The sequence below is a fragment of the Mobula birostris genome, chromosome 30 (assembly GCF_030028105.1).
Source record: "Mobula birostris isolate sMobBir1 chromosome 30, sMobBir1.hap1, whole genome shotgun sequence".
Lineage (NCBI taxonomy): Eukaryota > Metazoa > Chordata > Chondrichthyes > Myliobatiformes > Myliobatidae > Mobula > Mobula birostris.
In genome coordinates, this window is record NC_092399.1 from 12,714,172 (window position 1) to 12,841,607 (window position 127,436).

Here is a 127,436-nt window from a genome sequence, read left to right on the forward strand (position 1 = left end):
CGTCACCTAAAAGACTCGCAAATTTTACATAGATTACCGTTCTAACTGGCTGCATCATCGTCTGCTATGGGGGAAGCAAGCTGCAGAGAGTTGTAAACTTAGTCAACACTAGCCTCCGTAGTATCCAGGACATCTTCAAAAAGCATCGCCTCAAATAGGCAGTGTCCATCATTAAGAACCCCCATCACCCAGGACATGCCCTCTTCTCATTGTTGCCATCAGAAGGGAGGTACAGGAGTCTGAAGGCACACGCTCAATGATTCAGAAACAGCTTCTTCCCCTCTGCCATCAGATGTCTGAATAGACATTGAACCCATTAACACTAACTCACTACTTTTTAAATTTCTGTTTTTGCACTACTTATTTAACTAATATATTTACTGAAATTCATTTTTAAATTATGTATTACATTGTACTGCTGCCACAGAGTTAAAAAAATTTCACAACATATGCCAGCAACATTAAACCCGATTCTGATTCTGCCTAGCCTTTATTTCCCTGACTTTGCGGAAAAGGTCTCCTAAAGGAACCCTTGTTCCCTCTTCAGAAGGCCTCCTTTTGCTAATTTTGTACAGCCCAAGGAAAATCCTCCATAAGATTCATGAGCAATAATCTGGCTGAGGAACTCAGCAGGAGAAGTGGGCAGCTCTGATGCAAGATTTTGACCTGAATAGTTGGGAATTCCTTTCCCTCCACGAATGTGGCTCAACCCACCACTCTTCCTCCAGCAGATTGTTTCTTGCTCTGGATTCTAGTGTCAGCAGTTGCTTGTGTCTTCAAATATTTCATTGTCTGGTAGCAACAAGATTAACCAATATTTCAGAGCTTCATTCAAAGCACTCTCCAAGAGATTTCATTCAGCAATGCTGTCCAAATATAAATCTCCACAATCAGTCATCAACCTCCAAGTGGTGTCCTCTCTTTACATCAGGCAGTGTTTGTCCTATCAGCCAGTCTGCTCTGTAGATCAGTTAGTTGCATTGCCACGGTCTAATTTGGCAGCAATGGTAACAAATAATTGTTGTGCAGAATTGCCGTGACTTGTCACATCATTCTATGTCCGGTCCTGTGGGAGGAAACCAGAGCACCCAGAGGAAACCCACACAGTACATTGCTCCTGTGACTCATGACTCAGACTATTCCTTGTTCTGGCACAGGAAGGGTAGAGGAAAAGATTAAAGAATATTTTTTTAAAAATCGTCCCTTTAAAACTGTACCACCTCTCTGACTCCTGGGATTCCTGGCTGTGCAAAGAGGAGAAGCACATCCATGTATTAGAAGCAAAGTAAACAGGAAGGAGGACTGCCTCACAAAGAATCAGCCTCCTGCCCTGTATGTGACAGAGCTTATGGGCCTCATCAGTCATATCAAAACCCACAGAACTACAGAGTCATTCTCAATCTTGAGAAGCCACCTTAGAAGATATTAAAAACCTTCTGCAACCAAGTTTAATTTGATAAAATATTGTATCATTTTTAATTTTGTCATAGTAAGCAAAAAATCAAACCAAAATGTCAAATGCCATAGATTCACACCTTGAATGGACCAAAATTAAAACACTAAGTATTCAAAATTGTAACAGTGAGATAACTATACACTTGCTGCACATTATTAACTTAGATCACAAGTCTGAGAAGTGGTTATAGACAGTTGAGGATAAAACATTATTACATAAACATACTGAAAATTGAATGGCTCATTTATTGGCAAATAAGGTGTTTTTTTTAAAGTAATTCATACTAGATTTTATTCAGTTCACAATACACAGGCATAGTAAAAATAATTCAGTGGGAGGTATGAATTAATACATTTGAAACAAGTTTTACATTTCTAAGTTGCAAATTTGAGTGAGCCCAGTAGCCACAAGAAGATGCCAGACAGGCCACGTATAAAAATTCTGAGGCAGATTGGACATAGCTGTCCCTGTGGATGCAAAATTCATTTTACATGTTAAAGTCAAATTGTATACCAATTTCCAACACTTAAGTTTTGACCTGAAACGACATTCCGTTTACTTGCTTTTGCCCGTTTACATGAATTTTAATTTGTCACTGCCAATGTTTAACATATAAAAATAGCAGAAATGGTAATAAAGCTTAAAACATCTTGTATTAAGCAATTTTAAGTTTTCTTGTATGTAACAAGCTTGTTGTCCAGAAATACACTGGAGTAGAAATTTATTGGGTATCAAAAGAATGTTCCATTAGAAACAATTTACACAGTATGTCTTTCAATAAATTTCAAGAGCCCATGTAATATTTAGTTGTGGCTCTCTCTGTGAATGTATGCTGTTTCATTTAAATTTACTCTAGATATTCTAGACCAGGGGCTCCCAACCATTTAAAAAAAAACATGCCACAGAGCTTTACCATAACTGAGGGATTTGTGGATTCCAGGTTGGGAACCCTTATGATTCCTTCCAGATTAGTAGCATTTTAAAATTTATGGATCTATAACAATCGCAAGATTTCTAAAATTTTAACCAGATATCAATATGGGCCTTTCAATGAGTTTTAACAAACACTACACAAACATTACCATGTATGCTTTGTAAGTTTTTGGACAATGTATCAAAATTTAAGTGGAGTTCTGTTACCTAGATACAATACAGAATTAATACATGTTCATATTTAAGAAAAAACGTAAACACCATCAATAAAATTAAACTGGCAGAGATAAAATTCCGTGGAAAATATAACACAGCTATCTAGGATGGACTCAGCATCTCCATAAGAAACGTTGACAAAAATAAGTCATCAAAAAATACAAGGGGAAATCTATTGTTTCTTGTCATAATGAGTCGGGCCATATACACCTAAGGAAATAATCAGAATTAAGTGTTCTACATAAAATTACTCAGTCACAGTGCAATACATCTTGGAAATAGGCCCTTTGGTCAAGTTCATCCCTGTTGATCAGGTTTCCATCCTGAACTCCTCCCACTTCCCTCTGAATCTTTCCTATCTACATACCTGCCCAAATGTCTTTTAACAATTGTTATTGTACCTGCCTTTACCACTTCTGGCTGCTCATTCCATATGCCCACCACCCTCTGTGTGGAAAAATTTGCCCCTCAGGTGCCCTGAAATGATCCCAAATCAATTTGCCCCTTATATCCTGTGACTGCCAAATGGTAGATAAATGGGTTGAAGATAGTTCTTACTTTGTGGCCTGAATGAATGAAAGGCGTTGATAGAATGTCAAGCTGCAAAAGAATACAAACATCTGTTCCTTCCCTACCAATCCCACCTGGAGGAAAGCTGCAAGAACATGGTAACCTAGTAGAACATGGATAAAAGTAACTTTGAGCTCCCACATTAACCATAATCAACCGGCTAGTAAACCATATTTATATGGATCAAGTTTAGAAATTTCTCCCTCCTCCTGGTATCACATTCAAAATGGTATCACTGGATAGTTATTCCGCAAAGCTTGATTGAATGACAATCAACCCCTTTCTAAAACAGAAGCTTGGAAAAGTCAACTACTGGATAATTCAGGGTGGCAGGCTAGGTATTGCTTAGTACAACAACTCTACAGCGCCAGTGATTACCGATCGTGATTCAATTCCTGGTGCTGTTTGTAAGGTGGCTGTACGTTCTCTGTTTCCTTCAGGAGCTCCAGTTTCCTCCCACATTCCAAAGATGTACAGTTAGGATTAGAGAGTTGTAGGCATGCTATGTTGGTGCTGGAAGCGCAGTGACACTTGCAAGCTTCCCCCCAGCGTAATTCTTGCTGATTTGATGCAAATGACATACCTCACTGTATGGTTCGAAGTTTCAATGTAGATGCAACAAATAAAACAGACAAATAATCTTTTCTTTACCTGCTATCTTGAGGTGGATAAAATATCCATGGGTGTTATTAATAGCAGTGTTCTTGCAATGTATAAAAACCTCTCTTGGCTGACACACATTAATTTAAGAAAAAAATGGTCATGTATCTTGATGCTTATAGGAAGTTACCACGATAAATTGACTGTCACAACTCTCCACAATACAAACTACTGCACTTGAAAAGTTTTCAGTAAGTATCAATTCACATTTAAAATCCTTCTTGATAGGAGCTTCTGGGCCTTCTTCAATCTACACACTTGACATGTGATGTACAAAGGTCTTTGATTACTAAAATATTGAATTTCTCCCTTTCTATTGCTTTGAATATGCAATACCAGCTAGCGTTTTTGAACCATGTTGAAATGCGAGTTCTCTACTGCATTTTTTTGCCTCTACTTGACATTTGCATTTTCTTTTTGTTATTAGATACAAGGCATCATGACTAAACGTAAACTTGTCCCTAGTGCGCTCATTAAGGGCCAGGTGAATAATTTTCCTCTTTGCAACCCGAGAACAACTGAAGCAAACTATCGTGGTTTTTCCAGCACACACCACCAGAGTGTCTTTTTGGAAGCTCTGATTGCTCCAGGCTTAAGTGTGCGGGGGCTCCGCAACATTTACTCGGCTATGTGCTAAACTGAGGCTGAAGCCGAGGGCCTGCTCCGGGCTTTGTGTCTGAGGACTCACTTCCATTCTAAATGTTATTTGCTTACTTTTATTGTTTGCACAATTTGTTTTCTTTCCCCCCTCTCTGCGTATTGAGTGTTTGTCGATGTTCTTTTGGGTTTCTTATTTTGTGGCTGGCTCAAGGTTGTACAATGTATACATACTTTGATAATAAATGTACCTTGAACACAAAGTCACTTACCCATTAAATCAGTTGTGACCTATAACATGTTTTTAAAAATTATGAGGCTCAGGTTACAAGCACTAAAATAAAAATATCTGTAAATTTGCCAAATTTGGCTCAGTTTCATACACAGCAATTCATATTTGGTTTGGCTGACATTTTCCATAAAGCATGTTACTCGTATCACTATAAACAACCCAATTTACATCATTGGTATCATGTTTTTGGAACCCACATTTCACCTGACAGCAGAGCAGTGATGGTTTCAACAAGTTTCTGAGTTAAATTCAAACTAAATATGCTGGAAACTCTCAGTGGGTCAGGCAGCATCAATGGAGAGAAAGATAGTTAACGTTTTCATTCACTAAGTTCTCCTCAGCCCTCTAGGTCAGCAACCTGAAGCTTTAACTGATGCAGTCTGACCTGCTCAGCATTAAATTATCCAGCATATTTTATTTTTAAATCGTTGAAGTGTCAGCAGAGCAACATATCAATAACACAAGACTTAGTGAGACACAGTCACCATCTAACATAGTGGTCCTGTTCCAAGAGATTACATCAGCAAAACATTTTTTGACAAATTCGCATTGTACATTATATAGAAGACATTCAGATGTTATATTGACCACATTTTTGCCATTTTAATTTAAAGAACATAGTTTAAAACATGTACTTCATTATCGGCAGCACAGCAGTTTGCTGGTGTACAAAAGGTACATTTCAAAAAGAATTAAATGGGTTATCTCTGTTACTGATAGGCACTATATCTGGGGAGTTAACACTTTCTAATTACATTATTCATCTATATGATATCAAGTAATTACCAATTGGATTTTTCACCAGTGTCAAGATGTGCTCTGGTGCCAGTGTATTGAAAGGAAGACTTTGTTGTTAAAAGTAAAACAAGCCAGCAGCAAATATTGACTTACATTCAAATGAAGTAACATTACAAAGCATTTCCTTCCCATCAATGAATCAATTTTAAAAAATCACCCTGTTAATATTTCACACAAATAAGAGGTTTTGAAAACAACACATTCCCAATATTCACAAAAAAAAAGTTTAAGCAGTGACAATTATTTTTATAAAGTGAAGACGGCTAGGGATCATTACCAGTTGTGCAACTTTCTACAGAGGTGTTAACATAAACAGATGAAAATAACAAATTCCTCTTTGTGCTCGCCTATGGTAATTCTTCAACAGGAGACAGGTGAAAGTTCATTGTGAGTTATCCAGTACTGCAGGATAGGTTTACCATCACAGTATTTAGTTTTCCACAGATTTCAGTTATTTATAAAGTCGGCGACCTGAAGAAAAGGGTCATATGCATATCTCAGGTGATCATTGAAGTTCACAGGACATCCAGTGTGTTCTCCTCCACAGTTTTTGATTCTTTGTGATTTCCTTCATGCTTGCAATACAATTGGCTTCCAGTGGGCGTCTCACTGGAGGTACAAGACATCAAAACCACAGCAGTGCAGACAGTCTGCACCTATCGTTTCAGCTTCAGGAATGAATGAAATGTTTCAGGTGGAATTATACCAAAAGAAAACTTCTTTTTTTTTTTAAATGGCCAGTTTACACCCCACCTGTGTCTTTTCTTCTGGCCATCAAGCAAGAAACCAGCTCTGTTAAACTTCTGTAGACCAGTACAAGAAGTGGGCTACTGAACTCACTGATTTCACAGGGACTGTGCGCACACACTCACTCTCTCCATGCAGCAGTCACTATTGCTTCAGATCAATCTTCATTTTACTGAGCAGTAACAGTGAAATACTGGGAGAAAGGTTCTACCCTAGATCTATAGTTTGTACAAGTCTGGCAAGTAGATTCCAGTTATAGAGCTTCTTCTCTTTGTTTCTTACATTTCTGAACTATTTGGCCATTGTGGATTGATCCATTCTGGTTTTGAAGTAATTTCCCTTTCTCTCTGTCTGGCCAGGTGAAGAAAGCTTCATCACTGTCAAGTTCAGATTCCGAGATCATTAAGCTGGTGTTCTGTGCTGGAGCTTTCAGCCTGCCAACTACAATGAGACGTTTATCAGCAATGTTGTAACACAAGTGGGGCGGTGGGTACATTAGCCTGTCTTGGTTAGAATTTTCACTCCTGAAACTGCCAAGTTTGATAACACCACTTATTAGGTAACTGAGAATATAAATTTTATGAATTCAAGTAGCAGAGTTGAACTTAAGCTGCAACCAGCATATTCAAATCAATGCTACAAATTATTATCCAGCTGTAACTCCATTTTGAAGATAATGCACTTTGCTGATTTAACCAAATTAAGATAACTGCATTTTAGTATACCTAAAGATATCGAAATTTTATTACCCATCAAAAAGTAACAGAATAGGAGAATCTCAGCCAAGTTTTTGAACCTGGCCCAAAAAGCCATCAAAGATCATTAATAACAAATTACACTCATTTCAAAAATGATCATTAATTTTAAACCAGTTATATAAGAATTTACAAAGTCAATTGCAGTTTGGCCAACAGAAATAAATCCCTTTAAATCTTGTATAGTACTATGTCCATTGTTGCTCCTCTCCGCGCCTTGCGGCATATCAGTCGGCACCCTCGGCCTTTGCATAGTACGTGACTGGTTTTTTACGAGGCCGAATTGCTTGCTCGACGCTCAACCCAGCACAGATGGAAAGCATGCAAGGAGCCGACCAGATTCGAACCTGGGACCTCTCGCCTCGAAGTCCGGTACGGATGCCACTACACCACCAACCAGCTGAGATCTATGCCCATGCTTATACATATATGACATGACAATAATTTGTTATTATCCATAATAAATCACATTTATTGATATTCTGGCCACAGTACACAGGAGGTTCAATCCTATAGAATACTTAGATTGTTATGACATGGTGCTTGAAAACAAATCATAACAATCATAGGCAAGTGTGACATGATGCATTTTGGGAAGTTAAATCAGGGCAGGACTTGCAAAGGGATTGGCAGATCAGAGGAGTGTTGTTGGGGCACAAGTAGTTTCTTGGAAGTGGTAAAGCAGGTTGACAGGGAAGTGAAGGCGGCATATGACATGTTTCACAAGTACATTGCCTATATCGGGGACATGAGTTATTAGGGGTGATTTGGATGGGCTGGGTCTGTTTTCCCTGAAGTGAAGGAGGCAAGTGGTAGATCAATATAAATAGGGTAGATATCCATTTCCCTTGGTAGCAATTTCTAAGACCAGAGGGTATAAAGACCTCTATAAACCTACAGTTTATAGAAAATCTATAAACTTCAACTCATCCAAAATATAGCCATCAATGACCATCACCTCCCATATTTATTGACTTCCAATGGCTCCTTATTTGCTAAAGGTTCAAGTTTATATATTCACATATTAGTTTAGTACCTACTCAACCCTACAGCCCATTGATAATAACCTGGTATTCTTTCAGCTCTGGCCCACTTTGCACCCTTTCCTCCTTTCACTCCCAACATTACTGGCCACGGTGCCAACTGTCTCAGTCCCAAGTAGTAGAACTCCCTCAAGTTCCATCTACCTATCTCAAACACCTACCACTCTTAAAACAGCCTTGGTTCTTTGGTTCAATGTCAACTTTAGTTCTAGACTGTGAAGTGTTTTGGGATGCTTTTTTCCTGGAGTTTCTTGCTAGTATAATTTCTAATATTATGAGTATCTGGAGAGTAAGAAGATCATCTATTACAGTCTGATACAGATTTTGATAAGACAAGGGAAATGGTGATAAGTTAAGTCCTCACCTCAAATGAATGGGTTCACCAACAGCAGTTGATCAAGGGTGTAGTTATGAAAACTCACACGGACCAAAGCTGTGCCTTTCATTTTGTGGATGGATTATGTGCAAGAACTTTTAGTCTTATCTGGGCCTCTTCCCCAGCGCTTTTTCCAATACTCGACTACATTGATGCTGTTTCCTGGACTCGCAAAGGACCCAAATAGCTCATTACCTTTGCTGCAAATTCCCACATTAATATGGTCCATCTCCAACCCAACTCTTCCCACCACTAGCCTGCACCGCCATAGCTTTGTCTCCACCACTAGAAGTCAGCTAACAAAAAATGTCCATAAACACAGACTCCCACAGCAACCTCATCTACACTTTCTCCCACATTACAAGGACTCCAGTCCATTCTCCGAGTTCTTGATTCTGCTACATTCGATCCAGTGATAAGGCTTTCTGTACGGGCACCACTGAAATGCCTTCTTCCTTCCTGAACTGTGGCTTTCCTTTTGACTTACTGGTCAGAGACCTTGCCTACATCTCATATATTTCCCATGTTCTCATTCCCTCTTCTCCTGGAGGGAGCAAGGGTAGGGTCCCCTAGTCTTCACCTTCAACCCCAGCAACTTCTGTATTATTGGATCACCCTTCACAATCTTCACCAGCTTTCTCAAGATTCCATCTTACCAGACACATTTTCTCCCCATTTAAGCATATCAAAGGAACTATTCCCTTTATAACCCTCTGCTCGTTTTGTCCATCTACATAATCCTATTATTTACCATTTGTAACACAAGTTCTGTAGGTTGTACAAAAATGCTGGTACTGGTAGCCAGCTCAATAAGACAGCTGAGGGTGATAGATTATTCATAATGTCACATACAGTTAAACTGTAAAGCAGGGGCTCCCAAGCTGGAGGCCACAGACCCTTTGGGGGTCTATGGCATAAAAAAAGATTGGGAATCCCTGCTGCAAAGTGCTATTAAATTTTTATGTATAAAGTTTACAGCAATTTTAAAAGGTATCACTGACCAACAGTGGAGTGCCTCAAAAGAAAGTGTTACTGAAGTTGGAAGTTTTAATGATGTCAACTTGGAGGAACAATTGCACAATTGGTAAACTAAAAATGGTCCTAAGTTCAGATAAGCATCCCCACAGTGAATTTTCATTTCTTATTCTGTCTGAAAATAGCAACAGAGACTGAGAAGCTGTACTAATCATCAACACTTCAAATTCTATATCCTGATATAGCATTTTTAGAATGTGCCCATTAGGAACTTAACTGTCACTGTCTGAACTGTTACTGAAGTGAAGATATAATACAACTGATGCAAGGAAACTGAACAACTATGCCTCTCTTTCAAGGATGAGCCTTCCCAAATGACACCTCAAAATGGAAACTGGAAAAATGATAGGGTATATGTGGGATGAGGGAGGTATGGACGGTATAATGTTTGTACCAGATTTGCAGTGCACAGAACTTTCTTCCTGATTAGCATATGGAAAACTGGTAATTCCATAAATTAGACAGACTGATCTCTGTAAGGGATTCCCTGATTGAGATAGTACTGAGTTAAACTTTTCCCAGGAACAGAAGTTAACTGTGCAATGGAATCCAAGCTCCATTGAGATCTACCCCACATACATTGATCCCTGGGAGTTAGCTAGTATCTCACATCTTTGATAGTGTAGTACTAGTTAACTATAGGCCTATATCAAATCTTCCCTTCCTGGGCAAGATTCTTGAGAAAGTCATTTTCAACCAACTCAACAACTTTCTGAATGTGAATAATATTCTAGAAAAGTTTCTGTCAGGTTTTAGAGCAACCCACAGCATGGAGATGGCCTTTACCGAAATTGTCAGCGATTCTAACCTCAGCGCTGATGTCAGAGTCCTAGCTCCAATTCTTCTAGATCCAAGTGCTGCCTTCAACACAACTGGCCACAACATTCTCCTAAATTGCCTTGAGAACTGGGTTGGGCCTCTCTGGTAGTGCCCATAATTGGTTTCATTTACATAGCTAAGAATTTTTTTTTTTTTTTTGTCTATCTTGGAGATCAGTTTCCTAAGAGATACGATGTACCTTTTGGTGTTGCTCAGGGAAGCTGCCTTGTTCCCCTACTTTTCCCCTTATACATGCTCCCCTTAGGAGACATCATTAGAGAAAATAAACTCGATTTCCACAGTTAAGCTGGTGGCACAAATTGTCTATTTTGGTTGAGCCTGATGATGGTAACACCCCATCTTCTCAAACAAATGGAAGAGCAATAATTTCCTAAAACTAAATGAAGATAAAAGTGAAATACTTTTGGTTGGTCCCAAATCCAAAAGAGATAAACTTCCTGATAAACTTGGAAACTTGTCCCCCCCCACCCCCACCTTTGTAAAATCAGATGCCACAAGCCTGGGTGTTATCTTTGATTCAGATTTGAATTTTAAATCCCACATACAGAAAGTAACCAGAGCAGCACTTCTACCCTTAAGAAATATTGCAAAAGCACGCTTGTTCCAGTCACGTAATGATGCTGATAAACTAACTCATGCCTTTATACTGAATAGACTAGATTACTGCAATGCCTGTTTTACCTGCCTTCCAAAGCAATCTATTGGCAAACTTCAACACATTTCAGAACACTGCTGCTAGACTTTTACCTAAAAGTATGTATGTTACCTAAAAGGGTGTATGGGGTGTCAGGGAGGGTAGCAGCTCTGGTGGGGTAACATGTTGTGTCCTTTTCAAGGCGGTTAGTCCATCTTTGGTCCCCACCTGGCACTCAGCTCTCACCTGTGGCTCCCCGTAGCTGTTTGCATGCGACAGCGGCCACACCCCGGGCAACGGCTTCGACAAGCCGGCTAAACCAGGTGAGGGTAGCCGACGGGTCTCAAACCCTCGGTGAGATAGGGAGTTGTCTACCCCAGCATGTGAAGACAGACTCCGGCAGATTGAGCGGACGAGACCAGCGGAAGGTCCAACGGTCAAGAAGGCGGTCTCTGCAAGCGCCGTGGTACGTGTAGAGCAGGACAAGACACAGAAGACGTCCTGGTCATCCACTGCGCCTAGTCCCATCTCCAGCCGTCTAGACTCTGTCTTGCCACTGGATCCAGATGGGAATTGGGAAGAGGGAGTGAGGCTGATGCTGCGCAACTCTCCGTCACTTAAATCCAAATCACGCGCTAGTCTCGCGAGGTCCTCGTCGACGTACGATGGACGAACAACAACAACAACACCTAAAACCATGATGAGGGAATATCACTCCCATACTAGCTCTTTTAGAGTCAATTTAAAGTTCCCTTACTTGTTTTTAAAGCTCTTAACGGTCTGAGACAAGAGTACATCACAGAATTCTTTTTGTTTTATAATCCTGCTCGAGCTCTCAAGTCTTGTTCTACCAGCTTCTTAAATTTAAACAATCTCCCACAAAAGATAATTGGCAGGTCAGCTTTTTTGAACTACACTCCTAAACTATGGAATTCAATACCTAAAACTAGCTGACACTTTTAAACACCAAATGAAAACCTATTTATTGAACCTTGCTTTTAACTAATATATTTTTGTCTTTTATTTTCATGTTTATTTTATTTTCATATTAGTATTTTTATCCCATTGTAAAACACTTTGAACTACATTGTGTGTATGAAAAGTGCTCTAAATAAATTATTAAAATTATTATTGATTCTGAGATTGCATTGGCTAGTGGAAAGAGTAAGACGTATATTAACACATGATATGTCATTGTGTCAACAAGAGGTCCAGACATCAATAAATTTCCGTAGATTTTCCAAGAGCAAAACATTTCTATTACACCAAAAGGAGCAAACTTTTCCCTGAAATTGAATGGCTTTTTGGAAGACAGAACAAGACATTCCTTACACAGAGAATGAAAAGTGATAAAAGGGCATAAAGAGATGAGAGTGGCGGTAAACAAACTATACAGCAATCCCCAAAAGTCACAGCTTCAGCGCTTCTTTCTTATCCCAGTACCTGGCTTGGAAGTAATCTTAAATTCCATACTTTCATGGTCATCTGTTGCATCTAATATTTTATATCTGCTTTTTCTTCTAGGCTTTCCTTTTCGCCTGAAACAGGAATAATTTATAATTATAATTTATTTCAACCAAGGTTCATATCTTAATTATAAACAAAATAAGAAGATTGATAATATGTGTGTGATACTTGGCAGCAAACTTACTTCAGACTAATTTATAAAGTGGAACCACTGTTCCTTAAAAGTTAAAAGATGGAATCTACAACAGATTATCAAATGCAAATAAGAAAAGGAGGACACTAACAAAAGTAATGAAATAAAAGATCTGTTTGACATTCTCCTTGAATTCCAGGGACGAAGGGGCTAACCTATGAGGAGAGATTGAGTCGCCTGGGACTATACTCTCTGGAGTTCAGAATACTGAGAGGGGATCTTATAGAAACATACAAAATTTTGAAAGGGATAGATAAGATAGAAGTAGGAAATTTTTTTCTATTGGTAGGTGAGACTAGAACTAGGGGACATTGCCTCAAGATTCAGGGGAGAAGACTTAGGACGGAGATGAGGAGAAACTGTTTTTCCCAGAGAATCTGTGGAATTCTCTGCCCAGGGAAGCAGTTGAGGATTCCTCACTAAATATATTTAAGAAACAGTTAGATAGGTTTTTACATAGTAGGGGAATTAAGGGTTATGGGGAAAAGGCAGGTAGATGGAGCTGAGTTTATGGACAGATCAGCCATGATCTTATCGAACGGAGGGGCAGGCTCGATGGGCCGGATGGCCTACTCCTGCTCTTATTTCTTATGTTCTTATTAATTCCTTCATAGGACATGATTTACAGGCCAGTTTTGCTTTTATTGTCCATACTTCACTTTACAGCCTTTAAATCAAATAAACTTTCTAGGCCATGACGCAGGGGAGTCAGACTTAGTTAGAACAGAAAATCTTTTTTGCTCAAAAGATATGAGTGGACCAGGTAAGATTTTAATAACAGGCTGCTAACTCTTTGCACGATTACCATTAACTGTATTTTTTTTAAATTCCTGATTTATTTAATTACCCGAATTTAAATTCTCCAGGTCTCTTGGTCAGACTTGAACTTGCACTCCCAGATCACAAGTAAAGGTTTCTGCCGGTAATACCACAGCATCAGAACCAAAGCCGAGCACACTGATGCATGATGGTACACTGGCTAATGCTTATTCAGCTGTGTACACAAAGCCTTAAGCCATTGACTCGCCCTAGGGTCATATTCCGTTAAGTCACTTTGCACTGACCACTGATTACAACAACTCTTATGACATGGCAACAAGGGTACAGATGTCAAGAATAGCCTCTTCCTATATGGCATTCAATGAGCTATGCTAGGGTTCTGTTCCTGAGAACAGTCCATTTTCAGTAGCTACTCATAACGCAAAACTCTCTAGACACTTGCTATAATTCTTACATTTCATCAAATACTGACCCCAACACTAACTATAATACAAACACACACACACACACACACAAAATACGGGACAATAGACTATAGGTGCAGGAGTAGGCCATTCGGCCCCTCGAGCCAGCACCGCCATTCACTGTGATCATGGCTGATCATCCACAATCAGTACCCTGTTCCTGCCTTCTCCCCATATCCCTTAACTCCGCTATCTTTAAGAGCTCTATCTAACTCTTTCTTGAAAGAATCCAGAGAATTGGCCTCCACTGCCTTCTGAGGCAGAGCATTCCACAGATCCACAACCCTCTGTGCGAAAAAGTTTTTCCCTCAACTCCCTTCTAAATGGTCTACCCCTTATTCTTAAACTGTGGCCTCTGGTTCTGGACTCCCCCAAGATCGGGAACATGTTTCCTGCCTCTAGCGTGTCCAATCCCTTAATAATCTTATATGTTTCAATCAGATCCCCTCTCATCCTTCTAAATTCCAGTGTATACAAGCCCAATCACTCCAATCTTTCAACATATGACATTCCCACCATCCTTGGAATTAACCCAGTGAACCTATGCTACACTCCCTCCATTGCAAGAATGTCCTTCCTCAAATTTGGAGACCAAAACTGCACACAATACTCCAGATGGGGTCTCACCAGGGCCTTGTACAACTGCAGAAGGACTTCTTTGCTCCTCTTTGAGACGAACTCATGAGTCAGGTGGTATCTATGGAAATAAATAAATGGACGACATTTCTGTCCAAGACCCATTTCTTCAGGACTGAAAAGAAAGGTGGAAAGAAGCCAGAATAAAAAAGGTGAGGGAAGGAGGAGGAGGATAACTAGAAGGTGATGGGTGAAGCCAGGTGTGAGGGAAAGATAAAAGGCTGAAGAAGAAATCTGATAGGAGAGAACAGTGGATCACAGGAGAAAGGGAAGGAGGAAGGGACCCTTAAGCTTGTTAGTTTCCTCTTTTCTTGTTTAAGTTTAATAATCTATTAGATTCCATTTTATTTATGCCCCAGGGAGCCCTTGCAGTTTTGCTGTTCAGTGCAAGTTCTTTTTTGAAAATCACCAACATACTGTAGGTTTAATAGTGACAGGTTTTCTATTTTATTTGCCCACCCCCCATCTTCCACCTAATGAAGACACGGGCCTCTATAATAAGAGAAAGAGAAAGCCTGTATTTATATACCGGAGTACCTCTGATATAACCTCTACTGCCACACTGGAACTTGTAGTCAATTCGTGTACAGCATGCAAAAATTATTGGATAATTTCTTTTAATGGCAAGTTGATTGAGGGATAAGTTATGGCCAATACAGGAGCTACAGTAACTACTCTGATCAAACCAAATAACAGAATATAAAAGGATTGGACTGAACACAGTATGATTACTGCACATTTATAATAGACAAGGGGAAAATGTATACTGTTTACTTCAGAACAATAAGTCTCAGATTTCTTGATTTAGAAGATAGATAATATGGATTTAAAAAGTGCAATAATACAATCAAGCTACAGGTGAGTAGACTTGTCATTTATCACCCTCAATGTTATTCTGGGCCTTGTGCTTCAAGCATGGATCACTTCACTTTCTGAAAAGTTTTATACACTTAAATCATAGTGGACATTCCCAATTTGACCTTCTCATAGAATTAGTCAACAATGAGTCAATTTCCAGTAGTATTAAGGATTTAGCAACAGTACCATTAGAAAAAAAAAGCCTGTCATACCTCTACTGAATGCAAAACTGTGGAATAGTTGTATTTTAAACCTCCTATGCAACTTTGCCATCCAGTCCACCAACCTCCCCGCCATTTTACTAGTCAACAAATCAAACTAAACCAGACTAAAAAAAATGTAGCATCTAACTAAATGGAGGCTCTTTTGTTGCTGAGCACCATGTCATAAAAATACATCAACACACATTCAGTTAGCCAGGCAAAACCTTTAAATACATCATCAGTGATTCATCTTTCTATTCAGCAATAATTTAACTTTGTAGATGAGATTGGAAGGTAATATATGTAAATACTTCAAAGGAGGTTTTTAAACAATACAAGTGGCTTAAGGAGCACTCAAAGAAGTAAGAAGCCATTGCAGACTGCAGAGATATTCTCACCTTTTACAGAAGCAGTGTACCATCCAAAGTAAAATGCCAATGGAGACCAGTATGACAAATGCAGCTATGACAACGTAGAGCACACTCCATTCTACAGGCAGAGAAAGATTAAAGGAAGTAAATATTTTGAAATTTTACCAAAATACGCAAATGTGAAAATGATTTACTATGATGCACGTATTTATGTTCCACAAGCATGTTGACTTCGGGTGCAAAAATTACTTATGCTCCAAACAGCTTGCATCTATTCAGAAGCTGCTGGAAATGTGAAATAAAATTACTGAAATACTTAGGTGCCCCAGAAGGAGAGAAAAAGAGAAACATGAAAAAAGAAGTAGGTGGTTTATTCTTTTAGTTAACACCTTCAAAATGTTCCAACACATTTCTTCAACATTGTAAATCCATGTTGCCTCTTTCCAAGTGTATTACTTTCCAGATGCCATTTTGCCATTTTCTAGATAACAGATTTAAGCATATGCCCCTCACAACGACTCAGATTAACTCATCCACGATTGCTTGTTTTCTTTCAACTTCAAATTTGTGAAATAATCTATTGGGAAGTGACGGAGTGTCTTGCATCTGCATAGCCACTTCCACTGAAACCCAAGAGTACAGTTCAAGACCTGAGAACATATTTCCTTTCTGTCCCATTAATTTTCCCCGAACTACTTATTTACAAATGCCAATTTATTTAAGGGAAGTGGGGAAGAGAAAGGTACGAGAAGAGAGATTAATAAATAAAAGTTAACCTAGAGCACTGTATTGTTTACTACAATGAAGCAAATCAGCCCCAAATACATTATGCAGTGAAAAATAATGTGCATCAATTTGTTTGCATAAGAGCATCAGATTCAACGTTGGCCTCACACCACTTTCCCATTCCCCATAGTTATAACATCTATCAATGGCCACTTGAATAATCTCCACAGCTCACTGTGATTTACAATTAAAGATCTCAAAAGTTACAATAACCAGAGAGGAAATTAAGAACACATCACAAGAGATTCTGCAGATGCTGGAAATCCAGGGTAACACACACAAAATGCTGGAGGAACTCAGTAGGTTAACGGGAGTAAACCATCTGGTTCTCTGAGCTGCTCCACCATTCATCAAGATTACAGCTGATGCTCAATGTCAGTATGTTTCAACATCAGCATTACATTGCTCTATTTCCTCCACATTCAGAACTCTCACAATCTGTTTCAAATTAACATAGTGACTACGTGTCTGCAGTTTTCCAAGCTGAAAAGTTCCAAAGGCTCATTATCAAAGTGAAGAAACTTTTCCACATCACAGTCCTAAAACAACCTATTATTCTCAAGCAACACACATCAAATCAGTCCTGACAAAGGGTCTCGGCCTGAAACATCGACTGTACCTCTTCCTAGAGCTGCTGCCTGGCCTGCTGCGTTCACCAGCAAATTTGATGTGTGTTGCTTGAATTTCCAGCATCTGCAGAATTCCTCGTGTTTACTATTATTCTCAAACTGTGCCTCTTAGATCTAGGCTCGTCAGACGGGGGAGACATCCTTTCTGCAATCTAGCCCATCAAGGAGAATAACAAATGGGAAAAAAGTAAATTCTGACTAGCCATTTAAATACTTTAAGTATACAGTACTGTACAAAAGTCTTAGGCACATATATATAGCTAGGGTGCTCTAGACCTTTGCACAGTACTGTAGATAAAGACTGATAATACTTCAATCATTCTATAACTTACCACAGTTGCTTTCTCCATCTCCGAGATGAGCTCGAATGAAGTTCTCCATCCAGAATGGGTCACAGATGCAGCGCTTATTGAAAGAATCACACCGACCATGGTCTGAGCAATTCAACTGACAAACTTTAATCAGGAGACAGCAAATAGAAGTGAAGGAGGGGAACAGAGCAGGTTAGTAACGGCTAGCTGTAAAAACATGCTTTTAGACTTTAAAGGAGTTATTTTGGCTTCAGTTGCAAATAAATAGAGAACCCATGGAGTATTCTTCTCTAAACATGTGAATTTGTATACATTTCCTGTTGGCTCTTTATTCCAAAGTAAATCTATCTATACTCCTATTTCTAAGTTAGTTTTTTTATGTTAAGATTTTTTTCCAATAAAAATATAAGTTAGTTGAGGTAAACCAATTCAATACTTGTGTGAGAATTATGCGCACAAGATCTTGCAAGCACACTAAGCTGCATTTCTTAATGGCAAGCAGAAATGTGGCTGAACAGGTAATCTAATCATGCATGCAAATAGCATTCTGAGAAGCAGTCAAACTTGATGGGCTGCATGGTGAGTCAATGCATGGCAACCAAGAGTTTAGTATGGGGAAAAATAGAGGGGAGAATAAAATCTTTGTGCCATAAGAAAACATTCCTTGATGAAATACTGTAAAGAGTTGTAGAAATCTCTCGCAAGGCTAAGCAAAGCAATATGGGCATCAATGAAAGCAACTTCACAGCTTAAAAAAGTACTTAAGATGTTTTCAATTTCCCTACAAGATATTGCCCTGAGAACTAAACATCCCTGAAAATTCTGTAATCTGAAAGTTATCTTTACAGCAGCTATGTTGCACATTGTATCATGTAATTCATAACCAAATGTAAACAACAAGGTTTATATCATGTAATTTACGAACTACAACATAAACTAGTTCTTTAGTTATTGGTAGATGTAGACATCTAGAATAAATATGCAAATTATAGTGTTACGATGGGGCAGGATACAATATTACATTTGAAACCTATTTACAAACGTTAACAAAGCTCAACAAAATGATTTTAATTTTGTAAGTCAATTAAGTCATACAATTCTTTTAAGTAAATGATTTTGTTTGGCTTTGAAAACAAATAGACTTCGTGCCAGCGTTGTTTATCAGTTCAGCAGTCCAAATAGATTAACTTCATTCTATTCATTTGCAACACAAGGACCATACTTATATAAACATGCTAAAGCCATAGCATTAAGCACTTGCCAAGTTACGAACTAGAACTACCATATAACAATCACAGATAATGAACATGCAGGCTTGTGAAATGCAGAGCAGGTTAGCAAAATGTACCCATTTGGTTTTATTTTCTTTTTGAAAGAAAGAACCTGGTGCAAGTAATCTTGATAACAAGGACAAATCCAGAAATGGTGCAATTCTAGAACTGACACTAATGCATCAATATTAATAACATTTAGAAATCAACTAACCCTCATTTTAAATAACCATATTACACTTTCCTGTATATTTATGGACTATTAAGTGGCTATTAGGTGGCGGTTTGAGTTAAGATGGGTACAAGCCATCTTTGGGTAATTACCATTTCGCTCTTACAACTGTCCTTGAGTTGGAAAATACACAAAACGAACTCCATATGCTAACCATACTTCACAATATTATAATAAACAGCATCAAAAGCACACAAGAATGATAATAACAATTACTAAAAGTAGAGTAAGAGATTAAACCAGTTTCTGCTGTTCATGGGAACACACATATGAACATAAACTTGACTTTTGATTGTCATAACATTATGAAAGCTTATGGAAAGTGTCCATCAATCTGGTGTTTGTAACCCATGAACAGAATGTAGTAGCTAGATAGGAATCATTGGATATGCAATGTTATCAGTTATGTTAATGTCTTCAAATTGAACAAGACAGATTACTTTCCAGTCTGTAATTTCAAAAAGGATTCTACGAGACTTTAGCAAGCAGGGAGTTTTAATTTTTCTTAACATATACAACAGGGTTTGACTCAAAGGTCAAAGATTTTTTTTAGGTTAAAAAAAAGGATAAAGTTCACATTATTTAAAAGGATAAATGAAAGTAATCTCTTTGCACACATCTTCATTAAGGCAAAACTGCATTGGAATGGACAAATGTGAAAAAAACATATATACATGTTTTTGTTGAACTATTTACCCCTGCAGATTCTTCTAACATGGGATAGTGAGATGAACTCTGGGCAGAAAACAGGACTCTAACCTTTAACCTCCTCAATAAAGATTTGGAGTTATTGTATAACAAGCCCTCAAAAACTCAAGAGTTCAAAAAGAAAAATGTGAGCTTGATTAACTTGTTTGAAGTTATTCCAGGTACCAACAGAATCAATGCTATTTATTCATAAAATTGTTTTTAAGGTTCTGTGATCAGAATTGATCTCCGATCAAAAGTAACTTGAAACTTTTCGTGGTAATAAGATCATCATATTAATAAGACCAGTTACTCATTACAATAATGCCTCCCTTTTTAAAAGGGAGTCCAAAACTAAGTAACTTCACGTGCATATACCTATAATCAAAAATATCTAATAATATCACTCACTGACTGTAGATACTTGGAGAGCACGAAAAATTAGAAAGTCTGATTTTTGTTTCCGAAACTTATTCTTCAGTATGCGAGCAACATCCTTTCCCTTCAATACCTGATGTGCCTGTGTATTTCTTACACAGAAAATAATCTGCGTGCTGTGAAAATAATTGAAAAGAATCACAAAACATTGTGTGACTGAAGTGACAATTCTACACTGTCCATGTTTTACATAAATCCTTCTTTATCACCATTTTTTGTAAAAAAAAAAAAATGAGACAGTCTTTAGACAAGAAACGACTGTGAAGGGTCATATGGACCGCTATATTTGGTCATCAAGTAAAAGAAACTAAGGAACAATAGATAATTTATTATGCAAAGTCAAATATTTAACTACACAGTGCCAATAACTGGCATCAATTACTACAGAGAAATTACTAACTTTGTTCATTATTTTTAAACTGAAAAAAATGAATTAGACCATAAGATATAGGAGAAGTGGGCCATTCAGCCCATCAAGTCTGCTCCGCCATTCAATCATGGGCTGATCCAATTCTTCCAGTCATCTCCACTCCCCTGCCTTCTCCCCATACCCTTTGATGCCCTGGCTTATCAAGAAGCTATCTATCTCTGCCTTAAATACACCCAATGACTCTGCCTCCACAGTTGCTCGTGGCAACAAATTCCACAGAATTACCACCCTCTCACTAAAGTAATTTTTCTGCATCTCAGTTCTAAAAGGACGTCCTTCAATCCTGAAGTCGTGCCCTCTTGTCCTAGAATCCCCTATCATTGGAAATAACTTTGACATATCTAATCTGTTCAGGCCTTTTAACATTCGGAATGTTTCTATGAGATCTCCCCTCATTCTACTGAACTCCAGGGAATACAACCCAAGAGTTGCCGGATGTTCCTCATACGGTAACCCTTTCATTCCTGGAATCATTCTTGCGAATCTTCTCTGAACTCTCTCCAATGTCAGTATATTCTTTCTAAAATAAGGAGCCCAAAACTGCACACAATACTCGTGTGATCTCACGAGTGCCTTATAGAGCCTCAACATCACATCCCTGCTCTTATATTCTATATTTCTAGAAATTAATGCCAACATTGCATTCGCCTTCTTCACAACCAACTCGTCCTGGAGGTTAACCTTTAGGGTATCTTGCACAAGGACTCCCAAGTCCCTTTGCATCTCTGCATTTTGAATTCTCTCCCCATCTAAATAATAGTCTGCCCATTTATTTCTTCCCCCAAAGTGCGTGACCATACACTTTCCAACATTGTATTTCATTTGCCACTTCTTTGCCCATTCCCCTAAACTATCCAAGTCTCTCTGCAGGCGCTCTGTTTCCTCAACACTACCCGCTCCTCCACCTATCTTTGCATCATTGGCAAACTTAGCCACAAATTCATTCATAACATAGTCCAAATTACGTACAACTAGAACTGAGATATAGGGTTAGCAACAAAATGGGGGAGCTTACATTTAATTAAGAGATCACCTAAGAATGCTTTTTAATGTAAGGTTATATGAGATAAGAATATCCCATTCATAAAGAAAAGATCATTATTCATGGTACCTTTCATGGCCCTTCAAAGGATGCATGAAAACTCTTACTTTGTAAGTAGAATCATTGTTGGGATGTAAACACAAAACTCCTTACCTCTGTTCAGTGTAGGGCTGAATTTTTTGTACAGTAATATCCGAATCAAGGACACCCAGTAGGACAGCTATTTGTCGGATTAGCATGCCCTTTTGCCTCTCAGTTAACTGGCTGACACTGATGTCCAAGATTATTTCTACAAGGTCATTCTTTCTGGGATCTAAAACGAAAAAGTAAAATTTTATTTTTACTATTTGAAAGAGCACATTTTAAAGTCCAAGATTTGTATTTGGACTCATCGTGCTTTACCCAAATTCAGCAAGCAATTTTCCATGTAGCACAACAGTAGAGTTAATGAGCACAGCTGCAGAAATTAAGAGCAAAATACAGTTGCAAGAAGTAGTTTGTGAACCCGTTGCAGTTAGTTGCTTTTCTGCATTAATTACTCATGAAATGAGGTGCCTAGGGCTGGGTGGACTGGTTTTCCTCAGAGGCATTATGGACTCAACACACTAAATGGCTTTCTTCAATGTTGCAACCACGAACAAGATTGCAGGATTGAACTCAGAACTCAGCTGTCTTGATGAAGGGTCTCAGTCTGAAACTTTGACTCTACTCTTTTCCATAGATGCTACCTGGCCCTACTGAGTTCCCCCAGCATTTTGTGTATGTTGCTATCATTTGACGATTCTGATTTCCTAGACTTTACCAATGCCCCAGATTTTGCTGTTAGGCATCAGCTTTATAGGACAAACATCTATCTAGCCTAATGACACCAACTCCCAGCTCGAGGCTACAGCCCTCTAAGTTAAATAATACTTGAAGAGATCTTTAGCTCTACAAGTGCAACCCTCCAAGTACTTCCTAAGATTAAGGGGGTTCAAGCTCTTCCAACGTTTCAGACAGTAAATTCCAGACTTAAACCATCCTTCAGGGAAGAAAACTTTGTCATTTCACTCCAATCTCCCAAACAACTGCATTAAATCTCTGTTCTTCTGATCTCTGAAATCTGCAGATTTCCTCATGTTTCCATTAAATCTCTGCTCCTCTGCTAACACTGGACAGCAAAGATTTTGCTTCCTAAATACTTCTGGGTGTCCCTTATGGATTTTGGGCTGCTGGTCATGAAAATTGCCATGGAATTTCCTTATCATGCACCAAATTAAAAAAAACACCTAATTTGTTATTTCTATTAACAATTCAAGTCTATTAAAATGTTGCCCACAATATAAGCTGAAATCATGAAGTGCAACTTGTCACAAAAGATTCATTATCTGCATTCCCATTTTGATTTCTTCCCTGCAAATCTTGGAGCTGTCAGTGACGAGCATGGTGAAAAGTTTCAGCAGGTCATTGTGACCATGTAGAAACAGTATCAGGGCAACTGGAATCCACCAGTGCTGGCTGATTATTGTTGGACACTGAATACAAAAAACAAAATCATCAAAACATTTTTAGCTTAGTTGAACTATTGCAAAGCATCAGCTCCCTTATGCAATTAAACACATCAAAGTCAATAAAAGTTCATTTGTTGTTTCCCAAATTCCTAAGTCTGAAATTCTATTTGTGTTCAGCTTCCAGCGGTCTATCATAAACAAATGAAATTTCTGAGGAAGCAACACTTACAAAATGAAATGTGTTGCCCAGTGTAATCATTATAAAGAATTCTCAAGGAACAAAAGAGGGAAAAAAAAGTTCATTTTGTATGTTGAGATAGTGCCAGTGGTGGACAAGAGGTCCAAAAATGCCACTTGAAAAGCAACAAGGAATGTTTCTGGTACACATGCCAATATTCCTCCCTCAACTAAACACAGCAAACAAAAGATGAACTGGTTATTTTCTCACAATTTGCTGATGTATAATGCTTGTTGCACTCATTACATAACAGCTATTGCATTCCTCAAATAATTGCGATATATTGAATGATGTTCCATAAGTATTATCAGTAATTGATCCAAAACTTGCTGGTCACCCATGTAAAGTACCAGCAAGTGTGAAACCTGAGTGCTTTAAATAATGAACTTTCGAAATCTGAGACTGCTGGCAAATAGTCAGTGAACTCTTGTTGCCATATAGAAGCTGGAGAACCTGCCTGTGGATTCTCTGCCAGATCTAAACTGGTGCAGGATCTCAAGAGTAACAAAGATTTTACGTCTACGAGAAAGGAAGTTATGATAAAGTAGTGCTTGTACTCATGGTTTTTAATTATTCTTAAATTCCCCAGTAAATTTGTTAAGAAAGAATATGAGGAAAAAATACTAATAGCATTTGAATATTTCTGATAATTGAAATATTCTAATGATTTGGAAAAGAACAAAAGCTTTTGACAAAATGCAAAGCTGGATGTGTAGTTTTTTTGCCTGTTAAAGGTATCTTCAAGTTTTGGCAAATGGCATGTTTTTGTTCACCCACATGACTACATTATATTGCACATCATACTGGGGCAACAGAAGTCCATGCCAATCTGATGCATTAGGCTTTCATCAAATTCTTCTGCAAGGTTACGTATAGGACAATTGCATAACCCAACTCTGAGCTGTACTAAATAAAATAAAATCTGAACCAACAGCAAAAACAATTGATAATTATATTAAGCACTTTTCCAGTTAGAGTTAACCTATTCTATTGAGAAGTTCAATAATATAACTTAGCAACTATTTTTTTATGATGAAATCTAATTATGAAGAAAGACCAATCTTTTTGAAATGAAAAGGTTTAATTTAACGTCCCAAACAGATCTCCCCCTGAGATCACTACTATTACAGAAGGCAGTTTTCAGCCAATTCAATTCACTCCAAGAAAGTGCTGAGAACACATTATACAGCGAAAGGCAAGGGACTGACTTTATGCCAAAGAGCTGACTACAGAACTTATCGTACTCCTAGACCAGCACTTTTAGAACACAGCCATCCAACCAATGGTGACAAATGCCCAACTATGTCCTGCATAAGGAACCAAACACAATCCTGCTAATAACCAGTCACCCAATTGTCACCAAGTGATGGAAGGGAAAGATTCTGCAATAATATGCACATTGATGTCCAATTTGGGTTTCAGAAAGAGGATTTCCTCGCAGCCCAACACCATTGCTGCAAGACAGTATACTACTAGTGACTACAATAATAAAGACTAGGCATCCTGTAGAGAGCAATTTGTGACCTAACATGCCAACATCAATCAACTTTCTACAAGACGCAACAATCAAATGTGTGATAAGACATTTCACTGGTCTGAACGAATGCTAATCCAACAACTTAGAGCAGATGATCCAGGAGAAAGCAGCCCACTTCAGTGGCTCACCATCTATCACTTTAAACATTTCTTTCCTCCACCCGCTGCAGTAAATGCCATCTGCAGTGCTTATTTATTTGTTGAGGTGCAGCGCGGAATTCGAGCCAGTCGAGCCACTCTGCCCAACGTCACCTCCTAAAACAGAAACCTTATTCTCTCCATGCTTTGCAGTGCACTGGGCAGCAACTTCTTTCCCATTTTGTCTTCTTTTATATACAGGGATGGAAAGCATGCAAGGAGCTGGCCGGATTTGAACCTGGGACCATTCCGCCTCGAAGTCCAGGTGCTGATGCCACTACACCACTGGCCAGCTACACTGGAGACATGGATGTGACATTGGAGACATGGATGTGGGGGTAGAAGGGTGGGTTGGCAAGTTTGCAGACGACACAAAGGTTGGTGGTGTTGTGGATAGTGTAGAGGATTGTCAAAGATTGCAGAGAGACAGTGATAGGATGCAGAAGTGGGCTGAGAAGTGGCAGATGGAGTTCAACCCGGAGAAGGAGAAGTGTAAGGTGGTACACTTTGGAAGGACAAACTCCATGGCAGAGTACAAAGTAAATGGCAGGATACTTGGTAGTGTGGAGGAGCAGAGGGATCTGGAGGTACATGTCCACAGATCCCTGAAAGTTGCCTCACCGGTGGATAGGGTAGTTAAGAAAGCTTATGGGGTGTTAGCTTTCATAAGTCGAGGGATAGAGTTTAAGAGTCATGATGTAATGATGCAGCTCTGTAAAACTCTGGTTAGGCCCCACTTGGAGTACTGTGTCCAGTTCTGGTCGTCTCACTATAGGAAGGATGTGAAAACATTGGAAAGAGTACAGAGGAGATTTACCAGGATGCTGCCTGGTTTAGAGTGTATGCATTATGATCAGAGATTAAGGGAGCTAGGCTTTACTCTTTGGAGAGAAAGAGGATGAGAGGAGACATGATAGAGGTGTACAAGATAATAAGAGGAATGGATAGAGTGGATAGCCAGCGCCTCTTCCCCAGGGCATCACTGCTCAATACAAGAGGACATGGCTTTAAGGTAAGGGGTGGGAAGTTCAAGGGGGATATTAGAGGAAGGTGTTTTACTCAGAGAGTGGTTGGTGCATGGAATGCACTGCCTGAGTCAGTGGTGGAGGCAGATATACTAGTGAAGTTTAAGAGACTACTAGACAGGTATATGGAGGAATTAAGGTGGGGGGTTATATGGGAGGCAGGATTTGAGGGTCAGCACAACATTGTGGGCCGAAGGGCCTGTACTGTGCTGTATTATTCTATTCTATGCATTGGAGTACTTGAAGATTGCCCATTCCATTACTACTTGAAAAAAATAATCACCACTTTTTCTATTATCAATGTATTTAAATCCTGGAATTCTTTACCAAACTGCATTGTGAGGTGATCTGTATCAGTAGAATGGCACACCACCCCATTTGCATGGACAATTAGGGAGATGTGGTTAACACTGGTCTTGCAACAGTGCCACATCCCAAAAGGTTAATCCAAAATATGGTTAATAATTTATTTGGCCTGTTATCACATATTTAAGTGAATAAAACCAATTTTCATATGAGTCAAACTTGGAGTATTGAAGACTAGCTTTTACTTGCCTGGTCTAACTTCCAATGTTGCTCTGTCCATGTGACTTTCTCCTTTTGCATCAGTTACTTTTAAACGGAATGTATAAAGTCCTTCAACCAAATTGGAAAGGAAAAGCACAGCCTGGTGGTCAGAGTTGTTTAGAACGTCCTGTTGAAGAGTAGTGGATAGTAAATAAGAAAATCTGCGTGGGAAAATGTAATTTAAATGCAACTTCTAGACTAGTAGTGATGTGAAACATATCAGTGATCAAACAAAGTTTTTATTCATCCATGAAGATACAGGAAACATTTTGCAGAATACGATACAGAAAGCTTGTCAGGCTACTCATCTGCTCAAATACTTGCTTTCATCTCATCATTGGTTCTTAGAACAATACTCAGAATTATAAATTTTCAGACAAACCTTATTCAATTTGATTATAATAAATGTAACATATTGCATTAAATAATGACTAGAGCAAAAGATGCTGCAAAACTTTCTCAGCGAACTTTGCCAGGAAACTTACTCCAGCTGCAGGACTGCTCTCATCCCGCATCCACAGGTAGCTGACAATCCCCTTGTCATCTGATGATTTTGACCCATCAAGCATTGCTGTGTTATTAGGAAGGGTAATCACAACATTCTTTGCTATCTTAGCAACTGGAGCCTTATTGATTTCTGTAAAAAAAAAATAATTATCCCCATTTTAGAAAATACTATAATATAAAAATCTATGAGGTCGAATATAAAACCACAATCAAGGCTACACTCAGAAAAAGTACTTCATAATAAATGATATGATGGTGTTAGATTAGGTTGTAGAATTGTTTAATTTTTTTGTTTTTTTTATATATAGTTCAATTACCCTATGCTTGCATGTATTTTTTATATAATCAGCTAATGATAATATAGTATTCTCCTGCGCCTCATTGGCACATCGGGCGGCAACCCTGCCATTTCTTAAGCGTCTATCTGTTTAACAAGGTCAAGTTGCTAACTAGACGCTCAACCCAGCACGGACGAAAAGCATGCAAGGAGACATATGGATTTGAAACCCGGACTGCTCACCTCGAAGTCCACTATGGTGGCCACTGCACCACCAGCCGGCTGACATACTCAGCTATATATGTGTAATTGTTCCGTGAACTTTCCTGTAATTGTAGTATAGCTGCTTCTGTATTTTTCTAAAGCTTCCTGGCTTTCCGGCGGCAGCTGTCACTCCATGTTAATCTGGCTACTTTATGGGTTAATTGTTATCGCTAGCATGTTGTTATCTTTTAGTTCAGGGGTTCCCAACTTGGGGTCCACGGACCCACCAGTTAATGGTAGGGGGGGTTCATGACATATTAAAAAAAGTTGGGAAACTTTGATTTAGTTGGAGCTAGTTTTTTTGTGTGTGAGATTACCACAACTTTGTTCTCTACTCTTCCTTCTGTTTATTCCTTGTTCTTGTAATAATAAAATAATAACAATAAAACTTAATAAAATAGCTGTAAACAACAAACTCTATAGCTCATTCCCAACTTCCAAATCTCTGGATCACGAAAACACCAGGATCCAAAAATGATTTAATTATACATTCCAAAGGGCCAATTATTAATGCAAGCTATCTGTAAATAATTCCACCTTTCTAGGGTTATGTAAAGCTTCGAGTGATCAAAATGTAACAAAGAGGGCTGGCCTTTTTGATCACATATTACATCTTATAAGAACCAGTAAAGCTCTTTAGCCATATTTTAAATTCACCTGGAATTAACATCCAGTCATGTGAATTAAAACAGAAGTACTAATTATTTAGCAATTCAACCAGTATCTATGTAGAGCAGGGGGGACTTAACCTGGGGTCCTCAAGGGTCTGTGGATAGATTCCAGGGGATCTATAAACTTGGATGGGAAAAAAATTTACATCTTTATTTTCACTAACTTCTAAATGAAGTTTAGCATTTCCTTCAATTATGAATGAGGCAACAAACCACAGTAGTATTAGCAGTACCTGTAACTTTGTCACCAATAGAAATCACAGATATTTTCATATTACACGACAGTTGTTACAAATATCTCAAAATATCAATTACGGTACTTGACTATATTTACTGTGTTAATAAGCCCAAATATTACTTCATCACAATTTTATTTTTTTATTATTTTAATAACTGTAATTCAATATAATTAGTTTCTTCTGTCATCCTATGAATTTTATTTTATAAATTTAAATAAATTATTCTGAGAAGGGGTCCATGGCATTAAAAAGGTTAAGAATCACTGATGTAGAGAGAAGTTTTATTTCAAATCATTATTTCAATTAATGTGAATTAACTGCATTCCTGTAGTTATGGCTTTTCAGTTTGCTTGATCATAAGATTTTACCTTGCTTATATGTTTTTGGCTTTCTTGTTGGTGTTAATGAGATTAAGTAGATATTTGAATTGGCTATTGTTAAAAGGTTATCTGAATACCGGCCCGGACAGCCTGAAAAGACAGAGTGTCAGTCAGGATGAAAACAGATTTCGCTCGTTCTCTGTGATGGTCATCTCCATGGCGTTGAGGCTATGAAGACTGCCCCGGCTGCTGTGCTCTGTGCCCACTAATATGATGAACTGATAAGCCAGGCTTTGGGCCTATTCTGGGTTGCTCCGGGGTTCAGATCGGAGAGCTCAAAGATGGCTCAGGATGCTGTCACTTGCTTCAATTGTTTGCACAATCTTTAAACTTCTTTTCCTTTTCTTGCTCATCGAGTGATTCTTTTTTACCCCCCTCTATTTGGATTCTTTCAGGTTTCTTGATTTGTGGCTACTTGTGAGCAAATCTCAAGGTTGTATAATTCACACATTCTTTAATAATAAATGTATTTGAATTCAACCTAATAGACTTGATTTTAATGGCCTGATTAACTTTTCTCATACCTCTTCAGATGCATGTATGGAATTTTAAGAAAAAAAACCTGTCAGTACTACAAATTTTTGCTGGCACTTAATTATTCTTGTTGGTACTGAATTTAAATTTACAATTTGAAATTGAAAACATCATGCAAGACCAGAAAAAAATCATGCACACTGACAATGAGAAGTTTTCTGGAAGACTTGCACTGAGCATTAATTGAGCAAGTCTATTCCTGGCTGTAAAATTCGATGATGGATTCAGTGTTTGCATCGAACCTGACAAAATATTGGGATTTGTACAATGGATCAAAAAGACTGTTGTTTTAAAATGCCAGAACAGTGTGAGAATATTTTACACTTCAATTTCTAATTCCCTTATTTTTCTTAATCACAGTGCTAACATTTTGCTTGCAATATTTTACCAATTAGTAGGTTAGAGATCCTATAAAGTAATCTATCTATACCAGAATAATTCACAATGAATTCAAAATCTCCATCGCAGGAATAATATGCATGGAAAAGTGAAAATCTGATCTTCAAATATGCCTTCCTACAACATGTTGACATCTTCACAAGTTCTGCAGAAATTAGAATCATTATAAATTGAAGTGTCAAATTCTTCACTTTCTACAATTTCCTCATGAGTAAAATTCAAGAACAGGGTAGCCGTTAATGAGGGACCCATGGAGAAAACCAACAACATGATAGCTTGCAACCATCATTATTACTGAATTGTTACTTTCCTTGACATTTGAATGCAAACTATTGCTGTCATCTTCAGATCAGAAGACATACATACCTTCCCTCACAATAATGCGAACAGAATCACGACTCTCCAGGTTTTTTTCATCTTTCACTGTCAGTGTAATCTCGTATGTTCCAACCTGGAGACCTGTTACTGTAGCAACAGCACTGTCTGCATTCTCGATTTTCACACCATCTGGGCCACTGAAATATCAAACCATCAAACCTTACTTTAGGTTTGGGTTACCAGGCGAGCACAAATTATTTGTTGGGTCAGAGGTATGCTGGCTGAAAGCACAGCTCCCTAAACATTTACCTCAATCCTAGATTTGAAGGCCTGCATCCCAAAACAAAAATAGGCCTTTCAATAAAGCTTGTCCATCCTCGATGGGGATACAACATAAATAGTGTTTCAATTCAAACAAGTATACCTTCTCATTGCAGAGGAAGTTTTGCAGTCAGAATTTTGTCCAACATTATTAGACGCTAAAAAGACCACTTTACCTACTTTTCCCCCCAAGAGTCAGCTAAAAAGAATCCTCTGAAAGCAACTTAATCAGAAAGCTTTAAAATACTAAATTTCCCACACAAATTCCATTCACCTTGCTGCCCCCTTCCCAATTTATAAATAACTCACCATCATCATCATCACGTGTCGTGTTGTATGACTTGGGCGATCCTGGTCTACATGACATGATTACTCTTGGCAAAATTTTCTAAAGAAATGGTTTGCCATCGCCTTCTTCTGGACAGTGCCTCTACAAGACGGGTGACCCCAGCCATTATCAATTCAGAGATGGTCTGCCTGGCGTCAGAGTTCACATAACCAGGACTTGTGATAGGCACCAGCACCTCCAGTGACTTCACGTGATCCTGATTTTTTTTTATTGGGGGGGTGTGGGGAGGTTGCTAAGCAGGTGCTGCAACTTGCCCATGGGTGACCTGCAGGCTAGTGGAGGGAAGGAGCACCTTACACCTCCTTTGGTAGAGACTCATCTCCACCTCACCACCCAAACAACTATTCAATCTCCATACACCTTCCAGCACCATAATCCATGGCCTTGCGGGTTCTTTAAGGCAACACCCTAGAACTGTTCAAAAGTAATGATGCTTTTGCTTCTCATAGCCTTCTATCAGCCAGCTCCTGCCTCTTACTACTCCTTTGGTGAAAATCTTTTCCCTCATTTCCCTTCTAATCCTTCAACCAATTACTTAAAATTTAATTAAACCATCAAGGACTGCAGCACAATTACATACCAAATTCTTAACTGGACAATAAAGATAAACAACCTTTAGCAATGCAGCTTACCTACAAAGAAGCTGTTAAGAACCCGATCATAATTTTTAATATTACAGGCAACTTAATATTTTGTTTGACTGTAGTTATTTTTATTGGACTAGTCTCTGACAAAAACCGGTTTACATGGGTGTTTTTACCTTGTTTTTTCCCAAAGATAGGATATAATTTTCTGGTCATCCGTGCTTTTGCTGCCATCTAAAGTCGTGCTGTCCACGGGGAGTGTCAACTCTTTATCAGGTCCCGAGTCTGCTACTGGGGCTTTATTATTTTCTGCAAATATTGTCAACATGTGAAAATTAAGTTTTAGGGGCAGTTTCAGAAGCCTGTATGTTAAAAATCCCGTGCTTTAGGTGAATATTAAACCAAGGTGAAGGACATAAACAACCAAAGTTTCACTGGTCATTTGACTCTCATGTTTCGAGAATCTTGCAGATCACAAGCAGACTGTGCCCTTTAGCCTGAAAATAATATTTCAGAAACTCTGGTGAAGTTCTATAGGAGAATCCCCTGTACAATGGATGCAATGGATTGCAGAAGCTTTGATGAACTCCAACCACACCATTGACTTCAGAGGACGATGGAAACAGGGTCATCGATGGCTTATGCTTCACTGGGATCTAAGGGCCCAAGTAAGTATAACAGAGTAAAAATGTCACCTAGCTAGTTTCAAACATACAACACATTACCCATGAGTAGTAGCACTGATTACGTTCCTCAGGCATGATGAACAAAATGAGGGCACAGAGCAAAAATACTTAACACTTGTACTTGCCTCCAGGCCTCTCAAAACACATACCTGGTTGTACTATAACCATCACCTCAGCAGTAGCCTGGTGACCTACTGAATCTGTGACCGTTAGTTGAAAGATATAGTCTCCTTCCTGCATCGCTGATAGTTGGAGCAAAGGCGTTCGTACACCCTGAGCAAGAGGAACATACAAGTATTTATTTTCTTAAATAATTAGTCAGTGTGTATAAAACAGTCATAGCACATCAACAAGATCAACGTTTTCTGTAACCAGTGAACAAGCCAATGCTCTTGGAAGTTACCCAACATCATTCAGTTAGAAAAATAAATCATTAAATTAGCTGAATTTAAGTTATGATAAAAATAATTTTCTGTCACTTATAGTAATTTGTTAATGTACTGCAGAAGAAGGGTCTCATCTGAAAACGTCAACCTTTACTCTTTTCCAGAGATGCTGCCTGACCTGCTGAGTTCCTCCAGCGTTTTGTGTGTGTGGCTTTGGATTTCCAGCATCTACAGAATTTCTTGTGTATGAAATTTCATAACTTGCGTTAGTGATTCTGAACATATTGCTAAAAAGCAATATCAAATTGTATGGGTCCAATCACAAACGGGGGGTGGGGGGGGGGAGAGAGAAAAAAATCTGTAAATGCTGGAGATCCAAGCAACACACACAACATGCTGGAGGAACTCAGCAGGCCAGGCAGCATCCATGGGAAAAAAGAGTACAGTCGATGTTTCGGGCTGAGACCCTTCGGCAGGACTGGAGGAAAATAGACGAGGAGTCAGAGTTAGAAGGTGGGGGGAGGGGAGGTATGGGATTTATTTTACCTTTTTAAATCAACCAGAATCATGTAGGTGTGTTTGCTTTATGTTTTACTTTGTCCTTCATGCATGGAATCACTATTATTTGTTGCATAACCAGCATTCTCCCTCAAAGAATAATATTCTTGAAATTTTCCTACCTGCATTTCAACCACTTTGCCCTTGCTTTTTGGACTTAGGGACCACTCATAGCTGACAATTCCATGGTCATCTGTACTTTGATTGCCATAAAGCATGATGGAATTCCTGGGCAGTGTAAGGACCTGGTTTGCACCAGCGTTAGCTACAGGTGGATAATCTACTGCTTTATGCACCATTACATATGCCGTGGTAGAGTTGCTGGCACCATCAGAATCCACAACTGTTAAGCTGAAAAATAACAACAAAAGAAAATAAACTGTGCCAGTCCTCCAAGCATACTTGCTGAATAACATTACAAATGCACAATCCAACAAAACACTGCAAAATGCTATAATTATTTATCTTAAAAGGCATAAAGATCCAGATAAAAGGCTTACTAATATTGAATTTAAATTATTTACAGGGTGCAAAAGTGGTGAGGGGTTTCAGCAAGATGTTGCCTGGGATGCAGTTCTCAGAGACTGCATTGGCTAGACTTGTTTTCCCTGGTGCATTGAAGGCCAAGGGAGGACCTTACTGAGCAATATAAAATAATGTTAGACATAAATTGGGTAGAAAGAGAGAAACTGTGCAATTTGGTAGGGACACTTACAACCAGCGTGCATGTTTAATGCAAGTATTTTGAGATTTAGGATGAGATTTAGGAAAGCTATTTTTTTCCCCAGCAGAAGATGGTTGATATGTAGTCAACTTTTTCCACCCGGGGGTGGTCCATGTACGGAGTGAACTGTCAGAGGAAGAGGCACTTGAAAAGGAACACTTTAGAACAGTGTTTGCCGACCTTTGTTATACCATGGACCAATGCGATTAAGCTAGGGGTCCATGGACTCCTGGTTGGGAACCCCTGCTTTAGAGAGACATGGACCAAATATGGACAAATGGAACCAGCTTGGATGTGAATCTTGGTTGGCATTGATTGGTTAGGTTGAACACTACTGAGTGACACTGAGTTACTGCCTGAGAGGGTAGTGGAGGCAGCTACATTCACAACACTGTAGTATTTAGATGTGCATTTGAAACACTGTGGCGGAGAAGGCTGTGGGATGAGCACTGAAAACTGGGATTAACATCGATGGGAATTATTAGTTGGTTTGGACATGATTGACTGAGGGTTCCATTTCTTTACTGTACGAATAGCTGAAACTATACCGCTGAAGTACTACAATGTTAATAGACCATTAAGCTCTTAATAGTCTGGGACCGGAGTACATCACAGAATCATTCTCTTGAGCTCTCAGGTCCTCTTCCGCTAGTCTCTTAAGTTTAAACAATCTCCCCCAAAAGATAATTGGCAGGTCAACTTTTTTGAACTACGCTCCTAAACTATTCAATTCAATTACCTAAAACTACAAGAGATGCAGACCCAGCTGATACCTTTAAACGCCAACTCAAAACTTATTTAACCTTGTTTTTAACCAACATCCTTTTGTCTTTTATTTTCATTTTTTTTAAATCACTAATCTTTTATTGCAACACCAACAGATTAAATTCAATACAACCAGTTTATTTTCATTTAATTATTTTATTTTCATGTTTGTACTTTTATTCCCATTGTAAATCACTTTGAATTATATCTATATGAAGTTATTATATTATGTTATCCTTCAGAAAACAGAACTAAACAAAATGTCAAGAACGATTTATGCAACAAGCATTTTATAAAAAAGCAAGAATCATTCACCTGAAACATCAGCTCTTTTTGCCTCTTCACAAATGCTGTCTGACCTTTTATTAGTGCATTTAAATTTATAGGTATATGATTCATTCAAGTCCACAGTAATTTAACATAGGTGCCATTTTAAGCTATATAAAGACGTCCAAACAGGCCTTATGATACCACCATGCCCTGTTAACATGGCTCATGGAATTCAATCCTAATCTAGTCCATCCTCAGGGACCCCACCCCAACACCCAGGCCATGCTCTCTTCTCACTGCTGCCATCAGGAAGAAGGTACAGGAGACTCCGGACTCACACCACCAGATTCAGGAACAGTTACAAACCCTCAACTCTTGAACCAAAGGGGATAACTTCACTCATCCATCAAGTACATTGGACGATTTTGATTGTGGGAACAAAAATGATCCCACAATCAATTAACTCACTTTTAAGGACTGTTCTTTTCATGTTCTCAATATTTATTGCTTATGTTTTTATTATTATTTGTTTTTGTATTTGCAATTTGTCTTTTGCACTCTCATTGAACATGCAAATTGGGAGGTCTTTCATTGATTCAGTTATGGTTATTATCCTATAGATTTATTGTGTATGGCCACAAGAAAATGAACCTCAGGGTTGTATATGGTGACATATATATACTTCAATAATAAATTTACTTTGACCCTTGTGCAAGTAAATCAGTAGGCCACGTGTGGCAGACAGATGAAGTCCAAATGCTAGAAACTTTGTAGGTTTATAGACCTATGGGCTAGAGGAAAGTCTAAGAGGTAAAAAAAAATTCACTGTTGCTGGAGTATAGAAAAAATCATCAAAAAGGCCAAAAGAAAATGAGCCACCTCAGCAGAGGTGGAACAGGTCACGAGGGAATAATCCATCAGTTATATAGATCCTGGATCTGATCACATTTGTGTCTAGTGGAAAGAATCCTAGGCAGGAAATATTGGATTGGAGGAAGGATTGGGTAGATCAAACATGTTTTTATGCCATCATGCATTATTCATAACTGGCTTGCATGTATAAGACCAATTTAACTAGCCTGCGGTACTTCAGACTCCATTGTTAAAGCTCTGTGGGGTAGGGCCTTCAGCACTGTAGAGGTGGGATCTACTGTTAAAATATTGATGAACATGTTGATAGCCAGCAAAGACTCAGTCCCAACTGTGCCAGCTGTGCAAACTGTATTAGCTTCCATTTTGCCTCCAAAATGTAAAATCTTACAATTACCAAAGAAATTAATGAAATGGATCCTCATATGGTGCAAGATTGAAGAGGTGATTTCCTAATCAGGTGCCAGCCTCTCACAGCATGATTAGGTCCTGACAATAGAAGAGAAAACTGGTCATTTGCACCTTGGATTCATCTGCAAGTCTGGCATTTATGTCTGAGCACCAGCGGGTTAGTTCATCACCACTGGCATCAGCCAGTGAGACCCAGTTCCTGGAAGTCCAATTAGCTGAACTGGAAAACATGTGCTGTGTGCAACACGTGCAAATCAGCAGAGGGCAGTCTCGAGCTTCTAGTTATGATTATTTTCAGTAATAGGCAGGAATGAATCAAATGGCCTCAATTTGTGCTACGTTTACAGTAATCATTACAATCTACAGCATCCCTCCCTCAACAATCGCCATCTACCTAGTTTCTGTTAACAAAATTCATGTCTTGGCCCAATAATGAACATAATTTGCCTCAAATGTTTGTGGGAATAATCATTCAATTGCCATCTCTCCCAACGATTGGAATGATACCCAATGGATAGTCAGTCTTGGAACATCTATACCAAGAATGAACCCTCTATTTGCATCTCATATTACTCAATAGTGACAAGACTAACAAACGTGTAGGATTTTAGATAATTCAGTACGAGTGAAAGGCATATATTGATGACAAAACATGCAACCTAATTATATTTTCTTGAACAATTATTATAGCTTACTAAACTGCAGCTTTGCATTTTCAATCTCCATCTGGTGAGTTGGCATACTTATGCCATCCGATAGCTATCAAGTAAAAGTGGAAAATGAATTGAAGTACAAACTATTCCCACGTGTGATTTTTAAACTATATCCAAGAGCTAAGTGAAAGAGAGCACCATGCCAGCTTCTGCTCCAAAAAAAAAGAGCAGAATGGATAGAATTGCAGTTTTATTCTCTTTCTGGAATGCGTTTAAAAGGGAAAGAATATAGAAGATATGCCTCGGGAATATACATAGCAATTCACAATGCACCATGCAGTTTCAAATTGCATTGAAGCACTCAAATGTTCAGTAACAGAACAGTACCTCCTGCCAACACACGCAAAATGCTGGAGGAACTCAGCTGGTTAGGCAGCATCTACGGAAAAGAGTAAACAGTCGACGTTTCGGGCCGAGACCTTTCATCGGGACTGCTCTGCTGAAGGGCCTCAGCCTAAAAGGTCGACTGTTTACTCTTTTCCATAGACGCTGCCTGGCCTGTTGAGTTCCTCCGGCATTTTGTGTACGCATGCTGCTTGGATTTCCAGCACCTGCAGATGTTCTCTTGTTTGCGATTGGAGTGCCTCCTGCTAAACTGGATACATCTAGGATGTGCTTCCTGGGATGGTGTTACAACCCAGTGCGCTAGAAATGAAGTAAACTATTTCCTCCCCACCCCACAAAGACGTATACTTAAACTTTTGTACTTGGATAAGTACCTGAAAGTGTAATTTCCTGGAACCAAGTTAGTCAGCTTTAGTATGGGAGTACTTTCTGACACCTTCTCCTCTCGCAATGGACCCTTAAGTTCCTCCCATTGGTAGCTTATGATCTTATCATCATCTGTGCTTTCTGTAAACAGAAAAAGATATGCATTTCTAATTCAGTTGACAAGCGTCTTCGTCCATTCTAATTGATTATTATTAAGCTAATGGTTGCAAAATAGGAATCCAGAAAAGTGAATTATGATCTGGACTACAGGCATTTTAATATTTGCTCTGGTTCTTGTAAAGTAAACATTTGCATACATCAGAATTGTAGTTAAAGCTGATGATAATTGCAAATGATTCATGTTTGAGTTGGACAGAGTCAGAGTTATACAGTACTGAAACAGGCTCTTCAGGCCTATCTACACAAATAACAATTGTGTCCATTAGGCTTGTATCCCTCTACTACTTTCCTGTCCATCTATTGGTCAAAATACCTTTTAAACATTCTAATTGTTTCTACTGGCATCACCTTCCCTAGTTGATGTATCAATATATCCACCATCTGACATGTCAAAAACTTGCCTGGGTACACAGGTTGATAGGGCAGTTAAGGCAGCTTATGGAATGCTTGCTTTTATTAGTTGAGGATTTGAGTTCAGAGGTTATGCTGCAACTTTATAAAACTCTGGTTAGGCCACATCTGGAGTATTGCGTACAGTTCTGGTCACGCCACTACAGGAAGGATGTTGAGGCTTTGGAGAGGGTGAAGAAGATGTTTACCAGTATGTTGCCTGGTTTAGAGGGCATGTGTTATCATGAGAGGCTGGACAAACTTGGGATTTTTTTTTCTGTGGAGCGTCGGAGGCCGAGGGGAGGTTCACAAGATTATGAGGGGCTCAGATAGAGTGGACAGAGAGTATCTGTTTCCCAGGGTTGGAATGTCTAATACCAGAGGGCATGTACTGAAGGTGAGAGGGGTTAGGTTCAAAGAGGATGTGAGGGACAAGTTTTTTTTTACTCAAAGTGGTGGATACCTGGAAAGCGCTACTTGGTATGGCGGCAGAAGCAAATACATTAGAGGTTTTTAAGAGGTTTGGATAGGCACATGGATGTAAGGAAGATGGAGGGATACAGACATTGTGTAAGTAGGAGGGATTAGTCTTTGGGTGTCCTTGATTAGTTGGTTTGGCATAACATTGTGGGCCAAATGGCCTGTTCCTGTGCTGCACCCTTCTATGTTCTCCCAGATCTCCCTATGACCTCTAGTTTCAGACTACTACCCTGCGAATAAGACGCTCATTATCTCCAGCCTCTATAGTCACCCCTCAGCCTTCTACAGATCAGTGAGAACAATCCAAGCTTATCCAATCACTCGTTACCAATCCCACCTATTTTAGACAAGATCCAAGTGAATTTCTTCTGCACTCTTTTTTAATGCTACCATGTCCTTCAGAGTCGTTAGACCACACTTGGAGTACTGTGTCCAGTTCTAATCACCAAACAACAATATGGTGTTGCAACTCATAATCTATGTCTCAACCCATGCTAAATGCTTCTATGCAAATTAATTCTTGCACAACATAGAGATGAGTGAAAATGTCACCTGGCTATTTTCCAAGTACAAAACACATTACCTATGGGTAGCAACACCAATTACATTCCTCAAGCACAATGAACAAAATTAGACTATAGAACAAAATGGTGCCATGGTAGTGTAGCAGTTACGTGGGGCTATTACAGTCCGGGGCGTTCTGGGGTTTGGAGTTCAATTCTGGGGCCATTCTGTAAGGAGTCGCTGTATGTCCTCCCCATGGAATGCACGGGTTTTCTCCGGATGCTCCTGTTTCCTCCCACAGTCCAAAGGCTTACCGGGCAAGTTAATTGGTCATATAAATTGCCCCACAATTAGGTTAAGGTTAATCAGATTCGTTGGGGGTTGTTGGCTCGAAGGGCTGGAAGGGTCTACTCTGTGCTGTATCACTAAATTAAAAACATTCAACAATTGTATGTGTATCCAGGCTTCTTTCAAAATACATTCCTGGCTGTACCTTAACTGGTACTGACACCATTTTCAGGAACTACGAACTCGAATGCCAAGATCTCTCTGTATATCAACACAACCAAGGCCTCTGCTATTTACTATATCTACCCTGAAAGCACTTGACAACCCAAAAAGCATTATTTTACACTTGTCTGGATTAAATGCCGTCTGCCAATATTCCACTCAGTTGGCCCTGCAGTTTATAAATCATACATGGCCTTTTTTTGTACTTCTGTTATTAGGCAAACAGCAAGATTCTAATGAGGAAATAATACAAAAACATACTTGTATGAAGGAGAAACAGCACTCTAACTAGAGACCAATAGCAGATTCGTGTCGCAAAGAATTTGTAAACTTACGGCTCCCATCAATGAAAGTCGATGTTGTTGGCAATGAGATCTCTTGCATCTTTGGAGAGACAATAGCCACTGGCGACTGATTTACACGAGGTGCTGTAAAATAGATCATTCGTAATTAAATTAAAGCAACACTAAAAGGAACAAAGTTGGTAAAAATAAACTTCAACCAAAAAAGTAGGTTACAGAAGAAAAAAGTGCCATTGTTGCATTGCATTAAGTGTCAAGGTCAGATTTGCCAACAATGACATGTAATTTGCCCTTTGAACCCGCAGGTTTAGCCTGGTGCAGGAACAACAACATCGAGACAAGTCTGAGGGAAAAGATAGTTAAAAGGGAAATCAAAATACATTTGATTAGTTACCAGTACAATGTTTTGACTTTTAATTTTTCTTTTAAATAATTCATAACTTTTAGTTAAGTACTTTAATTTTAGGTCTTCTGAATGCCAAAATATTCACTGGTACCATTCAAAGATTGTGGGCCAGAACTTGCCACCAGCACTAAGCTACTTATTCTCACCAAAAAAAAGCATTCGCTTGCACTGCGTAGGGACCCACCCAACCATGAAACACTGCTGAATGTCATTTAGGATTGGGATGACAAGGCTTTGTGCAGCTGCTGAGAGTTGTGAAATAAAGCTGTCACTCATACGCACCAGAACAAAGACTTAACAGGAAGCGCCTATGGAAAAATGAAAAGCCAAGAGAGCCATGTCACCAGAATATTTTAGGCAGTCAGAATTGTCAAGGGTTTGGAATATTTCTTAACGCCACTGACATTCAAGCTTCCAAAGTGAACTAAATACAAATTAAAAAATAATTTAGAAGTGTAATAAAATGGAAATTAAATAGAACAATAAAGCAAGCAATACAAAAATTATAAATTCTATTACACTGACCTTTTCTCTTACAGCTAGCAAGTAAGTGGCTTTACCATTTCTATACCAAATTTAATCTGTTCAAAAACTGGTTAAACAGGACAATGATTAAGACAACACACACAAAATGCTGGAGGAACTCAGCAGGCCAGATAGCATCCATGGAAAAAAGTACAGTTGATGTTTCGGGCCAAAACCCTTCGGCAGGACTTACAATACCAGCTTGTACCCAGGAATTGGACTCTAGCATCAGACAATAACTGGGAATTTTACAGCTGAGCTCTGCAGGTTGAGGGTTTCCATACAGGGAACGTTTGCAAGCCCCAAACATATTTACGCTTCTTTGCTAGAATTTCTGCATGAGCTGTGACCTGTCATATTGTTTCAAGTTATGAAATTTGATATCTGTTTATGATGGAGACCGTCTCTTAAGCTTGTTACATTGTGACTAGTTTCTTGTCAATGGAAGCAATATATTGTAAGGCAGACTTAATTATAAAACGCAAGCAACAGGAATTTTGCAGATGCTGGAAATTCAAGCAACACACATCAAAGTTGCTGGTGAACGCAGCAGGCCAGACAGCATCTGTAGGAAGAGGTGCAGTCGACGTTTCAGGCCGAGACCCTTCATCAGGACTAACTGAAGGAAGAATGAGTAAGGGATTTGAAAGTTGGAGGGGGAGGGGGAGATCCAAAATGATAGGAGAAGACAGGAGGGGGAGGGATGGAGCCAAGAGCTGGACAGGTGATTGGCAAAAGGGATACAAGAGGATCATGGGACAGGAGGTTCGGGAAGAAAGACGGGGGGGGGGGAACCCAGAGGATGGGCAAGGGGTATATTCAGAGGGACAGAGGGAGAAAAAGGGGAGTGAGAGAAAGAATGTGTGCATAAAAATAAGTAACAGATGGGGTACGAGGGGGAGGTGGGGCCTAGCGGAAGATAGAGAAGTCGATGTTCAGGCCATCAGGTTGGAGGCTACCCAGACGGAATATAAGGTGTTGTTCCTCCAACCTGAGTGTGGCTTCATCTTTACAGTAGAGGAGGCCGTGGATAGACATGTCAGAATGGGAATGGGATGTGGAATTAAAATGTGTGGTCACTGGGAGATCCTGCTTTCTCTGGCGGACAGAGCGTAGATGTTCAGCAAAGCGGTCTCCCAGTCTGCGTCGGGTCTCGCCAATATATAAAAGGCCACATCGGGAGCACCGGACGCAGTATATCACCCCAGTCGACTCACAGGTGAAGTGTTGCCTCACCTGGAAGGACTGTTTGGGGCCCTGAATGGTGGTAAGGGAGGAAGTGTAAGGGCATGTGTAGCACTTGTTCCGCTTACACGGATAAGTGCCAGGAGGGAGATCAGTGGGGAGGAATGGGGGGGACGAATGGACAAGGGAGTTGTGTAGGGAGCGATCCCTGCGGAATGCAGGGGGCGGGGGGAGGGAAAGATGTGCTTAGTGGTGGGATCCCGTTGGAGGTGGCGGAAGTTACGTTGAATAATATGTTGGACCCGGAGGCTGGTGGTGTGGTAGGTGAGGACCAGGGGAACCCTATTCCTAGTGGGGTGGCGGGAGGATGGAGTGAGAGCAGATGTACGTGAAATGGGGGAGATGCGTTTAAGAGCAGAGTTGATAGTGGAGGAAGGGAAGCCCCTTTCTTTAAAAAATGAAGACATCTCCCTCGTCCCAGAATGAAAAGCCTCATCCTGAGAGCAGATGCGGCGGAGACGGAGAAATTGCGAGAAGGGGATGGCGTTTTTGCAAGAGACAGGGTGAGAAGAGGAATAGTCCAGATAGCTGTGAGAGTCAGTAGGCTTATAGTAGACATCAGTGGATAAGCTGTCTCCAGAGACAGAGACAGAAAGATCTAGAAAGGGGAGGGAAGTGTCGGAAATGGACCAGGTAAACTTGAGGGCAGGGTGAAAGTTGGAGGCAAAGTTAATAAAGTCAACGAGTTCTGCATGCGTGCAGGAAGCAGCGCCAATGCAGTCGTCGATGTAGCGAAGGAAAAGTGGGGGACAGATACCAGAATAGGCACGGAACATAGATTGTTCCACAAACCCAACAAAAAGGCAGGCATAGCTAGGACCTATGCCTGCCTTTTTGTTGGGTTTGTGGAACAATCTATGTTCCGTGCCTATTCTGGTATCTGTCCCCCACTTTTCCTTCGCTACATCGACGACTGCATTGGCGCTGCTTCCTGCACGCATGCAGAACTCGTTGACTTTATTAACTTTGCCTCCAACTTTCACCCTGCCCTCAAGTTTACCTGGTCCATTTCCGACACTTCCCTCCCCTTTCTAGATCTTTCTGTCTATGTCTCTGGAGACAGCTTATCCACTGATGTCTACTATAAGCCTACTGACTCTCACAGCTATCTGGACTATTCCTCTTCTCACCCTGTCTCTTGCAAAAACGCCATCCCCTTCTCGCAATTCCTCCGTCTCCGCCGCATCTGCTCTCAGGATGAGGCTTTTCATTCTAGGACGAGGGAGATGTCTTCATTTTTTAAAGAAAGGGGCTTCCCTTCCTCCACTATCAACTCTGCTCTTAAATGCATCTCCCCCATTTCACGTACATCTGCTCTCACTCCATCCTCCCGCCACCCCACTAGGAATAGGGTTCCCCTGGTCCTCACCTACCACACCACCAGCCTCCGGGTCCAACATATTATTCTCCGTAACTTCCGCCACCTCCAACGGGATCCCACCACTAAGCACATCTTTCCCTCCCCCCCCCCCCTCTGCATTCCGCAGGGATCGCTCCCTACACAACTCCCTTGTCCATTCGTCCCCCCCATCCCTCCCCACTGATCTCCCTCCTGGCACTTATCCGTGTAAGCGGAACAAGTGCTACACATGCCCTTACACTTTCTCCCTTACCACCATTCAGGGCCCCAAACAGTCCTACCAGGTGAGGCAACACTTCACCTGTGAGTCGACTGGGGTGATATACTGCGTCCGGTGCTCCCGATGTGGCCTTTTATATATTGGCGAGACCCGACGCAGACTGGGAGACCGCTTTGCTGAACATTTACGCTCTGTCCGCCAGAGAAAGCAGGATCTCCCAGTGACCACACATTTTAGTTCCACATCTCATTCCCATTCTGACATGTCTATCCAGGCCTCCTCTACTGTAAAGATGAAGCCACACTCAGGTTGGAGGAACAACACCTTATATTCCGTCTGGGTAGCCTCCAACCTGATGGCATGAACATCGACTTCTCTAACTTCCGCTAGGCCCCACCTCCCCCTCGTACCCCATCTGTTACTTATTTTTATGCACACATTCTTTCTCTCACTCTCCTTTTTCTCCCTCTGTCCCTCTGAATATACCTCTTGCCCATCCTCTGGGTCCCCCCCCACCCCCGTCTTTCTTCCCAGACCTCCTGTCCCATGATCCTCTCATATCCCCTTTTGCCTATCACCTGTCCAGCTCTTGGCTCCATCCCTCCCCCTCCTGTCTTCTCCTATCATTTTGGATCTCCCCCTCCCCCTCCAACTTTCAAATCCCTTACTCACTCTTCCTTCAGTTAGTCCTGACGAAGGGTCTCGGCCTGAAACGTCGACTGCACCTCTTCCTACAGATGCTGCCTGGCCTGCTGCGTTCACCAGCAACTTTGATGTGTTGCTTAATTATAAAGCACTAGGTTTGCATACATGGTTTCCATCATAAATATGATCATTGGAATTTAAAATGGAATGGAAAAATTGACATTTATGTTGGTAGAAGGGTTTTAATATAATATTGACATTACTTACAGTACAAAATGAATACAACAGGGATTGGCCCTGGTTTAATTATTCTCTTTGCTTTCTTCAAAAGAATTTCACATATAAACAAGTGTAAAATGATGAATTTCCTCTATAAAACCTGACTAATGGCAAACTATTGCTCAACATCTACAGTAGTACACTCAATAGCCACTTTATTAGGTACAACTGCTTGTTAATTTAAACAGCTAATTAGCCAATCGTGTGGCAGCAACTGAATGCATAAAAGTATGCAGGCATGGTCAAGAGGTTCAGTTGTTGTTCAGACCAAACATCAGAATAGGGAAGAAGTATGATCTAAGCAGTTTTGACTGTGGAATGGCTGTTGGTACCAGACAGGCTGGTTTGAGTATCTCAGAAACTGCTGATCTCCTGGGATTTTCACAAACAACTGTCTCTAGTTTACAGAGAGTGATGTGAAAAAAATTTTTTAAAGCATACACCGAGCAGTTCTGTGGGCGAAAATGTCACATTAATGAGAGAGGTCAGAGGAGAATGGTCAGACTGGGTCAAGCTGACAGGAAAGTGACAGTAGCTCAAATAGCCACACATTACAGTGGTGGGCAGAAGAGGATCTCTGAATGCACATCACGTCGAACTTTGAAGTGGATGGACTACAGTAGCAGAAGATCATGCACATACACTCAACGGCCACATGATTAAATAAGGGAGGTACCGAATAAAGTGAGTGTTTATGCTGATCTCCAGAATTACTGCATGTATTGAAATTGCTACTCTGTGGTAATTTAAGTCCCATCAGTTAATCTGCACAGTAGATAAATATTTTGTATATAATAAATAATTTAATGCTTTAAACAGGAACAGATCAATTTACATCTGTCGTTACACAAGACCATTTACAGCCCATCTTGTAATCAATGCTAAAAGTGTGTATAAGCAGTAAATACATCCTGGAAAATATTCAAGATTTTAGTAGTATTATGCACAAGCGATTAATACTAAGCTCCAAAAGAGGACCATAACCATATTGTAGGGTTTGGAAGCTTGCATGCCTCAATGACCCGGAGAGCTATGTTGACTGGAGTGAGGGTCTTGTGCTTTAGCTCCTGATAGGGTCACCCAGGCCAAACAGGTTAAAAGGTAGTGTCCAGACTGAGTGGTCCACAGGTCCTCCAGGTTTGGAGGTTCAGCAGAGGGGTAACAACCCTGGTTAGTCAAAAAAAAAAACTTGTTACAGAAATAGTAATGAAAAATCCTTCTGCACCTATGTGTGACAGTTATGGACAGACAAGAGAGTATGGCAAACATGAGGAAATCTGCAGGTGCTGGAATTTCAAGCGACACACATCAAAGTTCCTGGTGAACGCAGCAGGCCAGGCAGCATCTCTAGGAAGAGGTACAGTCGACGTTTCGGGCCAAGACCCTTCGTCAGGACTAACTGAAAGAAGAGAGTACGGCTGTCATTGCTGCTCTAAACACCAGCAGCGTAATGGGCAGCAAGTATTAATATCAAATTTACTAATTTAAAATACGAGCACCTATTTCCACCCAAAGCATTAACTCTTTGTCTTTTCACAGATGCTGAGTATTGGAGTGTTTCTGTTTTTAGTTTGCATTGCTAGCATTTGCTTTTGCTTTTGAATTCGTCACCTCTGGTTAAGTAATTTCGGGTTATTTTCACTTTGCTTCCCTTTTCATCACTTGGCTTCCAGACTCATGCACAGACCTTTAAAGTATTTGAAACCCCATTCCGAAAACTCATGACCACAGAGCCATTTAATATGTTGCTTCATTCACAATTCGATGATTTATCATTCATAGCCATTCTGCCATGCTAAATATGGGATTCAATCTAACTATCAGGAATACAAACCTGGCTTAACAGTCACATTCACTGACCCTTCTCCATATGCATTGTCTCCTTGCACAATCAGCTTGAACATGTAGAAACCAACTGAAAGCTGAAAAATCAAAGATCCAAACATTACACACACGTCAAAATTGATTAGTGGCAATCATACAAACTTCCCTTGATTCCATAAGAAACTGACATAATGCAACATTATTATTCAAGAAAGGAGAATGTCAGCAGAATTGGGAAACTAGTTAGCGTGATATCACGTCAAAAAATGTTGAAATTCACTAAGAAATTATAGCAGAGCACTAAGAAAATTAGTGTGACTGGCAGCTTAAGAAAACTGTGTTTGACAAGAATGATATGTTTTTTAATAAAAATTTTAACAATTAAAATTCAAAGTCAAATTATTATCTGAGTACATACATGTCACCACATACAACTCTTGAGATTCATTTTCCTAAGGGCATATTCAGCAAATCAATAGAATAGCAACTATAAATATGATTAAAAGAAAGAAAGCAGATAGAAGACAACAAACTATGCAAATATAAGTAAATAGCAATAAATAATGAGAGCATGAAATGACAAGATAAAGAATCCTTAAAGTGCATCATTGCTTGTGGGAAGACCAGAAATAGAATGAGTGTAGTTATATCCTCTTTCTGTTCAAGAGCCTGATGGTTGAGGGATACACTGTTGTTGAACCTGGTGGTGCGAGTCCTGAGGCACCTGTGCCTTCCATAGGATGGCAGCAGCGAGAAAAGAGCATGGCCTGGGTGGTGAGGATCTTTGATGATGGACTGGTTAAAGGAGAATGAAGGGATATTGTGTATAAAGATACTCACAGCAAGATGTTGCAAGAAAATTCACAGGGTTGAGGATAGCATTAGTATGGATAGAGGACTACTTAAGTAATAGAAAGTAAAGAACAGGAGTCATTTGGTCAGTCTTAAGTTGGCAGAATGTCAAAGGTGAACTGCTGTAAAGTGCTTCCCCCTCAGCCCGTTTGAATGGTATCAGTTCAAAATGCCATCAGGTTATTCCCCTCCATAGAAGCTGCCTGAATTGCTGACTTCCTCCAGTATTTTGTGGGTGTTACTCTGCAGAATCCCCTGTGTTCATACTTCCCGCTCAGCCGCCTACAATCTACATTAGTGGCCCAGATTAAAAGGTGGTGTCACAAATCCAAGTTTGAGTGGGGAAGAGATCTTACAGGATGATGTGAAGAATCTGTAAAGTGATCTTACAGGTCAAAAAAATGGGCAAGAAATGGCATATGCAGAATAGTACTGGAAAACAGACGCCGAGGATAAATTGTCTGCATAACAATTAGCCAGAATGGATTTATCCTCCTTTTGTGAATACTCCATACCTAATTAACTTTTCAAATTGTCAGAGGTGCTACTATACTCTCATAGCAAGCTTACTTCCAGAGTGTGAATCTTCAGTACAACAGCTGGCATTTTTTTCTGGTCCTATGTCTTTGCCACATTCAGTGCTTTCAGCTGCTTCTGAATGTCAGACAAAGTGAATCAGATTGGCTGAAGACTGGCTTCTGTGAGGCTAAGGTCTCAGGAGAAAGAATTATCCACTTAGCACTTGTATTTGGACATAGTTGCAAATGCGTCATGTGTCGCTGATACTTGCCTGCTGGCAGGGCCCAACATAGATGTGTGTATTTTAAAGGCTGCTCTCTTCTATTAGCTGTCTAAAACTATGAAAAGACCTTGACATTTCCTTATCATAAGGACACTCACTTCTGGTTAACATTCATGGAGTCCTGAATTACAGTTTTCCCTAGTTCAGAATCAGGTTTAATATCACTGGTATATGTCGTAAAATTTGTTAACTTTGCGGCAGCAGTACAATGCAATACATGATAAATAAATAGAGAAAAATGAATTACAGTAAGTATATAGGTATATTAAATAGTTAAATTAATATAAGCAATGCAAAAAAAAAGTTTAAAAAAAGTAGTGACGTAGCGTTCGTGGTTTCGATGTCCATTCAGAAATCTGATGGCAGAGAAGAAGCTGTTCTTGAATCATTCAGGCTTCTGTACCTCTTTGCTGATGGTAACAATGAGAAGAGGGCATGTCCTGGGTGGTGGGAGGCGTAGATGATGGAAGCTGCTTTTCTGAGGCACTGCTCCTTGAAGATGTCTTGGACATTATGGAATCTACCACCCATGATGGGGCTCACTAATTTTACAACTCTGCAGCTTGCTACAGTCCTGTGCAGTAGTGCCCCCCCTCCCAATACCAGACGGTGATACAGCCAGTCAGAATGTTGTCCATGGTATATCTGTAGAGAGTATGAGTGTTCAAGGTGACAAACCAAATCTCCTCAGACTGCTGATGAAATATGGCTGCTGTCTTGCCTCCTTTATAGCTGCATCAATATGTTGGGACCAGGTTAGATCCTCAGGAACTTGAAAAGGCTCATTCTCTCTACTGCTGATCCCTCGACGACGACTGGTTTGTGTTCCCCTGTGTTACCCTTTCCGAAGTTCACAATCATCTCTTGGGTCTTACTGACATTTAATGCAAGGTTGTTATTGTGACACCACTCAATTAGTCAGTATATCTCACTCCCGTATACCCTTGTGCCACCATCTGAGATTCTGCCAACAGCAACTGTAGCATCAGCAAATTTATAGATGGCATTTGAGCTATGCCTAGCCACAGCTAAATTTCATGTAACCTGGTGCTGCTCTTAGCAGGTTCTTCCAGATATTTACAAGAAAAATTAAAATGAATATTTTCTTTTTAAACAGCATGTTGTGGTGCAGAGGGAAGTGGAACAGCTAGTACTTGGAAAGTATAAAATTAATGGGCACCAGGCTTAACATTTCTTACAAGATTGCAGAGTAACAGATTAGAAAGTTCTGCAACTGTGCAGTGCTTTGGTTAAACTACATCAGAACCCGTATTGTGTAGCTTTAGTCTCCATGTAAAGCGAGGACATATCTGCCTTACAGATCTCACTTCACAACTTTTATTGATCGATTCCAACATTGTCCTGTTGGGAGACATTGGGTTTAAAAAAACACCTTCAGACCTTTAAAAGTTCCTTAAATAATACATTAAAATATACAATTCTGAGAGGAATTGAATTATTTGATGGAGAGCAGTTGGTCCCTTTGGCTGGAGAGTTCAGACCTAAGGGATACACATTCATGCCATGGGATCAGCCACTTGGAGCAAAATGAAAGCAATTTGTTCAGTCAGAAGGTTGCCATCTTTTTAGAATTCTATGTACAGGATTGCTGTGGATGTTCAGTTGTCAAGTGTAGTTAAGGTTGAAGTTGATACCCTTTCTTCACCCCCCCCAACATCAAAGGATAATGGGGAATTAGGCAGGTGAGTGCATTTACATCAACACCCTTGATGTTACTGAGTGCTGGCACAAACCCATACATCATTCTAATTCTGAAGAGAAATCTTTTATGTAAAGCTACAAAGTATGCTTTAGAATGTATGTGCACTCTATAATATATACAGTGTAAGGGGTTTCTTTTTTTTTATGTTACTGCGTAGTCTAATTAAAATGGCTTCTTTGTTATGTTATAATTGAAAGGGCTTCTTTGTTATGTTAATTGCCGAGAAAGTCCTCCCACTAGCAGTTTGTTTGGATCACGTTACTGATAAGAAGATGTTACGAACCAATTGGGATAGTTGTTATGCTTTTGGTGTGTCTGTAAGATATTGTATGCGCGGGGTTTTGGGGCAGAAGGCGGGAGAGAGAGAGAGACAGAGGATGGACCAGGTGCTGTGAGTCCGCTAACGGGGTCGGACCCCGAGCGGGGCGTTCGGCGAGGAGAGGAGCGGAGACGGACTCGTGTGGAGCGTCTGGTCGACCACCATTGTTGGTCCCAGGCGGGCGATCCAGGCGGTCCGAGGGGTTGCAGGGTGATGGGTCCTGAGCTCCAACTGTTTGTGCACGAAGAGATTGAACTTTGATAAGTGTGGCACCTTTTATATTCCTTTTATATTTTATTCTCTATTTAGTTCCAGTAATATCTATAAACTGTAAATCATTTAATCGTATCTGGTGTATTGTCTGTTATCTGGGCGGGGTGGGGTACATCACACAACATCCACAGAAACTGATTACCCGGTTTGGCGGGGCCGAGGGCTGTTTCCCTAGACGACAGCGAGCCAAACAACCCGGAGGCTGGCCAGGGGGGCTACAACAGTATAAAGCATACTTGTCTAAAAGCATCAAAATTTATCCTGTAACTATACCCTCCTTCTTTCACCTAACTTGTATAAGCCTTGAAGATTGCACATTTAACTACAATAACAACCAGACAGCAGCACTAATCATTAGGTTCCTACACTGATTAATGCTAAAATACTTTAATAGCGCAGGCCTTCTTCCAGGAGAGACTATGCTATCTACTTTGAGACAGATAAGCAAGCAGTTAATATTAAGAAAATACCAGTCAGTTTTTTTTTTAATTAATTCAAATACAGTTTACAGACTCAGTAAGGAAAAGCAAAAACTAATGACAGAAAATACTGGAATGTGGAAGGAATGTAGAAAAATATTTAAAACAAACATGCCTACAACGCAAGACAAAAACAAAAATAAACAAAAAGTGGTAATGGATCTGAGAGGTCACAAGTTGTTCCAACTAAATCAAGAACATAGCACTGATAGTCTATAATCTTTTGCCAAGTCAGTCCTTATTCTCATTATGTTTCTGATCATGCCATTTACTTCCACTTCAGGGACAAAATTAGCAAAGAAGTGTACGCTCATGGTACTGGCCAATTTACAAATTCACTGACCTAACCCACATCCTGGTCATTTCCTGGTTAACTGGCAAAAATCTTGTGCAACTCATTATAATGTAACACTTCAGCAAAGCCATGGTTTCACAGGAATAATAAGTACTAAAGCACAGTGGAAGAGTTACTGGATAATCTATCAGCAGAGTATTAAATAAAACTTAAATCATAGAAATAGTCCCAATAAAACTAAATGTAAAAAAAATCTAGATTGTGTTAAAGACTGACGATATTCACCTATATTCTGCCCTGATACATGACACAAGACTCACCAAGATGCTGACTCTTAACTGACCGCATAATTCAGAAGCCATTAAGAATTCTAAGCGCATTTGTCTGAATTCTGCCACAGGCCAATTCTTGGTCTGTTGATTTGTACTATCATCACAAATGGCCCAAGCAGGAGCTTAAAAATATACTCATATTCAGATTTTTGTAGAAAGGATTTGAAGTTAAAACTGATTTTTTTCCAATTTGAGTACCACACAGTAATACAAGAGCACGAGTCCTTTTTAATAACTAGTCAAAATGAATAATGGGGCTTCATTTAAGAACTGACATCAAATAGAAAGCTGACATAATATACTTATCCTCAGCATCATTCCACCTTCATTCACTTCATATTATATGCTCAAGATGACTATTTATAGCTGGAACAATATATTTTAAAAAATCTACTTCACAATTTCAGTCACATGATTATCTTGGACATTAATTATTTTCATATACTTACTTTGGAAAGTTTAAGTGTCTTTAGATGTTGACCTTCCATTTCTCCCACGTAGTCACGTGGGTGTGTAATCAGTTGCCAATCATATTTATAGCTTGTTCCTTGAATGAAAATGAGAAACTAGATTAGATTGCATTTTAAAAATCAGGTCCTGCTGTGACAATATCTTTACGTTAGATCAATACACACTTGAATACCTTAAAGGATATTTTGCAAGTCTTCACACTCAAGATGTGATTAAAAGATTCAAGGTAATATTGTAGAGTTTTCATGAAGGAGCATCTTTGCAGATAAACTGATATTTAAAAAATTCCACATTGCATTATCAATACTTTAACCTAGCTAGTCCACACTAAAGGAGATTCATAAGAGAAAATGTGTACGGTACATAACATCTAACAGTTGGTCAGCGATTTCGTTTTAACTTTTTTCTATTTCATCCAACGTCCTGAAGAAATCAAGACGCTACATTTCTTACAAGTTACAATGTGAAACCTGAATGATCATTAGGTATCAATCTCTCTAGTATAACTTGCATGTTATATTGATTTCCATTGTATTAGCTAAACAGTATTTAGCCAATGAAACATTTGTCATTCATTTTTAAAATATATTTTGAACAATTTACAACAACCAAAATCAACTGGTCTTTAAAGTGCTTTCCAAACAAATAATTCAAAGTCAATCCCAGAAGCAGTGTAGTGCATAAATCAGTTTAGGTTTATAAATCATGTCAGACGGTTGCAGTGAATGACCGAACATGATTTTCAATTTTGTTCATAGACAGCATTGCTCTCACTGTCAGTGTGAGCTTTTCAAAACAGGATTGATGAAGTAGCTGCTGAGAAGTGCTCTTCTTCTCCCTTTGTGGAGAGTCCAGAAAGACTCCAGAAGGAAGCTGTACAGCCCCAAGATAAAGGGTTAACCATTTTACCTAAGATAAGAATTGCACTGAAATGTGAAAATGTTCGGCATTCTCTATCCTAGAGAATGTTTATCCATTGAACATGTCCAAGGCTGAGATTTGAAAATGAATGCGGCCTGAAGGTGAACTTAGAATGCAGAATTAGCCATGGTTTATTTGAATGGCAAAACAGACTCTTACAGCAATACAAGTATAACCAGCATTTATTTTTTTGATCTGATAAGTACAGCAGATTACTAGCCATCCAGCGTCTTTCCATGAACCAAACCATGTACATTCTGAAATATCTGAGACGATCTGAGCTCCTTCTAATGAAAAGTCGACTGAAGAAACGGATGCAAGCAGCAGCTGTAACCCCAGAGTTGAAACTGTCAGAACTTCAGAAGTTATTACCATGAATCATTTGGGTGGCATAGTGGCGTAATGGTTAGCACAATGCTCTACACTACCAGCCAGGGTGCTTCTCCCACTGTTGCCTGTATGGAGTTTGTATGTTTTCCCCGTGACTGCATGTGTTTCCTCCAGGTGCTCCGGTTTCCTCCCACAGCCCAAAGACGTACTGGTCTGTAGGTTAATTTCTCATTGTAAATTGTCCCGTGATTAGGCTAGGCTTAAATGGATTGTTGGGCAGCACGGCTCAGAAGGACCTATTCTGCACTGTATCTCAATAAATAAAATAGATTTGATGACATAGTAGTGCAGCAGACCCGCGTTTCCAGCTTCCTGCACTTGATCCTGACAGGTGCGTGCGGAGTTTGCACGTTCTTCTGGTGACTGTGTGGTTTTTCTCGGGTGCTCAGGTCTCATGCTGATTATTAGGTAGATTGGTTAATACCAGTTAGTTCTGATGCAGGTGGGTGGTAGGAGAATCGGGATGGAGATTAGCTTGTGAAAGAGGACGGGTTGCAGAGAAGTAAAGTGCAGAAATAGGACTGATGGGGTTGCTCTGAGAACCAGCTTAGAACTAATGTGCCAAATGGCCACCTTCAATGCCACTGGAGGACAAGTAAAAATAGGAAGGGAAGATCACTTTATATTTAATATTGTATTAATATGGTTGCCCACCAGAGTTTCCTGTCCATGATGGTCCTGAGCAATTTGATTAACATTATCCAATTATCAAAATTGGATTAGCTTAACACTACAAAATATAACACAGTGGGAGAGTAGAAATTACCCTCTTCAGAATTCATTTTATTTTAAGTGAAATCTGGTGCAGAAGCAACCAAGGAATTTACAAATAGCTTTAAGAAATGCAATTGAATACTAAACTTAAATAACTAAAAGATAAATGGAATTTTGCAAGAGTCTTCATTCCACACAAATTAAAGCAATTAAGGTTTGTAACATTAGCTAAATAATATTGAAGTGCAGCTGGCCCTTTCCATTATGTTATATAATTACCTTTTACAGTAAATACTATTAACTGCTTACTCAACTCGCTTTGTAGACATGATTTAATTAACTAATTAAGGTCAGAAAGATTTACTGTAATTACTCCATTAGGTCAGTTAACTAACCAGACACTTACTGATACATTAATTAACATCAAGTAGATTATATTTACAACATAGAAATCCACCACAGCCAAAAGTTCTATTCCCATTCTCCATTTTACTAACAGTTTAATACATATACAAGATAATAGCACTTCTAATGTATTTAATACTCTAAAAGGTTACATACAAGTTTAGAGAATAGCAAATATAATACATTGCATACTGTACAACTAAAAATGTAATATTTAAAATATGCACACCACTGGGCTTGTACTTGTCAAGCTACAGTATATACTAAACTGCAGGATAGTTATTGTTACAAATAAGATCTTCAAAGCAGATCAAAACAGTGGGCAATATACTTGTATCAGACTTTCTGGGGAAAGGGAAAAGGTGAGTGGGAATTCCATACATAATGGAAACCATGCAGATTTTGGCAACTGTTTTCATAAACATGGACACATAGCAATCTAAAATACCTCCCAGGTGTTTATGCAAAATGAGTTACTGAGAAGACAGCAAGAATTTCTGCTCTGGTTATCGGTTTTTGCCAGGGACAATTTCTATAACTTTAGGAGGTGGCTCCCAACTAACCTATGCATATTTTGAATAACATTTGAATACATGTTTTAATAATGTCACAAAAGGTTTTCTTTTCCAAATGCATTTTCCCTTTACTGATGATTTATAGTCAAGTGATAAATCAGTGTGGTATTAATAATGGATGCAATAAAGATAGTTTATTTTTCCAAAATACTCCAAATTCAATTAATTACCAACTTTCTGGAGTATCAAAGGGTGAGTGTTGACTTGATGAAAGTATATAGAATTGTGATAAGGTTCCAACCTCCCCCCCCCCCGCCCCCACCGCCAGAGTGGAAATGTCAAATACTAAAGGGCACAAGTTTAAGGTGAGACGGGAAAGATGATGTGGAGGAACTCAGCAGGCCAGGCAGCATCTACGAAAAAGAGTAAACTGTTGACCTTTTGGGCCAAGACCCTTCATCAGGACTGGAAAGAAAGGTGAGGTCACTGTAAGAAGGTGGGGGGAGGGAACGAAGAAGTGCAAGGTGGTAGGTGAAACCAGGAGAGGGAGAGAGGATGAAGTAAAGAGCTGGGAAGTTGATTAAGTGAAGGAGATAGGGGGTGGAGGAGAAGGGAAATCTGATATGAGAGGCTAGAAGAATATGACCATGGAAGAAAGAAAAGGGGGAGGAGCACCAGAGGGAGGTGACGGGCAGGTAAGGAGATAAGGTGAGAGTGAAACAGGAATGGGGAATGGTGAAGGGAATTACACAAAGCACAGCCTCTTTTCCCTTCGTACAGACAATCTACTACAGCAATGGACAGTCAACGTTCCAGGCTGTCCAGATGAAAGGACTCGACTGTCCATTTCCCTGATCCAGAGTTCTAGCAGCATCTTGTGCGCAGTTGCACAAATGGATGATCTGAATTTTGACAAACAGCCAAAGTGACTTGCAAAGTTGATTCACTCTCTCAAGGAAAAACAGAAATCCACTTGCTTACCTTCAGGAGAAATCGGTAACACAAAGGCATTCAGATCAACTTTATTTGTTGGCAGAGTTATCTCCACGCTGTTCCCAGCAGAAACAATCAGTTCCTTCACCACTAAGACACAGAGAATGTTTTAATACAAACACAATTGTTTTAATTCTCTCCATACCAAGAATGAATCTATAAGCCTCTATAACATTTTTTCCTTTGTTTGACCTACCATCACTTCTCTATGCTGTTGAAATTCCCTTTGCTTTCGGCTTTACTTGCTAGGCTGGTTCTGTCAATGACTATACTGTGATAGATCAAGATGAATTTTTTTTATATAAAGGTCAAAATTTATGTCCAATTAAATCCAAAATGACATTAAAGGTTATGAGGGGCACAGACAGAGTGGCCAGAGAGTATCTGTTTCCTAGGACTGAAATGTCTATTACCAGAGGGCCTGCATTCAAGGTGAGAGGGGTTAGGTTCAAAGGGGATGTGAGGGGCAAGTTTTTTTACTCAGAGAGCAGTGCTTGCCTGGTACGGTGGTAGAGGCAACTACATTAGAGGTTTTTAAAGAGACATTTGGATAGGCACATGGATGTAAGGAAGATAGAGGGGTATGGACAGGGTGTAGGTAGGAAGGGTGAATGTTTGGGTGTTTTTGATTTGCTTTTTAGCTGGTTTGACTCAACATTGTAGGCTGAATGGCTTGGTCCCGTGCTGTACTGTTCTTTGTTCTGAAATGCATTTAGTTCAACGTTTGTAGAAATTTCCATTTTCTCACCCCCACAACTCTTGCCTATGGCTCAATTGACAATAGTCTCATTCAAGTTAGAAGACTGAGAGGCCAGACGCCCAAGCTGGTGAACATCACCTGCATGCTAAGGGTGTGCAATACTGTCACATGTCCTTGCTACGCATGGAACATAAACTGAGTTTCCATCTGTTTTCTCAGGTGAATGAGAAAGAAACCATGGTATTATTATGACCATAGGAGATGCTACTCTCTAGGTTACCCAGTAAGGCTAATATTTCTCTCTCTCAACCATCCTGAAAAGACAGATTACTGGGTCTCCTTCACTTACTGTGTACAAATTGGCTATGACACTTCCCATATTAGTGACGACATTTCAAAACACATTTTAATGTACTCTACAACATCCTGAGACGGAGTGAAAGCCTTTTTGCTTTTAAAACAATCACATTCATAGAAAAATTAATAGTTTTGACCAGCAAGTCTGAACATTTGCAGAGTATTAATTTAAATCTTCCATGAAAAGCGTTTCTGAAGTTACAGTGCAAGTATCAATCACCAGCAAGAAAATGAAGAGGTGAGCAAAGAAACAAATCGTACAATAAATGCACAAAGTTAACATACTTAACTCACCTGTGGGGGCACTTGTCAATCTGGATGCAGGAGCTACAGCAGTGGTGTTCAGAGGTGCATATGTTATAGTGACTACTGCGAACGTCCCATTTATACTGTCATTTGCTGGATTAAATTGCATCCATTTCGGATTGGATGCTGGAGTAGTCAATTTGGAATCAGGAGGAGCAACCAAAGAGGCAGCATTTGAACTTGAGGTCCCTTCAGCAACCTGAATAAAGCGGTAAGGAAACAAGAAGTTTAAATAGAATCAAAATTATTGGTGATGCAGGGCAAGATTTAAAAAGAGATTGGGTGCCTTAGGGACTTCTCAGCAGGTTGCAATCATACGATCTATGAAACACTTGGCAGTAGCTAACAAAAAGAAGCAAATTGCAAGTGGATCAGCCATTGTGTGAGTGGACAGTGTTAGAGTGGTCAGGCTTTGGCTCAACAGGCTTGGGCAAGAACAGCTGGAAGCTCTAAGCAAGCTTCTAGAAAGTTTTTTTTCCCCCTTTTCATCCATAGATAGTACACTGAGAATGGGTCCGGAGTTGATCCTGTGTGAGATGCGGGAACTTTGGGAAACCTCTAGTTTCCCTGATATCTACGTCTACACAAAGTTCTCTGAGCTGCAGCTCCTTAGAGACCATGTTGTGGAAATGCAGCTGCAGCTGGATGATCTTTGGCTCGTATAGGAAAATGAGGTTATAGATAGGAGCTACAGGGAGGAAGCCACCCCTAAGTTGCAGGAGGCAGGTACTTAGGTGCCTGTCAGGAGGGGGAAAAGGGAATGGGCAGCCAGTGCAGAATATCCCTGTGGCTGTTCCCCTCAATAATAAGTATACTGCTTTGAACATTGTTGGGGTGACGACCTACTGGGGGGAGCTGCAGTGACCCGATTTCTGGCACTGAGTCTGTCTCCGAGGCTCAGAAAGGAATGGGAGACAAGAGGAGTCCATAATTAGAGCAGATGATACCAAATTCTGTGAATGTGAACGAGACTACCAGGATGGCATGTTACCACCCAGTTGCCAGGGTCAGGGATGTCCCAGATTGGGTCCAAAGGGGAGCCAGAAGTTGTGGTACATATTGGTACCAAAGACAGAGCTGGGAAAAGGGAAGAGGTTCTGAAGGGAGAATGCAGGGAGTTAGTAAGAAAGCTGAAAAGAGGTAGTAATCTCTGGATTGCTGCTTGTGCTATGCACCAGTGAGGGTAAGAATAGGCAGATGAATGTGTGGCAGGGTTTCAGATTTATGGATCATTGGGATCTCTTCTGGGGAAGGTGTGACCCACACAAAAGTACAGGTTACACCGGAATCAGAAGGGAAACAATATCCTTGTGGGCAGGTTTGTTAGGGCTGTTTGAGAGGGTTGGGGGTAAGGGAACTAGAGTGATAGGGTTGAGGGTGGGACTGTAGATGCAGTGTGTAGTGAGACTGCGAGGAAGAACAGGCAGATGATAGAGCAATGTTGCAGTCAGTGGGATGAGTTAAAGTGTAGTAGGGCCAACATCGAAAAAAGGGTGATGAATACAGGACTGGAGATGTAATATTCAAACTCATGCAGTGTACGGAATAAGGTAGATGATCTTGTAGCACACATAAGAGATTGGCAGGTCAGATGGGCATCACTGAAACACGGCTGAAAGATCATAGTTGGGAACGTAACATCCAAGGATACACATCGTATTGAAAGGCTAGGTAGGTAGACACAGGGAATGGAGTAAAAATTAAATCAAATCCTGAGAAAGAGGTGACATAGGATCAGAAGATATAGAATCTTTATGAGTAGAGGTAAGAAACTGCAAGGGTAAAAAGATCCTGATGGGAGTTATATATAGGCCTCTAGGATATGGGCTACAAATCACGAAGGGAGATAGAAAGGGCATGTAAAAGGGCAATGGTGTGATAGTCATGGGGGATTTCAATATGCAGGTAGATTGGGAAAGTGAGGTTGGGTGCTGGACCCCAAGAGAGGGAATTTATAGAATGCCTGCGAGATGGCTTCTTAGAGCAGCTTGTGGTTGAGCCCACGTGGGGAACAGCATTTCTGGATCGGGTGCTACGTAATGACCCATATTCGATCATAGAGCTTAAGGAAAAGGAACCCTGAGCAGGCAGTGGTCATATGATAGAATTCACCCTGCAGTTTGAGATGGAGAAGCTAAAATCAGATGTATCAGCACTACAATGGAGCAAAGGGAATTTCAGGGACATGGGACAGCAGCTGGCCAAAGTTGAATGGAAGGGCAGAACAGCAGTGGCTGGAGTTTCCAGGCGCAATTCGGAAAGTGCAGGATAGATACATCCCAAAGATGAATAAGCATTCTAAAGGGAAAATGAGACAACTGTGGCCGACAAAGCAAGTCAAAGATAGCATGAAAGCAAAAAGAAAGCATATAAATTAGCAAAAATCAGTGGGAATATAGAGGATTGGAAAGCTTTTAAGAACCAACAGAGTCAACTAAAAAGCCATAAAGAGAGAAAAGATGAATATGAAGGTAAGCTAGCCAATAACATAAAGGAGGATACAAAAAGCATTTTTTCCCAGACATGTAAGAGTACAAGAGATAAGAGTGGATATCAGATCACTGGAAAATAATACTGGAGAGGTAGCCATGGGGGGCAGAGAATTGGTAAACAAACTTAATAAGCACTTTGTGTCAGTGTTCACCGTGGAACGCTAGCAGAATGTCAGTCATGCAGGACTGTCTGGGGGCAGAAGTGAGTGTCATTGCTATTACTAAAGAGAAGGTGCTTGGGGGGGCTGAAAAGTCTGAAGGTAGATAAATCACCTGGACCAGATCCCAGGGTTCTTTAAAAGGTAGCTGAAGAGATTGTAGGGGCATTAGTAATGATCTTTCTAGAATCACTAGATTCTGGAATGTTTCCAGAGGACTGAAAAATTGCAAATGTTACTCCACACTTCAAGGGCCTTTCTTGCCTAACAAATCTGCTGGAATTCTTTGAGAAACTAACTGACGGGATAGACAAAGGAGAGTCAATAGATATTGCTTATTTGGATTTTCAGAAGGTCTTTTGACAAGGCGACACACGAGGCTGCTTAACAGATTTAGAACCCATGGTATTACAGGAAAGCTATGAGCATGGATAGAAGATTGGCTGACTGGCAGAAGGCAAAGAGTGGGAATAAAGGGGGTCTTTTCCGGTTGGCTGCCATGACTAGTGGTATTCCATAATGGTCATTGCTGGGACCATTTCTTTTCAAGTTACACGTTAATAAATTTGGATGAAGGAATTGAGGGCTTTGTACCCATGTTTGTGAATGGTATGAAGATAGGTGGAATGGTAGGTAGTATTGAGGAAGTAGGGAGCCTGCAAAAGGACTTAGGTTGTGAGAATGGGCAAAGAAGTGCAACACTCAAAGTAGCAGATGTAATATAGTGTTGGAAAGTGCGTGGTCATGTACTTTGGTGGAAGGAATAAAGTCATGGGCTAGTATCTAAATGGGGAGAAAATTCAAAAATCAGAGGTGCAAAGGGAGGCCTTGTGCAGAATTCTCTAAAGGTTAACTTGCAGGCAGAGTTGGTAGCAGGGAATGCAAATGCAATGTTAGCATTCAGTTTTGAGAGGTTTAGAATACAAGAGCAAGGATGTAATGTGAGGCTTTATAAGGTGTTGGTCAGACCTCACTTGGAGGGTTGTGAACAGCTTTGGGCCATTTTTTCTTTCACCAAGAAGAAATCTGCTGGCAATGGAGAGGGCCCAGAAGAGGTTTATGAGAATAATTTCAGGAATTAAAGGGTTGACACGTGAACAGCGTCTGAGAGCTCCGGGCTTGTACTCACTGGAGTTTACAAGAATGAGAGGGGATCTCACTGAAACCGATCGAATATAGAGTGGATGTGGAGAGCATGTCTCCTGTAATGGGGGACTCTGGTACCAGAAGGCACTATCTCAGAATAGAGAGACATCCGTTTAGAACACAGAGAAGGAGGAATCTCTTCAGCCAGATGGTGGTGAATCAGTGGAATTCATTGCCACAGACAGGAGTGCAGGCCAAGTTATTGGGTGTATTTAAGGCGGAGGTTGATAGTTTCTTGATTAATCAGAGTGTCAAAGGTTACGAGGAGAAAGCAGGAGAATGGGATTGAGAGGGACAATAAATCAGCCATGATGGATTGGCAGAACAGACTCAATGGGTCAAATGGCCCAATTCTGCTCCTATGCCTTATGGTCAAAACTAATCCTTAAAGCTCTAATTAAAAAAAAGAAATATGACTAACCAAATTTAGAACAGCAGCTTTTAAACTATTAGTACAGGAATTTTATTCCACATTATTGGAGTTGAAAGATGCAAAATACTGAAATGTAATTCTCATATAATATTCTGATGGAGCAATCATCACACCAGAGAGCAATGGCATTTTTAAATGTTCAGACTCTTAACAGCTGACGTTGTAGTGGACAGTTCCATGGCTCCTACAGCTTTCATTTTTATAGCACTCTTAATACGCAGAACAAGGAATTACACAAAACAGACGGAAGTTCAGAGAAATAGTGAATTCCAACATATAACATATGTAAAGCCTTATAAAAGCATAATGGCACTCTTTCTAAAACAGTGGCCCATTCTTGAAGACCTGCACAACACAACATCCAAGGCAACAAACCCCAGCTACAAAGGTGTATGAAGCACCTTTGATCGTCAATTCCAATTGTCAGAGCCTGGGAACAAAACAAACTATCGCAATGTATCATGCAACTGGATCAGACAAGGTTAAGCACAGGAGATCATTTGGCTCAGGAGGAGGTCAATTTTCACCCACCCTCTCTACTGCCCCTCACTCCACTGGTGTTTAGGGCAGCAATGAAGGTCCTCCATCTCTGGTCGTGTTCAGGGCTTCCTTCATCATTTTTCACTACTGTCAGTCATGCAAGATCTAGATGGAGACTCAGAGATACCATTGCACTCAGATGTAGAAGGATTCATTCCTTAACAGTTCTGTTTTCCCATTTAGGGTTGTTAGCCCCAAGCTGAACCCCTGAACCTGGAGAACTGGTGAACCACTCTTAGTCTGGCCTCTACCCTTTGATCTGTTTGGCATGGGTGAACCTACCAAGAGCCAAATCATAAAAGCCCTGACTCCAGCCAACATAGCTCCCCAGTTTTTGAGGCATGCAAGCCTCCAAACCGTATGACAAGGTTGCGGTCCTCATGTAGTGTGCAAGGCACAACTAAATGCTATACAACAGATGAAGCCCAAGTAATGTTTTATATTGATCTGCAAGCTCTTATTTTCTATCGCTCCAACTGTTGCAAAACAAATTTCAAAAGCTGTCTAAGAACACACAATTTATGATACAATAGCCTTAAAATACAGTCATAAAATCTTGAATATAGAACACGCATAAATACATAAAAAGCCTATAAAACATGAATGAGACTTTACCAGTAGGGAACAAGACTCTGTAGAGGAGCCTGCACAAAATGGACCAATGAATCAGAATCAGCTTTATTATAACTGACCTATACATGTGAAGTTTGTTGTATTGTAGCAGCAAGAATAAAACCTCGTCGCTTTACATCCCCCCCAAAAAAAACAGCATTGATGGAGGTGACTGAAATACTTCCAAATTCCAAGCCTTGTGTGTTCAGCTACATTAGCCAAACAGAGCAATGGAACAAAATCAACACCTTTATAATCTCTCTGATTCTTGCAAAAACAACCTCACAGACAAAAGCAGAAATTTAAAACTCAAGAGTTTCTGGATGCTGGAAATTCAGAGCAACACACATACACACACACAAAATGCTGGAGAACTCAGTAGGTCAGATAGCAGCTATGGAGAGGAATAAACAGTCGACATTTTGGGCAGCGACCCTTCATCTGGACTGGAAAGGAAGGGGGAAAAGATGCCAGAATAAGATGGGGGGGGGGGGAGGGAAGGTGTACAAGCTTGTTGGTGATAGGTGAAACCAGGTGGGGGGGGGATGGAAAGATGGGATGGTTGGGCAAGGAGGTAATGAAGTGAGGAAGTGGCAGGTGCAAAAATTTAACACATGCACTAACAACTAGCTAAGTCCTTTCATTGAAAATTATCCCATTACTTCAAAGGAGTGTAAATGCGGTAACATCCTGTATATTCCAGAACCCATGAAAGACAAAAACTTGAACAATTTGTTCAAAGTGTACTTTGCTGAGCGCCAACTGCAATGATCAAATGCAGTCTTATTGAACGAACACTCCTTAGTCCTCATTGCTAACTATCTGCAACCACTGTTCTGTAGTCCAAATGCCGCTTTGGCTCAAATCAGACTTGGAGTTAGACGATAAAATTCTGAACATCCTTTTCCCAGTATTAGTCATGGATCCATTGAAAAAACAATAGATTACAAGTAATCCTTAAATCTAATCAATTAATCAGACCAACGCATATTTAAAGGCTTATCATTCATATTACTGCATTGAAACAAAGTACGTTTAATTGACCGCATGACTTAGGAGTCATATCAGGAATATGCTTAATATTGGTAGTGGGCCAAAATTGTAACACCTTACTCTATCTGATATCATTATAGAAATTGGTAGACAATCAAACTTCAAATTATTATTTTTTTAATCATTCCATATACAATCTCAAACATTTTCCGAGAAAGTACACCCGGATGCTAATTTACTTATAAAATTCAATTACAAAATTAATTAGTTGAGCTGGAACTTGTTGGCATCTTTAGCACCCACAATAGGTGCCAAAGGTCAGCCTATTCAACTTGCTGCTACGAAGTGCCCAGGACTCTAGGCGTGTTGCCAAGCAGTGACGCACAGAGACCCAATGTGAAATTTCGGCAAATGCTCTGAAGGTCAGTGAAACTAGGTCTCCAGCTTTGTCAGCTGTTAAAGCTGCAAGGATTTTTAAATAATCATTTTTGTTTCTCATTAATAGAGTAGGATAATTGGGGCAAATTTAAATAATTAAAAACAAAATCATTAAAAAATAATTATATTCATTAAATTAATTTAAACAAGAACTTAATTTTCCTTATCAGTCCCCCTATAATCCAACATTTTTTTTGCCTGGTTCCACAGTGAATGTCATTTGCTTTAACTACACTCATTCACTCCAAATCAAAGGTATAGCTATGGGAATCTGTATGGATTGATGTCTCTGTACTGAACTTTATTTCTTTCGGTACAACTCAGATCCCTTGTTCTGATACATCAAAGGGATTTCCTTCGCTAATATTGAACTCAAAAGTTAAATTACCTTGGCTGATTGTTTTCACTCCACTTTCCAGTTCCAAATTTTACTCTCTTCCTTAATTTCATCTCCATTTTACAGGACTGCTTTGTGAACAATATCAAGAACAAACCACAGGCTTCCCCAACCACTTTGGCCGTACATTCCAACCCCAGCCACCACACTGATCCTTGTATTGCTTCCATTTCCGTCTCATTTATTTCATTTAGTCTTTTCCACTGATACTTGTCCCACATTTTCCTTCATCCTCAACTTCCACTCCATAAAAATTCAATTCTATTCAGGAATAATCCAGTCTGTTCTCTGTTCGTCCATCACTGTCTGGTTTGGATCAGCTACCAAACAAGACAAGAATAGACTCCAAAGAACCGTCAGGGCTGCAGATAGGATTATTGGTGTGAAGCTGCCCTCGATCCAGGACCTATATGCATCTAGAGTCAGGAAGCAAGCAAGCAGCATCATTGTTGACCCATCACACCCTGGACATCACCTGTTCCAATTCCTTCCTTCTGGTAGGTGCTTTAGATCACAGAATGCCAGGACAAATAGGTACAAGGACAGTTTCTTTCCGTATGCCATCAGTCTTATGAACACTTGAATTTTAGTCTATTAAAAAAACAAGTCCATCTGTACATACACAGGTATACCTCATTGTATATAGTTCACGATTATTTGCACTATTGTTTGTTTTTTTTTGATTCTGTACAGCGAGAGCTCAGGGAAACCGGCATCAAATTCCCTGTATGTGTCCACGTACTTGGCGATAATAAAGGATTCTGAAAAGCTGACATGGGCACACCGGTCTTAGCTCTGATGCATGTGTTTTCAACTCTTCTCCTCTTACTCAAAACAAGAACAGCATTCTTAACCTGACTGTTATTTTTTCACTCCAAGTTAGTGTTTTTTTCCAAAACTTATGGAGAGTTCAGTTTGACAACTTATCAGCAAAAAAAATTATGAAAATGCTCTAATCCAGTAAGGCCCAAACATAATTTAAAAGACCAAGGTGGGTTTATAAAATAGAAAATTACAGGGGACAATAAAGACAATGAGTATAAAGTTATTTATGCTCAAAATCTGAAATCAAAATCAAAAGTGTTCAGAAGACAGACAGCAACTACTGAGGGAAAGATTTAAGCTTTCATCCTAAATCAGATCATTGACCTGAAAAATGAATTTTATTTCTTTCTTCACAGATGTAGCTTAATTTTGTGACATTTTCCAAATATAGTTTCTTTTGAAAAGAAAGCATGAAAATGTATGAGCCACAGTTAAAAACCTATTAAATGAGGTACCAGGCTAGAAACACTTTATGAAGTGTATGGTCACCAAATGCAATTTACTCACTGTTGAACTATTCCTGGTGCATTTTACATTAAGCAACAAATACAAAAATGACAAAAATACCATTTAAATTAGTTTGTCAAAAAACATAGCATATAAGTTTAAAGATTAAAAATACTGCAGTATAATTAAGATACATTTTCAACTCGTCAGTTTAGAAAAACACTGTATTCTAATTGAATTGAACATCCAATAGATTCCCCCTCTATTGAGTGATTAGCAAATTGTTTAACTGATGCAAATTACCTGTTTCATTATTCAAGTCACTTTTGTGGTTAACCAAGTGAAAAGTCAACATCTCACCAAATTTTATATAGATACCAATTAGTATTTTCACATACAAGCAAAAAGTTTGATTCAAGATATACACTCATTTACCACTTTATTGGATACACCTGTATATCTGCTCATTAATGAAAATATCTAATCAGTCAATCATGTGGCAGCAACTCAATGCAAAAAAAGCATGCAGACATGGTCAAGAGGTTCAGTTGTTGTTCAGACTAAACATCAGAATAGGGAAGAAAGGTGATCTAAGTGACTTTGACCATGGAATGATTATTGTTGCCAGATGAGGTGGTTTGGGTAAACTGCTGATCCCCTGGGATTTTCACACACAGCCTCTAGAGTTTACAGAGAACAGTATGAGAAACAAGACATCCAGTGAGCAGCAGTTCTGTGGGCGAAAACACCTTATTAATGGCAGAGGGCATAAGAATGGCCAGACTGGTTCAAGTTGACAGGAAGGCAACAGTAGCTCAAATAACGATGTTTTACAACAGTGGTGTGCAGAAGAACACACTAAACGCACAACACATCGAATCTTGAAGTGCATGGAGTTCAGCAGCAAAAGACTACAAACATAGAAATACACTCAGTGGCCATTTTATTAGGTACTTCCAATAGCTAATTAAGAGGCATCCGAATGTACTTCAGTTTAGATCAATATGTGGAGATCCTTTGCTTCAAGTACCACACCCTACATTAAATATTCAAGTGAATATTGAGTTTTGCTGTTCCCATTTTCAGAAAGCATTCATCTTGCTTTGAGGCCATTTGATGACTCAATTGCATTACAGTCCTGTAGCTAGTTGACAGATATTTCTTATCCTGTCTTGTACAGTGTTCCTCTCCATCCCTGTGCATCTCACTTGGTGCTTCAATAATGAGCCATCATTTCAAACAAACTGAGATCACATTGCAAGGAGATCTTCATCTGTTAGAGAGATGGGCCGATGAATGGCAAATTTATTTCAGCTCAGGCAAGTGCAAGGTGATGCGTTATAGACAGACAAACTAGGGTAGGACTCGTATAGTGAACGGATGCTAACAAATGTTGTGGAACAGAGTGACCTGGGAGTACAAGTGGGGGGTTCACTGAAAGCAGGTGTACAAGTAAACAGAAGTGAAGGCATTTTTAGCACGCAGGCCTTTGACGGTCAGGGCACTGAGTTTAGAAATAGGGATGTTATATTTCAGTTATGCAAGTCGTTGGTGAGGCTGCACTTGGGAATATTGTGGAGAGTTTTTCACACTGTTATAGAAAAGACATTGTCAGATTGGAGAGGGTATAACGAAAGCTGCCTGGACTAAAGGGCCCAAGGTACAGGGCCAGGTTGGCCACGTTGGAACTTTACTGAAGTGCAAGGGAATGAGAGGTGACCTTTCAGAAGCTCATAAGATCATGAGGGGTATGGATAAGGTGGACGGTCCCCTTCCCCCTAAAGTTGGACAGTTCAAAACTAGAGAGTACAGGTACAAGAGGGAAGAGAAAAAGAGACCTGAGGGGTAACTTCTTTAAACAGAGTATAATGAGTACCTGAGATGAGCTGCCCGAAGTGGTCAAAGTGGGTCTGATTTAAGAAGCATTTGGATAGGTCTACAGAGGGGAAAAATTTGGAGGATGGGAGACTTTTGGCAACTTGGACGAGTAGGGAAGATGCCATGATTGGCATGGACCAGTTGGACCAAAGGTGCGACTTCCATGCTCTAATATTCTATGACTCTAATCATCGAATTGGTAATGATTTTTTTTTTGCTAAAGAAAACTCTTAATTAAAAAGGTTAAAGGTTAACATGCTGAGCAGTATAACATTCAATTATTGTTCTAATCTCAGAAGGAAATCTTTCCTCTAGAGCAAGGGTTCCCAATTTTTTTTTTATGCCATGGACCAATACCATTCAGGGGTCCACTGATCCCAGGTTGGGAACCCCTGCTCTAAAGTTTAGACTAGCTACCACTGCAATGCTGCAAGATGCAGCACTGAGCGTCATAGGAAATCATTCCTGCCTGTGGCCATCAAACTTTACAACTCCTCCCTTGGAGGGTCAGACATCCTGAGCCAACAGGCTGGTCCTGGACTTATTTCATAATTTACTGGCATAATTTACATATTACTATTAACTATTTATGGTTCTATTACTATCTATTATTTATGGAGCAACTGTAACGAAAACCAATTTCCCCCGGGATTAATGAAGTATGACTATGACTAAGTGAACAATATTTACGAAATGACTTATGTACAATGATAATCCACTGTGATGAATCACCCAACCCAGCCCTTACCCCAAGTGAAGACTTAAAAGCTGTGCTAGTATATTCATTAATGGTCGTCACCTTTTAATTCAACTCAAAATGACAAATATAATCACACAGCAAGCTCTTGGGCATTTTTTTTTAAATTTAGCAAGCAAGTCCAGATGACAGGTTTCGCTAAAAGTTTGAAGATTTACCTCAGACTGCTTCGTTATTAAGTTCCGCTGTAAGATGGCAGCAGTTTGTTCAGTACCTTGGTCATTCACAGTGCTATTATTTTCCTTGAGACTTTTCTTATGAGATGGTGTATCTTCTTCTGCATTTTGTTGTGATTTTAAGTTGCTAGTGCTTTGTTGTTTTACATTTTCGGATGGACTTAATTTCTTGTCATCACCAATAGGCAGTGGTGTTTGTGTCTGTTTTGAAACAGAATCTTCAATTTGTTGAATCTTCACAGGACTGTCAGAGCGTGTGAGTAGCTCACGTCTTGTCCTGGTAAATATGTTCCTTCTCTTTGCTACCAAATAATGTCCAGATAATTGTCCTGTAATTGCTGTTCTGTTAATTCTGGTTAAATTAGGAGTTCTAGCCTGGGCTAGAAGGTTCTCTTTTATTATTCTGTGCATGGAACTCTGAGAATCCCCACAAGGCGGAAGTTTAGAAATAAATAATAGGATAGAGTTAGAACTGCCTGTTTGGTTAAGCAAGCAGCTTCCTTGTAGTCTGCAGTCCAAAAGGTAACACTTTCCTTCCAGTAGCCATGCCACATTACAATGGCATCTCCGACAGCAGGCATCTCTGCAAGACTGAATAGTACTGGCTTCGGCCACAAACTGACTTCCCCGTCTGTTTTGCACAAGCATCCCTGTTTGATTTGCCGCTGTCCAACAGTTCACTGTGCTTGCACCTACGTTGGAGAACACAAGCAGAAAAGTGTTAATTGCGAGAGGCGAAAGATTCCTTTAAGCTTTGTCTGCCATGTCAGCTTCCCCCTCCCTCACTTTTAAATCAAAGCAAGGCTTATCCAGAGACCCCAAGTACTCATTCTGAAACACACAAAGGTCCAACATAACTGGCCGCCAAATTCAGCCCAGCAGTTCAGCGAATTTACTACAAGCTGACAGAAGAGCAAGGGAACTCCATATTTACTGCTGGTGTTCACTGAATTATAGAATCATTATGAGAAGGACCGTTTTGACTGTTGATTCGTGCCAGCTAATAGTAGAGCAATCCCACTGGAGTTATTGCTCTGCTCTAACCTCAGTCTTTTATTTCCCTTCAAGCAGTTGAAACTTTGGATTGATTCCTGTTCCACCACCCCTACAGGCTGTGAATTCTAGATAACCATTCTCTGTAAATAAAAATTTCTTCTATCCTCTTTATATCATTTACTCAAAGTCGCAAATTGGTTTCTTCCCCCAGCTCCAACATTTCTGGAATCAGCTATTAATGGGAACAGGTGAAATAGGGAAATGGTACCTGAATCAGTAATGATTACGTATACATCTGTTTTTCCCTCAAGCTGGATCACCTGCTTTCTCCAGTTTAACTGTATAGTTGCTTAGGTAAATGTTTCTTCTACCTTTCCAATAACTTCAACAAGTGAGGTGACCAAAAATAGCTCAACCCACACTGTATGTTATAATATTGTGTGTGTATACATATTGTTGTAAGAAAAAAAATTGTGAACCCTTTTGCAATTAGCTGGTTTTCTGCATTGATTACTTGTAAAAATGTGGTCTGATCTTCATTAGATGTCACAATAATAGACAAACACAATCTGCCTAAACTATTACCAAGCAAACAATTGTACTACTTCTTGTCAATACTGAGTACACCATTTAAACAATCACAGTCTGGGTTCAAAAAGTACGTAAACCTCTGGGGTAATAATGCCTTCTACAAAAGCCATTTGGAGTCAGGTGTTCTAATCAGCGAGGTGAGATGGGAGGGTTATAGAAGTGCCCTGCCCTATAAAAAAAAGACACACAAAGTCAGGTTACAGAGATAGACTACTCTTCTCAAGAAAGATCTGTTTATATGCACCATGCCTCCATCAAAACAACTTTCAGAGGATCAAGAAAAGTATGACAGTATATATATATATATATATATATACATACACACACACACAGAGTCCTGTGCAGAAGTCCTAATATATATTTTATATATATATAAAAAATATAAAAATATGTTAGGACTTCTGCACAGGACTGTGTGTGTGTGTGTATATATATATATATATATATATATATATATATATATATATATATATATATATATATATATATATATAGACTTTTGCACAGTACTATCTTTGTCAACGTGGAGCAAAGGGCGAGTTTGTCGATCTGGCGGGAGCAAAGGATGTTAGGAATGGTGAGGGGAGAGCACCACAGGAGTGGTGTGGGACAGGTGGCAGAGGAGGAGTGCCAGGGCTGGGAGGGGTGGCATGGTTGCAGACACACCCAGCCCTGAGACACTGGGGAAGGTAATTTGATTCCAAACAAAGAGTTTATTGATATTTGTAGAATCTCTCTAGTGCTTCCTGCTCCCTTCCCCTTTTCCCAACATTGATTTAGATAGTTAGCTTGGAGTATTAAACGTTTTACATCTACATGAAAGGAATAAAGCCATTCAGTAGGACCTATCTACTATTGTTACCATGGAGACTCAGGAGTTGGCAGAAAAGATGGATCTAAAATCAATTTAAGAATGAATAAATTTTAAGTCATCACCAAGGTCATTTCAAGTTCTGTGCCCTCTAGTTCTACTGTTCTGGGCAAGGCAAAATAACAATTACATCACCTCTCCTCTGTCAATTTCCCAATCAGAAGAAGCTCGGTTTAAACAATGGCTGCTCACATTCCAATCCTGCCGTTTCCTCAATCACACTGGTTGCTCTCTTTGGAATCATTTCCGTGGCAGCAATATCCTTTTTGAATTATGACGATTAGAACTACAGTATATGAAATATTCAATTTGTGGCTGCGCTAATCATTTGTGAAGTGGCAGGATAACCTCAGTATTTGAATTTGACACATCCTTCACAAATGTTTCACTAGATTTTTTTCCTCTACCATTTAGGACTTGCAACGCATCAATCAGGACTATGATTTAATCCTCCATTTACCTTGCACATCCTGTACATTTCAGGCCCATTTGGCATTTTCTCCTTCAATGAAGTATCTCTACATTGCATTTCATCTGTCACTTAACTGACTGATTCCAAATAAATGCTTGTGAGGTTTATCTTGCTCAACAATGGAATTAAGCTATTCACTTAATTTGCATCTGCAAGCTTAATCATTGTACTTGCAGTTTTTCCAAGATGCTATATTAAACAAGACAGATCCCAAAACAGACCACAGTAATAACATTCCCCCAGGTCCATTTTGAACCCCGTATCATAAACTTCAGAATGTACACTACTGTGCAAAAGTCTTAGGCAGATAAATATTGCTAGGGCACTTTTGCTATCACTTTTGCACAGGACTGTTGTACTCCAGCATTTTGCATGTGGTGCTGCAGACCAAATCACTTACACGTCCAACAACAAATTCCTAAAACACGCACACTAACACGGAGAGAGGACCAGGTGGACAAAGGGAAAGATTCAAAAACTGTTCCAATAGCCCCCTTGAAAATATTCCTGCTGTACAAAAGAATCATTGGGCCATAATCACTCCAAGTCAGGAAAACATAGGTCAAGAAACTCACATTGCCATGGAGCGTAATGTAAAACCTAAATAAACAGTGAAAGAAACACCTTACATTCATCTGAGAAGTCTCCAACGGATGGCATGAATAGTGATTTCTCCTCCCAGTAAAAAAAAACCCTCCTCCTCCCCTCTTCTTCTACTCCCCACTCTGGCCTCTTACTTCTTCTCACCTACCCATCATCTCCCCCTGGGACCCTCCTCTTTCCATTTCTCCCATGGTCCACTCTCCTCTCCCAACAGATTCCAGCCTTTTATCTTACCCACCTACCTGACTCCAACTATCACCTTCCAGCTAATCTCAATCCCCTTCCCCTACCTTTGTATTCTGGTGCCTTCCCCCTTCCTTTCCAGTCCTGAAGAAGGGTTTCAGTCTGAAACACTGACTGTTTATTCATGTTGCCTGACTTGCTCAGTTCCTCCAGCATTTCAGGTGCATTGCTTTGGATTTCCAGCATCTGCAGACCTTCTTGCACTTACTATTTCTTCATATGCTATCTTACCACCCATCTGCCTAGCAGCTACTCCCCGAACCACGAAAGAATGTGCACTGGTTTCATTCTAAAAAAAAAAAAAGGTGAAAGCAACTCATACTTGCTGCTGAGACTGCCCTGAAAGCAGTACCATTCTTGTTTCCAGGTGAGCTCAAGGCATTAACACCAGCTACAATGTAGGAGACGCAGGTGTGCTTTAACTGGCACGGTCAATCACAGTAACAGTGACCCAATAGCTAGTGCTGCTAAATTAAACAATTCTTCCTCTGTACTTCCTCTGTTCTATGGGACTTATTAGGGAGAGTCAACATGGCTTTGTGCGTGGTAGGTCACGTTTGACAAATCTATTGGAGTTTTTGGAGGAGGTTACCAGGAAAATGGATGAAGGGAAGGCAGTGGATATTGTCTACATGGACTTCAGTAAGGCCTTTGACAAGGTCCCGCATGGGAGGTTAGTTAGGAAAATTCAGTCGCTAGGTATACATGGAGAGGTGGTAAATTGGATTAGACATTGGCTCAATGGAAGAAGCCAAAGAGTGGTAGTAGAGAATTGCTTCTCCGAGTGGAGGCCTGTGACTAGTGATGTGCCACAGGGATCAGTGGTGGGTCCATTGTTATTTGTCATTTATATCAATGATCTGGATGATAATGTGGTAAATTGGATCAGCAAATTTGCTGATGATACAAAGATTGGAGGTGTAATAGACAGTGAGGAAGGTTTTCAGAGCCTGCAGAGGGATTTGGACCAGCTGGAAAAATGGGCTGAAAAATGGCAGATGGAGTTTAATACAGATAAGTGTGAGGTATTGCACATTGGAAGGACAAACCAAGGTAGAATATACAGGGTTAATGGTAAGGCACTGTGGAGTGCAGTAGAACAGAGGGATCTGGGAATACAGATACAAAATTCCCTAAAAGTGGTGTCACAGGTAGATAGGGTTGTAAAGAGAGCTTTTGGTACATTGGCCTTTATTAATCAAAGTATTAATCAAAGCTGGAATGTTATGATAAGGTTGTATAAGGCATTGGTGAGGCCAAATCTGGAGTATTGTGTTCAGTTTTGGTCACTAAATTACAGGAAGGATATAAATAAGGTTGAAAGAGTGCAGAGATGTACAAGGATGTTGCCAGGACTTGAGAAACTCAGTTACAGAGAAAGGTTGAATAGGTTAGGACTTTATTCCCTGGAGCGTAGAAGAATGAGGGGAGATTTGATAGAGGTATATAAAATTATGATGGGTATAGATAGAGTGAATGCAAGCAGGCTTTTTCCACTGAGACAAGGGGAGAAAAAAACCAGAGGACATGGGTTAAGGGTGAGGGGGGAAAAGTTTAAAGGGAACATTAGGGGGGGCTTCTTCACACAGAGAGTGGTGGGAGTATGGAATGAGCTGCCAGATGAGGTGGTAAATGCGGGTTCTTTTTTAACATTTAAGAATAACTTGGACAGATACATGGATGAGAGGTGTATGGAGGGATATGGTCCGTGTGCAGGTCAGTGGGACTAGGCAGAAAATGGATCGGCACAGCGAAGAAGGGCCAAAAGACCTATTTCTGTGCTGTAGTTTCTATGGTTTACTTTCCAGAGGACCCTTTTCAACTTGCTCTTGGCAGAGAAAACATCCAATGGAGAGCAAGAAATGGCATTATCTGTTACTCCTTCATAGAAAAGCAGAACTATTTCAAATTTCTCAGCTTTTATCCAAAAGGTTATTGACGAACTAGTCAAAATCACCTAAAATTGATTATTCTTTCAAAACTTAAGACCCTAATATTCAAACTATGATGGTGAAAAAGATGAAAAAAACCTGAGAAACCTTAAAAGGTAATTAAATGAGTTTGTCTTTTATATCTTCAAGATCATCTGTCTCAAATATCCAGTGTAATTTAACTTCATTTGTCTGAGAAAAGGCTCTTGTTTATTCACAGAACAACCAGTTTTCCTTAACCTCTATTCCCAGAAGTCAGACTTATTTAAAGAGTCAAATGATAAACTGAATTTTGTCTTCACTGAGATCCACTTTTCCTGTGACTTTAAGTACTGGGTGGTGCGTTTGTTCATAAAGGTCAAGGACACACTAGTTGCTTAGCTGCAGGAACACGCCAGCCTACTGTTACTGATATTTATCTATCGCATCTGGTTGCTCAGTTTAGCATGGGAGTTTTCCAAGCCCCATGCATTTTTTTTCTTTTAAAAAGACTGCATTTTCTACTCCTGCAAGTGAAAGCAGCAGGCAGATTAGGAAGCATAGGGATTTCAACAACTGCAGGCTTCTCTAAAATACAGACACACAGTACAGTGACTGCAAATATAAATACACTAAACATAGAAGTAAATTATACAGATGCTAGAAACTTGAAAATAAAATCTCAATCAGATAATGAAAGTCTAATTTTAAACTTACTTTACTTAGAGTATGTTTACATTTTCTATTCCTCCCTACACCAATATCCAAACTTCATCACCCAAAAGTGTTTCTCTTTTTACTTATCTAGTTCATTATACAGTCATTTGGACTTGTAATATTATTGATCACCTCAGCCGTACAAGTATTGTATATCATTTCACTACTTGCTATCCTTCACCTCGCAGTGAAAAGGTTTTCAAGCCGTGGAACCATTGGTCCAGACGAGGCAGGAACACCAATAACGAGGGGTCACAGTTTGAGGATAAAGGGGAAACCTTTTTAGGACTGAGATTAGGAAAAACTTCTTCACACAGAGAGTGGTGAATCTGTGGAATTCTCTGCCACAGGAAACAGTTGAGGCCAGTTCATTGGCTATATTTAAGAGGGAGTTAGATATGGCCCTTGTGGCTAAAGGGATCAGGGGGAAGGCAGGTACAGGGTTCTGAGTTGGATGATCAGCCATGATCATACTGAATGGCAGTGCAGGCTCGAAGGCCCGAATGGCCTACTCCTGCACCTATTTTCTATGTTTCTATAATTGGTCAATGAGTTACAAACTAGTGCAACCCTGTAATTGGCTCTCACTTGTAGTTTCCACAATTAACCAATCCATTCCTTACAAGGGAGTATCCTGCAGATCCATACCTCTTGATCACTTACCAACCTTCCTAAAAAAAAAATCTTTCTTCCAGAACTTTTGACCTCACAACACACACCTAGGAGCACCCTCATACCGAGATGCACCCACATCCCTGCTGAGTGACTTTATTTTAAGACATGGTCCACAGACTGCTGGAGAGACATGGGTTCCCATACTTAGTGGAGCTTTGAAGGAGGCGGCAATCTCATTGATACTCAAGGAGAATGACAGGGCAGATCCTGTTTCTCTTAACAGGAAAATGTCAAAAAGCCTCAGGCATACTCAGAAGCCAAAGAGGCCAGCTCATCATTGCCATGATTTTAAAAAATTCCTTTTACTTCGAGTTTTGTCTCTAACCATGCAGTACTTTTCCACTTAATTCAAGAACATCTTCTTGTGTAATTGTAATACATTACTGATTTGCATTATTTTAATGGCCAATGAGCATCTGCCCAGTTATATATGTTCAGCATATCTTACCTCTCAGTGCACAGTTCAGCTCAGTAAATATCCTCTGGGTGTTGGGCAACCTGAATAAACTACAGTGCTTGACGGCTTTGGTGGGAAATTATCATAGTCTGCAATTGTTCTGTGACACTTAACACTTAAACAGCCATATATATTGATAGCAAAATACCAGGAAACCATATAACAATTACAGCACGGAAACAGGCCATCTCGGCCCTTCTAGTCCATGCCGAACTTTTACTCTCACCTAGTCCCACTGACCTGCACTCAGCCCATAACCCTCCATTCCTTTCCTGTCCATATAGCTGTTCAATTTAACTTTCAACGACAACATCAAACCTGCCTCAACCACTTCTGCTGGAAGCTCGTTCCACACAGCTACCACTCTCTGAGTAAAGAAGTTCCCCCTCATGTTACCCCTAAACTTTTGCCCTTTAAATCTCAACTCATGTCCTCTTCTTTGAATCTCCCTCATTCCCAATGGAAAAAGCCTATCCACGTCAACTCTCTCTATCGTTATATTGATTAGGGAAACTTTGTTGAACACCTTTGACACGTTGCAAATGTGTCTCCACTCTTGAAAACACCTTCTAACACAATGCCATATTATGTTTCTTGCCACTTCTGATAGCTCCCTACAAATTTGCTCTGCTAAAGCACACAAAACATAGGCCATTCAGCCCATCGAGTCTGCTCCGCCATTCCATCATGGCTGATCCCAGATTCCACTCAACCCCATACACCTGCCATCTCACCATACTCTTGTGGGAGGGTCTATAATAGAACCCCATTACCTATCATCCATTTCTCAGTCCTCAGTTCCACCAATACATCCTCAGTGCAAGTGACGAGTAATACCATCCCTCCCTCTCAATCACATTCAAAGCCACAGAATCCCGGAACATTGAGTTTCACATTCTGCTTCTCCTGCAACCCACTCTCACCAATGGCTACATAGGAACATAGAAAACCTACAGCACAATACAGGCCATTCGGCCCACAAAGCTGTGCCAAACATGTCCTCACCTTAGCACTACCTAGGCTTACCCATAGCCCTCTATTTTTCTAAGCTCCATGTACCTATCCAGGAGTCTCTTAAAAGACCCTATCATTTCGGCCTCCACCACCCCATTCCACGCACTCACCACTCTCTGCGTAAAAAAACTTACCTCTGTATCTACTTCCAAGCACCTTAAAACTGTACCCTCTTGTGCTAGCCATTTCAGCCCTGGGGAAAAAGCTTCTTACTAACCACACGATCAATGCCTCTCATCATCTTGTATACCTCTATCAGGTCCGTTGGTTCAAGGAGAAAAGGCCGAGTTCACTCAACCTATTCTCATAAGGCACGCTCCCCAATCTCAGCACCATCCTTGTAAATTTCCTCTGCATCCCCTCTATGGTTTCAATTGCGAAGGATTGCTACTGTACGAATTAAAACGATGGCATGTTTCAGCTCAGATAAAGTTCTATCAACAAACAAATAAATCCTTACAAATATCCTTTCTGAGAAAAAAGAAAGAGAGAGTAAAGGATTAAAAACATAAAAATAAAGATTAAATTAACTTAACTTTAAACAAGGCAATATTTAAGAAAAATATTAAAACCAGACTGATGAGGACTAGCCAACACAGCCTGAAATAAAAGATGTCTTGCTATTTCTTTGTTATTTCCCAAATGGATATTTCACTGATTTACCATCAATAAAGTTTGTGGAACTAAAGAGAAGCTGAAACATTCTAGCAATTTAAGTGGAAAAGATCACACTATATTTGAGAATGTTTTAAACTTAATAGATGCTGTGTGGATGCAGCTGCCATTTACAAAACAGTGCTTTTTGATCCTTAATGAAACATGTCCAAATTCACATTCATTTAGCTATATTAAAAATACATAAAAGCCAAATTTGAAACAATGAGTGCTATTATAAGATTTATGCCGAAAATTTAACCAAGAGTAATCTTGTGGACTATGTACTGAAACAAGCTGGTATCTGACAGCTGGTATTCAGCAGATAATATTGTACACGTCAAGAATGATTAGCAAACTGAGCATGCATGATTCACTCATTTAGATATTATTGACATTATAAAAGAATAAAACTCGTGTTTTCGTACTCATTAAAATTCATAGTAACAACTGACGATTACAATGCTCTAGTGCGAGTGGGAGAATGTGCACTGGAACATAGACAAAAGCTTGGGCATTGTTTGGTTTGGTGTTAGGAATGTGCTCAAGGCAAATAATCTACAAGTAACCATTATGTGGACTTCACTGAATTCAGCTGGCATCTTGTCTTTTGCAGTCACATAGCTGCTAACTCTTCCCAAGAAAGACTGCCATTGCCTTCATGCAAGTTAATCAGCAGGCTACCAACATAAAAACCTTGCCTATTGACTATTTAGTAGTCTTTCTGACAAGCTCATATTATAGATTGTTGTTCCTTTCCGCACCTTGTGGCATATCAGGCAGCAATCCTGCCGTTTCTTTAGCATCTTTTTTTTTTAACGAGGCCGAGGTGCTAGCTCGACACTCAATCCGGATGGAATGTGTGCAGGGAGACGGCCAGATTCCAACCCAGGGCCACATGTCTCGAAGTCCAATGCGGATGCCACTACACCACCGGCTGGCTAATGTTATAAAAGACTTTCTTTTTAAAAAAAAGCTGCTTCCAAATACCCAAGTGCTTCCGAAAGTTTAACATTTTTCATTTTTAATTTAAATCTTAAAACTATTCTTAAAAGTTAATCACAAACATTATTAATTACAATTAAAAGCCATAAACCACTTATTTAATGAAGACTTTCAAAAGCCAAGTGTCTAGATACAAAATGTATTTGGCTTCTTTGTTCAGCATATTATGACCCGTCCCTAAACTCACTGGTGAGTACCACACCCAACTTTCATTATGTTCCTTGCTTCTGCATTGCACTAAATGATGGCTATTGTCTGCAATGCTCACTTCTTGCTGCTAGTAGAATTTCCATGCCAACTTACATACACCATCTAGTCCATCCTTTTATTTAATGAGTGTTGCATAAAAAATGAAAACTAAGTTTTACAATGCACGTTGATCAAAAGTGCATCATTATTTATTGGCTATTTGCATAAAGCACAACCCTAACACTAATTTTTCAGCATTCTTCAAATGTTTAAAATTATAAACTTAAACGTTCAGTTATTAAAATTGAGAAAGTGACTTTGTATTTTGAGTGGTGACATATTTACATACAATTACAGATTGGTGAATCAAGATCAAATTCTAGAGCAATAATTATACACATACACGATTTTCCACTGAGTGACACTTTTTTGTGCTAAGTGGGTGAATATGCTTAATATACAGCTATGTAGTTAAAGGCAATTAATAATGAGTATTAAACATAGCCAATGAGACCCATATTCCAGGACAAGATTAAAAATATGACGCATTCATAATAAATCCAACCCTTGAACATAATTAAACAATTAAAAGTCCAAACTGCACATATGGTTGACTTAAATGTCATTTCTACCCCAAATGTATTTTGCTATTACTAGTAGAGTAAAACTGATTAACATGCCAGCCTTTGTACATTGATAGTGCCAGATTAGCCCATTTTCAGGACAATTCAATGTTATTCTGGGGTGGCACGGTAGCGTTGAAGTTAGTTCAATGCTTTACAGTACAGGCGACCTTGGTTCAATTCCCGCTACTGCCTGTAAGGAGTTTGTACATTCTTTGTGACCACGGGATTTCCTCCCACAGTCCAAAGACGTACCGGTTGGTAGGTTAATAAGTCATTGTAAATTGTCCTCTGATTGGGCAAGGAGTAAATTGGGGGATTGCTTGGGCGGCATAGCTCTAAGAGTTGATTCGTTGTTGTATCTCAATCAATAAATAAATAGATACTCAAACACACTTTAATTTCATCTATTTCTTTTATAAAGAGAACATGCTGCAAGTAGCCAGATACATTTTCCATGAACCCAGTCATGATAGTCATAGTCATACTTTATTGATCCCGGGGGAAATTGGTTTTCATTACAGTTGCACCATAAATAATAAATAGTCATAGAACCATAAATAGTTAAACAGTAATATGTAAGTTATGCCAGTAAATTATGAATTAAGTCCAGGACCAGCCTATCGGCACAGGGTGTCTGACCCTCCAAGGAAGGAGTTGTAAAGTTTGATGGTCACAGGCAGGAATGACTTCCTATGACGCTCTGTGCTGCACCTTGGAGGAATGAGTCTCTGGCTGAATGTACTCCTGTGCCCACCCAGTACATTATGTAGTGGATGGGAGACATTGACCAAGATGGCATGCAACTTAGACAGCATCCTCTTTTCAGACACCACCGTGAGAGAGTCCAGTTCCATCCCCACAACATCACTGGCCTTATGAATAAGTTTGTTGATTCTGTTGGTGTCTGCCACTCTCAGCCTGCTGCCCCAGCACACAACAGCAAACATGATAGCATTGGCCACCACAGACTCGTAGAACATCCTCAGCATCGTCCGGCAGATGTTCAAGGACCTCAGTCTCTTCAGGAAGTAGAGACGGCTCTGACCCTTCTTGTAGACAGCCTCAGTGTTCTTTGACCAGTCCAGTTTATTGTCAATTCGTATCCCCAGGTATTTGTAATCCTCCACCATGTCCACACTGACCTCCTGGATGGAAACAGGGGTCACCGGTACCCTTGCTCTCCTCAGGTCTACCACCAGCTCCTTAGTCTTTTTCACATTAAGCTGCAGATAATTCTGCTCACACCATGTGACAAAGTTTCCTACAGTAGCCCTGTACTCAACCTCATCTCCCTTGCTGATGCATCCAACTATGGCAGAGTCATCCGAAAACTTCTGAAGATGACAAGACTCTGTGCAGTAGTTGAAGTCCGAGGTGTAAATGGTGAAGAGAAAGGGAGACAAGACAGTCCCCTGTGGAGCCCCAGTGCTGCTGATCACTCTGTCGGACACACAGTGTTGCAAGCACACGTACTGTGGTCTGCCAGTCAGGTAATCAAGAACACATGACACCAGGGGAGCATCCACCCTCATCGCTGTCAGCTTCTCCCCCAGCAGAGCAGGGCGGATGGTGTTGAACGCACTGGAGAAGTCAAAAAATATGACCCTCACAGTGCTCGCTGGCTTGTCCAGGTGGGCGTAGACACGGCTCAGCAGGTAGACGATGGCATCCTCAACTCCTAGTCGGGGCTGGTAGGCGAACTGGAGGGGATCTAAGTGTGGCCTGACCACAGGCCGGAGCAGCTCCAGAACAAGTCTCTCCAGGGTCTTCATGATGTGGGAGGTCAATGCCACCGGTCTGTAGTCATTGAGGCCGCTGGGGCGCGGTGTCTTCGGCACAGGGACGAGGCAGGACGTTTTCCACAGTACAGGAACCCTCCGGAGCCTCAGGCGAAGTAATCCACATAGCTGAGGGGCACAGGCTTTGAGTTGAATACATGGCGAAGTAATCCACATAGCTAAGGGGCACAGGCTTTGAGCACCCTGGTACTGACACCATCTGGTCCTGCAGCCTTGCTTGAGTTGAATACATGGCGAAGTAATCCACATAGCTGAGGGGCACAGGCTTTGAGCACCCTGGTACTGACACCATCTGGTCCTGCAGCCTTGCTTGGGTTGAGACGTTTCAGCTGTCTTCTTACCTGTTCAGCCGTGAAGCCCACCGTGGTGGTTTTGTGTGGGGGAGGGGTATAGTCATGAGAGCAGGGTGGGGGACTGTGAGGAGGGGTAGGAGGGGAGAGTGGAACATGTGTTGATTGGGGGCCAACACAGATGGCTCATGTGGAGGATGGGCAGGGGTCACAATGTCAAATCTTTTTAAGAACCGGTTAAGTTCGTTGGCTGTGTCCACACTGCCCTCAGCTCCTCTGTTGCTAGTTTGCCGGAACCCAGTGATGGTCCTCATCCCCCTCCAGACCTCTCCCATGTTGTTCTGCTGGAGTTTCCACTCAAGCTTCTTCCTGTACCTGTCTTTAGCCTCCCTGATCCTGGCTTTCAGGTCCCTCTGAATTGCCCTCAGCTCCTCCCTGTTTCCATCTCTAAACGCCCTCTTTTTAGCATTGAAAGGAATAGGAAACATGCAAGCACTCTGGATTCCTGCTCCGGACACAAACCTACTCACTGCCCTGACGCCCAGCTCTCCGCACCCCAATCCCAGCAGCACACCCAGGGCAGACTGGCCTCAGCAGCACTCGGGGGCCTTGGTTCTGGTCACAGAGCCAACTTGGACTCGGGACTCCTGGCTCTCATTCTGGTCTAATGAGCGAGTCAGGATTTCTGAATAAACAGATGCAGATTGTCAGGGTTTTAAGACTGAATTATGCATTCAGGAACGACGTTAAATACTATTGTGACGTGCCTATGGTGGTGCACTCCCTTTAAATATCCTCATAACAGTTAAGATTTAGATGTGGTGCAGGAAAAGTCAGCAATTTTCACTTCCCTGGGAGAGGAAAAAGATGATGAATGGCTCAGGCCTTTAGACCAGGATTCATTTCAGGTTCAATCATGCAGTTAACTAGTGTTGCAAAAGCAGCTCCAAAATATAGACGAAAGTAGCAAATGAAAAACTGAAACGGTACATAAAACAACACTTTCATTCAGTGAATATGGGGAAAAGTAGGACTATGCATATTTGTTCTGGAAAAAAAATCAGTATCAACATCTCCTTAAAACAGGAGTTCCCAACCTGGTATCCACAGACTCCTCAGTTAATGGCAAGGCTCCATGGCATAAAAAATGTTGGGAACCACTGCCCTAAAATGTCAATACCCATTCTTTCATCCAACTTTCAACAGATGGCATCTGAAAATATGTACACAAGATACAAGGTGCTATCCAGAGAACCCATTACAGGCTGATACACTGTTGAAATATGAGGAAGTGGTGTTCGTCAAATACGAGGGGTGATTGATAAGTTCGTGGCCTAAGGTAGACGGAATCAATTTTAGAAAATCTAGCATATTTATTTTTCCTACATTTACACACTTAGTCCAGCGGTCGTGGAGCATACGAATCCCTTCTTTGTAGAAGTCGGCGTCTTGGACCTCCAGAAGTGGTCCACAGCAGGGGTGATCGATAAGTTCATGGCCTAAAGTAGAAGGAGATGAGGACAATCTTCAAACTTTCTGCATTTTCACTCAAGTCGTTGAACTGCACATGCATGTAACGAGAACCGTATAACTCATCTCCTTCTACCTTGGACCACGTACTTATCAAACACCCCTGCTGTGGACCACTTCTACAAAGAAGGGATCTGTATGCTTCTCGACCGCTGGACTAAGTGTGTACATGTAGGAGGGGACAATGTTGAAAAATAAATGTGCGAGGTTTTCTAAAATTGACTCCTTCTACTTTAGGCCATGAACTTATCAATCATCCCTCGTAAATCAATTAGTTCATTTACTTTGAACTGGATTAAGTCTTTCAGCGTAAAGCTGCTTGCAATAACGTGAAATGTCTATGATCAGATCAGATGGTGTGACTTACTTGTAAATGAACTCAATGTGGTCAGATAGAAGAAGATATACAGCAGGTCCTTCAGCTTTGAAATACATGTCCGCCTAAAGAACATCCAAGCTATTACAGAAGACATCGCAGAGAAAGGAAAATCTTCTAGGCTCCTGTTCATGGCCACCATATCACTGAAGACAACGATTACCTGCACAGAGCACAAATCACATTATTAGTGCTGTCAAACAACTGGTATCAAAGCTGAAAATTCATGTTCAATCAACTGTCCCTGAAATTGACCTTTACCACAGTTGTTGCTCCTTTCCGCACCTTGTGGCGCATCCAGCGGCAACCGCGCAATTTCTTTTAGTATTTGTGCCTGTTTTTTTTTATAAAAAGAACGAGGCCGAGTCGCCAGCTCGATGCTCAACCCAGCACAGATGGAAAGCGCGCAAGAAGCTGGCCAGATGTGAACCCGGGACCACTTGCCTCAAAGTCCAGTGCAGATATCATACAACATCGGCAGGCATCTTTACCACAGAAAGCTAAATATATTCACAGTCAATTAAAGGAAATATTTCAATTAGACTAATATTTCTATTAGCCATTTTAAATGGTAACCATATATAAAATTAAAGGTTTTGCTGTGGCAATTGAAAGCACTACAATATTATTACAGAAGGGAACAAAAAGTTTTCTTATCAGTAGTAAGAATGCTGAGATTGTATTTGAAGTAACGTTATGTTGACTATGACATTAGTAACAAACCAAAGAATGCATTACCCTGGATTCAATGCACAAATGAGGGAACAATGGGATATTCCACAGTGGATTACACTGGACAAAAATTTTTTTCGATAGTGTTGCTCCAGAGAATTTTTTTTTTTTTTTTGTTTATGATAGACTGCTTGAAGTTGAACACAAATATAAATTCAGACTACTCGTATCTCGAAGGAATTTGGAGAACCAAGAAATTAATTTTTATTGAATATAATGTGTTTAATTGCATAATGGTGCTAACACTTTGCAATAGTTCAACTAAGCTAAAAATATTTTGTTGACTATTTTCATTTGTGCTCAGTGCCTGAGGCTTCTCGCTTAAGTGCCAACAATAATCAGTCAGCATTGATGGATTCCAGTTGCCCTAATACCGTTTCTCCATGATCGCAATGTCCTGGTGAAATCTTTCACCTTTCTCGTCACCAACAGCACCAAGATTTGCAGGGAAGAAATCTAAATGGGAATGCAGAAAATGAATCTTCAGTGACATGTTGCACCTCATGGTTCTGTATGCTTGAACCATGTTGTCAACCAGCAGCATGTAGTTTGGTGCTCTGCAGTTGCCAAGAAAGAACGCAACAACATCCTTAAATACCTTCCATGCGATTTTCTCCAGTCCCACTAGAAGTTCTTCAAATTGCCTGTTATTGATAACCTATTTGATTTGTGAACCAACAAAAATGCCTTCCTTCATCTTGGCATCAGTTATTCTGGGAAATGTCTGGCTCAAATATCAAAAGCTTTCACAGAAATTGATAGCCTTTCTAAAGACTCTCCTGCCATGCAGCATCCGCCCTACCTAAGTATGCCCAGGTAAGCCTGGACAAGATAGAAAACTTCTCTGCATACATTGTGAGCAACATTTTAATTGACTTGAATTATGAATTGAAATCACAATTATAGGTGATTTCAAAAAATTGGTGCATGATAGGGAAATTTTATTGTGATTTTCATGATCAACAGCCCAAAAATCCATAAGGTACACTCAAGAGTATTCAGGAAGCAAAATCCCTGCTATCTAGTGTTATAAACGAGTATTCACATGAGTATGTTAGCCTTATTCCCCTCCTTTTTATATTACTAATAAGTCCTTAATGTTAGCTAACAATGCAAACCACTGAAAAGTGAAAAGATGTCAAACTGCAACCCAATTATGGAGAGTAGAAAAATATTTGAAGTTATTAAAGAGGATTTCTCACCAATTAAACTGCCCATAATGTTCCATGACATGTCTGAAAAATATAAAGCGAACTGATTTCTGAAGCCTCAAACACTCTCTTATCCATAGAAGCGTGGTGAGTTTATGCAGCTCTGTCAAAATAACTATTCATCAAACAAAGGAGGTTAAAATCATCTGATCTGATCATTTATGTCAGTGCTATTTGTGGAGCTTGCTGCATTTGTTTGAGCTGCCATGCTCCCTACATTAGTAATATGACCAGCATTGTCAAGTGTATATTCATTTTTGTTGTAAGCTTTTACAACATAGAAGGCTGCAATTCAACCTATCCTGGTCTATGTTGGCTCTCTGAGCATTCCATCAATCCAATTCCTCCATCCAGTTTGAGCATCATTCGCCAACAGGTATTTCTCACAAACAAAAACACTTACTAAAACAGTTTTTAAAATATATTTCAGATGGATTGGGTTGTAAAGAAAGTTTTTGGCACTTTTAGCTTCATAAGTCAAAGTATTGAGTACAGGAGATGGGATGTTATGTTGAAGTTGTATAAGATGATGGTGAGGTCAAACTTGTGTATTGTGTGCAGTTTTGGTCATCTACCTGCAATAAAGACGTTAACAATATCAAGAGAGTACAGAGAAAATTTACAAGGATGTTGCCAGCTCTGCAGGACCTGAGTTATAAGGGATGATTGAACAGGTTAGGACTTTATTCCTTGGAGCGTAGATGATTGAGAGGAGATTTGGTGGAGGTATACAAAATTATGAGGGGTATAGATAAGACAAGCCGACTTTTTTCCACTGAGATTGGGTGGGACTACAACTAGTAATTATGGGTTAAGGGTGAAAGGAGAAAAGTTTAAGGGAAATACGAGGGGAAACTTCTTCACTTCGAGGGTCGTGAGAATGTGGAACGAGCTGCTAGCACATGTGCTGCATGCGAGCTCTATTTCAACACTCAAGACAAGTTTGGATAGGTACTCGGATGTTTGGAGTAGGAAGGGCTTGGTCCTGCTGCATGTCAATGGGAGTTGGCAGTTTAAATGGTTAGGACTAGACGGGTCAAAGAGCCTGTTTTTGTGCTGTACCTTTCTATGACTCTATAACTCTAAAACAAACCGCCCTATATAGTGCAAAAAATAAGTTGTAGAGAACATGGCAATAACACTGGACTACTCAGTCACAAACATGGAAAGTGTGCCAATTCCAAAGATATTTTTAAAATCTTCCAAAGTTGGGAACTGCAGGTTTTCACAATCAGTCTAATTTCCAAGAGAAAAAAAAGCCTTTAAGATTTTTTTTTTAAATGCCTTCAAGGCTGTTTTATACATTGATAATCCTCTTGTTGTCTGCCTTTTAGTTAACTTAATCCTCCACCACATTTGGAGAGTCACAGCAACAAAGCTTCCATTTATCAAATATCTTATATTCATAACCTGCTTTACAGCAGAACTGCAAAAAAATATAAACTTTATATAAATATACCAGAGTACATGGCAGCGCAGCTATTAAAAATGGATCAATTAAAATTTTAAATGTGAGGTCAGAAATTGGGGAAGAAAATACAGAGACAAGCAGAATGGCCAAAACATGGTAGAATTTGAAAACAATGATATTTTTGTTATCATACAGCACTAAACATAACTCCAAAGTTATGCTCATTTTCTTAGTTGTTATCAAAATCCACAGGTATTGAGAAATAAAAGAGAAATAAAAATACTAGACTAACACAACATCTGTGACTTGGCACACTACATAATCAAAATTCTGCACATGGATATAACTCTTGCAAATATTCCAACAGAATTGGAAATTAAGTTGACAGAATGATTTGAAAATATTAGAAATTTACTGAGAAATAAAAATGGCAAATGAGCAGATATATTTCAGTATTACAGTGAAAGGTTAGCTTCTCCACACATAAAATATCAGCTGTCACATGTAGAGAAGTGGAAGGAGCCAGGATACCAATCAACAATGAAAAGCCACAGAGTGAAAACCTCTGTTAGTTAAAGGACAAGTGATACCTTTATACTTTTGGTTACCAATTCAAGCTCTGTTTATTAACGTAATCTAATTCTAACCGTCCTTTGTTCTAGAGATGTAGCACAAGCTAATATTACTTGGAAAAGAATGTGCAAGTGAAATTCATACACTGAATTTATTAAATATTGTTTCTGGTTAATGCCATGTTGCCAGCAGCTAGGATTATGAAGGACAGCAATGCATGACTGGTTCTGTCAACTGAATTACATGATTTGAATTGAAGTTTTACACTGCTTTATTCTACTTCACAAGGCATATATTCACCATTGTTTAAATATCAGAGTACCTGCTCACAGGATTCAATTATTATCATTTTAAATTTATTGACAATCAATTAACCATTCATAATAAATTGCATTAGATGTTATTTTTAGCAACTTGCTATGAAAAAGATATACTGCAAAGGTTACTATGCACATTTTGAATCATTTTGTAAAATAAATTCTTTGATATCATAGTTTTCTTTAGAGAATGTACTTTTAGCTTTGGGAATCTGACTCACAAGGTTCAGTTTGACGTCATCTGAACCTCGTAACTACATTCACTCCTAACAATTCTAAACAAACCATTAATGTTCCTACAACGAGGTGCAATTAGTAAATTACAACATGTAATTTTGGTTGAAAAACTAGCAGCTCATCCCAAAGAAAAATAATGGAGGATGAGACAACCATGGCTAACAAGGGAGGTCAAAGACAAAAGAAAAGCAAAGAGAAAGTATAGCAAAAATTAGCAGGAAGCTAGAGGATTGGGAAGCCTTTGAAGCTCAACAGAAAGCAACAAAAAAGCATTAAGGAGAGAAAGGGTGAAATGTGAAGGCAAGGTAGCCAATAATATAAAATGAGGATATGAAAAGTTTTTCAGACACATCAAAAGTAAAAGAGACAACAGTACCACTAGATAAGTGGTAAAGGAGAGTAGAGAAACAGGGGAACATAAAAATGGCAGACAAACTGTATTCTGTCTATCTTCACTTAGAAGACACCAGCAGCTATTCAAGTGATTGGGGGGGGGGGTGCATTTGAGTGTAGATGCTATTACTATGGAGGAAGTACTTGGGAAGCTGAAAGGTCTGAAGGTGTTTCAGTCACCTGGACCAGATGAACTATAACATAAGGTTCTGAAAGTGGTAGCTAAAGAGAAAATGGAGGCATTGGTAGTGATCTTTCAAGAATCACTAGATTCTGTAATGCTTCCAGAGGACTGGAAAATTGCAAATGTGACTCCACTCTTTAAGAAGGGCGGGAGGCAAAAGATAAAAAATTATACTGTAGACTAGCTAGCCTGACTTCACTGGGTGGGTATATGTTGGAGTTCATTATTATGGATGAGGTTTCGGGATACTTGGAGGCACATGACAAAGGAGGCCAAAGTCAGGATGGTTTCTTTCAGGGGAAATCTTGCCTGCCAAATATGGTGGAATTCTTTGAGGAAATAACAGACCGAATAGACAAAGGGGAGTCTGTGGATGTTGCTTACATGAATTTTCAGAAGGCCTGTGACAAGGTGCCACAATTGCGGCTGCTTAACAAGATAAGAGCCCAAGGTATTACAGGAAAGATACTAGCATGGATAGAAGATTGCTGACTGGCAAGAGGTAAAGAGTGGAAATAAAGGGGGCCTTTTCTGGTTGGCTGCTGGTGACTCAAGGTGCTCCTCAAGGGTCTGTGTTGGGTCTGCTACATGTCATATGTTAATGATCTGGATATTGGAATTGGTGGCTTTGTGACCAAGTTTGCAGATGATAGGTGTAGGAACTGGTAGTATTGAAATAGCAGGGAGTCTGCAGAAGGACTTGGACAGATTAGGATAGGGAAGTGTCTGGTAGAAGGAGTAAAGGCACAGACCATCTTCTAAACAGGAAGTGAATTCAGAAATCAGAGGCGCAAAGGACTTAGGAGTCCTCGTGCAGGTTTCCCTAATGGTCAACTTACAGGATGAGTCAACAATAAGGAAAACACAATGCACATTAACGTCTATTTCCAGAGGGTTAGAACAAAGGAAAAACAAGGCTATGTAAGGCATTGGTCAGACTACATTTTGAGTATTATAAGCAGTTCTGGACCCCATATCTAAGAATGGGGTGCTGGTATTGGACAGAGTCCGGAGTTGGTTTACAAAAATGGTCCCAGGAATGATTGGGGAGCATTTGCCTGTTCTGGACTTGGACTCTCTGGAGTTTAGAAGAATGGGGGGGGGGGGGGGGGGGGAGGGGTAGAATCTCACTGAAATGGAGCATATATGGAAAGTCCGAAATAGAGTGGATATGGAGAAGATATTTCAATAGTGAGAAGAGTCTAGGACCAGAGGGCACTGTCTCACAGAATAGAAAACACAGATAAGGGGCAATTCCTTTAGCCAGAGGGTAGCGAATCTGTGGAATTTATTGCCACAGATGGCTGCAGAGGCCGTCATAGTGTTTATTTAAAGCAGAAGTTGATAAGTTCGTGATTAGTAAAGGCGTCAAAGCTACAGGGAGAAGGCAGGAAAATAGGATTTAGAGGAAAAATAAAATAGTCATTATTGAATGGTGGAGAAGACTTGATGGGCTGAATGGCCCAAGTCTCCTATGTCTTACGGTGAATTAACGATTTAACTGAGGATGATAAAAAAATTCTCAGTGTGGAGCAGGGCAAACTTGAAAGAATATTCTGAATAAGAATTTAACCAGTCCATCCTTTCAATATTCTATAAAATATTCCATCTCCTAACTTTGCACCAGAAATTGCCAGTAAAAAGTTTCATCGTCTTCTATATCATTCCCCATGTCATCCTAATTCTATTTATAACTGTCATCAGTAGATTTGCCTTCTATCTTCCCCAAATACAAAGGAAACAAAGCCATGCACATTCCATAAGCTTCAATAACAAAATGTCATGATAAAAAAAATCACACCAGCAAACTCCACATGAAAATTTGCAGCACTACATAGTAATGCTGCTTCTAGATACCATAATCTTCAAATTAAAAGTCATCCTTGGACTGTCCCTACTGAAATTCATACCAAAAATGTTCTTAAAGTTCTACGCCAATTCCTCACTAACTTGCTACATACAAGAACTGTGGAGAAAATGTTTCCTGTTGCAAGTGGATATGGGGAGGGGGTTACTGGTTAAAAAGCAAAAGATTATCCATTTAAGACAGATGGAAATAAAATATTTTAACTTGGAGGAAATTCTTGGAGCAGCTTTCCCTTACACAGTATTGGAAGCAAACTTTTTTGAGGCACAGTTGTTACTAAGGCAAACATTTTGAGATGGGAATATGTTTAAAAAAAAACAGGATCTTATTCAATAGCAGAACAGGCTTGAGGGGCCAAGTGTGAGGCCTGATGCAAATTCACTTGTTCTTGCAACTATACTGAGTTAAGATTTCAACCATACTTGGACAGAAGGGAATTGAAATGACCAGAAAATAAAAATTCTTACTCCAGAAAATCAACATTAAACTCTTGTAAGGGCTTCTCTGCAATGTTAACTGCTAAGGCTAATGTAATGGATTCTCTGTAATGTTAACTGATGAGGTAATGGTTTCTCTGTAGCAGCAATGTTTGGGTTATAACTAGAGATAATGGGTGACTATCCAATGGGGGAAATATTATTCTCTCGTGTGTCTGAAAGCTGTGGTTTCACGGACTTTTGCCAGAAGGCATGAGGGGAATGAAGAGAAGAGACGCAATTTGAGCAAGTCGATGGGCCGCCTGACCAGGTGGACTCCGGGCGGGAGTCTGGGGGTTGGCGGCGCACGGAGGAGATCGAATAGAAGATCGTGCTGAGTGAGCTCCAATGACTTGTGCACAGACTGCCTAATAAGATAATGGGTGCCTTTTCCTTTTATATTTTGTTTCTCTACTAACCACATAGTCCAAGTAAGAGTTATAAATCTTAATCATTTAACCACATATTGTGTACTGTTTGTTATTTCTGGGTACTGTTTTAGCTCAGGGGACACATCGCTCAGCGTCCACCCAAACGAGATTTATTAAGTTTGGTCGGGCAAGGGGGTTACCAACCCCTAGATTAAGCCACTAGGCAAGCGAGTGTTACACTCTTAAATGTTATACATTGTTTTATGTTAATAAATGTACATTGCTTTTTCACCTTTCCTATCATGACAGATATATAGCAGTGCTGTGCCCAAGATCAACAATATAACAGAAAAAAAGGCTCATTTCTAACTTGTCTTAAATGGATGCCTGAAAATTTTGATTAAGTGTTCTACTTTTCTCTACAAATGACCAGAGATCAAAGCAGCAGCAGTGACTGATGAGTACAGTCATCAATTCTGCTTAAAATATACTAAAATACTGATAATAAAATATCCACATTTAATATCAATTTAATTTTAATAAATTATTATTTAATATATTAAATTGATATTAATTTAATATCAATACTAAAGTTACTGGTAAAGCTTGTCTATGCCACATTTTGATTTACACACTTTTTGTTTAAATAGGACAAAATGAAAATACCCTGGATCTTGTGCTTATAGAAAACTTTAAGTTGCAGCACGTTTTAAATAGATTAATTTTCAGAAAATTATCTTACCACCAATAAAACTCTGTGCAAAAGTCTGAGGTATATGGTATTAGATAGAGTGCGCACTTGGGTGCCTAAGACTTTTGCACAGTACTGTATTTGTTAACATGGAGTGGAGAGCAAGTATGCAAATCTGGCAGAAGCAAAGGGTGTTGGGAATGGCAAGGGTGGAGCACCACAGGAGGGGTGTGGGGCAGGTGGCGGAGAAGGATAGCAGGGGCGGACGGCGTGGTTGCAGGCACACCCAGCCCCGAGACACCAGGCAACCTCATCTGATTCCAAACAATTGCTTTATTGATCATTACAGAATGTCTCTCTGAGCTTCCGATTTCCTCCACTCTCTCTTCCTATTTTCCCAACCATGATTACTCTCTCCCTGCTCCCTACCCACTCTCAGTCCATAAAGGAGACTCTTAATCAGAATCAGGTTTATCATCACTCACACATGTATGAAATTTGTTCTTTTTGTGGCAGAACAGTGTAATACACAAAATTACTACTGTACTGTGCAGAAGTCTTAGGCACCCTGGCTATATATGTCAAAGACTTTTCCACAGTACTGTAGTTCTTCCAATACAACCATGTCTTGCAGAGTGCTCCATCTTACAATCTAAAAACAACTGTTAGTTACTCCAAAAGGTTAGAGGTCTGGTTATTTGATACGGATTCACTGATGAAATGTAAGAGTGCATTGTGCATATATGAAACAGTCCCTTTAAATATTCCACCCATCAATTTAAAATTCATTACATTTCAGTTAAAGCAAATAATGTAAGTAACTTTCAAAAGCAATGTTATACATAAAGATTAGTTTTCTTTAATAATATTTAATTTTAATTTTCCACAATAAATACAGAGCAACTAAGCATTAAGTGACCTCACTTCAAATGTTGAGACTGAGATTGCAAATTTCATTTCAATATATATATAAAAAATCAGTGATAAAAAAAAACTAATTGTTGGAAATCCTCAGATAAGAAAGCATCAGTGAAGAGGGAAAAATAAAACATGTCAGGGTAACCTTTCATCAAAACTGGCTAGTTCTAACGTGTTGACTGGAAAGGCCAAAAAACACTGCATTTAAGAACTTCAATTACATTCTCTGAGCAGTAATATACCAAGTTGGAAGAAAAGAAACTAATCCTCAAGCTTCCATTTGGCTTTGCTGCAGCAATAGGAGGCCAAGTGTATTGATCAAAATAGAAATGGAGTGAAGGATTAAAGCAACTAGAAGCTCAATATTAGCCATGCTCACTTTGACCTCTGCTTTTGGTTTGCCAGATTATTAAACCCCCAAACGGACCACAGCCTTGTCATATAGTTTACTGGTTTGCGTGCCGCAATGACTTGGAAAGCTATCTTCATTACTGCCCTACACACCAAAGTAACGGGCACCAAGTACATTATTAAAGCAACACCTAATGCAAAAGGGATCACCAAATTTCCAGTGTAATGCACACATCATGAATGCAGTATGCAAAATATAAGCAGTATCTAATTAGTACAATATTTGAATCTACTGATGGTGGGAAGTAAGGAGATATAAAGGACAGTGGTTGCATCTCCTCCAGTTGCACAAAGGGGTGCAATGCAAAGGGAACAGCATATTACTGAGGCAGAAGAGTTACCCAGACTGCCAACACCTCCAGCATTTTGCATTTCAAATTTCCAGTCATTCATTCATCATGTGCCCTGTCATATGACATAGATGATCGTGGTCTTGACCATGATTGCTCTGGGCAAGTAGTTTGCGAATGCCTTCTTCTGGGCAGTATCTTTACAAGACAGGTGACCCCAGCCGTTACCAATGGTCCCTCAGAGATCGTCTACCTAGCGTCAGGACTCGTGATATGCGCCAGCTGCGCCTACCGCCATCCACCACCTGCTCCCATGGCTTCACTAAACCCGATTTTGGGGGTGGGAGAGGGGGCACGCTAAGCAGGTCCCAAGGGTGACCTGCGGGCTAGTGGAAGGAAGGAGCGCCTTACATCTCCTTTGGAAGAGACTTATCTCCACCCTGTCACCCGTTACCCAAACATTCCAGTATCTCTCCCTACACGTCACCAAGATAGATTTCTACAATTAGCGAATCCGAATCATAATTTTCAATCAGGACCGACACAATTTGTGCCACCTTGATCACTATTACAGTGATTACGTTTCTTCTCTATACCTCTTCCACTTTGTAACTCTGACGTAAAATCGTTGACCAGAAATCTTAACTCAGCTTTTCTCTTCACACAAGTCGCCAAGTATGGTCCATGTTTCTTTCAGATTTCTAGAATCTGCAGCATTTTGATTTTCGACTTGGGAACATTATTACCTCAGCCAATACTTGTTCCTCGTGTTGACTGAAAGCTGCAGCGTCGAAAATCTGTTACTTGTGTGCCCATGCACCAAGAACTGCCTGCTGAGCTCGGAAGGCAACGGTCGAAAGGATAAAGGGGAGGGGAGGGGTCAGTGCTCGGGTTAACATTAATTCCTCAACCAAAGCGATCGTCAAGTGTGCTAATTATTCCTGCCTTCTCCTGCATGAGCGTTTGTAACTCGTAGTCTGTAAAGCACTTGGGAGAACGAGAACACGAAAGGTACAAAAACTTGGGATTCTATACCACGGCAAATATTCAGATACTCACCCCAGTAGCTTCGTATCTCGTAGAATTAAATCCAGATTATTGAACTGACGCATTGATTTAATCAGATCTCAAAACTAAATGCATTACAACAACACTTTGCAGATAAACGAGCGGATGTGCGCGCCTGTCGGTCTAACACGCCACCATTCGGCCCGGGCTACCTCACAACTCCGGTTACCGATACCATATGGGCTGCCTCGGGATTCGGACTGCAGGGACTGGTAAACTCGCCAATATGAATTGTCACTCAGCAACCGCTGCAGAACTCTGCATTAAAGATGCATCTGGCTAAAGCGTTAAAAATGTAGTCCCGTCCGCATCACCGGCACCGGCACCGGCATCCGGCCTCTGCAAACCCCGATCAAATTTAGACTCCCCTGAAATCTGCTCGCCTGTCAAACCCGCATCAAGACTCCTCCTCGTTTCGCTGCCGGCAGATGCGCTGGGCCTGAACCCGGATCTCCGGTCTCTCATTTCCCCATTCTCTCCATCGCATTATGTCCATCAATTGTGAGAAACTGGTTCCCCGTCTCAAATTTCCTAGGTGCCTTATTCCTGCCGTCACGTCCCCTTACTCTCCCACCCGCTTACACAGTTTTGAGAACTAAAGGGAAGCTTACCTTTCAGCACCTTCTTTTCTTGGTCTATTTCTCCCTCGCTTTCCCTCTACCCTATTTCCCCTTCGTCTTCTTTCCTGTCCCTTTGTGCCTTCCCCACTTAACTGAGTTGGTTTCACTGTCAATGGAACTGCTTGTCCCAACGGTGTGCGCACGTCAGTACCTATCGCTCCCTCCGTGCCCGTGTGTATTTGCCTGACTTTCTCCCCCCCGCTGTGTGCGCGTCTCTCTCTAATCACAGGAGATCATCCACTGGAGCTTCGCAAAACACTCCAGTGCGTCACTTCCGCGACTGACATCCGCTTCTGAAATACATCAGCTGTTCAATAAATCAACAAAGTCTCCATCTCTGCCTTCAGTACTGCCTGGTCTCCTTCCTAGGGTGGGGGGATCGAGAACCCACGGCAGAGGTTTTAAGGCGAGATTTGACAAGAACCCAAGGGGCAACTTTTTCATCCAGCGTGGTCAACAGCTTTCAAAGCAAGTGGTCGAGGCAGGCACATTAACAACATCGAAAAGGTACTTGGAGAGCTGCATGGATTTGAAATATCTGCAGGAATATGCGCCAAACATGGTCAAATTCATTGAATATTGACCTAACTTAGATGGGAATATTGGCCGGACTGGATCAGCCGGGCAGAAGGGCCACGTCTCCAGGCTACATGACTGTTTAAAACCAATTCCGCCCTCCAACCCGCTATCCAGCCCTTTTAACACCAGGCCAGGAGGGTTTAAACTGCTATTGGGACGAAATGCGAGAAAGAAACACGGTAACGAGGCACGGATAGAATTAAGCAACACACATCAAAGTTGCTGGTGAACGCAGCAGGCCAGGCAGCATCTCTAGGAAGAGGTAGAGTCGACGTTTCGGGCAGAGACCCTTCGTCAGGAATTAAGTCCCTCAGAGACGGGAACTTTATTCCCCGCGAGCAAATGATGCATCAGGTTCAGAACAAGCTCTCTAAATGGATCAAGTAATAAAAACCATTGCTGCAGCGGGAGGTCTTTGGGGGGGGGGGTTTAGACCGCAAGTCACCTGCAACGTTGCTGCCAGCTTGCAGTTTCACCGTCGGTGAAGGGACGAGGGAGGAAGCTCGCGGCTCCTGGCGGCACCTCCGTCTCCAACGTGACTCGGTCTCGGAACATGGCTGGGTCTGTAGGAACCAGGCCCCAAAACTCGCCGGTCACCACCAGCACTTACAGACGGTTGCCTGGGGGAAAAGATCCTGCTCCTACTCTTGACCGGACCCTCCGGGCTTGAGTGCCATTGATTGGTTAACGTCGCCGGGGTGAAAGTTCACCATTGCCTGGCTGGCCATGCCGACAGCTGCCTGAGAGATTGATCCCATTGGTCAAGAGGACAACAATTCGGAGCGCCCGATTGGTTTACGTTATTCAGGGCGAGAGGTCATCAGTGGCCCGGATATTGTGGAGGAGCGAGGTGCGTTGTGTGTTTTGTCTTTTTTTAATCATCAATATCGTGTCTGAGAAGTCAGTTGATCACAAATATGATACAGAGTGCTCTTACTATTCATTTCACTAATTTGTTTGGTGCTTGAGTGTGATTATGTGACGGCAGTGAGGGAGTGCGGTTGTTGGAAAACCTGCTGAAGTGATGTTATACTCAACTGCAGTCTAAATGAAGGGATTCCACCCGAAACGTCCTCTGTTCGTTTTCCTCCAGAGATGCTGCCTGTCTCGTTGAGTTCCACGATGCTGAAGATTCACTGCTTGTATTTGAAAAGTTCTTGATAATTATGGAGACAAGGAACTGCGGGTGCTGGAATCTGGGGCAACGCGCAAGATGCTGGAGGAATTCATCGGGTCAGGCGGTATCAGTGGAGGGAAATGGACCGTATATGTTTTGGGTCGAGACTTTTTATCTAAACAGGTCAATGCCAATATGAAGGGTCTTGACCCGAAACGTTGGCTGTTTTGTTTCTCTCCATAGATGCTGCCTAGCGTATTGAGTTCCTCCGACATTTTGTGTGCGTTATGTTAAAGGATAAATCATCCTTGCATAGTTTTCTTTCATTGAACACTGTCATATATTAAGCTACACTAGAATGCAGATAATATATATAATTTTAAACCTTTTTTTTTTACTTATATCTACAAAAATGTGAAGTGTTCTAATATATTTATCCATGGCATTGTACATCTTACAAATTGGTAAATCAAAAAGAATATTTGAGCAATATAAGAACTGAGCAATAGTCATCAGTGGTAGAAGCAGACTTAAGGTATGAGATGTTTAGGAAGCTCAGTATTTAGAAAATCTGTACTTTTCCATGGTTCCAGCATATGATTAATCTATTTTGAATATACTTCCTAAAAGAATGACATTTGGTAAAAATGTGTCATCCCTTGTGTTTGAAAATTTGAAAAAAACTGCAGGTGCTGACAATCCAAAGCAAAGACAGAAAATGCTGGAAATACTGTGGGAAGAGAAACGGTTACTATTTCAGGCCAGATTGAAAGGGAAACAAGAAGCTTGTTAAGCTGCTGGAAGGAGTGAAACTGGGATGATTACAGGATAAACCATAAACACATTATCTGGTCAATGAGTGAATGGGAGTAACTAAAGAATAAGGACATGAACAAATAAATCTGAGGGTTGAAAATACAGAGCAGGAGGGCATACCCAGTAAATCAGGCTGGGCACGTCCTCCACTCTCATAGAGAGAGAGAGAGAGAGAAAGGATAACAAAACATACTGAGCTAATATCAGAGATGGACGATTGATGCAGTCCAAGAGATCAAGTTACCTGCAGTTGTAGAATTCAGTTTTTAGTCCAGGAGGCTGTAGTATGTCCTGATGGAAGATGTGGTCGTGTTTATCATCTTCATGTTTTGTGTTGTATGACAGGGGTCCCCAACCTTTTTTGCACTGCGGACTGGTTTAATATTGACAATATTCTTGCGGACCGGCCGACCCGGCGGTGGGGGGCGGGGTGCGGTGGTCGGGTTGCCAACGGGCAAGAGTAGCAGTCAGGTACGTTGTGTTTACTCCGAGAAAGACTACAATGACCATGAAGCCTTGCGCGGGCACCAGTGCGCATGTGTGTACGTGCCAGTTTTTTTTCCCAGCAAATCGTTTTCGCGGATTCTGTTCGGGGGGGGGGGGGGTGTTAATCACGACCAGAATATAGGTGATAAGTGGCTAATACACTCAATTTCGTTTCTAAAAGGGTTTATCTAATGAATTTAATATTAAACACACAGCGCATATTTTCCTCGCATGAATATAGTGATGTCAATTATCAGGGGAGGACAGGGGAGCTTGAAGTAAGTGTTGAACGAACTTCCAGTAGAAGTGGCAGAAGCAGGTTCGGTATTATCATTTAAAGAAAAATTGGATAGCTATATGGACAGGAAAGGAATGGAGGGTTATGGGCTGAGTGCAGGTCGGTGGGACTAGGTGAGAGTAGCGTTCGGCACGGACTAGAAGGGCAGAGATGGCCTGTTTCCATATTGTAATTGTTATATGGTTATATAAGTAAGTCAATAACATCATAACATTTTAAGTAACGTTTGGATATTAAACACACAGCGCATATTTTCCCCGTGTGAACATATAAAATCATTGCAATGCACCAATATCGCTGAATCAGTGGGAGCCCTGGGCTTGTTTCCCTGCAACAACACAGTGATGGGAGACAGCGATACTCGAAGGAGGTTCCTTATGTCCATTCTATTCCGCAATTTAGTTTTTGTTGCATTCATTGCAGAAAACTCCGTTTCGCAGAAAAGTGTTGGAAATGGAAGCAACGTTTTCAGTGCTCTTGTGGCTATCTCAGGATATTTAGCCTTGACTTTGGTCTGGAATGCGGGCAGAGATGTTATGTCAAACGTACTTTTCAGCCCGCCGCCATTTGCAAGCTCGAGGAGTTGATCTCCTTCCCGCGCTGACATGGATGACGCGCGGGTAATGACCTCGCATGCGTAATGGCTCAACAGTGGGAGTGACAGGGAATGAGGAAAGGTGCAACTGACTCCTATCGCCAAATCATATCATTTCCTCGCGGCCCGGTAGCACATGCTTTGTGGCCCAGTGGTTGGGGACCGCTGTCGTATGACATAGATGATCATGACCTCATGACTATGATTGTTCCTAACAAAAGTGTTTCCCAATGTGACATTACAAAAAGGTCATAGTACGTTGGGGAATTAATGTAGCAGGCAGCGGGAAGCTCAGGGCAACCCACCTGGTTTTCACCTGTCCATGGTCTTTGGGATTCTGTAGTTCTACACAATATTTGTCATTTTTTTGGAGTGACTTTTCTTGGTATTTGCTTTCTTTTTATATTGCTATTCAGATCACTTAAAATGACTTCAACTTCAGAGAAAACACCTGAAACTGAAAAGGAGGCGAATAATAAGATACTGGAACGATGTCTTAAAGTTCTACATGATGCAAAAAATGATAGTGAACAGTTCGCAGCACTTTTACTGGTAAGAGTGTTTTAGTTCACTAGTTTTAATTTGGCTGTTTTGATATTCTGATATAACAAATTCCAAAGTTAGACAATAAGTTTCCACCTGAGATTCACAGTGTATACAATGCGTTTATGTTTAAAGTTATCAAACATGTTGCATTGGTTTATGTGGATCATCATCCTATTAAGTAAGTAGCTTTTTAGTATCAGTCATGTAACATAGTGGATGGCAGGGTGGAGATACATCTCTGAAAGGAGGTATAGGGCGCTCCTTCCCTTTTCTAGCCTGCGGGTCGTCATGCTTTGCCCCAAGATCAGGGTCACTCAAGCCAAGGGACCAGTTGGTTGAGGGCTGTATGAGCACCTGGTGCACATCACAAGTCCTGGTTACACCAGGCAGTCTCTGTAGAGAATTGATAATGGCTGGGGTTTTCCATCTTATAAAGAAGCTGACCAGAAGAAGGCAATGCCAAGGACAATTATGGTCATGGGACCATGATTGCTTATGTCACACAACACAGCACATAATGACAATGATGATGATATAATGTGGAAACTGGCCCTTTGACCCAATTTGTCCATTCTGACTGTATTGCCTAGTGAGTTTGTCCCATCTGCCAATGTATGGCCCATAGTCCTCAACTCCTCTCCTATCCATGTACTTATTTAGAAGCCTTTCAAATGTTGCTAATGTGCCCGGCAAAGATCCCATCACAACCCTTGTGCCTCACCTCTAGACTCAGGCTTCCAGTCCAAGAAGCCACCATCAATCATCACTGTCTTCTTCCTACCAATGAACCAATTGTGAATCCAATCTACTATCTCTCCCAGATTCTATACTATCTTAACCATCCAGACTAGCCTGCCATAAGGGATCTTGGTAATGGCTTTGTTAAAGTCCACATAGACAACATCCACTTTCCTCCTTGAAGATCTCCAAGACATTTGTCAGACATGACTTCCCACACACAAAGCCATGCTGACTGTCCCGAATCAGATCTCTGGCAGTAATTTACCTATCACTGTTGTTGGACTGATAAGCTTGTAGTTTCCTAGTTTTTGCTACATTGCTTAAACAGTGGCACCACATTAGCCATTCTCCAGTCTGACAGAACCTTACTTTTGGCCGGAGATATAAAAATTTCTGCAAGGGCCATCACAATTTCTCGTCTAACTTCCTACAAAGTCTGAGAAAGCGCCAGATCAGCTCCTAGGGATTTATTCACCTTAATGAACTTTAAGACCTCCAATACCCCCCTCCTTGCTAATTTGTATAGGATTCAGGACAACACCACATATTTTGCAGATTTTCTTTGGTTCCAACCACAGGCGGCTGTGCTCATCTTTAAGGGAATGTATTATCTCCATAGCCATGCTTTTAATTCTACCTGTAGACTCTCTAGGGGTTTTTCTCTGTAAGGTGAATATTGTATCATGCTTATTATGGTCCAGGCTGTGGAAAGGTTACCTAAAATTGTGTGTGATAGTTAATTTTTAAAAATTCGTTTCTATCAACTGTATCTACCAGGAGTAAATTGGAATTTAGTTTGTACATGATGGCACAAAAGTGAATGGGCCACGTAGCATAGGCAGAAGTCCTTAATTTATAGAATCTTGTCAATAGATGTTGATCAAAGGCCCAAGCTAATAAATGTAGGTTTAGACAGAATTTGTTTGGAGTTGTTGCATACTATCTGGAGAAGAATATGTTAATCTTAGTGCACTCAATGCAGATTTGCCTGAATATTGTAGTGGATTAAACTACCTCGTTATTTGGTGTCCTGATAATTTAACCTTTTGTGTTAGTGTATTTTCATAATAATTTGGATTATAATCCAGATTGCTGGGTGTAAATTCAAATTGTCTCAGATTTCAAGTAGGATACAGAAAATAGTTACATAGATAGTTGCAATGCACTTGCACTTCTGTATATCAGTGTTCAACAATAAATTGTCTTTTTTTTTACATTAGGTGACCAAAGTGGTGAAAGCAAGCGAAACCAATGCAGAAACTCGACGACGAATATTTGATGCTATCGGATTCTCTTTCCCAAACAGGCTTCTTATCACCAAAGAATCACCCAGTGGTTGTCCCAATCAAATCTTCCGAGCTCTGGGTTTGACTCTTTTTGCATGTTTTTCCACAAGTCCAGAAATGGCTACTCACCCTGAAATGTTCAGCAAAATTCCCATCTTCAATGAAGTTGTCAGTTCGCAAATGGAATCTGCAGTAGATATTACCACCTTCACATCAATGATTGATGATTCTTATCAATGTCTTCAGGCACTTTCTGCCTGTTCTGAAGGACAGAGGCAATTAGTAACTCAAGGAACAGTGTCTGCATTATGTCAGGCTTATATAAACCAATGTCGTGGTTGTGAGAAAGCATTGTGTCTACTTGTCAGTCTGCTGAATGCAATGGAAAATATATGTTGGAATACTTCTCGGCCAGAACTCTTGAATGTATGCAACATGCTTAGTGAACAGTTTGCTGCAGAAGAAGGTAACCGGAAATTTGAATTGTGCAACGTAATGCAGCATTTTCTACCTAGCACGTGTATCCTGAAAGAGGACCCAATCTTCACTGCATGCTTGAAGAACTGTTACACTGGTCTCTTCAGTATACTGAACAGTAAACTGAGTATCTCACAAAGAGATCCAGCACTGAAACTTGCTGGACTTTTGTTGGCGGTGTATGGTTCAGACTGGATTTTAGCGGGAAATGATGACACAAGAAGTAAATTCTTGTCATTGATAGTGAACCTAGCTTGTGTGGAGGTTCGGATTTGTTTGGAAGATCCCGGACTTGAGGCAACTTACTCTAAACCAGATGTCATCACCGCATGTTACAGTATAATTGAATTCGGGATGATGGTTTGTGTGCTTGATGATAAAGTCCATCTAACAGAAGCTGAAACTGGACAATTAGTAAAAATAATGGTGGAGGCTTTTGGAGCAATCATTGGCTATCTTAAGCAAGTGAGTATGGAAAATAGTTTATCATAAGAATTAACTGCATTTTTAAATTTGTGGGGTTTTTTTGTCTCCAAATATGCAGATTTGGGCAGTAGTAGTGGTCATTGCAATTACCCTAATACTAGTCTAATACTGAATGGGAAGCAGTCAGTTTAAAGGGCAAATGAGGGTTCATAATTCCTCAGTCACTTTCGATAGAACATTTTCAGTCAGTGTGTAGCAAGCCCAACAAGAGAGTAGGGTCTGGACAGGTGGAATGAAAAAGGTAGGAATGAGTACAATAAACAGCAATTTTTGTGAAATTGATCATAATCCAGTTAGGTTTAGCACTGTTATAGAAAAGGACGGAGATAACGTTGTGAATAAACATGAAAAACTGATTTAGGATAAAGACTCTGTCACATTAGACAGAGGAGAACTAGGCAAGAGAGAACTAGAAACAGCTACTTCAAACAAAATCAAAGCAAGCAGAGGGGCCCTTTGACCAATTGCACACGTACTTTACATTAATCCCATCTTGTTTTTTATTTTGCCCACATTCTCATCAACTTCCTCTTGCTTCAACCATTTGCCTACAGGAGGGGCAATTTACTGTGGTCATTGAACTGCTGAGCCCACACAATTTTGGAATGTGGAAGGAAAGCACAGCAGCCAGAGGGAATGTGCAAACTCCACACTGTGCCAGTCAGTACCTGAGATCAGGATTGCACATAGGTCTAGCAACTGTTCCACTACTACCACGTGGCCCACACGGCTTTCAGTTCTCTTGGTTTGGACTCACCAAGTTTCCCAAGTACTTGCGGTCAATTTACTGCTTCTCCCATGGCTTCTCGTTCCAAGTTGTATGTGATACCTGGTGGGCCCTGTCTCAGTCTGTGTCGCAGCTCCAGGACACTCTCTCCTCCATCTGTCGTGGACCTCTCTAACATTTCATCCTCTGCCGGATCCATGTCTTCATCCCTTGTTTCTTCACCCTCCTCACATCCAGTAAGGATCGAAGGATCACCAGTCTCCAGACCGCAGATCCTGCCATCATCAACTCTGTTTCTGACGGCCCTCGATGCCCTAAACCATGGTCCCTGTTGTCTCCAGCTTGGACTCTTGATTCGATTGGATGTCCCCAGACCACAGATCTCGCCAGCTTCGAAGGCCCAGGATGCCTCTGGACTGGTGACACTTTGGCACCAACCCCAGTTCCAATGACCCTGAGCAATCCAGACCCCAGATCCAACTGCAGTCACTGTTGGTTCCTACGACGCTGGATGCCTTCAGACTGTAAATTGTGTGGTCTCTAGCTCTGGCTCCAGCCTGGACTTCAACCAGCACATCTAGGCAAAAACTCTCATTGCTGCTGCTGGGTCCCCAGGTCTCCATACCCCCCACAACCACTCTCCAACCCCATGTCTTTCAGGCTCCACTGTCACCTCTTGGATCCTCAGAGCCTCCATCTTCTCCCACCCCACCTTCCCTGAACACTCCAGCCCTCCTCTCTCCTCTGGCACCAACTCTCTTTCCCCACTCTAATCCCAGTTCAAGTCTTTTACCTTTCCCACCCACCTGGCTTCATGTACTGTATCACCCTCCTCCCACCTTTTTATTCTGGCGTCGTCCCCCTTCCTTTCCAGTCCTGAAGAAGGGTCTCGGCCCGAAACGTTGACTGTTTATTCATTTCTGTAGATGCTGCCTGACCCGCTGAGTTCCTCCAGCATTTTGTGAGTGTTGCACATGTGTGTTGGTTTTAATAAGGCTTTTGATACTTCCTTTGTGAAGAACTGATTTTAAAAAAATGCATTGGAGTCCCTGTGATCCAACATTGTGGCAGATTATATCCAAGATTGGCTCAGTAACTGGGAATGAAGTATGATAGTTGATATTTTTTTATGAATAGAAGGGTGTTACCAACGGTAAAAGTACTTGTCACTTTGCAAGTTTCAAGCCTGTGGGTAATTTAGTGTTAATGTTTAGGTATTGTATAGTGGAGGGACGTTGAAGGTGTTTGGAGATAATGCAAAACAGGTCATGTGATTGACTGTTAACAGGGAGGCTTTAGCTAATAGGAAAACTTGTAGTGCCTCGCAAAAGTATTCGACCCCCAACCCTTTGTTCATATAAACAAGGATCTTGATCCATTTACTGAGAATTTTCATTTGTGAATCACATGCTCCTTTTATCACAGTAGTGCCCAAAAAAACAGGGAAAATTGTAAAGTATGGGAAACTAAAAATTCAAAAATTGAAATGTCAGCAGTTCAAAAGTATTCATTCCCCTTTGCTCAGTATTTAGTTGAAACAACTCTTGCAGCTGCAGTATTACAGTAGTCTTTTTAAATAAATCTCTATTGGCTTTGCACAACATGACAGAGCCAGATTTGCCAATTCTGCCTTGCAAAATTGCTCCAGCTGTACCAGGTCAGTAGGGTAGCATCAGTTGGCAGCCATCTTGAGGTCTTGCCAGAGATGTTCCATTGGATTAAGGTCAGGACTGTGACAGGGCCACTCAAGGACATTAATTTTCTTCATTTGAAGCCACTCCATGGTTGCTCTGGCAGTGTGCTTTGGCTTGTCCTGCTGAAAGGGAAACTTCCTCCCTAGTTTAAGCTTTCTGGCAGAGGCTAGCTGGTTTTTATCCAGGATTTCTCTCTATTTAGCAGCATTCACCTTCCCACCGATCCTGGCCAGCTTTACAGTTGCTTCTGAGGAAAAGCATCCCCATAGCTTTTTCTCATACATCTGCGCTCACCCCATCTTCCCACTATCATAATAGTGAGAGTCCCTCTTGTCCTTACCTATCACCACATCAGCCTCTGCATCCAATGCATTATATTCACCTCCCCATTTTAAATTCTCAGTCAAATTGATCCAAATCCCTGGTTGTAATACTTATGTGAAGAAACGGTTGGGGGCTGAATATTTTTTCAAGGCACTGTAAACGAGTTGCTCATATAAGCAGGAAAATGGCAAATGACATTTAGTCCAGACAAGTGTGTGAAATATGTAATTTGGGAAGATGCAGCAAACCAGGGAAGTACAGGTTAAGTGTTTGGTCTGGAAATAGCAAAAGGATCTTGAAACGTTTGACCAGAAATCCAAGGTAACTGGACAGGTAAAGAAAGTGTTTAAAAAGACACAGGACACTACTGACCAAGGCAAACATTGTAAGAAGAGGAATAATTATGCTATAGCTGTATATAGAATTTGTTAAATCACAGTTCTGGTCAGCACATTACTGAGAATTGGTAATTATTACATTGAAGAGGAATAGATGAGATTTATTGTAGGACAGGAAGATTGTAGAAACAAGGTAAGATATGATATGCTGCAATTTTTAACTTGGTGCACAGAAGGTTTAATTGAAATGTACAAAATTAATGAGGGGGTCTAGATAGAGTAAATAGGAAACACTTATTTTCCACAGTGGAAGCAACAGAAAACAGGTACAGATTTAAAATAATTAGTCAAAGGATGAGATCAGAGATCAGGAAAAATAATTTCACAGTGTCCAGAACCTGCTGCCTAGTAGGGTAGTGAGGTAAAACCCCTCACCACATTTAAAAAGCACACACACTGTTTATGTACTTGAGGTGTGACACACTTACAGGGTTACAGACTGGTGCTAGAAGATGGGAGCAGCCTGAGTAGCGCTTCTTCAACCAGCACTGAATAGCCTCCATTTTTGCCTTAAACTTTCTGTGGCTAGATTTTCAGTGATGAAGAGATCCTGCGGTCAGAGACTTACTTGTCAGAATGCAGTGTTCATGCTGTTTACATAGTTCATTATTTGTTTTGCACTGATGTAACATATAATATTGTTCATTATTTAAATTTGGTGGGAAGAGTAATTGCAGAAAGTAACATATGGTTGTACAATGCTTATACAGATTTTGTGGTGCATTTTGTAGTTCATTACTCCAATCCAATTGTGTATTTTCATCATATTTAATGCATATTTTAATGTAAATTTAAAAATGATTTGATGCAGTTTAAATGAAGGCGTTTTGTGCAAGAAAACTCTTAATTATTGTTTGGGATCAAAATTATATAACAATTTAATGTGAATTGAATTCTCCAGGTGCACAATCAGATTAGGAAGGAGAAGGTAAGTGGGGTGATTGGAGTGTTTACCATTGACATATTTGAAACAGCTTTTGACCACCTTACATTCAGTTTGGACAACACAAACATCAAAGTCGGCCCATGGATATAATTGAAATCAATAGGTAACAAACATCTCTTAGGAGTTCATTTACTGTCAGATGTGAATGGAGTTGCATGTAGGTTGTGGTTTAGTGTATAATTTTGTGAAATATGCATGTGATCTTGGGACTTCAATTGTGCTACTTTCTCTGAGAAAATTTTCTCTTTGGGAAGCAGCAATATTAGATTAGATTATGAGAACACTCAGTCCTCTTGTCATTTGGAAATGCATACATGCATTAAGAAATGATACAATGTTTCTCTGGAGAAATATCACAGAAAACAGGACAGACCAAAACTAACGCTGACAGAACCACATAATTATAACATATAGTTACAGCAGTGCAAAGCAATACCATAATTTGATACAGAACAGACCATGGGCACAGTAAAAAAAAAATCTCAAAGTCATGAGTCGATCGACTCCCGAGTCCCTGATAGCAGGCGGCAAAAGGGAGAAGCTCCCTGCCATAAACCTCCAGGCAGCGTCAACTTGCCAATACCTTGGAAGCAGCCGACCCTGAGTCCATCCGTCCGAAAACTCCGAGCTTCTGAGCAGCCTCCCGAGCGCCGTCCTCTGCCAAGTGCCTTCGACCTCTCCCCGGCCGCTGAAACACGCAAAGCCGAGGATTTCGAGGCGTTCAGCTCTGGAGATTCTGGTTTCTGCACAGTAGCAGTGACAGCAAAGCGGCATTTCAGAAGTTTTCCAGATGTTCCTCCGTGCTCTCATGTCTGTCTCCATCAAATCAGGATTGTGCACGGTCCTCGACTTGACAAATAACAGATATTCATCACTGAAGTGGCCGCGCGCGCTGCCGTCACACTGCCATCTTCTCCCCCCCCCCACCCCGTTATTTATTTACTGAGGTGCATTGTTGAATAGGCCCTACGGGCCACACTGCCCAGCAATCCCCCGATTTAATCCTAGCCTAATCACAGGACAATTTACAATGTCCAATTAACCTACCAACCAGTACATCTTTAGACTGTGAGAGGAAATCAGAGCACCCAGAGAAAACCCACGTGGCCACGGGGAGAACATACAAATTTCTCGCAAGTAGCAGCAGGAATTGAGCCTGGGTTGCCTGTACTGTAACATATTGTGCTAGCCACTACGCTGCCGTGCTGCCATGTTATCTCATGTTATTTTATATACTTTGGTGTTACACAGAAGCAGGTACTGAGACATCATATCAGCAGATGATTTTCAAGGTACTGATCAGAATTTCCTGTCAAAAGCTTGTTATATTTTGAGTATTCCCAACAATTCCTTTACATTAGAATTTCTTTCTTCTATTTCTATTTATTTGTTAAACATGTGTCAGTAAAATTTTCTCTTAAAATTCTTCTGTTGATGCAGGTGAATGAAGAACAGCTGAGAGACCCATTTGTTTTTGCCTCAGTCAGAGTCTTGGGTGCGTGGATGGCCGAAGAGACTTCTGCACTAAAGGAAGACATCTGTGAAGTGTTACCTTTTCTGATTCGGTATGCTCAGATGCTATTTGAATGCTCAGTGAGATCAAATGACATAGACAGTGAAGTCAAGGAGCTCTCTCTGACTGATCGTTCTGAGGCAAAAACTTGGTCAAAAGATGCTTTGAGGTAAGAAAAGAATACAACAATGCATTTTGCAGTCGATTTAATCAAACTTGTAGCTGTGAGCATTATTATGTTGCATCTTCTATGTAGAACAGTGTACGACTAAGGTTCATGTTATAATATAATTTTATTGTCTCAACAATAACGTTTACATTAAACCATCTAAATATTTTAACTGCAAAGACATGCTATACTTCAGTCTTTGGATCTCTGGCATGTGAAGGAAGGATTGTCACTGGTGAAATGTTGCAAGTCAGGGCATGCTTAAGGGCACAGAATTGGAGGAGTGTTTATCTCAGTGGGCCGTAAAGTAGCAAAAAAAAATATTGATTTTGAGAATTGAGGTCATGGAGAAATATGAAGGGTAATATGCATGTGGACGATGGATGGATAGGCCTTGAATGTTGTCCTTGTAGCTGGTCCAAACATTTTGAACTCCAGTTAAGAGAGAGGAGATTATGTGAGGACAGCCAAGATGCTTTGGAATAGTCAGATCTAAAGGTACAGCTGGTAGAACTACTCCCTCACAGCACCAGACCACGATTCGATCCTGATCTTGGATGCTGTCTAGGTGGATTTTGCTTATTTTTCCTGTGATCTTGTAGAATTCCCTGGGATGCTCCATTTTCCTGCCACCTCCCACAAATGTGCAAATTGGTAGCTTAACCGGGCATAGTAAATTTTATGCAGGTAATGGGAAGAATGTGAGGAGAATTACAAAAGAATTAATGTAAGATTAGTGTGGATGGTTGGTGGTCACTGTGGACTTGCCAGCCAAAGGGCCGGTTTCTGTACTGAACCTCCCTATGAATTGATGGGCCTTTGTGACAGGCATAGATCGATAGCAAATGAGATAAGCTTGGGTAAAGATGGATAAGTAGACATAGGCAGCCTAAATGAAGGTGTGGGTTATGCTTGCACAGCTTCTCTGAAAGATTAGATATGGTAACAAGATTGTTCCACTTCAGACTTTTGCCTTGGAAGGGGATGAGTTGATGGCTACTCTGAATGATTATGAAGGAGCTTAAAAGGCATAAAGTGCATGGAAGGAACGAAAGAAAGTTTGTGATAAGGTGGAAAATAAAGTTGTTTGGGTCACACTATCTTGGTAGCATCTCGTTCATAACTGAATGCAAACATTAGAGAGAGGTATAAAGAAATAAAATTTGTTGGAACAGAGAAACATAGAATACAATAGTTGCTAGAAGTTTAAAACAACAGAGAGTGCTGGAAATCCCCATTAGGTTAGGCTGTATACATGGTGAGAGAAAAACTGAGTTAATGCTACACATGATGACTTTGCAGCAGAACTGGACAATTCTGATATAAGCAGAAAATACTAGTTATCTGAAATTAGTGAAATCACCATAGGAGATAAAATCTCCTCAATAGAGTATTGAACTTTGAAACAGTATTGGTAACCAGAGATGGTAAGATCAGAGTGGGGTGGGGAATATGTATTAAATGCAATTGGAACTCCAGAAAAATTGCTGATCCTTTTGCCATAAGCCTTTTCATTTCCAGCACCTGTTTCTAACAGGTCTCATTTCAAGGGTAGCCTCAGCATTCAATCTGAATTATCTTCAAGTTTACTATGTAGCCAATCACATTAAAAAAATTCAAAAGATGGAAAAATGGGAAGCATTTATCAGTTGTTTCAACAATATATTGGAATATACAAATGATTAAAGTTAAAATGGAAATATGAACTTCTGCAGATACTTTATAACCTATGTTTTGAATTATATGAAACAAATAATTTTCATTTTTTTAGACTGAGATAGTTTGTAATTGCAGTATAGTACTTCTAGGTTGCAGTGGAGAAGGCTTTAAACTGCACAGCTAATTGAAGGTACATTGAAACAATTATAGCAATTATGTTACATGCTTGCAAAAATCCAAAACCAAAACAAACCAATTGCCGCTAGCCTGTGACCACTACAGAGTTGTTATACTTACATAACATGCCCTCAGCTCTAATGATTGCTCCAAAAGTCGAATCCTTTATTTGATCCTTTATTAGCAATTAGCAAGCATACAATCTTGAAGCGATGAAACTTAAAACGTACCCTTGTAAGATGAGCATCATTCAGCATTATCTCAGCAAAAGATACGACCTCCACCGGTCCCAAGCTACAAACTGCGACGAAATAAGCAAGGATAAGTAAATTATTCCCTTCACTTTAACCACGCCCCCACTCATGTGACTAGTTACCATAATAGACACTATAAATGCTGAAAGCGGATAGAGAACAGATACATGGCTCCTACAATTGCTATTGGGGATATAAGCCTTGGAGATAGTGGGGTCAAGTAAGGTAAAGCTGGGCTGATATCAGCATATGTATGAAATCTCTTTGCTGTGTTTTTAGATAACGCTGTCAAGGGCTGTATGTACATGTGAAATATGGTGACACCTGTGGGGTATCAGCAGTAAAGTATTATAGTTCAGAATATGTTTATGAGTGTGTGGGATTGAAAAATAATTATTGATCTGATGAAACTGAGTAGCAGAATAGGGGTGGAGGGCGCTTAATTATAATAATATAATTAACATAGTAACAGGACAGCACAATAGCTTAACGCTATTACAGCGCGAAGGATCAACGGTGAGAGTTGAATTCCTGCCACTGTTTGCAAGGATTTTGTACATTCTCACTATGCCCGCGTGATTTCCTCCCACATTCGAAAAATGTACATTTAGGAGTTGCGAGTTGTAGGCATGGCACCAGAAGCGTGGTGGCATTTGCCTAGTGCACTCCTCAACTGATTTGATTTGACGCAAAATGATGCATTTCACTGTGTGTTTCATTGTTTCGGTGTACATGTGATAGATAAAGCTAGTTTTTTAAATCTTTGAAATCTCCTCATGAGAACTTGTGTGGGATCGGATCTATTAACCATATTTACAAATTACATAAAACCCACTTATCCCGGGTAGTTGCTAATATAGAGCTGGCTGACATTTTAAGCAATTCAGATAGATACAAAAATTTCAAAAATGTTAATATATTAAGCAATATCAAAATGTTGAAGATAGTGGTCTATGAATGTCGATAAAATGTCATGAAATAAAGAGGCAAATTGCACAGTGGCCTTTATACCTTTTTACACCAAAGATATGCAAAGGTCTGGTTATAATGCACTGGGAACACTGAGCATGTAAATGTTTTATCATGGTAAAGCTTTTAATAATCTGAGTGATATCTGGACTCGAAGGATGAAATTACAATAGATTACACAAACTTGTAATTTTGTCTGGGAGGGGTTATTTTATCAAAGTTTCTAACTTTTTGCATTCCTAAATGCAAAAAAAAAAGTACAATTTGGAAATGGTAGAATTTGATGTTTGGCCAGATGTTCATTTGATTCTGTAATTGTTGCATAGTTATTGCACGTTATTAACAATCAATCATTTTCAGGGATGAGGGACAAAAGCAGGTATACAGTAACAGATCAGTGGAATGGGGGCATGAGATTACATGGTCAACTGTTTGAATGATTTTCATGTTTAAAAAAAATCTGTATTTTATTAACTTCTCAATAAGATTTGCACAGTGTTCCCATTTACAGTAGCCCAACAGAGGTTTCTTAGGGAAAAGTAATTGAGATCTAGTAAAATCTCTATTAATATTTGGGTCCACTTAAGATGGTTGACTAATTGTGTGACTTTACTTACAGGTTCTTATTACCCGGATTTTGTCACCTCTCAGCTGAGGATGCTCCTCGAAGAATCTTAATTTCACGTGGGTTTCATGTTTTACTTTTCCGTTATTTTGCACAACAGTGGGAAGTCTTCAGTTCTTGGCAAAATGCACAACTTTTACCCGATGATCCTGAAATGAATCTCCGAACTGCCTGTGGAGTTTTCCTTAATCTTGTAGTGACTGAGCCTGCACTGATAAGGTATATAGTACCCATCTCAGCTGAAGGTTTATAATATAACGTAAGAATTCTGTGAAAATTAGTTAAGATTCAAAAATTTCAAAGTAAAGTTTATTATCAAAGTACATATGTCACCATATATAATACTGTGATTTATTTTCTTGTGGACATTCTCAATAAATCTATAGAACAATAACAGAATCAATGAAAGGCTGCCCAACTGGGACGTTCAACCGAAATGCAGAACACAACAAACTGTGCAAATACTAAAAGAAGAAATAATATTAATAAATGAGCAATAAATATCGAGTACCTGAGATAAAGAGTCCTTGGAAGTGAGTCCTTTGATTGTGGAAACATTTCAATGATGCGGCAAGTGAAGTTGAGCGAAGTTATCCCCTTTGGTTCAAGAGCCTTTGAATATATTAGGAAAAAATTAATACATTGGAACAAATTATTGGAGAAGGATTTTCTGGGTAGTAAAAACAATCCATAAGACTTAGGAGCAGAATTAGACATTTGGCCCATTATGTCATGGTTGATTCATTTTGCCTCTCAACCCCTTTCTTCTGCCGTCTCCCTGTTGACTAGAACATCAATGTCTGGGGGTCAATACTGACCAGAAAGGGAAGGAGAGGGTAGTTTGATTACCTTTTTGCAAGATATTCACTTGGAAGTGTACAAAGTACTAAGTACCAACTCTGCCAAGTATAGTTGCAAATGTATTGCCACTATATTACCATTGGGGTTCAGTTTTCAACTGGAGAACAGGTGCATTAAGGCTTAAACTTTGCTTAGTGATCTCAAGTAGCTGCTAAAAAAAACCCTATGCATCGTTGCAGCTTTACTTAAACTTGTCATTTTCCTGTGAAATGATCAACATTTTGGACATCTTCCAGAATAATAATTGAGCAAGATAAATGCTTTCTTCTTTGCTTACCTTTCACTGTTCAATGCCAAGGCAAACTTCTAAATGTCACCACTTGCAATTCTCCCCAAGAAGGTAAGCAGCCTTCCTGAGTCACTGCAGTCCTTCAAATCAGAATACTTGCATTGGATTCCAATCCAGCACAGATGAATGAATGACTTTAGATATCCACGTCAGGAGAAGAACATGCAGCAGTTAAAACCATGTCCTTTTTGGTGATGGATATCTACAGTTTAGAAGGTGGTCTCAATAACCACTACTGTAGTAAATAGCTACAGTACACAGTACACACTGTTGATGGAGGTTACAAATTCTTCCATTGGAGGATGGGGTATATTGAAACTAGCTGTTTTGTGCTGGATTGAGTCAAGCTTCTTGAATATCATTGGAGCTGTATTAATAAAGGCAAGTGTGGAATGTCCTATCTCATTCCTATCTTATGCCTTGGAAATAGTGGAAAGACTTTGGGGTGTCATGAGTTTATTTTAGATATACAGCGCTGAACAGGCCCTTCCGGCCCTCGAGCTGCGCTGCCCAGCAAGCCCCGAGTTAACCCCAACCTAATCATGGGACAATTTGCAAAGACCAATGAACGTACTAACCGGTACGTCTTTGGACTGTGGGGAGGAAATCAGAGCACCCGGAGAAAGCCCATGCCTTCCACAAGGAGGATGTACAAACTGCTTACAGAGGATGCCGAGGTTGAACTCGGAAACCCTAAACTGTAACAGCATCACGATAACCACTACATGAATGTGGTACACATTGAGCAGCAAAATACTCAGCCAAGGAACAATACTGACATCAAAAGTCAAGTGTATTGACAAATGCACAAGTTTATATATGCACAATTGCAATGAAAAACTTGTGGCAGCATCACAAACGCACAGCATTTACAAGGGAAATATATTAACATAAATTGTACGATGAAGAATACAATTTTTTAAAAGTCCATTGTAATGCAAAGTGTTCATTGTGTTGCTTTATTGAAATTGTTATGGTTGTACAAGTTAGTTCAGGAACCAAATGGTTAATCCTGTTGCAAATAAGTTTCTGGTTAGTTTTGAACCTGGCCTCACAAAATCATTGTTGATGAGGGTCTTGGCGATGGTAATGCCATTGAACATCATGGTTAACTGGTTAGGTGATTGGAGGTGGTCAGCAACGTTATGGTGTGGAGGTCGCTTGTCACTTATCAGACTATGTCTGAATTTTGGCTGCTACTGCCTGTAGGTGAAAATTGCTCCACTTGCTAATGAGTTGCAAAAGGGTTGGAATGGTGAACATGACCAGCTCTTCCCTACTTCTGGTCTTTAAAGAAGAGTATTGATAAAGTAGTTAAAGATGATTGGTCTTAAGGCTGCTATGTTTGTGTGACCAATGACACTGGAGCATTTTTCCCCTTATAGCCATTGACTTCATTTCTACCAGGGCTACTTTGAGATTCAGATTTATTTATCACATGTACATTGAAACATACGGTGAATTTTATCATTTACATTCACAATCAAAGATGTGCTGGGGCAGCGAGCAAATGTCACCACACAATCAGGCACCAACATACCATGCCCCCAATGCTTGGCAGTACAACACAGAACACAACAAACCAGAATACTTGATGGCATGTTCAGTCCATATTACCTCTTCGGTTCACACTGGGACAGGCTATGTTGACACATTTGGTCCTGAAGTACCGCCGGCTATATGGTTTTCAAAGTATGTTGTGTCCAGTCTTTTAAACTGTTTCTTGATACTATGTGGAGTGAAATAAAGTGGTTTCCCATCTGGCAGGGGTCTCAGATAGAAGCTCAGATGTATCATAAATTTGGCATTTCTGGAAAAAAAATTTTCAGAGGACAATTTTGTCTGATCCATTCATATGGTAGGCTGTGCCATCACTGATGATGTTAATGTTTTCAGGCCTCCTTTTAGTTCAATTGACCACCAGCATTCAGCACTAGATAAAGCAAGACTGCAGACCTTGATCTGATCTATTAGTTGGGATCATTTTGCTCTGTGTAAAGCATAATCCTGTATTGTATTGTTGGCATCTTGAAATAAAAATGGTGGTGCTTCTGGAACGCTGACAGCACTGATTCCTTGGCTTAATAATTAAGGTAAAGTAGGTATACATTGGGTTATGATATTTAGTGATAGTGTTTAGTCCAGGTAGTATCCTGTTTCACTTAAACCATTTCAAATATTTCCCATCAATATTTATTCCTTAGTACTACTAACCACCCTAATGTCCCCCTTACCCCTGTGCTCGGTTGTGATGCCCAACTAAATTATGTGTGTATTTTATCAGGTAATCCTGATACATTGGCATTGCTAATGAGCTGATCAGTTGCTCTCCACATATTAAAATTTATTTGCATGAAATAGAATCTAGTGCCCTAGTTTTGCCAGCGCTTCTTCATTATAAAAGAAAATCTGGAATATCTGAAATGGGGACATTGAGGAAAGCTTGGGTAGATGATGCTTGTATCCAGTGAAGCCTAGAAGAGAGAGGGGTCCTGATAAAATTAATCACAAGAGGATTTGTTTCTTCTGATAGAATCTACAATCCAGGAGTTGCTGTTTAAAAATAATGGGTCACCCACTTGTCACAGAAATGGTGATTTATTTTTGCTTTGATAGAGTATTTTTGGAACTGTCTGAAAAACAGATGAAGCCTATAAAAACAAAATCAAAAATATTGGTAATCTTAAAATAAGTACAGATTTTTTTTGTTGTTATGGTCACCTTTCTTTATCAAACATTGCTCACCCTTGTTTTCTTTTTACTTTTTACAGAGAGGAAGAGTGCTTTTCATCTTTACTTAATTTGTTAATGGAGTCCTTGCAGTCACTGCTTTACAATCAGCGTTTCCTGATTCTTGCTGCCAATTTCACCACTTTGGGATTGATGATTAGCCGCATATTCGCTGACACACCAGGTACATAGTAGAGAAGATAAATTGTTATATATGTTTACCAATTATTACTGTTCAATCTTCCAATTTTGCATGTAATGTAATATTAACGATAAAATATCATCTTTACCTTGGGGACCAGAGATTACAGGACATTTTAAAGCAATGTCCACCTGTGCTAATGCAAATGAGTTTAAATCATTTTGCACAATGAATCAGAATTACTAAAAATCAGCTGGGTTGTCACTCATGATCAGTCTAATGAAAATCACATCAAAGTTCACAATATTGTGATTTACTGGTCTAAATTTAATTACTTGTTGTTACGTACCCCGTAACTGGGTTGCCAAACCAGCAGAAATGGATCACTCAGTTGGAATCTGGATTACTGGAACTAAGAAAGTTTTATTAAAGAAATAAGCAACACAGTACTCTAATAGTAAGGATATAAATGCAACAGGTTAGCACTGAATAAACACACATGTACACAGAACTAGGATAATAGGATCAATCAAGCTCTATCGCAGTCTAGGGGTAAAATATTCAATCACAAGTGACAGAGTTCAGTTTAGTTCAGTTCGCAGCAATCGTGCTGTTGAGTGAGAGAGAGAGAGAGAGAGAGAGAGCGAATGCTGATATTCAAAATCGGATTCAACAGACCTTTGATATTTCTCGCAGTTAGCTTTCGGGCAAGCCCTTTGTAATGTCTTCTGAGGTCACTGACTGTGACCCCTCCGTTTTCAGATACGATCGTTCCTCTGCGGTGAACCCGGCACCCAGGCAAGGGTGGACACACACGCCAGGTTCCCACCGACTGAATCTTTCCACCCTGTGTGTCTATGGCTGGTCCCGTGATCAGCCCTCCAAAACTCCCACCGACTTGTGGGGGCGCACCGCTTCCAGGGTCTCAATACCTCGTGGTTTCGTGAGTGGTGTCTTGTGTGGTGTCTGTTGCCTTAGCGAACCCGTCCCTTTTTATCCCCTTGTTGGGGTATCGCCTGTCCATCACTTCAAACAGTTCAGGTTCAAAGCAAACCAGTCTTGACAATACCCAGACCGGTGTCCCCTTCCGTTAATCTCTCTCGTCTCTTCATTAACATTTCCAAATGCTGCTCCATTTTCTTACTTATCTCTCTCCTGAAGACAGGTGGCAGATCAACCTTTGATCCCACTGGTGATAGCACAGGACAGTCAACACCTTAGTCTATGTGTACTTTCGTCACATTGTCAAGAATGTACAAATTATTTAGAATGCAAATGCTGAATAAGAATTATGAAAAGTTATTGAAGTTGTGGTTAAAGAAGACAGGTTTGAGGATGTATAAATTCTAATTTTGAATATATAGGGAGAAATAATGTTGTTTTAGAAAACTGCAAGTGCAGGCCAAAATTGGTAAAGACTCTATCATCAAGGTGGGTCAGTGATGGGGTGATGCAATGGAGCCAGTGTTGAAAAGTCAGAAAATCTGAATTGAGACAAGGCTAGAGGAAACTTTCTGTGTACAAGAGCCTTGGTGAGATTTGCAAAGTCCATCAAAAGATTTTGAAATTAGTTTTTAGATTATGAAGACACACAGTGCTCTTTTATTGTCATTTAATAATGCATGCATTAAGAAATCATACAATATTTCCTCCGGTGTGATACCACAAAACACAGGACAGACCAAGACTGAAAAAACTAACAAAACCACATAATTATAACATATAGTTACAACAGTGCAACAATACCATAACTTGATGAAGAACAGTCCATGGCACAGTAAAATGTTCAAAGACTCTCAAATGTCCCACATCTCACGCAGACGGGAGAAGGAAGAAAACTCACCCTGCCATGCCTGACCACAGTCCGACTCTGAGTCGTCCGAAAACTTCGAGCCTCCGATCAGCCCTCCGACACAGAGTACCGAGCACCATCTCTATCCAAACAATTTGACCTCAATCTCGGTCGCCAGCAGCAGGCAAAGCCGGGGATTTTGGGGCCTTCCCTCCGGAAGATTCTCGATCACCCAGTAACGACGGCAGCGAACCTGCGTTTCAGAAATTTCTCCAGATGTTCCTCTGTGCTTTCACGTCTGTCTCCATCAAATCAGAATTGCCCACGGGCCCTTATTTAACGGATACGATATCATTTTCACCGGATGGCTGCACGCACGCAGTGCGCTGCTATCTCCTCCTCGCGCCTTAAAGGGAGTGGAGATTAGTGATTTAAGTTATTGAAGGTTGGTGAAAATGAATGCCGGGTGGCCTGATCTGATTTCGACATTAATCTTATGAGCAGATAAAGTTTGGAAAGTTAATCCAGAAAATGTTGGTCAAGTTCTAACTGGAGGTGATAAATGGGGAAATGACTTTATAATGAAGATGGTAGCAATGAAGGTTCAAAGTGGAAGAAAGCTGTTTTAATAGAGGATCAATGTGTTGCACAGCTTGGGATAAGTAGTTCGTCTACTATTGGCTGTAACCCCAGTGATAATGCAGAAGAAATTATGAAATTGTGAGCTGGATTCCTGAGTGGTAGTGAAGGATATCTTAAAAATTTCATTTGGAGAAGGTCTCACCTGAACTATAAGTCAGACAGTTAAAAGTTATTTGTAGTTTTAAGCATGTCAAAAAGATTTTTGTTTGTTCATAAAGATTGTCAGAAGACTGTACCTGTGATGAACAAGAGGAGGCCAAGATTGAAGCTTTGTGGGAAGTTTGAAGTCATTGTATAAGAATGGTAGGAAAAGCTTCTTCTAGAAATCATGCTGGAACAGATGAGAGTAAAAAGGTGCGAAAATTGTATAATAAGGAGTGGGATTTGTGGAACACATGGATCAAATGAGGATATGGGACTTGGTGACATGATTGTTGGGTATTTTAAGGCTGTGCTGGAATGCTTTAGGAGAAATATGAACACTTGTATGATGGCCAAGAACACTTCTGTTTTGGAGCAGAGATTGATAACCTCTTCATGCCTGACTTTGAGTATGAGTTTTGTGATTGGGAGTGTTTTGCAGTTTGTATATTAAAATAAAATCTTTTCTTTCAGTGCTTCAGAGGGCCTCAGTATCCCAGGGATTTTTCCAAGAGGCGATCCACTTTCTTTCAAAAGCACACACAACACAAAGAGAAAAAACGGATCAAAGAACATGGATTGTCCAGACTGAAAAGTACCAGGAAATTTGGGATCAAATTTCTGAGCTTTGGTTTCTAGGAATGCAAGCTTTTGGTAGCTGCATACCTTTGTTACCATGGCTGCCACAAAGTATAATTGACTCAGAATGGTTGAATGATATTTTTGATTTGCTGTCTCAAGCTTCCCCTATGACTGTAGAGTCTGATCTTATTACTGCCTTTCAATCTGTTTTAGCTGAGTTAGCAAAGAACAATAAATCATGCAAAGACTTTATGTTATTGAAGAACGGTGCAGAGAAAGCAAGCCTGTATGGAATGTCTATTTTGGAACAGGTTCTCTGTGAAAATTAGAGAAGGCCAAACTTGCTGTCCTGAATTTCCCAGACTGAGCCACCAGTGTAAAGATTGGAAGCTTTATTGTGTTTTCAAAAGCTGAAAAGATTTACTTGTGAATATTTTTTCAACTAGTCATTTGAATTTTACATTTTGAGCTCTTTCTGCTAATTAAAGTTTATTGTTTACTGTTTTTCTTTGCTCTGAGGAGCAGCTTTGTCCCGGCACGATTTTTACAACTAAGAAATCTCATGATTTATCTTCTCGCATTCATCTACTTTTGCCCTTGGTTGCAAAAGTTTTAGCTATGAACAGTTAAATTTTAATACTTATGTCAGGACAATATGTTGTCATCTGCAGTGAAAATCGAAAAGTGAACTTGTTACAAAAAAATTGAATCGTGTATTATTGCATAATATAAAAACAATTACAGTGTGCTTGTAATGTCAAACATCAATGTGATTGACTCTTAAATTAATTGTGCTGCCATATTTTGTAATAATAATTCAAGCTGGGTTGGACAATCTTGAAAATGAGTGCACAACATTAAAGTGCTGGTACACGGTGTAACTTCCCTGAATTAGAAATTTGCCTGTTAGTGACCACAATTTAAAAGCATATAGGGAAATAATGATCTGGGTTTTGGAATACATTATGTTGCTGGAACAGAAAGTAGAAAACTCTGTCTCAGGGTACACTTTATTCAGCACTGAATGGAAACTGGGTGCTTTTCATAACTTGATGTTAATAAGTGCATAAATATCCACAAAATTATGCAGAGATATTTAATGGTGTCTCTGTTCATTCAGACTTTAACAATCTATTGGTTGGCTGTATAAGTTTATGTGCAATAGTTAATCCCTATTTTATGTGCATTGTTAAAATCTCTCTTTAGCCTCAAGTAAAATCTTTCTTTTGCAAAGATATTGCTGTTATTGTATTTTGGCTAGTTCAGATTGAAGCATTGTCTTTTGTGTTTAACAGTAACCATGAAGTTAGAGGGGTTGTTGGAAAATATAAATTGTGCAGTAATATTTTGATACAAATAAAGGGTGATTACTTTTTTAGTCTCCCAGCAAATGTTATCCAGAAACACTGAAATAAGACTGGATCTATCCATGTGAAGTAAGATTTTCAAACTGAAGCAGCAAATGTCTTCAGGTCAGCTCATTCTGAGTTTCCACAGGCTTCATTGATACCCACCTTGTGAAACTTGCTGTTCCAGTTATGTGAGTGTTGTTGGCATGATACTGTGAATCAAATCCATAAACATTCAAAATCCCTTTTATGTTTATTCCTTTTGAATCTATCTCTGTTTCATAACCCAGGGTCTGAATAGACAACTGCCTGAGAATTGTGATGAATAATCGAGTTCAAGTTTAATTGTCATCTAACCATATGAAATGAAACAGCGTTCCTTGGGAGCCAAGATGCAAAATGTGGCACCAACAGTCACACACAGCATATATAATGATAGCAGAAAAACATGCAGTTACAAAAAATAATTCTAAATAACAATATAACCCAAGGCCCTGAGTCTCATGGCCCATAGATTGATCGTCCATGGATGTTATCCTGGAGCTACATTTCTGCAAGAATAGGCTGCCACGGATCCTTAACTTATGCAAGTATAGCCAGAAACGAGTGCAATCCAGCTTGGCTTCCTGGGAGCAACACCCGGAGGCAGCACCGACCCAGTGTGGAATTCAGCAGCACACAGCCAGCTCCAGCATCTCCCTCCCTAGCGACCGCAACAGGCATGAGGGCCTGGTCCGAGGCTACGCAGCTCCCCTGCCATCAGTCACGCCAATGAACCAGTGAATCAGATGCGCAGTATTCTACATTTACCAATGTCCAACAGGGTCTTGCAATCACAATAAAAACATCAAAGTGAATCATTTTCACCATTTGCTGGATCACGCACTGCCTCTGCTCACCACCTCTGATGCCTTCTTTGCTGACTGGCTGAAGCACACTACATCACAGTGCACAAGTCCAGTTCCCCTGCTACCGAGCAACTCACTAGTGGGATAGACCCGCCATACTTGATAATCAGCAGTGCCCTGCGATCATAAAAATGACAAACAATTTCACCTTTTTGTTTGGACCAGAGAAGCTGCTGCATCTGAGCATGTTGCCATCTTACTGGAAGAAAGATCTTTCTGCTTCTATCTCTTACAGCCCCCATGTCCCATCTCCAATTCAAGAGGCAGAACTGAGATAGCGATGGCACCACATTTCCTCCCCTCCCAACTAATTTGCTCTCTCCCCCAGCTACTTTCTTCCTCCATCTCAGAATGTCAGCCTTGCCAGATAATCAGTGAACAGAAATGGAGGCGGCCATTTTGTGAGACTGTAGTTGCAGCTGCCATCCGTGAACTGGTTGATGAATGATTCTTGCTCGGGGATAACTTAAACAGAGCAATTGAATGTGAACACAAGAAGGTTCTGCTAAACCTAAGACCATTCTCAGACAAATATCTAATTATTATGTTAAGTCACAGGCTTGAATGAGGAGTAATCGGTGATCTTGTTTGGCTGTGTCTGGATCACCTGGTAGAACCAGTCAGAGTTGAAAAGAACAAAAGGCATGAGGCTGAGGGCAAAGGCCATAGAGCAAGGCAGCACATACACAATTCTGGAGGAAATCAGCAGGTCAGGCAGCATCTATGGAAAAGAGTAAACAGTCAATGTTTTCAGCCAAGACTCTTCATCTGATGAAGGGTCTCGGCCCAAAACGTGTACTGTTTACTGTTATCCATAGATGCTGCCTGGCCTGCTGACTTCCTCCAGCATTTGGTGTGTGTTGCTTTAGATTTCCAGCATCTGCATATTTTCTCATGTTGGCCATAGAATAATACTGGTTGTAGCCCTGGACCAGAGCCAATAAGAAGATGGCCCTGGTCGGTCAGGTGACCTCAAGCCAACAAGATTGAAGTACAACATTTGAACTGGTGAGAAAAGTGTATAAAAACGTAAAGGAGCGACAACTCTCCAAAGACCAACCATCGCAGTTGTGGAGGACCCCCACATCGGAAACACGGAGATCATAAATTGGGATCATGAGGAACATGTGGTTGGCATTGACTGCTCTCCTGGATTTTACCTTCTCTATTCTATGACTGTTGATGGCAAGTCAGGGAAACTTGATAGGTGCGCAAAAAGGTATTCAGTTGTGTAAATTCACATGCCCTTCTGTGGAGTTAATAAAGGTACTTGTCAGCAAATACAGATTCTCTCTCTGCCTAACCGAGCGAGATTGACACATGTTCAGAACGAAGCTGGAGGTGGAGCAGAGAAAAGTAGGAGCAGGGAAGTTTCAGAGCCCATCATTCCAAACCAAGAGCGAGGACGGATGGATCGAAGCGCCGGGCCCATTTGGAAAGGTCAGGTATGGGCCCGAATGGGGCGGCGGGATCCAGGCCCATAGCGTATCGAAGTGGTGGGGCCCTGGTCCCGGTGTGGGGGTGGGGGGGATGACCCTGTGTTTGGACAATTTAAATGCCAGTCCAGTTGGACTGGAAAAGGCAGTATGTGTGGACTGGAGGTGAGCTCCGCAAGCTGTGGCATTGAGGCTGTGTCCTGCTACAGGCTTCGTGTTGCTACGATTTGCCCTGCAGTGTGATGAACGGCTGAGGCTGTGGGCCTCCTTCAGCCGCTCCAGGCTTCAGAGCTGTGGGCTCACTTTTTAGTTATGGATCCTGTAACTTGCTTTTATTGTTTGCATGATTTGTGGTTTTTTTTCTCTCTCTCTGCAAATTAGGTGTTGATCTTTTTTTTTAATGGCTGCTTGTAAGTCTACGAATCTCAAGGTTGTATAATTTACTTTGATAGTAAATGTACTTTGATCTTATCTGATCATTATTACTAAGGGGAATCCTTATAACACCTGCAATCCTTGGCTCAAAGCCCTTCTCAGCCCCTGTGTTAAGAGCATCTGCAGGGGCCAACTCACCATTTCAGGTCCTCACAAGCTTACAAATGTCCGACCTCTGTCTATACTAGTATTTGGGGAACTGATAGTACAGTTTTGTCAGATACTGCAGGGTCACAAGCATCTTCTGCCACTTGGAAACTTGGTTTGTGGTTACATTTCCACCTTGTGCATGGTTCAGCTGACAAACTGTTCTCATGAATGGAACCCTGCCATAAACTGGAAATGACCTGCATTCAGTTAGCACATCCTGCTAAAACTGCTCAGTTTTTTTTTTAAACACGTTGTATATCTTAGTTTGCCATTTTGTGGTGTCATAGAGCAATACTGCAGATACAGGCCCTTTGGCCCAGTGAGTCCACACCTACCATATTGTCCACCTAGTTAGTCCCAATTTCCTGCGTTTGGCCTCTCCCCCAACGTACCTATCCAAATAATTCTTAAATGATACTATTCTATCTCAATCACTTCCTCTGATGCTGTTATGGTTTTTTTTTAAAGGTTATATTTGTTCCAAAGCCACACACTCCTGTCATGGAGGGTTAAGTTTGTCGATATTATCCTCCTCCTGGTTTAATTTTTCAGTATATCTAAACTGCTTTGTGTGATGTAGCACTTGTTACCATGGTACAGAACTCTGCTGAACTCGAATGAGTTCACTGCAGAAGACTATTCCAGCTTTTACTATTTTTTTTACCTGGACTATTGATGTGGTCAATAAGTGGTGTATCGATGTGGTGTAAATTCAATTCCTTCCAAAGCAGTCAAGGAATTTAAATAAATCTGGGGAAAATTAAGCCCAGTGTCACTGTAGGTTACCATAAAACTATTAGATTGTCATTAAAACACTCACCTACCTATTCAATGCTGTTCTTCAGAAAAAGGTATCTTCAATCTTTGCCTGGTATGGCCTATACAAGACTCCAAACCCACATCAGTGTAACTTAGATTTACCTGCCCTCTTAAATGGTCTCACAAGCTACTTAGTTTGAGGGATTAAAAAAAAAACACAGTGAATGAGCTGAACCAGCTTTGATCTCCCACGTAGATTTGATTAACTTCCGGTCGATATTTGCACAAGTGACAACAGATAGAACTAAATAATTTTCACTTACAAATCAAGAACTTTGTCATTGAAACGTTGGTTAAAGTCGATACCTGTACCCAGATGGAAGCCCGAGAAGAGTTTATTTGTAAGAACTTTGATACTTTTTGGGGAGTCCAAAGCCCTGTGACATTGATTTTTCTGTGTCAAGTGTTTCTGTTGCCATCACTGTTTTAGGGCAGGGGGTTCCAACCATTTTTATGCCACTAACCATTAACCGAGGGGTCTGTGGACCCCAACTTGGGAACTCCTGTTTCAGGGCCACGCTGATGGATGAAGATTAGGTAGTTGTTCCCCCAGAAATCAGTACCGATAATGGCATCAGTAATTCTTTCCATGTGAACCCACTTATCTAATAGCATTACCTCAAATGTGCTAGTGCCCAGATTGAAGGCATTGCTATGTGTTTTTGTACATCTTTCTGTCAAAACCGAGTACTGGTTACGACAAGGTCTTGTTTCAGGCGTCTTGTTTGAAGACTCTTCTGGAGATACAAGAGACTCTAGATGCTGAAATCTTGGCACAACAAATAAAATGCCAGAGGACTCAGCAGGTCAGGCAGCTTCTGAGGAGGGAAATGGACGACCTGTGTTTCAAGCTGAGACCCTTGATAACGATTTGGCTCTACTTGGACTGATTTTCTCCAGGGGAATAAAGAAATCTGGCACTTAGTGCTTTTTATTGATGCACCAAAGAAAACGTCCTCTTTGGATACAGAGGCACAAGGTATTCTGCAGATGCTGTATATCTTGAAAAACGCACACAAAATGGTAGCGAAACTCGGATAGCATCAATGGGGGAAAATAAACAGCAGAGACCCTGGCTTGTTAGGGTGACTGCAAGACCACAAGAAACTGCAGACAGATGTGGACACAAATCAATGCATTACAGAATGCAGTCTCCCCTCCATGGACCCCAGTAATCAAAGCAGCGAGCATAATTAAAGATCCCACCCACTCCAGATATTCTGCCTTCTCCCCTTCCATTAGGCAGAAGGTATAAAAGCCTAAAAGCACACACGCCGTGCTCAAGGCCAACTTCTGTCCCACTATCATAAGATTATTCAACAGTTCCTTAGTACAATAAGATTGACTCTTGGCTCACAATCAATCTCGTTAGGACCTTGCACGTTATTGTCTACCTGTTCTGCACTTTCTCTATAACTGTAGTACTTTATTCTGCACTCTGCTATTGTTTTACCTTGTGCTACCTCAATGGTTGTAATGAATTATCTGTATGGACGGTATGCAAAGCATGTTTTTCATTGTACCTCTGTTCATGTGACATTAGTAAACTAATTTAATTTAAACAGTTGACATTTTGGACTCGATGGAGGGTTTCGGCCAAAACCATCAACTGTTTATTTTCTTCCATAGATGTTGCCTGACTTGCTGAGTTCCTCTAGCATTAAGTGTGTGTTGCTCTAGATTTCCATCTTCTGTTTAACTTAATCTTTCTTTGACAATCATGCTTTTCCAGAGATTTGTATCCTTTCTGACATTCTGGCACCCACTAGTCACCCAAGAGATTTGGTTTGTTCAACTCCAAATTGTAGATGATGTTTTACAGGCAGGAAGAGAGATCCCTGGACAAAGGCCGAGTATCTCTTGTCCTCACATCACTGGACCTTCCTTTCTTCCTCATCCCGGGATGGTGGGTGGTGTTCTTCTTCTTCTTGTAAAGTTTAATGGTGGTTGGCAGACCCACATAAGGTGCACTACCACCACCTTCTGAGTTGGAGTGTGAAGCAAAAGAGACAGGAAATATACCCACTAAATTACCCCTCCAAAAAAACTCAAATAGTATTAAGAAGTCTGATGCTTTTCAGAAAGTCAAATACACACTTATATACATTACGATGGCAGTGATATCCTAACAATCTTTCCATGTTAAAATGTCTGTCCCAAAGATCTCAATTTAGCAATTAGATGTTTCATTTGTACCTCATGGGAACTGCATTCAAACAATATATGCTGTGCCATTTCTTGACAAGTGCACTCCCTACAGATGCTGGTATCATGGATATTAATTCTGAACAGGGAATTATTCAACCTAGTATGTCCAATACGTAAATGTGTAAGTATTACTTCTCTCCTTTTACACCCATCCCTCAGTTGTGTACCCACCATCCTCTGAATTTTACATAAATACTACCCTTTCTTTTCCTTATCCCAACTTTGTTGCCACAGTGATTGAATAGATTTTTTAAAAGTATGGCTGTCATCTCCCCCTTATGCAAAGGCACCACTACATTTGCAGTACATCCTTAATTTAAAGTGACTGCTTGGCAAGAATGTCTGCCATCTCGTTTCCTTCAACGCCAACATGGGCAGGAATACATATGGAATGTATACACGTGCCGAGATCCTGCAGCTGCAACAGATGTTGTCCAATCCCAAGAAGAGTGTCTGCCCTGCAGTTTGAAGTACCCATTTTAATAGATGTCAAGCCCAAGAACGAATCAGAGCATAGAAGTACACAATCAGGGCATACTTCTTCAACCCATTCCGAGGCTAAAATGATAGCAGTCACCTCAGATGTGAATAT

At 40.3% G+C, this 127,436-nt stretch overlaps 2 protein-coding genes across 7 annotated transcripts; one reads left to right on the forward strand and one right to left on the reverse strand.

The window, feature by feature from the left end:
* Positions 1–1,474: 1,474 nt before the first annotated feature.
* On the reverse strand, positions 1,475–96,787 carry LOC140190583 (dyslexia-associated protein KIAA0319-like protein). Of its 4 annotated transcripts, XM_072247271.1 has the most exons (22): positions 95,470–95,711; positions 94,850–95,116; positions 83,700–83,871; positions 68,673–69,382; positions 57,387–57,597; positions 56,024–56,125; positions 52,076–52,173; positions 46,562–46,649; positions 40,081–40,173; positions 37,690–37,822; positions 33,340–33,568; positions 32,423–32,546; positions 31,764–31,896; positions 30,382–30,530; positions 27,230–27,381; positions 26,733–26,871; positions 21,904–22,063; positions 20,252–20,394; positions 17,672–17,794; positions 15,952–16,042; positions 12,396–12,490; positions 1,475–6,710 (listed from the first exon to the last, which is right to left on the reverse strand). In XM_072247271.1, exons 3-22 carry the CDS (start codon positions 83,848–83,850, stop codon positions 6,523–6,525), a joined length of 3,312 nt encoding a protein of 1,103 aa, XP_072103372.1. In that variant the 5' UTR covers positions 83,851–83,871; positions 94,850–95,116; positions 95,470–95,711; the 3' UTR covers positions 1,475–6,522. The 4 variants fall into 4 exon arrangements, with proteins under 4 accessions (XP_072103372.1, XP_072103373.1, XP_072103370.1 ...); XM_072247272.1 differs by lacking the exons at positions 94,850–95,116; positions 95,470–95,711 and adding an exon at positions 96,503–96,787; XM_072247269.1 differs by lacking the exon at positions 94,850–95,116.
* Positions 96,507–120,162, forward strand: ncdn (neurochondrin). Of its 3 annotated transcripts, none has more exons than XM_072247275.1 (8): positions 96,507–96,907; positions 98,336–98,461; positions 99,786–99,921; positions 101,877–102,884; positions 108,435–108,676; positions 112,355–112,579; positions 116,282–116,424; positions 119,035–119,243. In XM_072247275.1, exons 3-8 carry the CDS (start codon positions 99,796–99,798, stop codon positions 119,112–119,114), a joined length of 1,824 nt encoding a protein of 607 aa, XP_072103376.1. In that variant the 5' UTR covers positions 96,507–96,907; positions 98,336–98,461; positions 99,786–99,795; the 3' UTR covers positions 119,115–119,243. The 3 variants fall into 3 exon arrangements, with proteins under 3 accessions (XP_072103376.1, XP_072103374.1, XP_072103375.1); XM_072247273.1 differs by lacking the exon at positions 119,035–119,243 and adding an exon at positions 119,432–120,162 and having other exon boundaries at positions 96,508–96,907; XM_072247274.1 differs by lacking the exons at positions 98,336–98,461; positions 119,035–119,243 and adding an exon at positions 119,432–120,162 and having other exon boundaries at positions 96,508–96,907.
* The last annotated feature ends 7,274 nt before the right edge of the window (positions 120,163–127,436 follow it).

What these genes read in the sequence shown, in the direction of transcription:
- ncdn (XM_072247273.1), top strand. Translation starts at nt 99,796, where the DNA reads ATGACTTCAACTTCAGAGAAAACACCTGAAACTGAAAAGGAGGCGAAT. An exon ending in AGTTCGCAGCACTTTTACTG is followed by an intron (nt 99,922 to 101,876) that starts GTAAGAGTGTTT and finishes TTTTTACATTAG; the next exon opens with GTGACCAAAGTGGTGAAAGC. An exon ending in ACTGAGCCTGCACTGATAAG is followed by an intron (nt 112,580 to 116,281) that starts GTATATAGTACC and finishes TACTTTTTACAG; the next exon opens with AGAGGAAGAGTGCTTTTCAT.
- LOC140190583 (XM_072247272.1), bottom strand. Translation starts at nt 83,850, where the DNA reads ATGGTGGCCATGAACAGGAGCCTAGAAGATTTTCCTTTCTCTGCGATG. An exon ending in GTTACCGATTTCTCCTGAAG is followed by an intron (nt 52,174 to 56,023) that starts GTAAGCAAGTGG and finishes TTTTCATTCAAG; the next exon opens with GAACAAGCTATAAATATGAT. An exon ending in TAAGATTACTTCCAAGCCAG is followed by an intron (nt 6,711 to 12,395) that starts GTACTGGGATAA and finishes GTCTCATTGTAG; the next exon opens with TTGGCAGGCTGAAAGCTCCA.